The following is a 144,179-nucleotide window of genomic DNA, read 5'->3' as shown; positions in this document are numbered from 1 at the left end:
TTGGGAGTCTTCATGGTCTGCTGCAGATCCATCAGCCAGGCTATGGAACAGCAGTCTTTGCACTGAGCATGTGCCCAGGAGTTATTGTGGCCCTAAGATATCAGTATGGGCATGGGCAGTGCCGCTTTTCTTAGCACTAGGCACAAATAATCCCTGTAGGAGAGGCAGTGGGTCTCTGCCAGCCTGGGCATGCTACTCTTGGTGGTGCTATTGCAGCACTGCAGAGTCACAAGCTGGTTTTCCATATTTTTATTCCACTGTTTTCCTCTGAGGGTAGCTGGAAGGCCTTTGTAGTCAGCATGTCAAATTCTGGGGTGCTAAATACTGTGAAATTTTAAGGTATTAATTTGTTCTGCAGTTGTGTTTAAAAAGCAGTAGGTATCGTGTAGGTGACTGTTCTTGCTCAGATATGCAATGGGTATAATCTCTGCTCTGCAGAATCAGGACCTCAGTGTGAAATGAGCAGGACTAAGGCCTTTATTGATGTTCAGCTCTTTATTAAAAAGATCAGCTGGGCAGGGAGCCCAACACAGAGCTCGCCCCCGCTGTTGCAGCTTTCCCAGGTGGCCGAAAGGGAAGGAGGCGTGCAGAGTCTGTCACTGAAGTCCAGAACAACAGCTGTCCCCTCTCCCTCCCTTGTGGCAGCCTCCAAAAGTTAAATCTTTCCATCTCTGCTTCCCACAGCCTATTCTAATCTAGTCTTTTTGAGGTGATAGTGGCAGGCAAAAGACGATCAGGGGGATGTGTTTCCCTCTTCCTCAGCTAGGGCATTTGTCTAGCCCCCTCTACCATATTTAGTTCTTTATTTAGGTGTGTCTTTATCCCCTAAAAACATTCCCATGATCTCAAGGGTTTTTTTAAATTTGCATTTTAGTCCCAGAATGGCAGCATGGAGGGGGTGGGAGGCCGGTTATGTCCAGGTAGTTTAGAGAAAAACAACAGAGCAATTAGCTAATTAACATTTCAATATTGGTACTCAGCTAGAGTTAGTAGTTGTTTCAGTGTTGCCATGGGAACTAGGAAGACCCTGCCCGGGAGTATTAGGAACTTTGTTCATTACAAGTGGAACAAAAGTGAATCAAAGGCAAAGGCCCTCAGCCGGGGTAAGTTTTATATTCCTGAGTTCACATGATAGGTGTAAACCTGGCCAGGTGGAAGAGGCTTGGCAAAGATGCTGTGGACACAGAGGGAATCACACACTCCTGAGCGCACCCATCAGTTGTCTTAGTGTTCTCACACTGTAGGCAGAAATTTCTTACACACAGTTTCCTGTCTGCATCTGGATTAATCACAGGGTGGTTGGCTGAGCCCTCCTTTCATGGTCGGTGGCCTATATTGGCAATTTCCCTTTCTGACAGAAGGATATAAGGAAAAGGAAATAGAGGGTGAAAATGGGTCCTCATGAAAGTTGCTACCAGCATTTTGCAAGTAAGGAATATGGGATGCTTTGTATACTAAGGCAGGTTTCAGTGCTGTGTCTGAATTTGAATCCACACCACACCAATGTTTTGTTCTTCCAGATGGGCACAGCAAGGCATGACCAAGAGATGGCAATCAATGCGAAAAAAAGCCTGGCCAAAATCACTAACCCTCTAGAAAGACTTCGCCTGCAGTGTTTAGCAAGGGGATCTGCAGGCATCAAAGGACTTGGCAAGTGAGTATGCAAGATGTTAAACCCATTATTCAGCCTAATAGTTTTAGCTACAAGAGGCTCACACCCTAAACAGGGACCAAAACTTGAGTTTTCAAGTTTTCTTGAGTTTTCTCATTTCAATGCAAATGTCACAACCCACAGAGGGGCTCATGTGTTTTGGGACACAGGACTGACCTGATCACCTTTTGACAGATTGGATCCAGATAGTGATCAACTGGATCTTCATTTAAATTTGGAACTTCATCTAAATGTGCAACTTGCAGGGGGCAGAGGGCTATAATCAACAGGAGTACTATGGCAGCCTTTCCCTCATTTAATTTCAGATGTGTAATATTCATGCACCCTATCTAAACAAGTCATCTCTACTGCCAATAAATGTAGGGGGTTTGTTGGTTGGGGTTTTTTATATCTTTTTTTCCCCTCAGAATACAGAACAAGGAGGAAATGTTATCTCAGTAAGGTGACTCTCTACTCCAGTACTGTACTAAACCACTGCAGCATTCTCCATGTTTTCCTATGCATTTTCCTCAAATTTCATGTTTTCCACAGAGCATTTAGACTTATTGATGGTGACAATAACAGAACCCTTGATTTCAATGAGTTTCTGAAAGGACTACGTCATTATGCTGTGATGATCAATAAGGAAGAAGCACAGGATATTTTCCGTATATTTGATAAAGACGGCAGTGGAACAATTGATTTTGATGAATTTCTTACTACAGTGAGAGTAAGTCTGGGAATTTATGCTGTTACTGCATTAAATGGATTAAAATATAACAGAACAGAAAAGAACAAAGTAGAATAGAATATTTGCAAATAAATAGTTGTGATTTTTTTTCAATTAATTGTGGCCTTGATTTAGATACTGAAATTCCTGTGCTGCAGTCTGGGTACCTATGCGGTTCAGCCCATCAATCTCACTTCTTTGTTGGCCATTTTATGATACATCTCTTTATAACATGAACTTATTCAGGGGATACATTCTCCAATCCACCACAGTGATTGATTTTGTCTGAAGTATCTCTGCTCTGCTGAAGCCTAAACAATTAAGATAGAAAATACTAGTACTTCAGGTAATTAGTAATTTCTTGTTGGAAATATTTAAAATGGCCAGATCAGAAAAGTGTTCTAGGTAGTATTTCCTCTCTTATTGTCCATTTGCTATTGTATGGGTAGACACTGAATAGTCCTAATCATATTGCTACTTTGAGGATATACTGCGCTTTCTAGCTCCCGGACAGTGTAGACTATCACCAGTATAATGTCCCATCTACCTTGAAGGTTTTGCTGCCAGCAACAACAAGTACTTGAATTTGGAACTGGGCAAGTAGTTGGCAAAAATAAAATTATTCTGTTAATATTTCTTTACAGCCTCCCATGTCCACTGCAAGAAAAGAGATTGTCATGCAGACATTTCAGAAGTTAGACAAGACTGGAGATGGTGTCATAACAATTGAAGATTTACGCAGGATGTATAATGCAAAACATCATTCCAAGTACCTAAGTGGAGACTGGACAGAAGATCAAGTTTTTAGAGCCTTTCTGGATAGTTTTGATTCACCCTATGAAAAAGATGGGAAGGTAAGTGAAGCACCTGATTACAAGCCATGAAATCACTATCTGACTCAGAATTTGACTTAGGTTATTAAGTGAGGGAGTAATTGCAGTACCAAACATCCATTTGCATCACATTTATATGGAGATAAAGGTAGATGCATAGCCTGTGCATAGCACTCCTGATACAGCTAGCTTGCACATTCTGAGGCAAAGGGGCTCTGCAGGAGGTACAAGGGTAGTTGTGAGATTGCATTAAGGCTTGTAGCCTTAATAATTGAATTTCATAGATTACACTAAGTACATGTTCAGACTACCCCACAAAATTGCTGAATTTCATGATCCATATAAATTGGGGGATTTTTCACTTTTTAGGAGAATAAATACTAGGATCCAGTTCAAAAGCAGACTCCCTGCTTTGTCAAATATTTTACAGTTAGTTCTTCTCCAGTGTAATTACTGAGACACTTGACTTGCAAATCAGTCCATAATAGAGACAGATTTATCTACAGAGAGTTGGAGGGAGAATAGGGCTGGGGCTACTGGCATAAGCGTGTACCCTGAGGAGCCATGAGCTGGGACAGAGGTGGGAGCCCTTCCTCCACTCTGGCTCAACTCTCTGGCTCAGGTGCAAAACCTGTGGGCAAAACCTGTGGGCAAAACCACAAGTCCACCTTGTGATGGACTTCTTAAACTGCTCTTCAACCATCTCTGAGCCAAGCATGCTCTTTTTCCCCTTGTTACGTGTCTGCAAACTTCTTTGGTCTGAACTTACATCTGTTGACCAGCTCAGAACAATCTTGTATCTCCATGGTTCACTTGGTGCTATTCTCAATCTGAGCAGTTAATAATAACAAACTAGGCTCTAAGTTTTTTATCATTGTTTTGTGGAATGTCTTTAACACTTCCCACTCTCCAGGCTGCACCTGGGTTTTCAGGGCAGCATTGCACTGGTGACTCCTACCTGTCCAATGCTCCGTCTGAATCCTTCACTTGCTTTGTTTCCACCACTCAGGCTCTCTGTTGTAGAGAGATGATGGGTTTTATCTACTTTACAGGACCACAGAATTACAGAATGACTAGGTTGGAAGAGATCTTCAAGATCATCAAGTCCAACCCATGCCCTAAATACCTAACTAAACCATAGCACCAAGTGCCACATCCAGTCTTTTTTTGAACACATCCAGGGATGGTGACTCCACCACCTCCCCAGGCAGGCCATTCCAATATTTTATCACCCTTTCTGTGAAAAACTTCTTCCTAATATCCAACCTATATTTCCCCTGATGCAATATATGCTTTAGGCATGACTTTGCACTTAGTAGAGCTGAATTTCATACCTTCTGCTGCAGTGTCATCCTCAGAGATACCAGTTCAGAGCCAACTATCCCCTTCCACCTCCACAGCAGTGGTGATATCTAACAAATTTCAAGCAAAATGTTCCTGATTTTTGTGCTGAGGTCATACATGAATGAACACATTATATGAGTTCCCAAACTGATTCTTGATGAGTTCAGTGCCTGGTTACTCTGAGCATCTACCACTTGGTCAGCAATCCTTATGTTAGCTCACCTGATTGCTTTTTTTTCTGAGAACAGATTGTGGCTTTCCTGAATCAGAAAACACTAATGATACTGAATACCTAAAATGTTTTTAGCAGAAATGCCTCAAGGTTGAGCATTTGCTAGAAAGGCCCTCTTCACCGGGGTCTTCCTGGATGCCTCTGAAATAGGTAGTTTTAGTGAGGTTTGTAATCATCTTGTGATGGTAGGATAGACTGAAATGGTTCCTTCTCCCTATTGCCATGTTTTTCTAAGTTCTCAAACACACAATGCAATCAGAGCAGATATAATGGAATCACAGAATATGCTGAGTTAGAACAAACCCATCAGGATCATCAGGTCCAACTCCTGGTCCTGCACAGCACACCCAGAAATCACACCATAAGCCTGAGAGCATTGTTCAAACACTTATTGACCTCTGTCAGGCTGGTGCTGTGACCACTGCCCTGGAGATCCCATTCCAGTGCCCAACCACCCTCTGGGGAAGAACTTTTTTCTGATATCCAGTCTAAATCTCCCCTGACAGAACTTCAGGCCGTTCCCTCAGTTCCTGTCACTGTCACCACGGAGCAGAGGTCAGAGCCTGCACCTCTTCCCCTCATGAGGGAGTTGTAATTGCAGTGAGGTCTCCCCTCAGCCTCCTCCAGGTTGAATAGACCAAGACACAGAATCACAGAATCACACAGCTTCTCCTCTAGACCTTTCACCATCTTCCCAGCCCTCTCTTGGACACTCTAATAGCTAAATGTCTTTTTAATATTGTTTTGTATTTTTTCAAATTTTTCTTTGTTTATTTAAAAAATTACCTACACAGTTCAAGAGTTAAGGCATCACAAGAGACCTTCACAGTTTTTCTCTTGGTTAATTTGATTTTTTTTAATGGCCATTTTTGAACCTCAAAATACCCATGAAAGCTATTCAAAACTCTTAGGTATTTGAAAGAATATCTGCTTCATTAAGGGAGACTTGTTTATAGCAATGATTTTTTCTCTCTAGGGGGGGATATAAAGTTCCAAGTTGTCTCTGAATTGCATCAGAAATCTCACCCACTTTATTAATAATCATGGAAAGAACCAGTTTATAGCATCCCTGGAAAAAAGTATGTTAAAAACTTGTCTTCTTAGGCAGCAGTGATTTTAACTTCAGTTCCTGGTAAGGTTAGTTAAACTTCATGTTTCATCTCCATCCGAGTGTGGAGGACAAGAGCTCTTGTTTCTAGCAAAGTGAAATTCAGGAAATTATAAGTGTCTTAATTCCTTCTGTTGGATTCCTTTTTGTTAGCTACAGTATGAAATAGCATTTGTTCAGTTTCATTAAAGGTTCTTCTCAATGTGTGGTTTTGACTTACACCATTAAATAAAAGCAAAGGTTCATTTTCCTATTTTTAATTTCTCTGTCTCAGGTCACAACAGAAGAATTCATGAACTACTATGCCGGAGTCAGTGCTTCAATAGACACAGACATCTACTTTATCATCATGATGAAGAACGCTTGGAAACTCTAATCGTATAGTTAAAGAAGCAAGACTTTTCTTTCACCTTTTGTAGGTTCCTCTGGTTAAGTGTATGCACAACAACACCCTTCTATTCCATTACAACAGTTTCCAGTAACTGTGCCAATTACTTCCAATCTGTAGAATTAATTCCAAGATGCTTCAGTAGGCTCAGCCTCCAGGGATCAGAGCAGAGAGTAGATCTGGCATTTGGCACCCCCTTTGGCCACCCCATCTGTCCTTTTTCTCTTTCCATCCCTGGTATGTCTTTTCTTTTCTGAGATGAGCTGCTCTTTTCTTTTCTGACATCTGCAGTAGGTCGCTGTGGCTCCTGAATATCCCCATTGTAATGTTAGATACAGCTCTGTTTTGCAGAGGATGCAAGAGATGGAAACCAAAATATTCTGAAGTGTGGTGGTCTTGGACATGCTGTTATGGGCAGGCTATAAATGGAAGGAAGTCTGTCCCAAGAAAGTAATGTAGACCTATCACCTGTAGCACAGCAGCATCTCTTGGCTTTGTGGGTCTCACTAGTGTGACAGAACAACTGCTGATCTTGCTGCTGTGAACATGTGAGTTCCCAGTACCGGGAGGCTGGGGTGGCCATCAAAGATGGGGAGATGTGGATCAGGATAAATGCAAAATGCTTTTTAAAGCCCTGTTTTATTCCCTGGTTCACAACTAAACATACAGACAACTTTCCAGTGCATGCCATGTTTGAACCTTCTGTGCAGCTTCTTAGAGATTTCATTCCCCTCCTCCGGCTTTGATTCCTTTATTTCTGTACTGTGAGGTGATCTTACTTATATTTTTCTTCAAAGGGGATACATGAGTTACAGTACTTTTTTTCTCTCTGGAATGTTTGCTGGCCTAGTCAATGTTAACAGTGCATACCTACACCGAAAATTGTAAATACGTATTAATATTAATGTTAAATTAATAACTTGTAACATTCTTATCTTCTTGTCTTATATTTGTGATGTAGAATAAAAATGGGGAACCTACCTTTCTTGTCCCATCAATGAGGCTGTCTCAGTTCATCTTTTGTGCTTTCTCCATAGAGGCAGGGGGAAATGGTACACAAAGGAAATTGTAAAAAAAAAAAATTCCTGAAAAAACCTAGTGTGTGAGTGTGTGGTGTCTAATTTTTCCTGCTTTGATACCTTTTTTCTTTTTTCTTCTACTTTCTGCTCCTCTCTCATAATTTTGCTGCTCTCCCAGACTGAGAAGTTGCTGCTGTAGCAGAGAGTAAATGCATTGTGCATGGCAGCATTTGCTCCATTTCAGGCTGGCAGCCAGCTAAAAGCAGTACAGGGTTAAAAAACAACCTTGAACTTCAAAACAGCCTTTCTGATTAAGTCAAAGCTTTTAGCCTGGGCTGCTAACAGTTCAAATACTGAAGTCCTGAGTCCTTGCTGCACTGATCCTCTGCAAATCCTATATTTCTTTTGTCCAGCAATGATCTCAGTATGAGCAATAGCTGCTTGCAATTCCTTAGTGAAGGCTGTGCAAACTCTATAAGTTTCTTGACCAGTAAGAAAAAGTGCTGGAAACTTGTGTACTGGTTGACGCTGGAAACTGGTGGAGAAACTCTCTTTATGATTGCCAGCCGTGGTAAGAGGAGCCTTTACTTACTGCAATGCCACTGAAATGCCAATATATATGGAAAACAAACTTACTATCAAATAGGGGCTGCACGTGGTCTGGCAGCTTGAATAGAATCCATTCACTTCTCTTTTATTAATTGATTTCACAAAATGGTGTCATGCTATCTGTCTTCTCTTTAAAACAGAAAGAAAATAATATGGATGGTTTGTGGGAATCACAAAATGAAAGAAACATTTCCTTTTGGCTTGCTATCTCATGTCTTCACACCCTGCAGTGATGTGACAGGCTGATATTTGTTCAAGGGAAATAGCAGTTTTAATCTGAGTAACTGCAACCAGTTTGTCTTTGGTAATAATACCTTCCAATTTTATTTAATCCCAAACCAATATACATTTTTCAGAAGAGAGGATTGGTACTGAAAGCAACTGTACTTTTTTGGGAACCAGCGGAAGTTTTGTCACTGACTTCTGGGAGCCTTAGCTGAGCCTGTGGCAGCTGGGAAAAATCCTGTGCTTCAGGACAAGATTTCTACACTGAGCTGGACTAATGGTGTTTGTGTGGGGACTTGAAGGATGTGATCCAGGAAAGCTTAAATCCCCTCACCTTGGTGGTGTATCCCTGGTGCTTTCAGAACAGTTCTCAGCTCAGGTCTGCCTGCATATGGACCTCATTGCTCACTGGATATGTTTCTTGAGAACATGGGTCCCAGTGAAGTAATTTCAACATTTGTATAGAACTGTGTTTCCAAGGGCTGGTTTCAGGTGCTTTCGAAGTCAGGAGCAAAGTTTCTTTTCACTTCTGTGGGAACAGAGTTACTCTTGGAGCAGTCTGAATAACAACTGGTAACTTCAGAAAAGGTATAGTGCTTGCAGGGAAAAAAAAATCTGGTAACATAAAACCCATGATTTTTCACTAGTAATCAGACACTGTAGAACTCAAATTGGAATCTGTCCTGTATGAAATGTAGTTTGATTAAAAGGTGTGCCAATTAATGGAACAAACACAGGAATTAGCTGATAGATAGTAAAATCTCTACTGGGGAACATGCAGCCATAATGGCACACTGGACACACACCCACTGGACATTCAGAGGAAGCACTTTACAGGGATTAAAGGAAAGTTAAAGGGATTTGAACCGGACAAGAGAGATTTTCAAGACTAACACCAAGTACTCAGAGACTCCCTTCAGAACTTCCCTTTCCCTTTCTGTGATCTGGGAGACCCAAAAATGAAGCTGAAAGACCCCTACTCAGCTGCAGCTGCAGTGTGCTGGTTACAGACCCAGCAGATGCAGGAGGTAAGTGGTGATGCTGTCCTGCCAGCCTGTGGCTTCACAGCACACACAGCAGATTTTGTGAGATATACACAAAATGCACACCATTGTATCTGGTGCTAGCATCAAGATGGGAGATCTTGGTTGGTGCTTCATGTTCGAAGCACTATTTCTTCATTCTGATTGTGCAACAGTTGCTGAACAGGATGGCACAAACCACAGGAACATCTGAGTCTGCAGGGCAGGGGGGCAGTCCCAGAGGGGGAGTTTTTGCCTGCACCTTGACTTCCAGTCTGATGCCAGGCACAGTGTCTTGTAAGGAATAAGGTCTACCTTCCCCAACAACCTGAAGTTTGCTCCAAAAATGTTGGTAGAGCCCTGCAGGAAAGAGTGAAAAGGCTCCCTATAACTCTTCCAAACTCTGCCCCCACTTCTTGCTTCTGCATGAGCCATCAGAACACCTCGGTGACATCACCCCTCTACCCCAAAAGAGCACAAGGTATGGGGAAGAAGAGGCGTGGGACAGCCTTTTCTTCTGGTGTCTTCCTCTGGGAAAGGTGGCACTTCAGCTGCTTCCTTCACTACATTTCCATTCTGGCCTCCCTGTGGCTTCATGTTTCATTCTGGAAGAGGAAATTTTTGGCTTCATGTGATACAGAAATGTTTTTTGTTTTATACTGTCTCCTGCAGAACAAAATTCTAATTCAGGCACCTGAGTTTAATGTAAGCCTCACTCTCTGCTATATATTCTTGAAACTAGACCACAAGAGATTTTCAGTGATCTGATTCATTCTGCTGCTCTTCTGACAAAAAGCTGTCTTGGTAGAGGCAGAAGGCAGCAGCAGAAGTCTTGCAGATGAAATCACCTGCGGACATTGCTGTATAAAAGCCAACTTGCCTTTATGTAATTCCTTGCACACAGTGCTACCTCAAACCTCTGCAGCCGTGTGGGCAGAGCACCGCTTTGCCATCAGAGAGCTGTCACTGGCAGAAAGAGCAAGACCACTGAATTTGCTGATTTTTGTCTTGCAGCTCCTATCCTCCACACTGGGAGCAGCAGCAGCAGCAGCAGCACACTGAGGCTTCCCAGTAAAAGAGGTAATGCCTAGAGCAACCTGGCACTGCCAGTAGCTGCCTACTGTCTATTATCACTGTGATTATAGCTCACCCTGTTTCCTTTCTTTCCTCTTTCCTCTCTTGTAGGGGAAGCAGAAAACAGGATTCTCAGTAGCCTGTGCTTAACACCAAGTCCTCAGGTAACTAAAAGCTGCCTCTCTGTTTGCAGCAGCCCCCTGGCCATACTGGTGTGCCTCAGCAGAGTCTGAAACCCCCGTGGTTTCTAAGCGAGCTTGGTTTTGCCTCTAGCACCGCTTCCACGCTCATGCCGGGAGGTTTGCAGCCACCCCAGGTAGAGCAGCCCCACCTCCACAAAACCCGGACTTTGGCTTCCCTCCCAGCTCACAGCACTGCTGCTGATCCCAACAGGAGCTGCAGCTGGAGACGGGACAGGCTCCAGCCTTTGTTGAATATCTTGGAAAGAAAGGAAGCACAAGGTTTTGTGGAAGCTGAATCAAGTCTGGTTTTCTGTGGATTGTGGTAAAATGTGAGAAGTGTTTATTTTCCTGAGATAAATCTGTTCCTTTTTTCATTTAAAACATGGTATTTTTTCCAAAAGCTGCATTTCTGCTTTGTGTCTCATTTTTTCTGTTTTTGACATATCTTTGGGGCTTTTTATATTAATTCACTGATGGTCCTGATTTTGCACTAATCTAATTTTGCTGGGACATATAAGTTATGCCGTCAACATTTAACAGTAACTGGAAAAACTTTTTTTTTTTTTTTTTTTTTTTTTTTTTTTTTTTTTTTTTTTTTTTTCTGTGTAGGAGCTTGCTGCAGCAATACATGTCAAAATCAGACTTCCCTGGAAGATGCAGAAGAAGTTTTTGCAAAATATAGAGTCTGTTGAGCTGCAGAATATTGCCATCACCCTTGTAAACACTGTTTTTCTCATACTTAGGTTATAAAAGATAAATTTCTGAGTTACTGCTATGGAGTTAGTTCTGTGGACATTGATGCTTACTTCATTTTAAAGATGAAGAAATTCTGGAACATCTGTCTTTTGCTTTTATTTGCCCAAACTTCACAAATAAGTGAAATACTGCTTAGTTTGTTGTGGGCTTGATTTTTCCCCCAGGTCCCATCTGAGCACCGCTTTTTGGAGCACGATGTGCTGGCACCAGCAAGTGTCCAAGTGCTGGGCTCTGACACGTGGCTTCGCGTTTCAGCAGGTGGCGCTTAGAAGCCAAAGAAAAAACATCCTGACGGAAACCTGGAGCTGCCGCGTGTGCAATGGATGATACAGTCGGTATAATTTAGCAATTGCATTTTCTGGCATTATAAGTTGTTTTTTTGTGTGTCTGTACATTAGATTTGTTTTGCCGATGCTCTGTGACACACAGGAATGCTAATTTGCGTGGCTTCATGATCACAGTAATAAGGAGGTGTTTGACTCTACAATAATTCTTCACAAAGGTGGTAAGTCTTCTTTTTATATCACATTTTATCTGTTTTTAAATGATAGCTTCAGAAACCCCACAACCACAGAGATAACTAGCTTGATTTAAAAGTGTGTTGACTAAAATCCAACTGCTTCTCCCCCCAGCATGCAGCACTGCAGTATTGCTGTACAAATACGGGCCTTCAAATCAATAAACACTACTGCTAAGAAGCTGAGAAGGGGCTCTACTCCTGCCCTGCAGAAATACCCTGCCAGCATCACCACGTCCCTTGCTGCCTGAAGAAATGGTTTCACAGTCAGCTTCTGCCTGCCAAAAATTGCCGTGGACTCAGCCACATGTCCCTGCAGCAGTGCTTGTCAGGCAACCTTTTCAACATTTATTTCATAGCCCAGATTTCACTGCACATCACAGGCATTTAGCCATCCCTGCACCCTGGCAGAAGCAGTCCTCCTGCCTCCCCACATTTAGCTAACTGGTCATCTGCTGCCAGCATTTGTGTGTGTTTTTTCAGCCCATCTAATCAATGCGCGCAAGGGGGAGGAGATGTGGTAAACAAACTAATGCTTTAAGCCAGGGATGACTATTGCCTTGAGATGTAATTAGCATTTTTCAGCATCATTAGAATTAGACCATGACTCATTTTTATAACTGATAATAGTCTAAGTTTGTTTGTGTACAGCTAAGAGACATTTGCACAGTGCAGGAAAGAGTGCTCATAGTGCTAGGAGGTGTTTGCATGAACTGCACACCGACGAGGGGAGAAGCAAATATGGGAGGGTGTCTGTGTGGCACCACGACTGCAGGAGAGGGGCTGGAGCCCAGCGGGCACATAGCAGGCAGGAGCAGGCAGCTCCAGGCACTGTGTCATAAAGCAGCCACGGGGAAACCAGTGCCAGCAAGCTGGGTCTGGGTGTGCAGCTGAGTAAGAGCACTGGAGGCAGAAGGGGGAGAAGGAAAGTTGTGCTGAGCTAAAGGAAGTGCATGGAGTATGTGAAAGCTGAGCAAAACTCTTGTGTGATTACTGAGGCAAATGGGAATTTGTGGACAGCTCTGGAGAAATTGTCAGTAGAATAAGGAGACTACTTGACAGATTGTCCAGACATAGCCATGTCTCTGTCCTCATATATGGACTATATATAACTTGGCCAGAGACAGGAAATGCTTGTGATGTTTCTGGCTTTGGTGCATATTTGGCTTTATTTTTTTCTTTTTCCCATTACAAAGCTGAAAGTGGTTATATCTGCATACATCCAACAAACGTGTTACAGAACTACAGAATTACAAAATTGAAGGAAGCATAGCACATACTGCAGAAGATTTTCCTGATGTGCTTTTGCTTCTTCCTCTATCCCCTTTTTGTTTGTCACTTTGTCACTGGAAGAAGGTATCATTCTGGTTTAATCTGTCTGTATCTACAGTCACACCGTGCAAGTTCTCACAGTATAAGCATTATCAGCAGCTCTGTTTGAAAGGAAATGCAAGCACTATAAAACAAATGAATGCCCAGGGCTTTGGTCTTTTTCTTCTGCATCAATTAATGCTTCATTTGGTGGTAAACAGCAATAAAAACCATTCTGTAAAATGTCACTGGAATGCCTTGAGCCAAATCTGAGGCCTCTTTGCACACAGTAGCTGTTAATCTCTCCCCACTCGAAAGTTTCCCTTGTGCTGGGTGGAGGTGGAGGAGGTGGAATGCTGTCTTGGGAAGGCTGGTTTTGGCTTGATGTGGTCCAGAATTGCTGTTTGGTTTGTACTGCCTCCTACAGCATTAAATTCTAATTCAAGCAACTGAGTTTAATGCAAGCCTCACTCTCTGCCATATATTCTTGAAACAAGGCCACAAGAGATTTTCAGTGATTCGATTCATTCTGCTGATCTCCTGGCACAAAGACGTCTTGGCAGAGGCAGATGGCAGCAGCTGAGGTTTTGCAACATCTCCGTGACCATTACGAGTCAGAACAAATGAGCATCTCATCCTCTGAGGATAAGAGAGGACTCTTTTCACCCTTAGATTCTGGCAATGTGAATATAACTAGGTAAAAGAGAATTTCAAAGAGCTAGAGGACCTGATACTGCACAATGAGGTGAACCCCAAGTCCAGAGTGCAAGAAAGCAGCTTGGATGTCCCATGGCCACACTGCTTTGCTGTCATGCAACCATGTGGCTGTAGCAGCTTTATCTCCAAGTGTGTGCTCCAGAATGTGCAGCATCCAAGGAGGACAGTGAAGTGGCTCAGCCATAATGTTAAAAAAAACCCAAAAAACCAAAAAAAAAAAAAACAACAAAAAAGGTGATACTATAAAGAAAAAAGTCACAATTAAAAAAAAAAAAAAACCAAAAAACAAAAGAATACCAACAAACAAAAAACATCTCCTGGCAAACTATAGATATTTAAAAAAAACCAAATTACTTCTTGTGATCCCTGGCAAGGATCTACAACATTCCATCCATCTTCCTATGTCAGATGTTGCATGAGAACATTGCCTATCCAAATTCATAGTACCTGTGCGCAGTCACAGTCATTGGGGATAATGCTAGTAAACCAACATGGTCAGCCCAGTCTCTGGAATGGAAAGCACTTATGCTACACTAATAATTGCATAAGAGCTGCAGAAAAGGACAGCATCATGCAATTTACAGACCTCATTCAGCTTCTAGGAAGAGAAAGGACTTTGCTTCTCATAGCTGGTACATGAAATGTTGAAGACCTCAAAAGTATTAGCAGAAGTACCTGTGCATCCTGTAATTGCCTTAAGGGCAGATCTTTGCCAATAGCAAAAAGTAGTGGCATTCAGGGTTTGCTTTGTTTTAATTTGTGTCTCAAAAAAACCCCAACAAACTACCAAAAAAAAAAAAGCCAAACCAAAAACTAAATCCATCTCAGGAAACATTTCCCTCAGGTGGGTCCATGTAACATTTTTGCTGGGCACCCAGCTAACTCTCATTGTGGTGCTCAAGCTCCTGAATTGCAAGGCATCTAATACTTGATAGCAACTCTAATTTCCTGTCTTTCTGTCTTTTTTTCTGGTTTTTGGCTGACTCGGGGGAGTTAGTTTTGACCCACCAGTCTTTAGAAGAGATTGGGTTCTATTTAAAAGGAATTTATTGCCATATTTCTTGCTAAGGCATTAATAAGAGCTTAACTTTGTAACCAAGAGGGTAACAAAACAGTTCATTAATTTCTACAAGACATGCTGTGATCCTCAGCTGGGACTGCATTGTCACTGCTCTGGATTAATCAGATTTGAAGATCAGAAACAGGTTGAATTAAATTTAATTTCTCCTGCAGTGAAGGCTGCTAGCAGTATACTGAATGCTGAGATAGTCTACTTCTCACTGGAGTGTAGGAGAAACCCCTTCCCTGCAGGTACAGCATTGCACTGTGAGCAGAGTGCGTGAGGGAGGTGGGAACTCACAGGATACAGGAAAACAAAACCAGAAAGATTCAGTATCCTGTGTGTGTTAGAGAAAAAATTGCATGCTGTAACTCTTGTGAGATTTACTGAATTTTGTAGAAGCTGGACATTGTGACATAGGCTTCCTCATTGTTTGGTGATCTCATGTCACCGTTAGGCAGCATCTGGGAGCCGGTGTCGTCATTCAGGGGCTCTGGATGGCGCTGGCCCGAAGGACCCAGGGGACATGTGGAGGAAAGGTTGAAACCAGCGCTGTGCAGGGGCATCCTGTTGCCGTGGCAAACCTCATACGTGCTGGAGCTGCAGCTGCCCTCGGTGACTGCAAACTGGCTCGGGCCCAGGAGCCTGCACAGGGCTTCAGCTGGCCAGACTCCTTCGTAAGACATGGGCAGGTTTAGGTTGGTTTTTCCTGCCATCGCAGGGATCACCTTCACGTCTGATCCACTCCTGAATTTTTCTGGATGGCTTGTCTCTGAAGCAGTTGATGGCTGCAGAAAATTTTCCAGTTCAGCTTTTGCCCAAAGGCCATCCACTTTATGGATATGAACATAACCAAAACTCTCTGGGTTAAAGCTTATATCAAAATTCTGTGTGGCAAAGGGAACAGCACAGTTAGTCAACAATGGGTGGTAGCTTAAGATAAAAAATACTTTAATAATTTATTTTAGAAGGGTATTTATTATCTTTAACTCCAGATGTAACCCTGAGCAGGCTGAACAATAGGTTAGCACTGAATAAACTATCACATGGCTGAAAATCCCTTTCCCTATTAACTTCATTTATCCCGTGTACTCCTCTGGGCAGTACCCCTGGAGAGTGTTTTGTGTTCTATACAGTGTTTCAGAGACTTTTCTGAGACACACATTTATCGCCTGCCTGCCATTTCACAGGAAGGAGTGTGCCCACCCAGGTGGTTTCTTTCAGTTTTACCTTCCTAATTTAGCAGGAAGGGAAGCAAAAATTTGCCACGACTTCCGAAAAACGTTAGGAATCCCTGAACTGGGGAGCACAGGGGCTGGGGGAGCTGTGTTAGGCCTTCTATGAAATTAAGAACATGCTAATAATGTACCTGGAGTGAACAGCATTAGTGACTTACTTGTCCATCTGGCTTTTAACTGGCAAAGCAGTTCCTATGCTGCATGATGTATGAGCAATGCTGCTGGCCTTGTCAGGGTTCATGGACACCACCAGGGATGTTTGCAAAAGGTTCCCATCCAGCCCCATCATCACAGTTTTGTAGAATCAACAAAGCATCTTGGTTGGAAAGGAGCTGTAGAGTCCAACTTTGGCCAGAAGCAGGACTAGGCTATTCAGAGCCCTATCAAGCCAACTCCTAAACATATTACCTGAGGGGAACCTACCTTGTCTTTGGACAGGCTACACAGTGTTTAATTCTTTTCACAAGAAAGATTCTTTGCTTGTATCTGGAATAAGTTGGCCCTGAAGCAACATATGCTTGTTGCCTCTGTTACCAGAGGCATGTGTTTCCTGTCTCCACACAGCCCTGTGGTGAGAGCATCTTTCCCATCTCTCTACATATACCTGAGGTATTGAAAGGTTGTAAGTAGTATTCCCCACCCCAAGCTTCCTTTTCTTCTATAAATAAACTTAATTCCTTCAGCCTTTCTTCATACATCAACTTCCCAAGACCTCTGTAGTTACTGTGCACAAGTCAAACTTCTGGCACTAGGTCAGTTGTGTGTTATTTCCATACCCTTGGCTGACATCTGCATGAGCAAATGTGGGCTCTCTTCAGTGAAATGTAGAAGTAATTTCTACATGCAAATGCACATACTGTCTCTCATGACTGTTAGTTGTGTCCCCAAGAGTCTATAATCAGGTGGAAAGAACAGTGGAAGAACATACGTTTTTTGGCTTCTTGCATAGTTGCTCCAGCGTTTTTTTATGGTCAGGAAGGTTTGGCCATACAGCAGGCTTGATCCTGAAACAGCCACAGTAGACAAAAAGCAGCATAAGAGGGCTATGCTGAGGTATCAGAGGTTCATACTGCATCATTTGTACTAATTCTCACAAAGCCTTAGGGCTGGCTGGCATTATCCAGAATAAAGACAGAGAAGTCTCAGAATAAACCAGACAACAGAAGAGGAATTGTAAAGGTCACCAAAAAGTCATTGTTCTTTCGAGTGTACAAATTGTCACAGTTAAAACACTTCACTAAGTACTTGGAAATGCAGCAAATTATGCTGGCAAAGAGTTTGTTGCTTGTTTCCATCTAGCTGTGTGAACAGTGTTCTGTGTGGTGAAACTGTTTTCTCTAAGTGCAAGAAGATGCTGTGGTTAAAGTGGAAATTTGCTGATACTTGCTTCTGTATGTACAGTTAATTCAAAGAATGGCATATTGTCCCATTCCATGGCCAACAATTTGAGCTTCAGACATCTGTCCTGTAGCCTTGTTCCACAGGTTTCATTTTTACTGCCTTAATTAGCAAAGTTCTCGTGTTGTGCTGCTTGATACTGTCAGCTGTGATGCATCTAGAGAATGTTGTCCAACTGATATTCAGTCATTGCAGTATTATAATTATACATATATATGAATATATATTTAATTTCATTTATGTGTCTGTGTGGCTGTATATATGCACATGTATAAAAACCTCTTGTTTCTAAAATGGAAATATCTGGGATCAAAAAGTGTCACCTGTTTTTGCTGCAGTTTTATGTAAGCAAGACTTGTAGTGAAGTTAGATAACTGCAGGATCCCAGCAACAGTAAAATGAAAGAATGAGAAATCTCAAGCTACCTCTATACTTGTGAATAAAGTAGCACTAGGGCAGATAACTCCAGTGTCTTAAAATGTTTAATTATTAAAATTCCTTGTGGCCTGATATGGCTGAGGCCAACTAGCATTGGCCAGGTAATCCCCATGTGTTCCTCTGGAGTTAGCACAGCCCAAGTGTTGTCCCAAAAAGCAGCTTACACAGTTACCTCTCTTGAGGTGGGTGTCATGGACAGACTGCTCTGAATGTTGTTGAAGAGTCCTGGGCTTTCTGTCTTGCAAGGATTTCATCTTCTACAGATAAACTTGGATTTTATCCCTCCAGATTCTAGTTTCATAACATTATCTACATATCTGTTCATTTTCTTAAGCTTGTCAGCTCTAGTGAGCCATGTCATTAAAAACATATCTACAGTCATCCATCTCCTGCTGTGTAGCAGATGTATGAAAAAAACCCTGCTGCAGACCGAGGACTGCTTGGGCAATAGCCTTAGTCCCACTTCGGGCTGATCTCGCCTCATGGCTGTCTGGAAGAGGATTTGGCCAGGCTGGTGTCTGACACCATCTAGTCCCTGTTGCAGAGGGCTCTGCCCTGCTGCTTCTGAAAGCACTGCAGAGCAAACACCCCTCTGACTCATCCTGTGAAAGGGAAAGAGCTCATCACTCTGGCATGCTGTTTCCACACTTCTTAGGAGTTTTCTAAAACCCACAGGTTCCTGTCTTTTCTGGATTTTGCTTGAAGATTATGAGTCAAATTTGCCTCTAGTGGGACTCTGAGTCTGTAAGTATTTTGTGGTGACTTTGGCTTGCCAAAGGTCCCAGTGTTTTGAGCTCAGGACTGAAATCTGGTCCAAGTGGCAGGTCATCTTCTGGGCCACCAGACAGGGCCTGGTAACCCTGTCTCTGGTATTGCTCATTTCTACTCTTTGCTTGCCATCAGCTTGATACAGAGTTCCAGAGATGGAGAGAGAATAGTTCACAAGTAAACAGGGAAAGCAATAAAACTGTCAGAACAGGATTGGGTTCCAAAACCATTTCTGATACAAAGAGATTACCTGTTTTCCCAAAAAACTATGATCAGTGCAATCATAACAACGGACAGCATGAATCCCAGGATGGAGAATATAACCATGACCACACTGCTATCTGCAGGAAAACAAAGAACATCAGCCAATGCATGTAAATGTCTCACTGTTAAGCCACCATAACAGTGATGTCTTTTCAGATGATAAATTAGGGATTAACACCAAGCATTGCACTTTTCTGTCACTGGCCTGGGCTCATTTCTCCTGCCTCCGTGAAGGAGGTGAATGATTTGCTGCCAGAGCATTAGCACTTGGCTGAGCTTTGAGCTGGGTTCACAGACTGGATTAAAGCAGCTTGAAATGTGCTGTCACCTCCTGTGCATTGAAATCACTTCTAACACCTGCAATGATGAGGTGCTCTGGGGGACTGAAGGGACCCAAGGACCACAAAGATTATTCATGCTCAGTGATGAGATTTTATTCTGTGTTGCATTTGTGTTTCAAGTGTCATGTACACACTCAAGCCCAGGGTCCTAAAATGGGTCATGTTTCACTGCTCTTTGTGCCTTACCCAAAATGCCTGGTGCAAGCTCTTCCTTCCCCTGGCAAGCCAGCCAGCAGCAAGCACTGAGTCAGCCTTCATCTCCCTCAGCACCCACACCCTCATGCTCTCATGGCAGCACTTCCTCTGACCTTATTGCCCTTGAGTGAGATTTAAGTCTTCATGGAGAGCCAGCCCCAGACCAGAGCGATCCAGCTGCTCTGTGAGTCACCTCCTTGGAGTGCCTGTGTCTGTGAGGGCTGACCCTGCTGTGGTCGTGGGCTCTTCGCTCCCCTTTATCTCATTCCTGCTGCTGCTGAGGCTGGCCAGAGAGCCCAGACCCCCAGCTCTGCTTTCCTCCAGGAGGACCAAAGTGTTTTCAGCCCTTACAGCTTTCTGTGGAGTGCTGCTCTCTTGCTGTCCAGAAGCTCTTGGAAGTGCTCCATTCACTCCATATGCCCTTAAAATAATCTCCATTGGGCTGAGAACGTACTTTCACCTCATATGATGCTTCATTTTCAAGGTTTTTCCCCAGCAATTTTATCTGAAGGTATGGTGACTCTATTGTCTAAACACACACACACACAAAAATACAATTATTTTTCCAACAGACAGTGGAGGATTATCCTCGAGTTCAGCAAAATATGTGAGATCAGGTGCATCCCTGAAATACTGTGCTGTTTACTCCATCTGCCTAGCTAATACACAGGTGCTTATCAGGGCATCAGCCTAGTTAAACAGGAGCATAGTCCAGATAGCATTGAGAAGAGAGACAAATGCTGGGTAAAAGCTTTTTAGGAAAACAGCTGTGAGAATTAACTGTGCTTTGTGGCAGCTGACACTGCTGTAGGAAATATATGCTTCCATGAAAAAGCTCAGAGGAGAGATGGAGAAAAAATACATTTTTGCAGCATAAAAAGACAATGTCTGAGAGGGCAGTTACAGGAAGAAGCTGAAATCCTGCAGTGCAGCTGTGGTGTTCTCCATTTCAATGTATTTTGCTGCCTGAATCAATTTTCTTTTTCCCTTAAGTTCTTTGATGTTTGATCTTTATATATTTTCAAGCCTAATCAACAAGGAGGGAGATTTAATCTCTGAAACAGAAAGCAGTTAATAAGCAAGCTCTAAATTATGTCCAGGTGTTAGAAAAACAAAGTTCTTGTGGGTAGAATTGCCTTGTTAAAGTTTGGGTCTTGACATGCTTCGATGATGTGAGACCTGGGGGGAGGTTAACAAACCTTGGGAAAAAGGATGTAGTGATGGTAATGGACACAAAGAGTGCAGAATTTTTGGGCTGTAATAGGGGACATTTGGCAGAACTTCCAAGATAAGGAATAAACTAATAAAGACAACTCAGTGACTGTGCTGGATCAACTCTGAACTGTCTAGAAGGTAATTCTGGCAGGAGCAGATCATGACTGCTGACTCATGGCCCACCTGGACGAGAGCCATCAACTGAAGAGAAGACAAAGACTGAGTCTGCGGTCTAATTAGCTTGAGACATGAGAGAATCATTAACCAGTAGAAGATGGCACATGAATTACTAAGAGAACTATGTAACTTATGGCCAAGTAACATTAATTAGTTTTTTTGCTAAAATGTATAAATAGTAAAACATTTTGGTAGTTGGTGTGCTTGATTTGTGGAATACCACTGAGCACCCAGGCTTGTGCAACTGGAACAGTCAATGTCTCTCTTGTGTGTGATAACTGCCTTGTTGCACTCCAGGTAACAGATCTGATTTTGGTGGACAACACTGTGTTCCCTCTGTAAAACCCAGGTGCAGTCCATGCTTTCAAACATTGTGACTAGCTTTTGCATGGCTGCCGTGGTGACAAGGGACACAGAGATAGATCCCTGCAGCTGGGCAGCCCCAGACAGTTCACAGGCCCAGTTCACAGGCAGCTGCAGCCTCAGACAGCCCGAGGATGGGAGAGCTGCAGGGCTGCCTTGGAAGCCTGGGAAGATTCAATGGAAAAGGAGGTGTGAGGAAACTTGCAAAATAAGTAAAGAGGTCAGAAGTTTTACTGACTGATGAGCATAGAAAATAACAGCAAAACTACCACAGCAAGGAGCAAACTTAAAATGGTTCAACACATTATGTCTTCTAGTCCCACTCCAAAGCCCAAAGGAATGAAACGTCTTTTGACTGATGACATTTCCAAATGCCAAATATTGCACCTTTCCACATTTTCAGATGGAGATCTGCAGAAATGCAGATTTGATCATTTTTACATGGTACAGGTAATTTTGTTAATGTTTAATTTTGGAAATTAGTATAAGCACACCAATATATCACCACTTACCTTCCAAGCACCTTCTTTCTGCCGATAGGCTACTTGGTGCACTAATTTGTCCTTTAAGTATTTCTTCCTTGAGTGTGGTGTACAGTAACGAATAAGATATTCATTTGCCTCCCTTTCATATGTGATGTTTATATCGAATGGTACTTCAGGCTTAACTGCAAATGACAACAAACCACGAGCAGAATAATGTTACTGGAAAATAAACAGGGTTTGAAATGTAAAAAAAACATCCACTTCAGGTTACAGCCCTGCAGGGTGACTTATCTTGAGGAAGAGGTGTTCTGAGTTAGGCAATGCTCATGCTGACCCCCAGCTCATCCTGATTCAGAGAAGGGCTTGGTTTTGACCTGCTAGAGAAGTAGTCTGACCAGCAGGGGAGGTGCTTGTGAGGGATATGACATTTAGTCTTGAAAAGAAATTCCTGAGCATGCCCACCCCTGTGTCAGCTTGAAGGTCTGAAATTCAGTCCCTCTAGCCAGTGCTCGGAGATGGAGGCCCCCTGGCAAAACCCAGCTGGGAGGAGGCACTGGGGAACAAAGCTGTGCTCAGGTACCACTGTGGCTGTCTGTCAGGGCAGTGGGACAGAGAGAGCTACAAAGTCTGACAGTGTTAGATAGACCAGAGGAGGCTGTGGCTCCAGACCCTTGCTGTGAACCCAAATCTGACCTGGCCTGAAGGAGTCTGTGCCAAAGACCATCCATCCAAGTACATAAAGTCCGAAATGTGGCCCTCAGGGCTCTCTCTGAGCTGAGCCTGAGCTGGATGGGCTTGAGACCTGCAGGTACTTGTGGCTGTGGCACTGAGGCTTCCTGAATTCACCTTGTTAAGTACATCAGCTCTCACAGCAACACAGAGCCCACAACTCTCTCCTCTCAGGAAAACACATATAGCCATAAATTGTTCTCATTCCTTCTACAGCCCCCAGATACTTAGATCTTCCACAGCTTTTAGGGACTTCCAGAGATGGCCCAGGTTGCCCCATAAACTAAGAGGTAATGTAAGATTATTACAAAACTACTGGACTGTGGCAGAAATATTTCACAAAAGAGGGATGTTGCAGTGCCTACTGCCAAATGGAGACAAAGCAATGTGGCACCAGAGAAGAGCAGAGAAGAATCTGCCCTACACAGGCTTCTCTGCCTCCCTTGAATGACGCTGGTTACCAAGAACAGTAAATTCTGTGTGTCCCCTCCTCCCCTTGAGTTTCCTATTTCTTGGCTCAGGCAGGTCCCTGGCGTGTCTTAGTCTGTCCACACTTTCCAGTGCAGGATGAACCTTGTTCAGGCTACAGGATACGCCACCATGTGAAGTGACATCTTGCAACCTTGTGTTCCATGTGCTACTGGGCTCATGCTATCTATGTGATAGCCAGTCCCTAAACTGCATAATCCCTAGTCAGAAATGAACAAAATGTCCCTGCTTGGCAGTTCATCCACACTCAGGAACAGCTGCTTCAGCCATGGATGGGATTCAGCCTATGTCCAGGTCTGGGCAGTGTCACAATCAGCCTGAATTCAGTTATGCATTTTGAATGGAGGTTAATAATGTCTGGCTTTGAAGCAGGGAAAACACCACACTCTGATAACACCCCAATCCAGGCTACATGCCCTGCTAAGATTCTATTTTATGCCGCCTTTATGTCAGCCAGATTGACCCTTAGGTTTTGGCTGGGCTATTTTCTCCCCAGTAAGCCCTATAACTTTAAAAACGTCTGAAATGTTGTCTCACCAATGTAATTTACAACCAGACTCCTGCAGACCCTTCTCTTCGTCTCAGAGTACATGCAAATTTCTCTGTCTGAGAGTATATCAGTGAACTGTAAGAAGAATACATCTTCCTGTTTCTTCATGTCAGAGCAGGCGTAATTGTTGTCTTCCTTGGTACTGTTGGCCAAAGTGACACAATAATCATTTCTTCTCAGTGTTAACATGACTTAGCTACTTACGACAAGCGATGAATCCTACTTGCTCCTTTCACTTATCTCATTGAAGTGAGACTCCATATGAAATAAGAAATAATGCAATTCAAATAAGGAGTTTGAGAGATCAATAGTGTTTTTCCCTGTGGTCCTTGAGCACAATAGTAAAGTGATATGAATCACATTAAGCATCACGGATCTCTTGAGAAAAAAGTGCAATTATTTAATTGGAGGTGCATGTGTTAAAACATTTGCATCTTCAAAAATTATCTTACCACTTCTGTTTTTAAATATAGAGCAATGTGTTTTGATGCTCTCTGGAGATACAGAGAAATTTCTTATTGACTTAGGTAGTAGCAAGTAGAGGGTCAAGAGTCAGCCTGTCCTTGAAGGAATCACATGGTGGTTTTAGATTTTTTTTTCCATTTCTGTGGAAATTCTGTTTGAGAATTGCCATAAAACTTCAGCCGTAAGTCCCATGAAAATTGAAAAATTCCAATAAATGATGAGGAAAAAAAAAAGAAAATAATTATTGACCAGTATATAAAGATTTACAAAAAATATCCACTTATTTTTTTAGCTGCCACACAACTTTCAGTTTCAGGAAAAAGAGAAAATGGGAAAAACAGATCTGTATGCTCAAGAAATAAAATATGATCTTCAGCTTGGTGCAATAGTGAAAAAAAAGGGTGGAAAGAGTTTCAAGGCCTCAATAGGAAGTGGAGATGACTGATGTGTTTGATAACTGCTGGAGGTTTGTGTGCTTGTTCTAGTGTATTTCTTGTATGTCTCTGTGTGCAAAGACAATAGCTGAGTTTTTGTCTTAACCTAGATGAAGGCATTTTCTCGGATGTGAAAAATTAACTTTCTTCTAAAGAATTTTCTGTGGTAAGGATTTGTATCTTCAAAAACATTTTTTAAAATACCATTTAAATTAAAGTAAAAAACTCTCAGTTCATGCTGGGCTACATCCATATTACAGGCATTCCAGAACAACAGAGGCAAGATCAGAACTGTTGAAGACATTATAATCCCCTTTAGAGACCCCTCCAGCTCTTTCTCATTAGGGAGTTATGTTCTGCTTGAATAAACTCCTCTTCTTTGCTAAACACAGTACTCAAACATGGCAAAATAGGATTTTGTATAGCTTTGCTGCCCCTGTTTCCCTGCATGTTGTTAACCAAGGGACAGACTGACAGCGCTTACCACAGAGACAGGGTGTAGTTAGTGTTGTAAGGAGACAGCTCGGTGAAATTGCAGGTTAGGCTGCTAAAGGAGTCCTTGATTTCCAGCTGGCTGAAGCAATCAATGTCAAAATTGTCTGGTTCATCATCCCCAAGAGTCCCTAAGGAGGTATTCACAAGATGTTACTGAAGTAAACCTGTGAGTATATTTGATTTGTAGCTCCATTGTACAGTAGGTTGTTTCTTCATGTGGTTGCCTGAAAGAAAGAGGCTCAACCCACCTGTTTTGTAAGAAGCAGAGAAACCTTGTCCAAAACAAAGTTAAAAGCTGTTTGCACCTCTTAAGGTTGCTCTCCCTTCATGCCAGCCAAGTCCACCCACATGCAAGAATATTTTGGTGCCACAGAGGCAGCTAAGCCACATTTTGATTGTATTGGAAGGCTTTCTGAAATGTCACAAATTTGGGTTCAGGAGGGAAATCTTAGACTTTCTACCAGAATGCATGGCTTCCTGCAAATTTGCTTAAATGACTAATAACACAATCATGATTTGACTAAAAGCATAATTCTAAAATCCTACATTTGGCATATATGAGGCCAGTGATGCAAAAAATGACGCTTCTGAGAGAAGTCCTCTCTGGCTAGAAAATGCCAGTTTAGCCTCATTTCATAAAATCTCACCCACTATGGCCAAAGTGTTATTGTTATCACCCCTTGAATGGATCCTAGGGGCAGGAATGCCTCTGATTCTTTTCAGCAATGGTTAAGGGTAGCTGTCACAATACATAAACTTCTTTCCTGAGTCGAGGGATTATGCTTGATCCCCTGCTCTGTCCTCTGCTGCCCAAACAGGTCCTTGCCATGTGGGGCACCTGACACAGTGAGAAAAAGAATCACAGAATTGAAGAAACATTTGGGTTGGAAAGGATCTTAAAGATAATTTGGTTTCAGCCACCATGGGCAAGAATGACACCCACTGGATCAGTTTGCTCAGGGGCCCATCCAAACTAGCCTTGAACCCTTCCAGGGATGGAGCATCCACAACGTCTTGGGGCTGCATGTTCCAGAGCTTCACTGCCCTCTGTGTATAGAGTTTCTTTCTATCATCTAATCTAAATCTCTCTTCTGACAGTCTAAAACTGTTCCTCCTTGTCCTATTGCTATCTGCTGTGGGGTATCAGTGACTCAGACTCACAAACAGAGTGGGGAAATGCCTGCTGAAAAATTTCCAATGGAAAATACCTCCCAGAGAAAATGATGGCCAACTCTTGCATCTGCAGTCAGACTTTGAGTAAGAGAATTCTAGAAATGCAGAGAAACACACAAAAGCAGTGCAGGCAAAGGCTAGGAAGGGGACTGCTGCCACCAGTTCCTGGGATGGGATGGGTGCATCTGATGCTGCACTAATCCAGAACCTACAGGGAGATCTCTTGCCCATGAGCTAAAATTTAGTTGCCATTTGTCACCATGAGCAGCTGGTGCTAAGAAATTATTATTGGTCTTCTCAGCACAGCTCAGGGAGCCCAGATCTCCCTGAAGGACAGCAAACACAGTGTCCTCTACCGGTGTTGCTGCTTTGAGGGGAGAACCTGTGCAGCACCAAGACAGAGACAGAGACAGAAACACAGACACAGACACAGACACAGACACAGACACAGACACAGACACAGACACAGACACAAGCACAGAGAGATGCAGAAATACAGCTGCTGTATTTAACAATCACATTCAAGACAGAGACACAGAGATCAGCCCAACTCTGGAACAAGTTCTGCAGCAGTTTCACAGAGGTGAGAGTTTGTCCGGTGCAGCCCTGTGCCGTAAGGACAGACATGCTTGTGCAGGACTATGTGCCACATACAGTTGCATATTTGTGGGTAAAAGTGTGTATGAAAATATGTGTATTCAAAATCTGGGGGATACCAAGTAAACTGAAATGAATCTGTTTAAAATGGAAAACAATGCACCACATTTTATACAGATACATACACCCAAAGCTGACATGCACAGATATGTCATGTTCTAAGCATCTCTTAAGATTTTACTTGCAACTGCCAGGAGATTTGCTTTATACTCAAGGTAATATTAAAACTTAAAGGTTAGGATGACTAATCTCCCTTTCTATATGACTGCTTGGTCATCTCTGTATATGCAAACTATATACACCAGATTTTGCATCAACTCAAAAACCTAACAATCATCTTATTAATAAATGGCTTATCAAAAAAAAATCAACAATTCTGTACTGATTTGCTGAAAAGTTGTAGAAATTTAGATTAATTCACTATGAGTTTGGTTGCAAAATGAAGAGAAGAAAAGGTTTACTCTTGCAGTTCAATCAGGCATTCAAGGTTTAACCAACACGGTGAAGCTTTGGTGCGACACTGGAAGGAAAGCTGACTTTACCACTTAGACAGTGAACATTCACATTGTGATTATACGGTTCCTTATTAATGGAAATAACATAATAACCACAGAATATATGATAATTATACCTCAGGAATAGTGTTAAGTAAGCAACTTGAAATGCTATTTCTGCCATGGTTTTTCCATGGGCTGACTAATTTTTTTTTGTCTGACATAAATATGCACATAGTCTCAGCCTCACTTCTGCCCTAAACCTCAGAACCACCACGCACAAATGTGTTTGCTATGTGAATGGTTTTGGTGAGTCTGACATTACTCATACTGCTAAGGACTCTTCACTCAATTAAAAATTTACAAAACTGTTGTAATGTTTGCCTTGAAAAGTGCAGACCAGGCAGAGCCGTGAACCTGGCTCTGCTGAAATCAAGGCAAGGCTTGGGAAGGAGTGATTCTAAACTGGGATAAAAACTGCTCTCATAGCTACAGTCATGGCAGGTCCTTCACAGAAATGGTTCTCTCTTGGGTTTGGACAGCATTCAGCAGGATAGTCCAAACCACAGCAGGAATCTCAGGAGCCCTTAGGAAGTGAAGGGTGTTAGCAGAGGCTAAGGACATGCTTCAGCTTTATGCTCTAGAGCCGCCAGGACTGGCAGCAACGTGTGACACCAGGGACACAGCTAAGCACTGGCTGTCTGCATGGACAGAGCAATGTGACATCTCTAGCACTGATGTGATTCAGAACCTGTCTAGTCACAACAATTTAGATAGGTTGGACAAACCCTACAAGTAGTGGGTAGGAGGACCACTGAGGGTGCCCTGCCCGTGAGCCTCCCGTGCCACCTGCACCCTCCCTGCCTGCCCCTCCTTAGCTCTGCCTGTAATTCTCTGAGGCCTTTTGAGGATCTACACCTCTTCTTCCTGGCTGGAGGACAGCAGCTGGGAGGCAGCCTGAGGCTCAGAAGAGAGGAGGAGATGGAGGCAAGTGCTGCAATTAGCTCTTCCTTCCTCTGCCAGTTACAGTGCCCATAAGGGCAACTTCATGCCTGAGTTGGCTACTGGCACTTTGTAAGGAGGTAGGGCAAGTCAGAGAGGCAGAAGAGTCAAAGTCAAATATTTGTCATGAGTGACTTTACCCTGGATTACTTAGGTTGTTAGCCAAACACAGGAGATTAATAAAGAAGTCATAAAAGCTTCTAATTGCTCAGTGGGGATATTCTGAATCTGTCTTCAAGTATAAGGAAATAATGATTTACTCATGTCAGTGACAAAACGAGCAAAGGTCTGATCATATCTGATTTTGGGAAGCCCTGAAGATTTCAGTGAAACCAACAATAAATCACTAACATTGAACATTCATCACCACAGCTGTTTTCCAAAGCTGTCTCTAAACAGCTGCCAGTTATATGAATAAATGGCAAATAAAAACCCCAGGGTGGTTAGATGCAGTTCTGAGCCAGGCCCTGTTTTCTTTAAATGAAAAAACTTATCATGCATATCCTGTCCATGTACATATGTATGTATGTACAACTGTCTAGATACATTGTTAAAATACATAACACCCAGGGAAAAATGAGATTCTTTAACTGAGAGATAACATAAAAGCACAACCATTCTCCTCCTAAAACTGTCCCCAGACAACAGAGCTCTAACCTACCAATAGCTGAGTGACAGCCCATGTCCTTCAGGCATAGTGCACAAACTCTTGTCATTGCTGTTTGTTTAGTATCAGACAAATAAGAGTTTAGCAGATCAGGACTGGATCTCTAAATCAAATTTTTCATTTCCCTGATGAGAAAACAAATAGCGGTCTGAAGCAGTGGTTTTATTTCTGCTTATTTTGTTTTTATATTCTGCTTATTTATGTTTTTCATCTTCATACTGCTAAATAATTTTCACTTCCCTAAATGAGATCATAAAATCAACAATAAGGGTGAATTTAAAGTGTTGTTAATTTATAATTATTTGCTGAGTAGGGCATAAATGCTGTTGGTGATGTGCTGTGAGAACTCCCTGACTGAGTTGCTGCATCAGCTATGCTACAAGGGAGACTGGGAGTATATCCCAGATACAGCTGATGAAACTGCTCAAAGTAAATGTAAAAGTTTGGCTTTTGAAATTGAACACTTTGGGCCAAGTTTGAGTTGCATCAAAACATTTTATTTGGAGGAGACTGGTAAGAGCAAAAGAAGCCAGAACCTCACCCCTCCCTAACAGCAGCTCAGAGTGACCATGGGCTGCAGAGGGGTAAGGTTATCCCTGTTCCCAGGCATTAAGTCCCCACACGAGCACTAGCTACAACAAGGATTAACAGGTCTGGCACTGCATGCCCTGTGCATACAGTTATGGCCTCCTTTATTTCATGTGGATTTGAATGTTATAAGGACAGCAGATTTGATGATTAAATTAAATAGGTATACTCCAGCTCCCCTTCAGACACTGTCACTAAAGAGAGATTGGAAGTTAAAACATGAATGTATTTAATCACACAGTTGCATTCTCTTAACTGAGGTTTTTCAAGATCATACATGAGTGGAAAGATGAAGATGAAATGACTCACCATCACCGTCTGCTGAAGTGCAACCACTTTCCCCAAAAGTGGTGTGAAGGAACATGGCGAAAATGCTCAGCACAGTGGTGGGCTGTGTCATCCTGAGCACGCTGCATGTGTGCAGTGGGGTTGTGTGTGTGCGAGCCCCGCGCTGCTCCTTTATAGCCGCCCCCAGCGTCCCGCAGCCTGCCAGCGCACCTCGCCAGGGGAAATGTAAACATGCCTACGCACAGCCAGCCTGTTGGCAGCAGGCAGGAAGCCAAAGCAAAGATAACTGCTGAGCTTTTACTGTGAAACAGCTTCCCGCTTCTGGACTGAGCACTTTCTGGATCTGGCCCACCGACTCGTTTGGGCAAACCTGGTAAAGCCCAGTGGGAAAGGGAGCATGTTTCACTGGCAGTGCTCCTGACTCGGCTGGTGGGACTTGTGCTGCTGGTTTCCCTAAGAGCATGGTTTAAGTCCTGGCATCCACTTTGCTCCCAAGAGAGGTGCATAGGTCCAAGGCAGAAAAATCTTCCAGGTATGAAACATTAGGTGTGATTGCTTTTGTTTATTCTTTACTGCCGGGGCCAAAAGCAGCACTGTCAGCTGGTGATTCTTTATTCTTGTGAAACCCTATCTGGAACACTGCATTCAGCCCCAACATAAGAAGGACACAGTCATGTTGAATCAAGGCCAGGGGAAGACAGCAAGATGAGGAGAGGGCTGGAACATGCCTGCACAGACAGGCTGAAAGAGTTGGGGTTGTTCATCCCACAGAAGAGAAGGCTCCGGGAAGATTTTATCATGGCCTTTCAGTATGTAAAGGATGCTTATAAGAAAGATAGGGAGAAATTATTTACCAAGGCCTGTAGTGAGAGGACATGGGGCAATGTTTCTAAAATAAAAGAGGGCAGATTTAGATTGGGCATACAGAAGAAATTCTTCTCTGTGAAGGTGGTGAGGCTGTGGCACAGGTTGCCCAGAGAAGCTGTGTCTGCCCCATCACTGGAAGTGTTCAAGGCCAGCTTTGAGTAAGGTGGTCCAGTGGAAGGTGCCCCTGTACATGGCAGGGGAGTTGGAACAAAGGAATCTCAAAGGTCCCTTTCAATTACAAACCTCCTGTGATTCTATGAAGTCCTGAATAAGGCAATGCTGACCCAGAAAAACCTGTCCTTTAAAAGGCTAATTCTGCAAAACCTGGGTCCTGAGAGCAAAGTGGCACATCTCACATTTTTTCAGGCTTTGGACAAAGCAGTGGTGGAAAGCGAAAGATAAAGAGGTGTTAGATATTTCCTTTGCACCCTTTCTGTGGCTGAATACACCGACGCACACTGGAGTGTAAAGCAGGGCCGTGCACAGGTCTGACTGATGTGGCTAACTACAGGTGAGCTGAGGGCCTGAAACAGAAGAGCAAGCTCTGGCACAGCCCTGGCTGCACCAAAAAAAAGCTTCAGGTTGGAGGTGTAAAGGAAACTGAGGTCAAAGTTTGTAAAAATGCCCAAGCAAACAGAAAAATTAAGGAGGCTTAACATGGAAACGACATCAGCTTTTTTCTTTGCAAGGAAATAATTGAAAATGCTCAACAAAGTGAAGAAAGCTGAGGTCTTATAGCTAGAAAAGATTCCTTCTTTCCAGGACATCAAGGACTGTCCTGCAGTGTCTCTCGCTGCCCTAGGCAAGGGGCACTGGGTAGCCAAGGCACAGTTTCTGGACTCCCTTGCCCAGTTTTAAGAGGAAGAAATGTCTCCCTTTCCACAAGAGTTCAGTGAGGCTGACTGAAAGACCTCCAAAATCTGTATCCAGCGCTGCCTTATGGAACCTCCCTGGGGCTCCTCGCCAAAGCATTCCCTGCAGGTGCACTGAGCCTGGGTAGGTACAGAAGGGTGGATTGGGCTCCTTGGCCAGCATTTACCATTTACCATTTACCAGTGTTGCTGTATCAGGACTCTCCTTGCTTCACTTCTGTCTGGCCAGGGAAGAACATGATTCACTTCGTTCTAACACAGCCATTAAAAAGATGAAATCTAAACCCCTAAATGCATTTATTTCTCTCTACTGAATTAAGAGAGAGCCCAGGGTGAGGTAAGGTAGATATCTGGTAGGCAGACCTCTACAATACCTCCCACCCACCAGCAGGAGAGGGACCTACCTGGCCACCCACACAAGGCAGGAGCCGGACATGGTGCAGGGGCCACAGAGCCACTGCCATGACACCACCATGAGCTGACTCACCCTCACTCAAGAGCTTGACTTCTTTTTCAAAACTGTTTCTGTTACTGCTAAATTGGCACGGTGTCCCTTCAATCAATTCCCTCTCTCTGAGTCAGCTGTTGGGACTTCAGCAGCTCCTTGTGTTCATCTCTCGTGCTCAAGTTTTCTGTGCTCGACCGAAGTACATTGCAGCCAAACTTGAATTAGTGAGACTGAGTCCTGGTGATTTCTCGTACCTAAGGCCTAGCCCTTGCTGGCTTTGGAAAAGACTAGTTGAGAATTTCAACACTTTTCTTAATAATCTTCCTTATCATATTATTCTAAAACCCCTCAAGGTAATTTTTATCTCATTTTCTGCCAGAAATGTCATTAAAGAAAGGCTCTCCTGTGCAAATTGGTCACTAAGCAGAAATGACACCTTCTCACTTTAAATTTGTCTTGTTTATAATTGAGTGGGCTATCACTTTGATCTTTTTTTTTTCTTTTTTCCTGTTTCAGTTTGAGCAAACTAAAAGAAAAAGTCTTTTCAGACATAATATTTTTGTAGAACATGAATAATCTTACTATCAGAGCTGTGCTGCTCAGGGGATTTCCATGTTGTCATGGCTGCATTTTGTCTGAGTGGGGAAATGAGGGACCACAATAAAAAAAAAAAAAGAAAAAAAAAAGAAAAAAAGAAAAAAAAAAAACACCTAGTATTGAGAATACCCTGAAGCAAAAGTACATTTTGTTTTAATTCTGCACCTTTGCTTCAGAAGCTGTTTCATTTCTAGGAGATATTTGAGTCTTGTTGCTTTTCTCTAATGTCTGGGACATAGGAAATGAAATATGAGAGTCTAAATCTTAGGACAGCTGAAGGGTTAGTACCCAGAAGAGGCTAAAGGAAAGATGGATTACTTTTCACTTGCAATAAATTTACACTGCTTTTGCCTCCTCACTGAAGATTCCTCAAAAAAACCCCAAAAAACTACCACCAACAAAACCAACTCACAACAAAAAACCCCTCCAGTTTAAAAAGGTAACTTTTGAAGGTCCAGCAAAATTGTACCTGTGCTTCATCGGTATGCCAGCTCTCTTTGGGTCCCAACAGTCTGTTTTGGAGCTTCTGAGGCATTGTGTGCCCTCTTACATTTTTAGCCATTAATGAAGTCCAGGTTACAACTCTGTGACTATGAGAAGGAAGTTTTTCAGTGCCCTGTGGTGCATAAGTGTGGGCTGTCCCTACAGTGTATCAGCTCCTCAGCACTTTCTGCTGACCCCTCATATCCTCCAGTGCTTTCTTGGATTATCACTTTTGTTGCAGCTATTTACTAACCAGGCGAGTCATCCGCAAGTGAGCATCCATCTTTGCTTCTTAAACTGTTTGTTCACTCATGTTTGGTTTTTTGTCCTCAGGAGGCAAAAGTATTTTTTTATTCTGCTTTGGCTTCAGAAATTGCAGAAGGTTTCTGCATACATGCTAAATTTAAATCTACTATCATTATCTGTTTATAAAGATGAAGTGAATAAATCCCTTCCTTCTATCAGCAACACTTTCCAAAGGCTCCAGTTCAGGGAATTCTCAGAACCTCTTTGAGAGATGAGTAGACTGGATCCTCCAGACACATCCCAGCGTGCAGCATTGGAGACAGGACGTGTGTACACCTCTGGATGGAGGATACCAACAACCCTGTGTTTGAGGAGCTCAGTGGTGTGTCCTGGTTGGGTACCACGGGTACCCATGGTCCATCTTGGGACTGGGTGCAGGGGGAACTTTTCTCAAGCTGGTCATAGTTGGCAGGAGCTGTTGGGCTTCTTGGCCCTCTCTAAGGCAAGGGGCCTCCTCTGTTCCCTTGGCTGTTAATGAACTATCTCATTATATCACAGTCTCATTAGAACTTGTATTATGTAAATGCTCAAACAGACTTCATTCTTTGACTTTTATTTTTCTAACCAGATACGCCAGGAAGCAGAAATATTCCAGCCAGCTTCAGATGTAAAGAGGAGGACTTCTACATTAAAAAAAAGGAAAAGGAAAAGGAAAAGGAAAAGGAAAAGGAAAAGAAAAAGAAAAAGAAAAAGAAAAAGAAAAAGAAAAAGAAAAAGAAAAAGAAAAAGAAAAAGAAAAAGAAAAAGAAAAAGAAAAAGAAAAGAGAAAAAGAAAAGAAAAGAAAGAAAAGAAAAGAAAAGAAAAGAAAAGAAAAGAAAAGAGAAGAGAAGAGAAGAGAAGAGAAGAGAAGAGAAAAGAAAAGAAAAGAAAAGAAAAGAAAAGAAAAGAAAAGAAAAGAAAAGAAAAGAAAAGAAAAGAAAAGAAAAGAAAAGAAAAGAAAAGAAAAGAAAAGAAAAGAAAAGAAAAGAAAAGAAAAGAAGAAAAGGTCTAGAATCTTATTTTTTGTTGTTGTTACTTCCTGGCATTTCTTGCCCTTACCTGCTTCATAAACCTTGTTGCATGTATCTTCTCCCTGGCAGAGGTATCTCTCAGCAGTTCCTCAGCTTAAGGTCTGTGGGTTAGCCTCAGGCTGCTCTGAGAAATGTTCTGCTGGCCCAAGAGCAGGAGCATGTGGGAGCCAGTCTTGCTTAAGGCAGCATAGTAATGAGCATAACTGACGCCTTGGGTGAAGAACAAAACCCTGAGATTAAATGGATTTACTCTACAAGACGTGTTTCACTTATCACCAAAGTATTTTGGTCTGCAGAGTGTGAGCAATGCAGGGTGGAAGATACACAGTTTGTCACCATATGTTCCTGAAGAATGGATCCTTGTGTGACAAAGAGAAGAAAATTTTGAAAATTTTTCTGAACTGTCTTTGAGGTTTTGCCACTTACACTTGCTTTGAACTTCCTCAGGACTCATAAACTGGTACCATAATAGCAAGGAGAACTGTTATAATGAGGGAAAAATACAGATAAGCTGGAAAAACCACTGCTCATTAAAATGTAAAGAAGGAGGAATTGATGTGCACTTTAGTCAGGCAATTAAATCTTCTGAGATCAGACTAAAAAAAAACCAGAATAGGCTGAAAAAAGTCAACTTTTTTCTTCTCTACTTACGTAACAGATACAGCAACAGCAGAAACAAGAACAGTCATATTAATAGGTCTGTACTTCTTTTATTTTCTTGCTAGTTTCTAAGTGTCCAGAACTCTACAATAGCCAGAGTTAAACATAAAGACATGAAAGCTTAAATTGTTTACAGGTTATTTGTTTTAGGTCTAAAAGAACATCTACAAGATATATTATTACTCACTTTTGAGATCTGGTAGGAGAGCACCTGTACATGCTCATATACATTTTTCAGACACAATGTTGGGCCAAATCCCTGTCATTTTGGTGACAATGAGGCTTTTTTTTTAATGTATCTTAATTCTGCAAAATGCTTCATTCTGACCCCTGCAACTTTTAAAATTTTAGATTTTCATTCCTCTTAATTAATTTGGTTTTAGAATTGCCTCTAGTTTCAAAATGTGAATTACTAAAAACTGATTAGGTTTAATCTGAATACTTTCTTTAAGAATCTGTCCACACCAGCCGTGGCTGTTTTTGTATATTTAATATCTCACCATTGCCTTCCTGCACGCAAACTCCATTCCAGAAACAAAAGCCAAGAGAATGTAGGAGACACAAATCCAATATATGACTAGTACATGACTCAGAGCTGAAGTCTTTTGTAAGCTTCTGATGAAAAACAGGTGTAGACCTCAGAAAAGAGGAAAAAGGGAAGGAGCAAACAGAGGTGTGTCCCTGTAAAGCAGAACAGATGGACAGAAAAAATCTTGAGGAAGCTGAGGCAGTTGTCATGTGTGAAAGAGCCAGACAAACCTGAAATAGGGTTTGCAATATTTATGTTTATTGTGCTCTGGAGGTGCTGCCACTCTCACTGGTCGCCTTCCTCACCTGGGCAGGTGCAGGATCTGCCTGGCCTGGCCCAGAGCGTGGCTCCTGCAGTTATGGAGGTGAACAACGGCAGGAGCTGAAACTTCAGGGAAAACAGCTGGGGTTGAGTGCAGGTGTTGTGGCAAAGGCAGGATGCCTGTGGCCCCTGGGGAGCTGGGGGCAGGTGGGATAGGAAGGCCAATGGCTCTGAGCTGGGTGCCCTGATGAGAAGATGACCCTGCTGATGTTTGTTCCCTTGTACCATTTCCATGGATTTTGTGCTGCAGCCCTCAGGTGCCAACCCCAGCACATCCTGGTCCTCATCCCTGCTCCCAGAGAGCCCTCAGGGAGAGGCAAGTTCTCCAGGGATGGGCTGAGGAGGATGATGGGTTTCCAAACCAAGGTTTGTGCTGTTGAGGTGAATGTGGACTTGGTTAGCAACTTGTGTGGATGATGCTACCAAAGGGAACCTTGAATATCTGCATAGGTTCCCTTTGCTTCTCCTTGCCCATCTCAGAACATCCCAGTCTTCCAGTGGCTCAGCAAGCAGCACTGAAGAGGCAGCTACAGCCATGCTCACTGTTAGCCACAGGGATAACAGAATTTACAGGTTAAATACACCATGATTTAATGTAGCCTTATTGGTAAGGCTAGAGTCACTAAAATATTCTGAAGAATATTTTTTATAAAACATTTACCTTAAGCAAATGAGCACTAGATAAATATTAGATAACAAAAGGTCACAGGGGAGGGCAATAATTCAAATGCCTTTACATTTGAATATGTTTAAAAATCTCTTCCCTGGTATAAAACCAACTTAAAGTAGAGGAACTGAGAAAATCAGACAAGAAAATCAAATCACAACTGATTGTAAACAATTATCAAAGGTAATAAAAAGGTGTGTATTTAATGTGACTTGGTTTGGCCCAAATTTTATGCACTGAGATATTTAGATGTTCAAAATTAATTACATCTATGTTGTACCAATTATATAGAAGTAATGTTTGAGATAGCGTTAGATTGATGTCTGTAAACCATGGGAAAATATATGTGATCTGCCTGAAGGATTATCCTCCTTTTAAAACATGAATGTGGGGATAGGGAAATCTCCATAACAGGGAAATATAATTATACATTTTCTCCCCATTCACAATGCCAGATGAGTGAGGAGAAGAAGAAATATGCAGAAAAGGCATTGATTTCAGAGGGCTGTGACAGGACCCCCATCTGGCAGAGCTGGCATGAGGATCTGTTGTCCTCCTGTCATAACAGAGAGCATTCAAAAACCACACAGAGATGGTTTCACGTTTGGAAATGCTCAAACTCCATCAGATTTCAGTGCTGGCCAGGATGACACAGGAATCATTCTCCAGGCTGGCTCTCAGCCCAGGAACAGCCTCCACTCTTCCATCCCTGCCCTTTGGGAAGCCTCTTTCTCTTAGTCTCTGTTAAAGCCTCTCCTGGATGCTTTTGGCTGTCTACATTCCTGCTGCAAAATACCCATTTGCTGGCTCACTCCCACTCCTCCCATCCCTCCCTGCTCCTCATGCTCTACATTTCTCTTTGGTTAAGCTCAGGGACAGAACTGCTCTTTCCACATCCCCCAAGGCAGGGTGTCACAACCACCAACACAAGGCCAGCAGGCAATGCTTTTCCCGGCTTCTGCCAGGGCAGGGAACAAAGAAATTTATTCAAACACTGAAAAAAAAGTGATTAGACACAGGGGAAATGTAGACCTGCTGGATACCTCCCTAATCCCAAGGGACACATTCTTAATTGCTTCATATTTCTTGTTTCATTTTAAACTGTCTCCTCCCCCATGTGGATTGAAGCAGGCAAAACCCCCAAACCAAGGTTGATTAGTCTTTCTTTCTCTAGGGGATTAAATTGGCCTATGTTAATGATGTAAAAAAAAAGAAAAGTGACCTAGGACTGAAATCTAGAATATAGTGTCTGCTCAACAGAGATCTTCAGCTGTGGGGTCCATCAGGTCTACATAGCACAGCAGAACACTGACATGTTATTAATATTATTATTAATATAATCATCATCATAATTCTTAACATTATTATTATTATTTTCATCATTATCATTATCATTATCATTTACATGGCAATTCTTTATGAGTGATTGCTGTGACAGTGAGTCTCTACTGTGTAGTCATATGGGACTAACAAGCCTTTCCAGCTCCCCTTTGCTTCACACTAAAGTATATCAGAAAAATGTTGAAAGACAAACAAGGAATTTCACCACAGGAATGTAGAAAATGTAAGAAAGAATATAATCTGATTCAGTGAGAATTTAATATTATTTGGATGGGAGAGCTGAGTGAAAGGTAAAACCAAAAAATCCTGCTCCCAAATATGCTGAGCTTTCAATGCAATATGTAAACTGGCCCAGCAATATTCTTAGTCCAGGGAAGGTTGGTGGTACAGACACCACCTCAGGTTCTGTACACCTGTAGACATGAAAGCTGGTTGCTGGTGCATTATTAACACACAGCTCTGATGCCCCTAATTTATTGTGCTGAGAGGTGGGTTCAGAACACTGTGTCAGCACAGCTGCATCACCACTGCTGTTCATTCCTTGGATCCAGACAAGATGTGCTCCACTAGGTGCTGTGAATGTAACCTGAGGCTGTTTGAGGTAGAACAGACTGCCCTGATGTGGTCTGCCCTGCGGTACAATGTTGTCCAAAGAATATCACCCTCTCTTTATCAGTTCTAATTGTGATACCTGAGATATTACATTGCTTCTTCTCAAGATCTGAAGTGAAAGAGGAATTATTGCACACCTGTAAATTTGTCTAAACAACTTTCAGACAGCAGACCTTGCCTATTTTGGTTTATAAAAATAAATAGTCAGAAATCCCTACTCACACAGCTAATTGCAGTCAACAATCAAATTATCATTTTATCATGTTTTTGGACACGTAAACTAAACTGTAAGGCTTTAAACTTCTCGTTCAGTAAAGCAGGTCCTCCTGACACCAAATTTTCCTTCAGCTTTTTGCTGAAGTGCCCAGAGCCAGACACAATACTCTCAGAAAGAGTCTCACTAATCCTTGTGTGGAGGGATATTGTTGCCACTGCAGTTCTCCACATTCTAGTGCTTGTACACTCATTCTGCATTTACTGGTAACACCTGCTGAATTACATGTCCAAAGCCTTTCCTAACTTCATTTTGGAGCCCTAGCCCATGAACTCAGAGCTTTATCTAATAAAAGGGCTGAGAGAGTGCATACATTGATCATATGACCTACAAATCTGACTTCTGGGAATGTGAGGCTGCTGCTTAGCACATCTATTTTAGTCAGGTCCATTCAGGACACTAATTGCTTAATTTCATGGTGCTGTTATTGCGTTGCTCACATACCTTCCCTACAAGCTGCAGTCAACCTTCCAGCTGCTTGGTCTGCCTATCTGGGGTGTCCAGCGTGGGCTGAACAGACATGACCACAGTTAAAAATTGTGTAATTAGGGAACACATTACCCGGAGTGGTTCTGGGTAATGAGCAAAGAAAGGGTCATTATTCTTTATAATTCCAGCACTGTAGTTTAAGAGATATCTTGCCTATGTAGAGAGAGTAGAAGAACAAAATTGAAAGGAGAGTTAAAAATTGTAGTGTAAAACAGCTCTCAGTGCCTGCAGGGACAGCAAAAGCAGGAGATGTTGACCTGAAGTGGGATGTCCTACCCATCTTAAAACTTCTGAGTGACCATCATGATGCTTGTGGAGAGGTCTTTCAGGAGCTCTGCAGTATCAGCATCACAGGAATCAGAGCATGTGTCCCAGAGAGAAGGAAGACAAAAGGCCGTACCAGTTTTTGGGTCTCTGCACACAGGCATGGTGCAGAACATACCAGCCTTGAAGCTACGGCTCCTTGTAAATTAAGGGATGATCCTACCTGCAGCATTACAGGGCTCGTTCCTTGCTGTGGGTAGAGCGTAGGCCAAGAAGGAGCTTTTTGTTTGCTGTTTACCTTACTGATCAATATTCTAGAATCACAGAATCATTAAGGTTGAAAAAGACCTCCAAGATCACTGAGCCCAATCTTTGGCTGAACCACCCTCATGCCAATTAAACCACAGCACCAAGTACCAGGTCAATTTGTTTCTTGAACACCTCCAGTGATGTTGACTCCACCACTGCCCTGATCAGCCCATTCCAATGCTTAACCACCCTTTGCATGAAAAAAATCTTCCTGACAGACAGCCTGAGCCTCTCCCAGCACAGCTCGAGGCCATTTTCTCTAGTTGCCTGGGTTTGATCCCCAGCTGTCTACACCCTCCTTTCAGGGAGTTGTAGAGAGTGACAAGGTCTCCCTTGAGACTCCTTTTCTCCAGGATAAACATCCCCAGTTCCCTCAACTGCTCCTCACAGGACATGTACTCCAGACCTTTCCCCAGCACCTCAGTGTCTTCCTCGCTGTGAGGGGCTCAACTGGACACTGTGTTCAAGGTGTGGCCTCACCAGTACCCAGAACAGGGCACAGTCACTGCCCTGGTCCTGCTGGCCACACCACTGCTGATACATTCAGGATGTTCTTGGCCTTCTTGGCCACCTGGGCACACTCCAGCTCATGTCCAGCCACTGAAAACCAGCACCTCCAGGTCCTTTCCCATTCAGCAGCTCTCCAGCCGTGCTGTCCCAGCCTGGAGCTGCAGGGGGTTGCTGTGTCCCAAGGGCAGGACCCAGCACTTGGCCTGGTTGAACCTCACACAACTGGCCCTGGCCCGTGGATCCAGCCTGTGCAGATCCCTCTGCAGAGCCTCCCTGCCCTCCAGCAGATCAACACTCACATCCAGCTTGGAGCCATCTACATACTGGCTGAGAGTGCTCTTGATTCCCTCATCCAGATCTTTGATAAAGGTACTGAACAGGACTGGGCCCAGTACTGAGCCCTGGGAAGCCTCACTAGTGACTGCCTAGTAGCTGGATGCAAATATTAACTTTGCTGGCAAGATCTCTTTGCAGTCAGCAGAGGTGCATGTGCTGCAGAAGGAGCCAGCCACATGCAGAGGGGCCGGGCAGTTCCCCTTCCATCCTATCATGTACTCTCTCTTTCACAGTATTAGCCAGGACTTTCTACACTACACAAAGCTGATTTCTCTCCACTATAATGGAAAGAAAACAAAAATATATGCTGATTCTTACTGTCTACCATGGCACGAATTAAAATCAGATACTGCTGTCTGACTTGCAGGAAAGACACCGAGTTTTGTACGTGACAGTTTTTAACTTAGTTTTCATTCCACAGTGGTTTCAATGCCTTAAAAGTAAAGGAAAATGTTAAAACTAAGTCAAAAATTGATCACTCACATGAGCCTGTTCCCTCATGAAAAGGAAGCAATGTTGGTAAAAGCAATAAACATGGATTGCTTGCAGGTTATGCAGCCTGCCCAGCCTTTCCATGACCTTGGCCTGAGGTTTGTTTGTTTGAACATGGAAACACATCTACCTCCCCTGATTTCACTTTTGAAGGTGATCACAAGCCTAGCCCCAGAGCAGCTGAAGCATGACTGCCATGGGAGCCATGAGGTTAAGGTGTCTCTGTTCATGGCCAAAATGTTCTTCTGCTGAACTAAGCCTGTGACAAATCGGCTCACCTTGTAAAGGAAAAAAAAAAAAAGGGAAAAAATCGAGGGAGAGAAGTAAAATTTCTAATATTGAGGAGCCAAAGAGAAAAACCAAGCCACAACAGCCAGCAGCTACTGAAATGCACACTTGTTAGAACCCAAGATTCAAGTGATCAGTGAGGTACTAAGTGCAGGTACAGTAGGAAAGGCTGGCCCTGACCATTGACTTAGGGATGGGGCAGCATTACTGTTAATATCCTCTGTTTCTTCCTGTGATCAAGTAGAAAAGGATATGATGAAGTGTATACCTCTTTTCTCAAGGAGACAGTGATGAAAACTGTGGAAGGGTTGAGAAGTTGATGCTTTGGGGTCTCAGCTCTCCACTCTCCACAGCTCAGCTGGCTGGAGGAGCCAAGCCACCGCAGTGAAGGAAGCCATCTGCATCTGGGCATAGAAGAGAGAAGGTTCCTGCTCCTGTGAGGAGCAGGAAAAGCCAGGTGAGACACAGGGACACTGAGACAAAGGGCCCTTTCACCCAGCATTGCTACCTGCCCCAAGGCAAGCCAGAAGGCAGGGTGATAGAGTGCCTTATGGCTTGCAACCTGCTCCGGTAGCAATACACTAAACTCACTAATTAGAGTGCAGTACCAGTGTTCAAACATTTCCTCATGTCACAGAATCACAGAACCACAGAATTACAGAAAACTTAGGTTTGGAGAAGGCCTCTAAGATCGAGTGCAACCACTAGTGCAGCACTGCCAAGCCCACCACAAAACCATATTCCTATGAGCCACATCTACATCTCTTAAATACCTCCAGGCATACATCATGAAAAATGCCAACCCTCCATCCAAGAAACTGTGCAGGGTGACCAGACCTTCACTTGGGCAAACTGAGGTCAACTTCAGCATTTGCATTCCTTCCTTAAATGTTTCAGATCCAGTAAATTTTAATAAACTGTCCTCCATGGACTCCACCACACTTGGAGAAAAACCAGAAATTTTAACTGCTGGCTGCTCTAAGAATTGAGAATCAGGAGCGTATAGTGAGGTCCTCCACCACCACAGATACATAATTTGTTAATGTCTACAGGGTAATGTTGTAATTCTCTATAGAAACTCCATTTCACTTTCCAGTGGAAATTTTTAGTGCTTGCCACTTTTTCCCTGATTGGCTTCTCCTGTCAATACCCTTTTTTGCATGCTAAAACACTCATCATTTGTGAATGCTTATGTGAAGTGAAATTTGCAGGGAAAAGGAAGTTGCAAAGGGACTGGAATCACGCCTTTGCACTTTTTCAGCTTTTACATTTACATTTCCCAGCTTTCTGATTATTACAGGGGAAAAGTTCCAAGTGGTATTATCCAGTTTAACTCCTGCTCAAGTAAAATATTTTCAAAGTAATAAAAGAGAGGGGGAAAAAGAAATTTCAGTGGGATTTGTGCTTTCACTGGGATGCTTTCAAAATTCCCATTATAAACGTTTTGTTACCAAAAGTTTTATCTTGATTTTCACAGCTGATCAACACCTTAGATTTATCTGTTGCAAGTTAATAACTACCTCTAAGTAGTTGACTGTGTATTTGAGTAACTAGAAATGGATTTCTGTCCCTGAATTTTAGGAACTATTTTGAGAAGGACTGTTCATGGTTTCTTACACAGAATAAAGTTCTTTGTATTTCCCTGTTGCCGAACTGTGGGGCTACAGGGAGCAGTTTTATTGATTACTGTGGATTATCATTCAGCAGTTAAGGGAAAATGTATGTAAAATATTTTTGAGAAATGCCCAGAATTGTGAGTGATTTTATGTTGACTCAGTCATGGCTTAGACTATGCACAAGGAGTACTGATTTCTTTCTGCAGTCTGATGCAGTTACTTTCAGCCTCACAGCAAAGAGGATGTAGAGCACACATTTTAGAAACAGAGTGGAATCAAGCTACTTACAGCACAATGATTTGGACCTATTGATAACAAATCCCATAAAATCTTAGTTTTTAAGATAAGTAAACACAAATTTCATTTCACAGAGAGGAAACACACTCTGCAGTGTGGAGTGTGAATCCTGACAGCATCCTGATCCTGTAGCAACCTTTTTGGTCTACTTGTCCACCATGAAATTGAAGTACCTGAAAAGGATGAGAAACCTGAAAGAGTAATAGAGCATTGTTGGTTAGGCAAGCAGATTGGAAAGGGCACCAACATTTAAACAGAACCACATGATTTGGAATACTTTGTTCTCCTGTGCTATGGAGACTTAATGATGACAATCTTGTTAACAGTAATTAGGAGCCAGAGGCACTACATGAAAGAATATGCATTTCCAGTGAAGTCATGGTGGCTGTCAAACAGCATTTGGGAAAGTCTATTACTTAGGAAGTAATAACAATAAGAAATCCTTTTTTCTGCTCCTTTCTGAAACCACAAAAAGACCATACAAAAAAAAAAGTGCTTTCTTGATCATGAGAAGTTTTCATTTGCACTTTTATATCAGTTTCACTTTATTTTCTCTGAAATTGCTCTCGCAAGTAAAATAATGATGAGAACTCTAGATTTCACTCTCCAGCCAAGCCCAGCAACAGGTGATGCAGAGTGGAAAATGTACCTTGAATCAGAACAGCACATAGCCATAATCTTTCTCTGCCACAAATATGCAGCTTTGGTTCTATATAGGTGCACTCTATCTGCCCCAGGCACCTTTCCTATCTAACAGAGGTTTAAGCTGTCACAGAAGTGGTATTTTAAAAACAAATGCAGAATCTAGAAGTTTCCTGACAATTGACTCATATGCACATACAAACAAGAAAATGGTGTTCAGATAGGAAGTTATCAAAAACGATGCTTTCCTGTTTATGTAGTGGGGCCAATACTTAGAGCTTGAAAAGTTTATTATAGTCCTGAATACTATTATAATGTTCTTATTAATATAAAAATTACCAACCCTTCATGCGCACTGAATTTTTCTGTTCCAAGCTAAGACTAGGCAACTGATGAAACAGAGGGTTTGACATCAGCTTGAAACTGAAAACATACCAGCACTGAGGACTGTGGAGAGTGAAACAAATTTGTCTGGTTTGAATTCATTATTTAGTTGGGCTGAAAGTCTACATAACAGAGATTTTGGAAAGAGAACTGCACTTGATATCTGATTTGTTGTTGATCCAGGTCCATAAATGTTGCTTCCTGCGCTCAGAGGTAGTGGAATGCAGCAGCAAGGGGGTGACTTCCTGTGCAAGGGGTTTTATCATAGACACCAGTAAGGCAAAGATAGCTTCTAGCACCTAATCCATGGAGCTTTCTACCCGTCTTCATCTACTATTAACATATACTTTTAGGAGGAATATTATTTTTATATAACCACTTGAAAATTTATGTCTAATTTTGTTGCTACAAACAACTGCATTATCCATGCAAATAACTAAAAATATGTAGGACTGATACATACAAACTTAAAATTCATCTTTGAAAACCTAAATTAGGTTTATGAGTCATGAGTACGTTGCCACATCTCTGGATCAGTTTATGAATGCCTGGCAAAGATGAAAGGAGCTAAGTGTTGTTTTTTTTCCAAAAGATATTTAAAAATAAGAATTTCAATAACTACAAACAGTGATGAATTTGATAGCTCTGTTAGTGATGCTTGTCATGCAATTTACTCTGAAAGCCTTCCATCTACTGTAAAACCACAAAAATCTAGTGCCTTCAAATCTGCTGCAAGAATTTACTACATTTGAAAGGACAGTCTGTGACGCTGTTTTAGACAGTGAGCTCCAGATTGTTACACTAACTAAACTCAGATCTCTTACTAGGTTTCCCATCTTGAAAGAGATACAGAAACTTTTGTTAGCATGTTTTGTTCCATGTCTTTATTTAAACACTTTACCTAATAGACTGTTTTGTTGTGTAAAAAAAACCCAAAAGTATTTCTGAAAAGAAACTTTTACCTGGCTATATTTTTTATTTACCCTAAAGAAGCAGAAGTGGTTCGTATAGGTGTGGGTGCGACGTGACACTTTTGCCTGTGGTCTATGTGCTAGAACTGTTTTATCTAATGAACCACTAGCGTGCAAGCAACCTGCTGCTGGCTGTACATGTTGGGAATGAATGATTGTGGTCTGCATGTTTCTCATAGATCAGCACTCTGCAGTTACTTAATTGCATAAGAAAATCTCTGTCTTTTGAAGAAGTTTCACTTCTCACAGGTGATAATGGAAAAATCTAATGCTTGGCAAGAGGCACAGTCCTTCTCCCTTCCCCTTCCTTAACCTTTCCTTTCCCTTGCTTAACCTTTCTCTTCCTGTCCCTTTCTTAGACCTTCCCTTCCTTTCCTTAACCCTTCCCATTCCCTTCCTTAACCCTTCCCTTCCCTTCCTTAATTCTTCCTTGCCCTTCTCCAGAACCAAAGAGGAAAAAAAATCATAGCTTACCACTACAATGCCACCACCACTTTTAAAAAAACCTTTTTAACAGAAGAGGTTAACTGGACCAACTTCATGCCCTCTTTAATCCTTAACAGTCACAGACCCTCTGAAGAGGCAGAGAGATAATTGTCCTTTCTGACTACACAAAGACAAGAATCTATGTGAAAAAAAGAGGAAAGTTACTAATTAATGCTATTGATTCTGCAGTTAAAAAACCACACAAGACTTTGACAAGGAGGATGAAAAGATCCTCCAGTGCTGCACTGCTCTGACAATGTGTATCTTTGCCATCTATTCAGATAGGAGGAAGAAAACTGACCTGATATGGAGTTTCCTGATGATATTCACTGTTTCAATGTTTAAAACATGGGTTAAACTCATCACTCATATCTGAGTTGCTGCTGTTACCGCAATTAGTGAGACAGTAATTTCATTTGTTTTGTCTATCTGAAAAGTTTGCAAAGCCCTTCACTTTTAAATAATCATGACAATCAATTTAATGCAGGGACCTTTTAACCACAGTAACGCATGAGGACCTAAATTAGGTCAGCTTATGTTTGTGAGTTTGTTAGAAATGCAGCCTACTCCGTCAAATTAGGTCAGCTCACAGTGTCCTGCTTAGTGAAATGTGGGTCTAGAGCAGGAGATGCAAAACCTTTCAAAACAATAACTGAGAAAGCCAGAGCAACGTGGGAGTACATCATCTTCTCTTTCAGGTCAGCATATCACATTTGGCTCTTGTAAACAGAAGTGAGAAAACATACACCAAATGTCTTTCCTCAGAAATGTCATTATGTATCTCTTCCTCCAATACCATTTACCTGTTCATTTCAATTGTATGCCTGTCTGAATACAACTGCTTTATCAGACAGGTGAATATCATGTAGGAAATTCTACAATATATTCTATGCACAGAAAGAAACCCTAGCAATAAAAACTTTCATTTTCTTCTTAATTAATTCCACAAAAGTATTCCAGTCTTTCTAAGTGTGGTGTTATATTTTAGTTAAACGGTATACTCCGTCTCACCCCTGAAAAATGTAGTTTATTCCAAGCCTGTGATCCTCCCCTGCAGTATCCTGTGTCTGTAATCCCATTGCCCGATCTGTTCTGCACCCACTCTGAATCTCCCTGTTCAGTGTGCCGGGGGGACGGTTCTCTCTCTCTCTTTGCCGGCTCTCCTGGCTGTGCTCCCTCAGCCCCTCTCTCCCCCTCCCCTTTCCCCCCTCACTCCCCTTTCCCCTCTCCCTCAGAAACCATGCTGCCTCCCGGGGGTAGGATCCCCAATAACCCCTCATCTAATGAGCACCCTCAGAAGCCGTGTGGAGTCTCCTTGCCTGCCTGCTGCCACCAGCCAACTCGCAGCCTAGGGGGACCCCCCCGGGGACACCCCAGAGGGTCACCCCCACCCGAAACGCCCCGCTACATCTAAGAGTTATTTTTTTCATGTTCATGCATTCTTTGGCTAAGGAGAAGCAATAAGATAACATATATTGACATTTTCCTTTATACATATAGAAAATACAGATTCTTACCTCACTAAACCCTTAAACATGCTTTTGTTTCCTTAAATTATCTGTTTGCAATCTGTGCTTACTGGGTATTTACATTCCTTCACTGATTACTACCTCTTTAATGATACAATTATACTAGAATAAGAATGATTTATTATCTTACAGCTGCTGCTTAACAGTATTAATTCCCTATCAATAATGCTGACACATACAAGTCTTAAGCTTATAAACAGGGGAATGCACTTCACTACAGAAAATGTGGCACTCCTTACATGAAACTAAAGTATCTGGTGTGCAAAACCTTTTATGGCAATAGAAATTGACAAGACTTTTAGCCAGTCATCCCCAAAACCTGCCTGGCCTCTCTAATGTGTATGCTGCTCTCAGTTGTGCTTAATAGCCTTTTCAAGAGCAGTAGTTTAACCGACCCAGCTCCATTAAAACATCAATGAAAAAATGTTACCTTGAAAATCTCGGACAAAATATTCCTGAAATACTGTGCAGCTACTGCCAAAAAAAAAAAAAAATCTATCTCTACTTGATTTAATATATTGATTTGTTAATTTTTTTAATGAAAGTTGAGTTTGCAGTTCTAAATATAAAGCAAGTAACTGTTCAGAACTGGTATCAGCACTTACCTGTAGATTAAAAAGGACAAGTGAATTGATCTAAAAACCCAATTTACAATGCCTATCTCCGTTTAACCACTTAGGCTGTGCTCCCACTCTGACAGTGCTTAGACCACTTATAAACATACACAATCTAACCTAGATGTGAGCTTAGTGTTTCATAACTAAGCTTCCAAGAGCATTAATGCAATCAAGATCAGCTGTAAAACTCACCAGCAAAGAATTAAACATAAATAGTTTGCCTTCAAATGTTTTGTAGTGAAGTGCTAAGAATAATCATCTCAAAATACTTTCCTGTATTTATAAACTAGACTTGTGTGTGTCAGCATCCATAGTCTCCATTGGGAATTAGTGAAGTTAAGCTGCAGCTGCAAGATGCTTAATCAATCTTATTCTAGTTGTATTATTAGACAGGCATTAATCAATGAAGGAACATATGGTACAACATAAATACCCAAAATGGCACTTCCCCTGAATCCCCCTCAATCCAAGCAGAGGATAAGTGTTGCCAGTAGAGTATTTTAAAGCAAATTGTATCCATATTCTGCAGTTACTAATTTTCTAAGGGCATTTTTTAACCTTTGCAACATATTTACTTGAAATTTGCCTTTTTTACTTTAAAAACACATCAGAAATCTTTGTTAGCTACTTACTGGGGAGACACAATAAAAGATGGGAGAAGAATTGCTAATAGCTGATTTTTAGATGGGCTTAACAGAACTGAAACCACAAAGTCTGACTAGATACCTGGGATGCCTAATTCCAGAATGTGAACTCATTAATGCAGAGAAAAATCCATACAGACATATGAGGAATGGCATCAGAACTCTTTTTTATTTTCCTCTATAAAATAAAGGTTAAGAAAACACATGGTCATTTTATCTAGCTTCCAAAAGAAAGAAGGCTTTTCAGCTTAGAACAAAAAGCATAATAAAGTCACTGGGCCATGGAGTTAGAATTCAAGCTGAACAAGAGTGGAACATTTTCTAGTATTGGAGTGTGAAAATAAATCAGTGTCTGATGTTCTGTGTGCTCTTTCTCCTATTCTCTTGCAATTATAAATGGACACTTTACTAAAAACTGCCAAGAGTACACTTTTTGTTGAGAGTTTTGGGATGAAGTTTCTTGCAGTCAAAGGTGAATCTCCAGATGTAAACTTGGTTTAGTTTGAAATCAGAACAAAACTTCTGATTTCAGTCCACTGATTTCAGTTGAGAGAAAGATTCAGCTTATGAATATAAATACTCCAAAACAAACTCTTGATAGGAAACAGTCTTTGATTTTATCTGTGTACTAGCTCTTTTTTTTTTCTCTTTTTTGAGTTTGTCCTCATTTTGTTCCTTACCTTACCATTGTTTTTGTTGTTTGTGTGTTCAGATGTGGGTAGTGGTAGAGAAGAGGAAACCTATTTCTTACTTCTAATTCATCTGTTTCTGAGAAGCCACCCTAGGCCTTCCTTTGCTCAGTTTTGGATCTTTTATGGAGTCTTGCATTTTAAGCATTTGGGTTAAATTTTGTTGTACACAAGCCAGTAGTGCCCTGGCAGCCAGGAGGGCCAACCCTGTCCTGGGGGCATCAGGGATAGGATCAACAGCTGGGCAAGGGAAGGGATTGTCCTGCTCTGCTCTGCACTGGGGTGACCTCACCTCGAGTATAAAACTGTGGTGACCTAACCACAGTATAAAAAGGATATTAGGCCATTAGAGAGGTTCCAAATGACTGCCAGAAGGATGGTGAAGGGTCTGGAAGGGAAGCTGTGTGAGGAGCGGCTGAGACTGGCAGGACACCTCACTGCAGTTACAATTCCCTCATGAGGGAAAGAAGGGCAGGCACTGACCTCTGCTCTGTGGTGACAGTGATGAGAAACAAGAGAATGACCTGAAGTTGTGTAAGGGGAGATTTAGGCTGGATATCAGGAAAAAGTTCTTCACCCAGAGAATGGCTGGGCACTGGAACAGGCTCTCCAGGGCAGTGGTCACAGTGCTAACCTGACAGAGCTCAAGAAGCTCTGTCTCAGTGTTTTGAAAATGCTCTCAGGCATGTGGGGTGACTCTTGGGGTGTGCTGTGCAGGGCAAGGAGCTGGACTTTGATGATTCCTGTGGATCCCTTCCAATTCAGCTTATTCTACGAGTCTACGGTTCTGTTAGACATAACCTTACTGCAGAACTCTAACCACAAGATCTTCTTATCTTTTAGGCTTCCTCCCATAAACAATGTAAATGACATGTCCAGTTTAAAAACATTCTATTTTCATTGTGTCACTAGTAATCATTATCAGGTTAAAGAGGAAAACATGCTCTAAATCAATTGCAACATAAACAATCTGAGTGTCAGCTGTTATGGTATTATAAGGATTTTTTTATGTTTAATCGAGGCTTGAGTATATTGAACCTTGAGTTCCAAGATATTTCAGCACATGCAGTTTTTAAATACTAGAAATACTAACTTGATTTTTGTACATGCTGTTATTTCCATTAACAATTTAAAATGCCCAGTGAAAATCCTACAGTGACATAACTAAATATTATTTATCTAGTAGTAACTTTTCCACAGGATGAACTATGATTAAGACCTTCTAAACTTACTTTGTCAGAGTTACAGCATACGTGAAGTTCTACAGTGGATCAGATTTTGAGTTCAACAGTTATAACTTTGCACATTAAAAAATAATTTTTAAAACCATCTTGAGCACTGGATGTCATTTGCTGGAAAAACAGAAATTCATGGTTAACCAGGATGAAATTAAACTTCCTCACATGAAAATGTCAAACTGATGCCTTAAAAAGGCTGGCCTAGAACAGAGGCTAGACAGAGCTAAAGAATAAAGTAGGTATTTATTAAAAGGCCTCAATGGATATACCTTGGGCAGCACAAGAGCCCAGCCAGGGCTACACCCAAGATGAACCCAAAATGGTCACAAAATGCACAACCGGTCACAAGGTCTCTCTCTTTTATAAGTTTTGGTCCATTTTCATATTGGAGTTAATTATCTAGTTATAGCTTTAGGTTATGAAGTCCCATCCTTCTTGCTTTTCTCTCTTCAGTCCACAGTTGCTTATGCTCTTGGGCCTGAAACTTGGATCATTTGTCCTTGGTCCCCAGCTAGAGAAGGAATTGTTTTGTCTAGCTACTCTGTGAAGAGAGCTTACTAACACTTAATATGAAGCTCAGAAATACACACTAAAGCAGTACAGAATCTGAAAAATATTAAAGCTAAAACTTAAGGCATCAATCTTATCTCTAATTAAGGAAGAAAAGCTTTAGCTTTCTCTATGTATACATGTATGTATATATATGTGTACATACATATAGACATATGTATGTGTAGATGTGTGGAGATATGCATATATGAATATATATACATACACACATAGATAAATATATAGATATATACACACACATGTATTGGAAACAAAGAAAAGGTGAACCTCTGTCATGAGAAAAGTGAGGAAAAGTTAAGGTTTTGCCTAATTTAAACCATTAATCGTGCATGGGCACACTCCTGACAGGTACTGCTGCTACTTTTTAATTAACAGGTACAACATTCACAGCACAAAATAAGTACAAGTTTTTCAAGAGGTACAGACAACACATTAATGTAGCATGGTCATGAGCTAGGAGCTTTCAAGCCTTTATGGTACTAAGTCAACACTCTGCTATTATGAAGTGTAAGGATGTCCAAAGCATTGCCCCTGAGGCCAAGAATTTGAGAAGTCTTGATGTAAGTGAGAAGCATCCTAAATGTGAGTGTTGATGTCTTCCTGGTATCGGGAAGTCCAGAACTATAATCATCACTATAAACATGACGAGTGTTAATTGCTCGAGGGTAATGATTTTTCTCCATCAACTGCAAGCTGTGCTCCTGTTAACACATGCCAAGATTACTCTTGCTGCCAGGGCACGTGGCTGGCTCATGTTCAGCTTGCTGTCCACCAACATCCCCAGGATCTTTTCAGCACAGCTGCTCCTCAGCAATTATCATTATGAGAGGCTACACTTCCCAGAGGAGCAACTTTTGCACCTTAATTCTTGAATTTCCAGGGATCTTCTATGATGAGATGTTAAACTGCAGAATTTTCATGACACATATTTAAAATAAACTTTAAAGAAAATAGTTGGGGTTTTTCCCCCACTGCCAAGAATATTTTGTAAAACTGGGAGTTAAATTCAATTGCTTTTCTAGTTACAAATAAGCATATTTGTTATAGAATTTATTGAAGGCAATAATAGCAGTATCAACCCAGGTAATTTTTACTGATAAAGTGAACAATACTACAACTTCTGAAATTTTCTGATTGATGTTGCTTTAATTTCATAACTATAACATTGCAAAGAAGTTTGTGTAGTGTGCTTGCTTTTCAGATTTCATTTATCACTCTGTTCTTTCAATGGTTTGGAGAGCTTCTTAAGCTGTCTACGCACAAAAACCTCAGCAGAGCCGAGGCTTTTAACAAAAAAGCAGGCTTCACTTATGAATAATAAAAAAAAGAAAGCATATCTGAACCTCACACTCAGTGGAAATTTTGAGGTAAGGACCACAGAACAGATTGAGGATCTTTTCTTGCTATTATGGCAACGATGTGACATCACTCAACTATATTAAAGCAAAATAACAGAACAAAATATAACTGTCTTTTAAAAGTGTTCTGGTTATTTGCAAAATTTTGAATCTTCCTGTACCAGACTGCTTTCTGAAGAACAAATCTGAAGGTATTCTACTTATATAAAGGAATGGATCATAGCCCTGAAAAAGACTAATATGGAGCCCGAGTTCTGTACAGAATGAAATGTTGAGATTGATTTATGCTGGGAGATTTTATGCAAATTAATAAAAGTATAGAAAACATCTTAATTCAGCAGCGCCTTTTGGTTTGTAGCTTTTTTGAAAGAAGATTTTTGCAGGGATGGAATACAGGTAATTTTAATTATTATGAGAGTATTGATAGCTGTGTTGCATCTTTTCTAAAGCAAACCATCCAAGACATTTTCTATGCAGCATAGACAAGAATATCTAAGTGAAATTAAGGAGTAAATAAAACATTAAAAGACAGCACACTGTGAAAACAGGATTGAGCATGTTGCATACATTTAACTGAAAGCCAAACTAGTCTTTCCTAATCTTTCAGGTTGAGTTTTTGAACTCTGTAGGTTAATATCAAATGGACAGTTATTTCTTCTCTTAGTTCCTGTCACAAACTGTGTCTAAAAGAATTACCTATCTGGATTTTACAACTCTCTGATGAGGAAATTGGCTCATTTAGCTACTTGCTTCAACAGTTCATCTACTTCCCTTATCAAAATCTGCTTGTTATTTTGAAGCCAAGGGTTCCAGCAATTGAATCTACATGGTGTCTACCAGAATGAAAATATATTCTTGTAAAAATGTTATTTGAAACCCCATTACATTTTCCTTTGGTGAAGTAAAGAGGCCAAGTTCCTTGTACTTTCTTATACATCTAGCTACCATTCTTGACATTATTCTCTGAATACTTTCTAGTTTCAACTATACTGCTTGAAGTGTAACTATAAAAGCTGAACATGATATAACTGTAACTTTCCTGATACATCTGAATGTGAAAGTATTCAACATTCCCCCTTCATAAAAACAAGGACCTCTTTCATGTCTGGGTCACAGCTGAGCTGGGAACTCAAAGTCTCTTGAATAACTCTTGTGATAATCAGCTATACTACAGTAGTAACTGTTGAAAAAATACATTGCAATTTTCAGGCCATACATTCTTTGCTTTGTAAATTAAACCTTTGCTTTCCCATAGAGGAGTACGTACTCACTGCATGAAGCTTGACACTTCACCCAACCTACTTCACTTTTTACTATTTTACACTGCTCTGCAATCTGCACTTAATGTCAAACATTATCAGTAATGATTTTATGTTCCATTCTGGGTCACGGGTAAAATTTATAAACAGTGTATGAGAAAGGAGGAATACTTAAAGAATCTTACATAAATAGAAATTTATGATTTTCAGTAGCTGAAGCTTCTTCTTCCTTCACTCAGGTTTATGAATTATAGGGAAGACTTTTTGAAAGTAATACTTTTTTTTATTTTCTAATGGAGATATCCAGTGTGCAAACTCAGAATTAAACACTTAGTAATTAAAGCTGTTTTTTAATAAAAAACTAAATGTGGAACAAAAGAAACAATTTAAAGATTATGAAATATGCAAAAGGCAGAGAACTAAATTGCAATTATTTTCTACTCATGTAATAATTTAATATGGAGTAAAAAGCCAAATTCTTGTGTGAATATATGCACGTTAATATAGATGTTATGTTTAAAAAATATTGGGATAAAACTGAGCAAATTGTCTATGTTATGTGAAGAAATGATTCTCGTAAAAAGAATAATTTGTATGCATATCATGAAGTGTGTTGTCACATGTAAAATGAGGATGTTGAGGTTTTAGCATGGTTTGTGGGGGCACAACAAAGTTACATCTGTTTCTGTACTGGTGTGGTTAGCAGAAAATATGTACACTGAAGAGACATTAACATTTTTTGCCTGAAGTGATAAGCTGACTTGGTTCTATTCTGAGAGTCATATATCACATATAAATGCTTTGATCTGCTACCCCTAGACTTTCCTTCCAAAATATGACTGTCTTTAATCAAAGAAATAAACCTGCCATTATTGACATCAGGTTCTAAAACATGAAAAAGTATTTACTGCCAGACTTATTTATCTGGTCTCTTAGTTGTTGTCTAAGTGTTTCTCTTTTTTTACATGCTGCTGTTGCTTTTTTGATACAGAATTATTTATAACTCAGAAAGGCAATCTAGAAACCTCACAAGGAACATCATAATTTGTGGGTACTATACTATCTCATGCATACTTGGCTAAAAAGTAATAAAGATATATTAAAATGAAAAATTATTCTGTGCAGATAGCATTCTCGGCAAAGGGTAAAGGTTTGTGGTTCCCTATGGGTTATATGACTTCCATGAGATTATTTGTATTCTTAAAGAGCATCATATGTTCAAATACTTCGCTGAATCAAAACTGGGAAAAGACCATTTAAACATTTTGTGCAATTTTTATGAGAGTAATGATGAATACAGAAAAAATATACTCCAGAATGAAGGAGCAGTGTTCAGATACAAGCTACTAAGTCAGTGTAGAATGCCAAAGGTTTGCTAATATCTTGGGCAGCAGACAGACTAAAAATTAGACCATATACTGAGTTCAGATAATCACACTTACCAGTTTCCTATGTTTAGTCTTCAGAAAACTTGATACTGTAGATCAGATGAATACCAGAATACCACTGAAAACCAAGAATTTTTTATGCATCTCCATTTTCAAATTCAGGGGAATTATTTACAAAGAGTGTTCTGAAATGTATGTCACAAAGGCCCATGAAAAAATAGTTCCTATCAACTTATAGTCAGCCATCACTAGACACAAGAGAATGGAGAAATTGGATAAAACTGCATTTAAACACAAAGATCATATTATCCAGGAAAACCAGTAAGACTCAGACTTCATATAGAAAAAGAAACACCCACTTAAGCTGTAAGGAGAATGTTTGACTGAGACTCTACTTAATCTGCCAGAGAAGTCAACATTCTCTAGGTGTCATGGTGTGCCATAGATATTTTAGACAAGCACCTATCACATATGAAAATCTGGAGTATGTGGTGCCCTTGAATGCACTGTGTCAGGATAGCAGGCAGGTTTTTAGCAGGTGGTAGAATTGAGATGTACTGCAAGGTTAGAAATAGAAAGGTTCAATGGCAAAGATTCGTCATCTCCACTGTCAAAAACCACTCCATTTTCGTGAACATGATGTCCAGTTTATCTTGTTCTTGGAGAAAAGAGTTTTCATTAATTTTATTAACTAAATAAAAGATTAATTGATTACAGAATTTAATTCATTAAAATTAATTAATTAATAAACTGTACACATAACAAAAGCTGAATAGATATCTTAGTACATTTAGAAGAATTGGACATATTCTTTTCTTTAACCAATTCTTAATGACAACACTACCATCTCTATTTAAGTTCAGCAACTGGTTTAATTTTATTTAGAAATATCATCAGATTATTTAAGATGAGCAAACCATAACTTTCCCTTTTTGTGGTTTTGTTGTTTTGCTTATTTTAATTCTAAAGCAACAGAAAATGTGTAGTTGGAATGGGATTTTGCTCTTGCAATAATAAACAAAAAAACAGTTCTCATGGAAGAGAGGACTGGACCTGTAAGACACATGTCTTACAGACTTTGAGAAAAAAGATTTCTTAATGTTCATAAACAGTAATTTTTCATACATTTATGTCTTCACATGTGTTTTGCTCCCCATCTGTTGATTGTGCTTCTTCGGATCTTTGGAGAAAGACTTTTATATCCTATGAAAAGGAAAAAGGAAACATTAAAAGTAATTTCATGTTGCAGCCTGAAAACCATAGTAATCACTCCTCAAAACTTGCAGTAATAACACCTGTCTATCCACGGGGTGAGCTTTCCACTGACTAGATTATGGTGAAAAACTAAATTCAGTGGAGATAAATTACAGATTCCCCACATTACAGACAATGTCTTCCAGCAGGGCACTGGAACTCATTCAGCTGAGGTGCTGTAATATCACTGAGATGATGTTTTCATGTTATCCACAGGACTTAATTTCCTTTGGTGGTTTTACAAAACAACACTGTGTTTAAATGCAACTCTTAAACAGATATCTTAAACATCAGCTTAATATTATTGGTAAAGAGAGGTATCGAGACTGTTGTTTAAACCAGTAAATGTTATTTAGAACATAAAAAGACAAATTCTTCAATTAAGGGTTTTTTTTTTTAGTATGTCGTATTTCAGATGGAACTTTAACAAGTTTAACAGTTAATCCTTTAACAAATCCAGGGAATAGATATAAAAAAAATAAGTAACTAACACTTTGAATAATATATACCCTCAGTAGGTTAATTTTATGCTTAGTTCTTTATAACATACTGTCTGATTTGTTATAATTTTGTATTAGCAGAATCTTCTCCATTTCCCATTTCAGCAATACTATCCATTGGAGGATGTGTTAGTAGAATGAACAAGGAATTTCTGTTTTACATTAATAATATGCTGAGCATTCAATACAAAGATAAATATTTAACTTTCTAGCATCTTCTGATACTGTCAGAATACACATTTTTTCCTTTAGGAGAATAATTAACAGTCAGATTTTTTATTTATATGTAGTATTTTTATATACAAGTAGTGCAATATATATTTTGTGCATATTTTGAAGATATAACCTTTTTTCAAAAGCAGAAACTGCCTGTATGTAATGATGCCTCACAAACTTGCAAAATTCCATAAGCATGTCAGTGAATACAGAAATATGCTAAAAGAAAGTATTACCAGTCCTTGGTTTTAGAAGGTTGCACTAATATTTATCTTTGATTCTAGGAAACATTTCACAATAAGGAGGCATTTTTCACCAAATTGAGTCAGAAAAAGTAGTTTCAATCCTGGTTAGATAAAAATAAATGTAGTACTAAATTCTGTCAAAAAACTGGAGATAGAGTGCTCCAACAGTTGTATTATGTCCATCTTTAATGAGGGAAACTTTTTTTAAAGATTAACACATATTATTTATATTTCTTTATTATAAGAAACAATATATTTTATGTACATTAAATTTTCTAAGATTATTTAGGGATGGGATACATGATCAAAGAAGCATAACATAGGTATCTTTTTTCAATGAGGTACTTAAACACGGAGTTGGATTTTCCTTTTCTTGCACACTGGGACATTTAGAACACCACATGAAAAAAGGTTCTCAAGTTTCATAAGTATTACAGTTGCAGCTTATGACTAAAGAGTGATTCAGCAGTACTTTTTTTCTGTCAAAACGTTGATACATGATCCAGTTCATAAGTTGTATTTAATATACTGTGTATGAGCTCTCCCTATGACAAGAAGCTCTTCTACTTTGTGAAATGATACATGGAGTTCTGAATGTTTGTTGTGTAATATTAAATGGCTGCTGTGGGTATAAATAGGTTTTGTTCAACATACTAATAAACATTTTTTCAAATGAACTAATAACATTTCAACATACTAACAAACATTTTCAACAAACTAATAAACATTTTCAACATACTAATAAACATTTTTTCAAAAAGTCATGTTAACTATAGATTAATAGAAATCCCACTTCAGTGGAACTCCTATCTGAAAAAATATCTGGATTTCGTTACTGAAATGATTAACAGAATGAACAACATTAACAGCACTAACCATATGACAAATAATTTAGACTGAACAAGCATAATGCAAGGGCCTGTGCTAAATATATTCAAAACATAAGTACATAGAAATATGATGTGATATCCCTATCTTCAAAAACAGAACTTATTTTAAAGGGCTATGCAGGATTTGAAAGCAGAATAAGAAATACAATGCAATTTATCCAATGCACAATATTTTTGATATTAACAAATTGAATTGTAATTATGAAACTACCTTATCTTCAATAATTGTAAGAATGTAGTTTACTCAAAGTAACAAATACTGCATTAAGCATTAAGAATTATAGAAGTAGAATATATGCCACACTCTTTATTTAAATTTATCACAATCAAAATGCAGAATTACTAAAATATGTGGTTGTTTCTGTATTGCCATATCTGTGACAGTCCCAGAACAGATGGTAAAATTTGTAACAATAAATAATGAGGACTAAAGAAAACCCCTTAATTGACCAAATTGAATAGATTTACACATGCAATGGAAAAAGCAGATTGCTTGCTTCTCCCATCTGAATCAGATGCTCTAATAAAAATCTCTCATTTATTATTAAAGTTATTTAAAGAAAATTTAATTGAGCATGTAATAAAGTGCCCTCATAAACATACACACGTAAGTGTCATCACCTATTCTCAAGGAATACATTTTATCTGATAAGTAAAAAAAAAAGTGTTGATAATGGCAAACACTGGAAAGTTCTAGTTAGGACCACAAAACCTTGTAATCAGGTCAGAAGAGACAAGATGAAAAAAGTAATAGAATTTCTGGGTATATTAATTTGCAGACATTTGTACTAAGGCTGACAGAAAGGTCACCATCATGTAGGATGGTGCCAGCCCACTAGCAGAGAAAACAAAATCCCTGCAAAAGACAATATATCTCACATGGAAAAAAAAATTGAGACATGACAAATAATAATGGTTAAAATTGAACAGGTCATCAAGATCCAAAAGAATCCGGTATCCTAACTTAAATTTGAAAAATTGTATGCTAGATGTTCTCTTTATAGTTTTCAGCAAAACATTTTACTTTCTGCTGTTTATGACTGCATTAGTACAAACATTTTAACTTTTAGCAACCACACCCTGACTTGCTATATTTATCTTGTAAAAGATCTCAAAATAACAGCACTGTGGTTGACTTTCATTTTTATAGACATCTCTGAGGAGAATTTCTGCAAAAATAATTGATGCTAAAAATTTTGTCTCGGAAAGAAAAAAGTTCACCTGTTCCCCAAATAGGGAATTGACATAGGAAAAATCTTCCTGGAGTCTGTATCTAATAGACCAGATTTGCAACATACTTAAAACAATGGCCCCTGGGTCTCTATGCCTGTTTGTTGGTGAATATAAGACTTTTTTGGTAAACCTGAGTGTTGACTTCATGCATAAAACCAAAGTCTGTATTAAACAGTACAGTCAGGGAATGAAATAGTTTGGGTTTAAGTACAGAAACCATAGAGTACTATATCTGAGATAAAGTCAGTATAAGCCGTTTCAAGAGGAAATTTTAAGTATTACAAATAATAACTGAAGCTCTGCATCACCTAACTGTTGAGTCAGGAGATACAGGAATCAATGGAACCTGCCAAATAAGTGGAAAATGTCTAATTTAGGTGAAATGATACCAATATATAAACATGATGTGGGAGTTCCTCTGCACTAGAATATGTGCACTGAAACCTTCAGTTACTGCCAAGATTCACATACACTATCCTGCAGCTTTTCTCATAGACTGCCAATTTTTATACCTGAACTGCCCAGAATACATCCTAACAGCCAGAGATAACACAGGTAATTGATAGTAGCTAATACAATTTAAACATGCACTACAATCTACTCTTTAAGCTATGTTAACAAAGTACCCCCTAAAAATTGTAAAGGAAAATCAGAAATTTTAATAAAGAAAGGTATGATGTGTTTGATTTTCAGCTATTGGCCCATGTGAAAACATTTTAACAAAGTGCTTGCCTAGCATATAGATGTGGCTTTACTCAGTTTACACCCTAATTAAGTTTTACTTTACGTTTCATCACATTTGGTTTTCATTAAGTGGCTGCATTATATTAAATACTACAAAGTCAGTGAGCATTTGTGTAAACAATCATTCTTGAGGTGGAACACATCTAAAGAGCTAGTTCAAAAATGCTTTGGTCTACAAGAAATTAAGTGATATTGGAAAAAAAATCAAATTAGAAAATGCAGTATTCAATTAAATAAAAAGAGTCAGGAAGAAAGACTGGGGAAGGGAAGGGAGGAAGGACCTAACATTGCATGGCATCTGTCTTCCCATATTGGCTGAGACATCAACATAGGCAGGATAGACACACATGGATAGCTATAATCTTCAATTTTATTCTCTTGTCTTTGTCTTACATTTTCTATCACTTTCTACTGTAGCAAATGGATTTTTAACCCTCACACTTACTGAGTAAATATATTATTTTATTCTTGTATTCTTGTATTTTATCTTTTACTGACAACCATTATGAGTGATACAATAAATGCTGGGCAATTCACATCCTACAAGAAAGGAATATATATATATATAATTAAGAAATAGCGAGTTACTCCTAAGCTATCATGTATCTTATTCAGATTTACATTTTGTGGGACACTATGGGGGTGATAATCTAAAAGTTGTGAAAACTGTTTATTGTTTATTGACTGTTTGTTGTCCCTTTTGATGCAGGATATGCACATCCAGCATCCTCTCATCTTCTCATGCTGTTTTCTTACACCCTGTGTATCAAGTACTTTTTCCATAGTTTTATAGCTTAAATAGGGTGATTCTCTGGCCCAAACTTGCCTTTTGTGCAACTGTTTTAATGCAGGTTTAAACATAGGTTCAGGCAGCAGGGACGCTCTAGACTATGACAGAGAATAACACTTGGACCTGTACTGCCTCTGCATGTCCTTTTCTGCTGCCTGGTTGGCCTGGGGTGGAATGGGATCTGTAGGAACTGTAGGAACATGTATTCTACAATGTCCTGCAGTATGATCCTTTTGGGAGGATAATTCAACCAGATTCCTTTCTATGGATGGGGAGCAAAGCTTCATCAGACAAGGCTGTAGAAAATCTGTAGGCAGTTCCAGGCCAGCAAGACTTGCACAATAAACAGGTCCAAAAGCGGCCCCGTCTTTGATGGATGGAATTTTCACAGAAAACAAAAAACCTGATCTACGCTACAGCTGCTGGGCTGTATAGCTGATCTACATTGCAAATTGGCAGTATCTACATTCATTACATGTACATTTCTGGCACAATGCAAATTTAAGCATGTGTGCTTACAAAGTCTTTCGTCCCAGACAGGAATACTTACAGGAAGTTTGTATTTTTGGCATGTGTTAATCAAATCTTCCATGAAAGGATGCTTCAAAAGGAGTTCAACTGCAATGGGTGTCAGATCTTCAGGACCTAATTCTTGGTACATCTTGATGAAATACTTTAAGTAAAAATAATATGTGGTCAATTTATTTTTTAAAAAAAAGTGGAAAAGCAAAGATCACATTATATTTTTTTAACATATTATGCAAACTACAAAACCATCCTTGAATCGATCTACCTACTTTATCATAGCTGTCTGCCTTCTCCAGACAGCTAAATCTATGATAATCTTCATCTTTACTTCTTCCAGTATGAAACACTTTGAGTACAGATGCCACTGAAATAATTCCTTCACCTGTGTAATTCAAGAATTCTTTTTCATCCTCTTTTAAAGTCTCTGCATTTGACAATATGTTGAGGCTTGAAGAATCCTAAAAATTTAGGCACAGGTATCATACTTGGGGATAAACAGTCTGTCAGTAGATTATCTGTTTCAGTTAAACACCCATTAAGAACCAATGGACTATAATTCCAAATTTCAGTTCTTACAGAACAAAAGTCATCAACTCACATAAAATTATCTACTGCAGCATTGAAGGGAGGAATAAATCCTGACAGTCCAGAAATATACATAATGTTGGCATTACCAGAAATTTAATAGACCTCTTTTTCCAGGAATGTGGCCAACATTGCACAGAAAAACTAGTATTTCTCAGAGCAACAAAACATAAAAATATTTAATCGTTACAAACTACAACACCAAGAAATTTGTGTTTATTTAAGGAGTCAAATGCTGGATGTTCACAATTAAAAAAAAAAAAAAAAAACCAGTATGGATTTTCTAGTCCAAATCTAGTCACTGCAAGAACTCTATTTTGGCCAAGAGTTAACCAGCTTTCCACAGAAATAGATATTTTCTAGTTTATGCAGAAAAATTAAGTTTACTTTAAGCAAGAAATCAGGTAATTTTGAGGTGATGTTAGAGCTGTTCAAAGAGAAAAAAAAACCCTAAAACAAAAAAACCTACTGTAGAGATTTGTGAACACAAAGATGAGAAAGGCTCTCACATAGGTCAACAGTGCTTTGACTAGATTACGTCACAATGTAGACTAACCACTAGCAACAGGAAACTGATGTAATTGAACAAACCATTTCTTTCCTCATTAGGAGAGAAAGACTGCTGAGGATCAGTCACACTTGTGCTGTGTGCCTTGGGCCTTAATACATTTCATTTTGAGCACAGGAGGAGTAAAGTCATTTACAGTCTTTTTAACACACAGTAATCAAGATGACAGAAATATCAGCACTGAAGTTTATCCATCTATCATTGCATTGCTTACACTGAGCTGTGAGACCTACACAACTAATAGTAACATTATTTAGACTTCAAATGAAGTTAGTGAAAGAAGTCTCAAGAATATGTTAGTCTGAGCTTCTCTTAACAACATGAAGGCTTCCGATGTATTTCTGCAGGCAGATACCAATGAGAAGACATTACAATTACCAGCATAGAACAATAAAAAGAGAAGAGGTAAATTAGGTAAAGTTCTGTAAGTGCCTATATATGAGCCAACTACCTAAGGTGTAAAACTTGTTAGAGATGAGCTAGATAGCTCTTTATATTTCACTGATGAATATTCCACTGATAATATTCACTAAATTTCCAGTACCTGGAGTGAGAACTGGGATATTTAGATCACATGTAAACAGCCACAGGGAAATAAAGGTTTAGGTTCTTAATTTGATGCTGAAACAACTTTGGATGTCATCAGGACTCTGTGTACTTGATGGAGCTTGGCTCAAACCTGACACAATATCAATGCACCATTTCCTTTTTGCCCTCTTGTGTTTGTGGAATAACCTTCATGAAATTCTGGCTCAGAATTTACTTAAGTGATATGGGATTTCTTTTGTTTCCTTCTGTCCATATTCAACATTATCATTTAAGTGCACAGGCATGGAACACAAGGCATAAGAAAGACATATTTAAAAAATGAAAATATTTATAATAAAAAAGGAAATATTAAAATTATGTTTTCAAATCAGTCCAGTGTTTCTGTGCACCAGCCTAGACAACTATAAAGTCAGAGAGAATCCATTCAAGCAAGATTCATTTAACATCTAATTCTTGGATATTCTTAGGTTTCTGAGGGACTCTCCAAGGTGAATTAGGCACACAAACTCTCTGTTTAATACACTGTGGGACATACATCGGATGAGCACATATTCATAGAGCAAATGCCTTGAGTGAGAAAGCAGGAGTGGGGAAATGCTCAGGTTAGATGTGACATCTCTTTCTTCTCAGAGATCCAGTTAATTCTGGGCTGAAGGCAAATGCTCCCCTTCACTTGTGACTCACAGCCTTAAGAAGTTATTGACACATAGCTGATAATGCCAGTGTGCTTATTAATATACTACCAAACTTCCAACCAAACAGATGAAACCAAGCAGAAAATGGCAAAGAGGAGGTTGTGTAGCTTTATATCCAATGAGATGAAAGTTAGAACTTTTCACCAAAATATGGGAAATTAGTACCACAATACCTAATTGGGAGCATTCTGTGCTCTCCTTCCTCCTATGAAATGTGGAAAATCTTATTGTCTCATTCAGTCTCTTCAGTGTGCAGAAGCTCCGTTGTGCCAAACAAAACACAGGGAAGTATAGTAACTTCTGTCATTTGAAATTATCAAATGCTATTTTGCATATGTATATGATTACCCTGTGTAGTAAAATAATGCCTTTTCTATGCTGTTTCTAGAGATCTCAATTATACTTTCAGTTCTGGGCAAATGCTGGAGTCACTGTGGTTGTGACAGGGCAATGAATCATTTTATTATCTTGAGCAGCAACCTCTTTCCAAGGTGTGTACAGATAAATAATTTATGTCAAAATAAGTAAAAAAATTACTTCAATAAATATAAGTATTCACTAATAAGTAACTGATGTGTGCAGTGGACTAATTTGAGTTTTAAGACTTTAGTAATAAAAACATACTCCAGAAATACTAATAATGTTCAAATGATGAGTTTCATTTGATTTAACAATGCATTCATCACAGCTGAAAAAATAATTTAAATATTATTTTGTATGAAATGAATTATTATTATACTTTCTGGTTTACAGATAAACCTAAACACTTGGAAGTAACACAACAGAGATGTGTCTGAATACCCCAAAGAAATGTAGTGGAAAATAAAGTAAGACCAGCAATAATACCAGGACTTATATCTTGAGATAACATTACTGTAAGTCACACTGCAGTCTAATTTCAGAGGACTGTCAGCTGGTCAATTAAACAAAAGAATACTTCCATTCATATGCATAAGGAGTAAATATCTTAAACTTTCATGAATGGCAAGCAAATTTCCAGACTTTTGAAAGAATCCTTCTGAGTATTATTACCAATGCAATGTTCCCATGAATTCAGTGAGACTACTTGAGATTACTGGAGCTACCCAGGATAAGCAAATATAGAGAAATCTAGTTAATTTATAATTTGAAAGTACTGTAATAATTTGATATTGTATAATTTGAAAGTACTGCTACTATTCTCTAGTATTTTTCTGTAATGTTTTACCACACATGGAAGGGAAGCTTTCTTTTTTCTGAGAATATATGTTCCAGTAGCAATGCTAAGTGCTCTGTATACACCTTCAACTGGATCAGAGTGGGAGGCGAAATAAAGCAGCATCTCAATATAGTCCAGCAGAGCAGGGTCTTTTTTGGTATCCGCAAATAAACAGAAGAAAAACTATAAAAGGGCAAAAATAAGCAAATTAATTTCTATAAGTGGACTTAAATGAAATACAAATCAAGGACTGTAGAGAAAAGCATGAAATACAGTAATTACTGCTAATAAGAGCTACTATACTTAAGAACATTTTGAGGCTGTACAAATCAAGGCTGTGATAAATCATAAATGTGTACTAAGTAATTCAAGGAAATAGAAATGGAGTTTCGCAGAAAAGACAGAAATAAAACTTTGTATCATGACAAATATGTTCGAAGCATTTTTTGTATTCAGATTATTATTAGCCCTCTCTTTCATGGAAAATTCTATAAGCTCAGATGCAGTGGTCATTTGCCTCCCATTCTGTACAAAACTGGTTGCTGTGTAGCAAAATTAATGTCATTCAACCAAGAACAGGAATAATTAAGTCTTTCTGAGCAGACTATGATTTAGAATGCTCAAGGCTGACTCTTGGATTCCTCTCTACATTATTCTGAAGAACCACTTGACCTGAATAAAAGTAAAAAAAAAAAAAAAGCGGGACTTACTGAAAAAAAGAGACTTAAAAAACTCAGAAATGAGACCTATCACGTTTGAATTGTGATTTCTTCAAAATACCTATGTTTTCAGTTACCTTTATGAGGTGTGTTAGCCTTTCTAAAGACACAAGTTCTTCCCAATTTTCTGTTACGCTTAGATCTTCGTTTCCATTAAACCATAAACCAACCTGATTTAATAAATAAATAAATAAATAAATAACTTTGTTTATTTTCACATATTGAAATAAGGTGGTCTTTATACTCTAGCTTTTCAACACACAGGTTACTAAAAGCCTAATTTCTGGATTTAATCAAACTGAATTTTTATTAATATATAATGACGAGAATAATTAAGTAACTGCTTGTATGTTGTAACAGATACTTGAGAAATTACTGAAGATCAAATAGGATAGAAGTGAATGCATACTTTTGAAAAAAGTGAAAATTAACTATGTAGTTGTAAATCTATGCTGCTGAAGAAGCAGAATATGATATGCATATTCTACGCATGTTCTGGTTTCTTCCTTTTAGGATATCCTTTGCTAACCTCTACAGCTTTTGTCTAGACTGTACTTTTAGAAGAAACCGTCCATACAATTCATTATGATGAAAGATGGAGGCACGGCTCTCCCCATGCTTGCCTGCTCCCAGCAAGATGACCAAGAGTCCTACAAAGCCAGAGCTAAAACTGTGCCCAGAACCAATTCTGTAGTACTAGACACAGGAAGGATCAGCTAGGGTAGGCATGAACAAACTTCCTACAGAAAAATTCACTTGTGTGAATTACACCAGGCTGTACAAACAACATTACAGCAGGGACAACCCACCACCATTACCTGGAGATGGGCCCCAGCACTGTGTAGTTTACGAGTGTAGGTGCAGAGAGAGAGGAGAGGTGAAGCAGCTGAAATTCCCAGTGGAAGGTTATTCAAACAAGTTGTTTATTGCATATTTACTACCTTGTAATACTGAAGTGATTAAATTAATTGCTCAGTTAATATTATATTTGAAAAAGGATTCTGTGATAAAAATATACATTCTCGATCTGCATGTCTTCTAACTGCTAGCTTATTTGCTCTTCAGCAAAACTTACAACAATAGAAAAAATAAATGCACATAGACCTGCTTTTTTTGTGGGTTTTCTGGCTTTGCAGAGTTTGTTTCTTAGAAAGTCTGTGGTGGGCAGGGATTGGCCCCTTCCAGGTGCTCCTGAAGTTTTAAATTAATCAAAGAAGTTCTGAAAATTGCAGGCCTCTGGACTAACACAGCCTTTACTTACTCTTCTTTAAAAACCAGTGCTAGGTGAGTGGAAAACAAATTACAATACATTTTCTATGAAATTTATTCAAAATGGTTGGAAAATTATATTTAATATCACCAAACAAATACAGAAACTGGCAAGACTGGAGTATCTACAGACACCTATATGTGTATATATATGATACTTACAGTTAGTATAGCCCAAGAGAGTGAACCAGTAAGTATCATTCTAAGTATGATTAAAATGCAAAATAAAAGTAAGTGAAAATGAGCAGAATTTTGCTGAACGAACAAAAATGTACTCATAATACTCTTTCTGAAAAACCTTGCTGAACTATGTGACAATTCAAACAGAAGTTGTCTTCAGAAAAATGATCAAAGAATTTTATAATTTTCCATGTATTCAAGGCTTGAGGAATGATCCTGAGAAAATTAATTATTGGGAAAAAATCTAAAAACATTTAATTCAAATGCAGTGGAAGAGATGAAACTGAAATCCTTACTTCAAGTCATGTCAAGTCAAGTAAGTTAATAGTCATCAAAGTGCACACAGAATGGTTTCTTTAAAACAGAAAGGATTTTCTCTTGAGATTAATTTAAGGGAAAAGTAGGAAAATCAAGTTAAAAGTGTGTTTAATTAGCCTGATTTGTGGAAATATGGACAAGATACATATTAGGCCATCAATTTCCAGAAAACACTTATCACTACAAAGCTCCCTCAGACCTAAAGTATTTAAGATTCAGACTGAGTTTCTCAAGGTGAATAAAGCAAACAACATATCATTCAATTTAGGGAGTTTAACAAAATAAAATTTGATTGAAAAATTAAAAGGATTATAACCTGTAAATAGTGCTCCTGTGTAATGAAGCCTGATCCAGTGACATCAACAGATTTGAAGCCATGCAGTGTTTGGAGGAGTTGTGTCACAGATGGCACTGGCCAAGGCTGTGCTGCTGCCAGCAAGAATCTGCGCCAGTCAGTAAGTTCTGAGTTCACTGTAAATTCAGATGCCAGATTTCCTAACTACAAAACCAAAATATCAAATATTGTCAAATGTGTACATAAAAAGTCTTTCAGTATCCTAAGGTATTTTCCTGGACAGGATGAACAAGGTTCTGCAGTGAGGTTTTGCAAAACAAAATAGGCCACTGTGTGTCGACTGCCATGTGCAGTTGATACCACTCTAAATAAACACCCTGAGTGCACAAATAGGCATTTATATATACCTTAGCTTGAGAATTTCCTTTTGTAAGTAAGTTCTTGCTTCCATGATACATTTAAAAGTCTCTTTTAAAACTGGCTCTTTTAAGGGAAGAAAATTATATTATTAAAATAAAGATAGGATTTATAAGCACTAAAAGTTCTCAAAGAATACAGAATGTGGGATACATGCACATTGGTATATTAATAGACAATATTTGACTGATAGCTTTCCTTGGATAATTAATTTCCTGTGCTGAAATTAGGTTTTATGTAGTCAAGATGACAGATGTGACTAGTTTTTACTAAACTCACTGGAACTATATCACTTTAACATTAAAATGTGTTACTCACTCATGCACTTCATCTGTGTAAAGAATATATGAATAAAGTGATGAAATAATGTGAAATCCAATTAAAATCTTAATGTGAATCATGGTTTACTGTCAGAAATAGTTATTAAAACATGCTAACACAAGTAAATATTTTCATTCTGTAGGTTTGCCAGTAACATCTGATGTTTGAATTGGAAAGAGAAATTAATTCAGTATGGAGGATTTGAAAGTTTTCATGTTTCTAAATCTGAATACCTTGGATGGTGTCTTAAGAAATGATATAATTTGCAAATTGTAAATAAATAAAGTGCTGACAAAATGTTTGCCACAGTGACTTCCATGATCCTTCCCTAGTGAAACAAAATAATTTTAACGAAAAACTGATAATATCCTGTAATATTATAATCTTCATTTTATCATACTAAGGACAATGCTGCATCTTCTATAAAAACCAATATTCCAGTTGAACAGAATATAGGGGTTCACTTACATCTGCAAGTGTTACATTCTTCCATACATCAGGAAAGCAATTTATTCCAAGATTCAAATTAACCAAGCCACAAACAGTTTCAATAAATACTTTCTTTGGTATAAAACCTAATATAAAAATGAATATAGAAATATGTTTAGACTTTAAATAAACCTCTTCTTTAAAAAAATTATTTTTAAATTTTAATGGCCATATGAAAAAGTTATTTACTTTCCTATTATGCAGTATTGATAATTCTAATATTTTCCAAACCAAACATAAAATCTCCTTATTTAAATTAATCATATGTGACCTATCTAGTAGCAAAATTTCAAGTATTTCACTGCACTGCAATTATTTTGGTACTTGTCCTGATCTGCATTAAGATCACTAATCTATCCTCACATGCTCTGCACTGACAATTAATGAACATTCACAGACACCAATCTCTCAGAGTTCTGTGTATTGAATACCTAACAACATTTTCTTCCACTCTGCTCTATTTTAGTCAATCACAAATCCATCTTCACTCTTTAAAGCAAGCGTTAGCTAGAGAATAGGGTAGAAAACATGCACTGTTGTCTGTTGAATTATGAAACAAAATTCAACTGTTTGAAAAGCTTCTCAGGACTCATATGTGGGAGCTAGAAATAGCTCCATTAATTTTATTTTAAAAGAAATCCTAAGAAAAAAATCAGTTAAATGCAGCAAACCCTATTTTTTTAAAAGCAGGAATAGATTTCCTTATGAGCAAACAGAAACTTCAACCTTCATGTATGGCATCAAAGCACAAAATTTTGTATAAAAAAATTAAAGAACAGATATGAGTCTTTTCTTTCAGAAATGGACTTTGCTGGATCAGTGAGAGTTCACTGAAAAACCTCTGCAGTAACAACAAAAAATGTAAAAGAAGTTCAAGTTGTTTAAATTTTGAGAGATAAAGCTGATTTGGTCAGGTTGTGATCAATTCCATGGCATCAAAACAGGTGTTTTCAGATTACCTTTAAAAGCAAACACAATCAGTGAAATGCTGGGGAGACTTACTTATTTTTTTCCTTTTTCCAGCCAAACTTCTTGTTCATTGCAAACGGCATAGCTGTGTACATTCTATGGCTAAGACACTTTGTTTGAAGTGAAACAGGGAAGTGAAATTTAGGTTTATGAAAAAGATATGTGATAGGAATATAAAGAATGTGTTTGAGTATTAATTTCATTGTGTCATTGTTCAAAATCAAGTTGTCAATTTGAATGAATACTCTGCATTTCTGTAGACCTGTTTATCTCCAATCAGGAAAATCAGGATTAATGCACTCAGCACATCTTTATACAGCAGAGAAATCCTATACATATATAAACTTGGAGAGAAGAGGACAAAAATAGATTTGGGAAGGTCAGTCTGTTGGGATGGGAAGAAGGAAAGGAGAAACATCTGGACTTGAAGCCTTCATATCATCCCCCAAATTTCATCATGAAAGTAAAAGCTGGGGAAAAAATACTGTCAGACTCGTAACAGTGTTCTGATGTCTTGAAAGTTTTTGAGTTATCTGCACTGAGAAAGAACATCTTCTAAAAACTGTGATAAATCATGCACTGTTTCCTGAAGCACCTTGGATTGCTAATTTAATCATTTTAAGGTAAACTGAAATTTGGTTTTTTCATGAAAACTTCAAACCTCAAGAATCAGATTATTTCTATATAGCACAATGAAGTCGGCATCACAGGAGCATCATTACTGGGACAATTCATCTAAGATTCCATAAACCAGATAACATTTTAGTGATTCATGGCGAAAACAGGCTATTGCGCCTGAAGGAGCCAGTGAACACCACAAAACTACGGGGAAAATTTTTACATCTTATTTGAAGTATCAGATTTTCTAGTGCTTTATCATAAATAGCCCAGCTAATAATTTTTGTTTTTTGCTAAACATTTCCCTTTCCATTTGATTACTGGCAGTCTAACTAAGCTTTCTGTCACACCATCTTATGTTTTAAACTGTTCAACTTGCACTATGATCTCCCTACATGAAAATAAAATATGTAGTTCCTGTATTTCTTATGATTTTCTGACTTCCTGAAATGAAATTTAATTTTGATTTTCTTCACAGAATTCTAAAAGGATACTAATATCCTCATATCACTTTTTGTGAAGCTACATGACTTCAGAAACATACATTGAAAGTATCTGAGGGACATGGAATTTAAAGAGCTTTCATCAAAACTAATGTCTGAAATGGAATTAAAGAACTGCAATCTAAATCACAACTTACATAAACTATATAATTGTTTATATTAACTATAGAATTGCTAATGAGCTGTAGGGAAGTTTCTTTTATGGTACTACCTCCTTCTGAAACATCTGAGGGACAATTTCAAAGTAATAATAGTTCAAAGTCTTCAAATGGACCGCGACTTAATTCCTCTGACTGACATATGTAGGAGGAATGAGGCAGTCTCAGAGAAAGAGAGGAAATCCCTCATACACATATGTTCCTTACTGTGTTTTTAGGTACTTTGTCTAGACCTAGTGGATTTGGATATATATTACAGAGCACAGAACTGTTTTTTAGTATGTGATTATAATACAAAACAAGAGGTGACTCATCATTTCAGCTCAAGGGCTGTTAGTGCTTCATAATCACAGAGAAATGCTGAGAGTGGGCAGCTACACAGACAGTACCCAGAAAAGAATACTGGTGTCTGCAAATGGTACTCTGCAATCAGTGAAAGAAAATTATGTCCTCTAGGAAGGAAAAAGGAAGACAATTCCCAGAACTGGCTTTTTCCACTTAGAAAGACTCATTTCAAAAAAGGTATGCTCTTTACAAAATCTTGTTAAGTACAAAATAAAAGAAACCAAACCTAGTAAGTTTTAGTTGAATAATGTAGGAGACAGAATAGAAGATTAAACATTTTTAATTAGAAGGACCAACAGGCATCTTGTAAAAAGAATCAGTATTCACAAAGATTTTGAAAAACTGTAGAGATGGTCAGGGTCAGTAAGTAAGCTTCACTTAGTACTTTTTGGAAATGGACTACACAAATTGATGAATTTATTACACTGTAGATAAAACAATTCAGGAACAGACTTCTAGCACATTGGAGAACAGGATTAGAATTCAAAGTGAACTTGAAAAATTGGAGATAAAGTCTAGAAAAAAGGACACTATCCAATAAAGATAAATGTCAAGTGCTCCACTGGGCTGACATAATGAACAGAATAAATGTCCCAAAGGGAATCTTATTGCCAATGTAAAATTTCTATAGAAAAATCTCTAAGGATTATAACAGTTTACAATAATACAAGAAAGTATCGCCATGGGATATCACTGGAAATATTTTTTTTCCCCAGATGTTAAGGCTTCTGCTACAATACAACTTTGGAAATTCTAGATCGAGAAGGATGGATGCAAACTAAAGACTGCCCAAAAGAAAGCAGCAAGAATCATCACAGGTTTAGAATATATCTCCTGAGATGTGAGGCTGAAGGAATTCTGCTAGTTTCATGGATGAAGAGTATGAGAAAATATGCCCCCGCCCTGCATCATGGAGGTGACTTCAGTGTTACAGATACAGAATCACAATTTTTTTGTTTTTATTTCTTTTTTTGTTTTCACCTGTTGGACATCCTTGGGACACATTTTCAAACTTTTTCTAATCTCAGCAGAGTTAAAAATCTCCATTTGAAAACTTTGAGAGAAAAGAACCCTCTTGGTATTACGTGATTTAAAAGAAAACCCTTAAACTCACAATTCTAGTATATAAAAAGCCACATATCTAATAAGGTAATCCATGAAATATATATCCTGTTGCTTATTAGACAAAGTATATCTAAACATTTTTTTGGTCTGTGAAATCACAAGTTCAGATATTTTATACAATGCACAGTACTGATCTCTATTTCTGACACAGAATAACTCTACTGGAGCAGACCAATATGCTTTAATGAGGCATTCCTTCAAAATCTACTCATTTTCTGACACATTATATATACCCAGAAGAAGCACAAACATCTAAGCAATACACCAAAAAGAGACTGTATGTGTATATATATATGTGTTTATGTGGTATAGCATAGCACAGTACAGAGCAGAGCTGAGGAGTACAGTAGGATGTGGAGTATTGGGTATCTTTTGCTATTACTACATACATTTTATATTGAAAGTAGAGTTATCTTGATTTAGCAGATGATTGATTCAAAGGTGAATGACCTCATATTCATTTCTCCCAAATTACCTGTAATACATGTAATTTGCTGTTGGAGGAACCAAGAAGGGTCTTTAATGATTTCATTTTAACCATGTTTTGATATAAATAATTGCTATTTCCTTGATGGTAGAAATCTATTCTGCTGGTATGCTTTACCTTTTGAAATTATTAAGTAGAAAGGTGCATTTAGAATATAGAGAATTATGAAAATATATATTCTCTAAACCATACTCATTCTCAGCTCCTAGATTAAAAATTGAGATACAGTAATCTTATTGCAACCCTTACAAATATTCTTACAGGGAAATAAAAAGTAGTTCAAGCCACAAAGCATATTAATCACATTCTGTCTGTAAGAGTACTTGTTATGGGAAGACTAATTAATGCAATTAATAATCAGGAATGGGAAGATGGATCTGTTCTGCCTCTGTTGGGAAGTCTTCAGAAAGACATGCCTGAGAAAGGTCATATTACAGTTTATCTGGTTTGCACATTTTGTCAGAGTCTGTATAGGGAGAGCCAGATTTAGCAACAGCATGGTATCTTCTAAAAATATTTTCTACTCTACCCAATGTTATGGAGTTCATGCTCTTCAACATCTGCTCAGCAGAAGCTGTATCTGGTGAAGCAGAACTGGCAGCTTCCATGCAGGTAGCCCAAGCATGAGCTTCACTACTCTGGTGTGTGGTTATAAATTCAAGTTTGAAGTCATCAGTGCCAGAACAAAAATTATGAATATTTTCCCCCAAATCCACATTATGTTTACGACATGGTACACAAAACATTATTCCTCTTTCCTCATCATATTTTAACCAGGAGTATTTTGTTAGCCATATTTTTGGAAACTGGTGATTCCTCTTTGTTTTCTGATGTTCCAAATATTTCTTCTCTTTCCCTCTGTCACCAACTTCTGTGTTGCTAGAAGAATTAGTCTTGCTTTTAAATTGCTTCAGTGCTCTTATGGCTATAATTTAAAAAGAAACAACTAAGTATAAAATAATTTTTATTTGATAAAATATCAGTTGTATCTTTTCTTTCTTTGTCCATTTTTATCTTGTTAATTTGGGACTAGAGTATAACTTGAACAGCCATGAAAGAGAACAAGGAAAGCAAACCTACTCTTAAATCAATTGAAGGCTACCAAGGATTCTTGTAAGAAATGGTCAGTTTTGATTTTGACTATTAGAAGTTTGTCAAAGTATGCAAACCATGAAATGCAGCAGCATCAATGCTATTTTTGAAACAGGGAAGTTATAAAGTGGAATTCAGAATGGTCTTTTAGGCAAAAGGTCTCCAGAAAATAGTGCTGAAGTCACAAACTGATTACAATGTCCATCATACCTGGCATTAGGAGAAATGTTAGCTTGGAGCAAGTCTGTAAATACATAATCAATAACCTGACACAGAATGCCTAAGATGCTTACGTAGTAGATGACATGATCTTATAAAAATGTGTTAACCTGCAAATGACATTATTGCTGCTTTCAGAATTGTATATGCATTCTTAATGCACTGAGGTTGTTTTGAACTTTCCCCATATTGTTCTGAAGATGGTCACCCTTGTATTTTGTAGGAGCAAATCCCATAAGCTGACATTTAAAAAAGTTTATTTCTAGGCCCATTTACCACCTACATTTGGCCAGTAATTTAATGATGCTTTTAGTATACCATTGCCATAATTTTAGGACTTCAAAAAGAAAGCAATAAATAAGCAAGAGAAATTGCATGCAGAATGGAAGCAATCAAATGAGAAATCTATTTGTTCACTGGAAATAACAAAAGTAACACCCTGCAGATGACCTAAAATCTGACTCTCCCTCCTTATTGTGATGTGTACGTCAAGAAGCAAAATTAATGAGTACATTAAGCTAATCACAGAGAGAAATGCTATTTATAGTGCTTTAAAAGGTCTTGAGAAAAAGAGTTTTTGTATACCACTCTTTTCTACTTTGGAAGAAGGAGCAAATTTTTATATATATACACTATATAATTTGTGAGAACTAATTGTTCCTATTGTTGAAAAAAATGACAGTTTGTTCCATTCTATTCTAAGCATCCTGAAAAGCCATAATATTAATAAAAGAAGTTAGAAACATGCAGTTTAAATACATTTCCAGTATGAATGATTCTTGTAAAAGAACTTAAAATCTGAGGTAGCAGCTGTGGTCCACATGGACAGTAAAATTGGACTGTCTCACCTGTTTAGTGAGACAGGTGTGCCCAGGTACCATAAACAGAACTGAAAAGAGGAAGAGAAATATTCCTAACACACAGTAAAGATTTAAAAACTTCATTAGGAAGACACAAAGCCACAAGGTAAGGTGAAAAAGAGGCTGGAGAACTGGACCTGCAACTTGAGAAGTAAAAAGGGTATTAGGGACAAAAACATTTTAACATCTCTATAGTGCTTCCTTCTTCTTTAGGCATATGGAAACCTGTGGAAATGTGCTGGTGATAATGGAAATAGGGATCAGAGTAGACCTGTGACCCACTACCAGGGATAATATTCCCTGTAAGACTGGCCTTCAGTGTTTCCAACATTTTTTTCAACTGACAAGGAGAAACTGGGAATATAGGAAAAGATGAGATCTGTTGCAGTGATGCCATGGAAAGAATAGAGGATACAAAAGGAAGCCAACCTGTACTACATATGAAGCAACTTCTTTAGCAACTTCTTTACATTAAGTTCATTATCAAATCAAATAAAATCAAATCCAGAAGAAAACCAATGTAGGAAAAGCTACACTAGGTAGAATTGTTTTTCATTAAAATCTTCTTAAAAGGCAGTATCATTCCCTGATACACACAGTGACTGGCAAGCCTTTACTTGTTTCAACTCAGAAACTTTAAAAAAAAAAAAAAAATTTAGTGAAGATATTAAGATTACGACCACTACTGAAACTAAAAAAAAAAAAAAAAAATTTAAAAAGGAGCATTATGAATGACAGCAGCATAACTTTACACTACACCCTGTGAACCAGGACTGTGACATTTTAAATGGAACCTGTGACATTTAAAGAGCAATTACTATGAATCAGTTATTAAGGCAGATATAGAAAAGAGACTATTTCTTAATGATACACCAGTCAGTATTTTCCATAGGCACAGTATAAAAATATATCCATAAACTGATGAAGCAGTAAATCTCTATTAAACATTCAGATTATACATTTACACAGGCAACAAAATATTAAGAGATTGTAAACCTGTACTAGAGATGAGAATTATGTTACCATTTATTCCCTCATAATTAAATTTTACCATTTGAACAGATTAATATTCCCTTCTATTTTCACTGAGAAAAATGTTTCCATAGCAGTTCCTGACTAGAGCTTTGGATAATAATCCCTTGCAAATTGCATACCAGACTCTGCAGCAATTTTATAAGGATGAATGTGTGAAATAAACCGTGAGGGCTGAATTATATTCTTTTAACTTAAGGACTCTAAAAGGTAGTCATATAGGATACTTCTACCCTTAGATGAAAAAGATGGGAGTCTCAAAAACGTGATAATTTTCATCCAAGTTGTTGATAGACTCATCACTCCCTACAGTCAATTTCACTGTAAATATTTGCATAATTTATTCACTAATTATTACTGGTGCTGCTTTATGTCCAATCTTCATTAAATAGCAAGCATTGGGATTTTAAACTAAGAAGCAATGAGAATTAAGGTATTTTTGTTGCTGCACAGATGTAGTGAGGGATGAGGTCCTCTATCATGCTGTCTGAAATCTTAAAAATATATATCTATATATCTATATATACACATATATATATTCAAATACACAAAAACATATACAAACATGTTAAATTTGTTCCACAAATTTCTGAAATTAAATAACATACATTACTTTACTTACATCCATTATGTAAGAGACATAACAGGGGGTGTAAATTAAACTATTGGTAGAATTACTAAGTTTTCATCTAGAAAGAGATACTTCCTCTCTCCACAAACTTAAAACTTTCATATTTTCAAGTCTTAAAAAACCACATTGAACATAAATCAACTTTAAAAGATATAAATTAGAGATGATTAAACTATTCCTATGCTCTCATATGGATGTCAGTCTATATTTGCATCAAAGTCAGGCAATTACTATTCAATTGTTTCTACAACAGTGCTTGAGGAAAGAAAGGATAATCTGTAGACATTATCCAGGGCCTTCATATAATCCTGACTCAATAAAATAATTCATTGAAAAGGTAACATTTCAGCTGAACTACATGGACACTTTAATATAACTGTCTGCCCTGAATCTACCAATACAGTAAAATTCAATTCACAAGTTCACAATTTGAAAACAAACAGCAATGCAATATGGCCATTGGTTATTCCTTATATTTACATCTTAGCAGACTATTTGATAGTTTTATACAGAAGTATTTTAAACATTTTTGGTTATTTGATATAGAATTTTTTTACACCTGACTAGTGTCTATTCTAATTATAGAATAATTTCTGTAATTAAAGTGAAGGTTCATAAGGATCATGCCTGTGAAAAAGAAAAAAAAATCAAAATGCTCTTGTGTGATTCAGTCATAAGAGAACAAATCTGGGATAGAATCTACTTTGATCTTCTTGGTAATGCAAAACCACACCCAAACTGCATTCTCTGAAACAGCTTTAGAAGAAAATGGAGACATTCCATATGTGTGCTAATTGAAATGACAAGAGATGTGGTTAAAGAAGATCATAGTGCTCAAGGGGGACGAAATCTAATCGATATTTTAATTCTGTTGATGAGAAAAGCATGCATTCAAAAATACTGTAAGAGAGAAAATAAAAATGATGAATGTTATTAGCTCCATTTAAGACTCATCCCAGCTCTTCCTATGAAAAAGCACTCTGAAGGCAATATATTAGAGCACTGTTAAAAACTTGATCAAAGAGTTAATGAAATTAATTAGTGCAGACTCATGTTGACTTTGGGCAATAGCACTTGGGATAGTAATAAAACAAAAAATAAACTTCTTTCTCAAATGAAAAACTGTCAGTAGGTAGGAAGGTCCAGCACAGGCTGTTTTTTGTCCGTTGGTGCTTAGAATGGAGAATAATGTGCTTCCATGGAGAGCCAAGTGTGCAGGACAGCACAAAGTTGTCTGTGAAGAATCGGCAGTTCGTTAAAACTTTAGATTCCTAGGAAACACAAAACTGTTTCATAAGAATTCTTCCATAATTATCAAACATTTTTAAGTATACTGGCCCTCCCACTTTTAGATTTAATTCTTGCAATTTGTTAATATATTTTAAAAATACTTCTTTTTGACATTTACCAAATATCTTGTGACAAACCTGTTTACATGTTAATTTCTTCTAATATAATCACCCCTCCTTTGTTACTCTTTGTCTGCTTGTATTTCTAAGTAAAAATATGCTTCATGTAATCTCCATGTTGCTTTAGAAAAGCCTAATTTCTAATTTTGAGAACAAATTCAGGAAATTTATTATTCACTACCACTTCTATTCTAGTACAAGCAGATTGGTAGATTTATTCTATTTATACTTGCCCAACAGCCTATGCCCCATGTGCTTTTTTTATGTGTATTTTCACTGTGAATGCTGAGAGATACGCTGGGGTGGGTAAGAATAAGAAAAAAATAAGATGTTTGGCAGCAAATCTAGATCGGTTTGGAGGTTCTCCAAGACAGGGGCTTGTTTGTTACCTTTTGGTATCTCCTTCAGAGACGCTGTTTAACAATTTCACTCCCACTGTGCTGGGTGCTTTAGTGTTTTTCACCCTTTTGTTCAGTGAGAGACTAACTACTGGAATGTGTATTTTCTGTTGACCATTCAATTGAAAAAGAGGAGACAGAAGCCTACGAAAAATTTTCCTGATGTTTTAGGAAAGAAAAGAGTCTATAATGAAGTGGTTACCTTAGGAAACCTAGGATGTGATTTATGCTGTCTTAAAATGTATAAGAGACTGGAAGGAAGTATTTTAAAGATGACTTGCGCAGCTTGTGCTTTCCATCCTAACTCAGCTATCCAAAAAAGGTAATAGTCACCAAACAGAAGATAAATACATGGGGTATGAGACCTTATTTTAAGCAATAATTCTTTCCCATTGTCTCAGAGAACAAGCAACAGCATTCTTTTACAGTCTCATGACTGCTAAGGCAAATAATTCCATTTTTCAGATTGTCATGCAAGTCATGTTGGGTCATTTTAGTGAATATTACACTATCAAAAGGGAAATGTTGTAGAATGATAGAAACTTCAATTGTTTTCTTGCTAATTATTACAAATCTATGAAGAAAATGGTTGTTCTGTCCTACATATGACAAGAATATTAAAGTCTGTAATAGACAATTTCTTTTTGTTTTAAGTATCTTAATCATGAATGATCACAAACCAAAAAAAAACCTTCTAAGTGGAAGTACCAGTTAAAATGGTATCTGTGTTTCACTTCTATGGCAGTATAAATGATTACAAACACACAGATTTTTTCATTTAATGTGGCATTATATATGCATTACTATCTGCAGAATAGGTCTCTACAGAAGATTTTGAAATGCTTACAACACACATCTACATTCCCACACTAGAGGTAAGAGGATATGCATCTCTCTATGGGAAAACTGTAAATATCTTTCTCCCTAAAGTGGTTTTATATGCAAAAGGAAATTGGAATTGCTCTATAAATATACATGAAAAGAATTTCCCAATAAGGAATTAAACTCGACTTCATTGCACCTTTGTGGCCTTATTACACTGGAAGAGATAGATCTTGAATTGTAAGCACTTGTTTACACATTGTATTTCACAATCTTAGTGGCAATAATACTAACATTATAATTTTAATATGGAACACTGGTAATGAAACACTCTGCAAATACATGTGTAACTAATTTCCATCTCAGTTTAAAACTGCCTTACCTAAATTACTTTGTAATATTTATACAGTCCCAGGAACTATTGGAAGTCTTTTTAGGCATCCTAAGCCTAAAGTTCCCTTAATTAGGGGATAGACATACAATAAATGCATGTTTAAAGGTAAAAAAAAATACATGTCTGAGCTAATGCTTGCAAATCACACAAAACAACAGGCACACATTGACTTGAAGAATAGAACAGTTAATTTTTATAACAGACTCTATAAATTAGTTCCATGAAAATAATTATAGTTTTAAAAATGTGTTTTAAAATAATATAGCCTGAGTTCACTGAGCTCTCAATTATTAAACAATTTTAAAACTTGCATACTTAAGTAAAGCAAGCATGATACACACTGTACTGAAAACCTATTAGAGAGACACCTGTTAGAGGAATACTAAACATATGGTCTTGACAGTAAAAACCCCTACGAAAGCCATTAAAAGTTTTCAAGTGGTCTGTTATTTCACATTTTCAATATCCCCCACTATGACTTTGCTTTTTTATGTAGCAGGATCTTTAACTGCAGTACAATCTTTAACATTATAGGTAACTAATGTTTTCTTTAATAATACAGATAACTAAGCTCCCAATTACTTTAGATTTTAAGTAGATAACCAGCAGTTCTTTGGGAGTTAAAAGGTAAAAAATTCTTACCTTTAGGTGCCAGCTGTAGAAACTGCTTATGAAGTGTAGAAAGTTGTGAAATAGTTAGAGTACTGCTTCCAGAGATTTCTATGTGTTGAAATTCTGGTGGAGGAACAGGGTCAGGAACAGGGTCAGGAACCATTTTTACATCACTATTGATGAAGAAATCTGTTCCTTCTAAAGTCATTTCATATTGGATTTTGCTAGAACTCTCAATATGATGTCGTGCAACCTCTATCAGTTTTTCAACACTGAAACATAAATGCAGAAACTCATGAGTATAATACACAGTATTAACAACGTAGCTTTAAATTTAATTATTCTTATGCTTTTAAAGCTTTCATAAAGCAATAATTTCAAACCCTCTGTGTGAATTCTGTAACTACCAGAATAATTATGAAGTCTACTCTTCCTCTGGCTGCAAGAAGTCTTTTGACTATAATCAGAAATTTATATGAAGTCAGATCTAAGACACAGAAGAGACCTGCTGGAAAAATATGGAAGCACTTCCTAGGCTAGCATATTGGAGAGGCATATGATCTCCTCTTTCAAGTGCAATGAGTACAATTTATACAGGGAAAGACATCAGCTGTCTATAATGTTGAACACAGATTTGGCTTGGAGTATCAGGTCAAAGGATATGATATTCCTTAAATGCTGTGTCTTTGTTAGCATGTATAAGGAGAACAAATAAAACTGGCTGGAAGGAAGAGGCTTTGACTCTTTGAGCTATTGCCTGTAAGAGCCTTCACATTCTCAATCTATGCCTCTCTTCTTGGTCATGCCCTTACATTGATCAAGCAACACTGTCCCAGGTATGATTCAAAAGTTAGTATATGCCAGAAGTACTTTGCAAAGGGCAAAGTCACTCCTCTCGTTTAGAAAGGAAAAGGCCTTTAATGATACAGACATTGGTCATTCTATGCTAGATAATCTAATGTACTATAGTGATCCCAAGTACATTTATTTACTAGGACAGAAAAACTGTGAAGGAGAAACTTTTTTTTATGATCCTTGAAATAATTTTAGATGTAATATGTGGCGATAAGAACAACAAGTGAAATTTTTCAGTGTGTGTGAAAAACAGGAAAGAAAATAATCCCACACTTGAAAGTGACAGAAGCTGCTGAAATTATACAGAGCTTTCTACTATATGGAATAACTGATTGTCTGCTCAGTAATCTGCTAAATATGTAGTCAAGAAAAATAGCATAGCATGATAATTACCTTTACAAGCAGAACTATTAATCAACCAAGAACTGAGTTACTAGCATTCAGGTTTCTAAGATGAAATTATTTCTACATGAAATTATTATTTTCTACATTTTTTTCCAAATTACTTCTGTCTCCAGACACAATTACATTTACTACCTTAGTCTAGGTTATAAAAAAAAAATCTGCTTAAAATTGATACATGTTACCTTGATTTTTCCTCCAAGAAGGTGGATCCAAGCCACTTTTCCATATCTTTATAAGCCTCTTCTGCTTTAAATTTTAGATCCTCAAGAAATGCTAAAGCTTTTTCTTTTATAAGTTCTAGCCGAGATTCTGTGGCTGCCTCTGTTTAAATGGTAAAGTCATAATGAATAATATTTATAAAATGTGAGGAATGTTGTCAGTCTAAGCACCTAAAGTTCAGCAAATTTAACTGTTTTTAGCTAAAAGTACCTCAGACAATACTTGCTGCCTGGCTAGTCACTTTTCTGTAGTACAGTTAAGGCTGATGTAATTGTGGCTTCTGTGTATGTTCTTTGAGCAGCTGCTATCAGTATGATATAGAAGTAAGTGCATGACAATTTTTTTCTCCCTGTCTTTTCAGAGGTAGGTACTGCACAGACGACTGATAAAGCTGCTCTCTTAACACCAACAGAATAAAAGGCAAGGTACATTGATGCAACAGAGAAATTAAATATTAAATCAATGTTAAAAACTTATCAACTATACACAACTAGTGCCTTTTCTAGACTCTGTGTATCTGTATAAATGAAAACCACAAATTACTGAAAGGTAACTGGATAACAAAGCTGCACGGAAAACTACGATTCTCAAATACCAACTATATGCCTGTGCAAATAGGAAATACAGCTCAATGTGTTCAGCCTTCCTTAGGTTCTTGGGTTTTTTTTCTTAAATATAGGATGAAAATGAGGCAATGTCAAGAAAGAAATACATGTTAATGGATCACTAAAATTCATCTTCATGCAATTAGGATCTTCAAAGTTTTCTCATTACTCCAAGATCTCAGAATTTTTATTCTTGAGCAGCTTTTGTATTAAACCATATTCAAAGATGTAGGTGTACAAGCATTTGGCCTGACTGGATCTAAAGAAGCCTTATGAGTTTGTGGTTTGTACAATAACTGCTGTTTGCCCTCTATTTTTCATAAAAAAATACAATGCAATAGCTAGCCCACCAAAGAGGTACCATATGACGATGGGCTTGCCAACTGTTGCCAAAAAGAATCAGTAAAAGCTGGGTTATATCTTCCCTTTAATGATAAACAGTCTTTCTTCTAGTTTAAACCTACCTTAAAAAATTCTCAAACCATTTTCAATTTGGGACTTCCTTTCTTCAGACATGACCTTTTGGCTAAAATGAACCATTTTGTTTAAAATTATTGGGTAAGACAGAAAAAGAGACAGAATGGCTGAACAATATGTAGGTTTTGGAAGAGTCTGTCCATAAAGCAGTTTGGAAGAACAAACAAAATCTATGTCCTGCTACTTGAATCCCACATTGCTTGAAGAGGAGGGAATAGAGAAAAAAATCAATGAAATATGCAAATGACAAAAAATTCTTTCCCAGAACAAAACATCTCAAATACTGAATCCAATTCAATTGAATATTGAAGTGTGAGTAACAGCTTATGCAAAATCTTTTCTCCCAGGATGAATATTTGCTTAGTCGTGAAATTAAATTAGATTAAATGAAACAGAAGACAAAAGGAATGCAAATCATATTACTACCTTTAGTACATTTACCACAGAATTACTAATGATTACCACACTAAAAATATTTCCTGATTTCTCCAGACATGACTGACTCTCCTTTTTCTTTCTTATCCATCCATTTTTCCTGCTGTCTCTGGTTAGTATCGACTAGCATACTTGTCAAATTAGGAATAACAATCACCTACCAATATAAGTAACCAAGTAGTAACATACCCTCATGTTTCAAGGCACTGAAATATTCTTGCTTTATTTTAAGTGCCAGTTCTTCTTTCCTTAATTCTTCTGGGTCTATAGGAGCTGGATTGGCTTTTACTCCTGAATGAAAACAGACCTTTCAGTCTTTGAATTTGCTTGTAAATTTGTGTATCATGAAAAATTACAATTTCCACATTATTTGATGTGACCATTTATGAGAATGCAAAGGTGGGTACTCAGCTGCCAAATGTGATTTATATCTGCAAGTCATGCTAAAGTTAACACTGCATATAAATACCCCAGCATATATAACTGCACTAAAGTTGGTTAAATAACATCCTAAGATGTATTTCTGAATGGAAAATCATGACTGAATAAGTGTGCCTCTCATTTGATCCTAGATGGTCAGAATGTCCTGTTTGACCCTAGTATTCACCAATTTATCACAACGAGAACATTAATAAATGTCTTTTGAATAATACTTGTTTCTTCTGAAATAAATTAAAGTTTAACAAACTATAGTAAAAATGTTATGGTAGTAGTTACAATCAAAGCAGTGAGAAGAATTATGCTATTAAAAAAAAAACTGAAAAAAAAGGAGATCTGTTATTTCATGCCTCTTCAAACCTGCACTTCTACCTTGTTCTGACTTATCTATGAACAGATATTGTAAAGGTATTTTATCATGTTTTTAGAGATTTCATGGAATTCTGTAATGACTTACTATTACTCAACAATATTAAAATATTTGTAAATGCTTTATCTAGAAGAAGAGCAGATGGAGATGTTACAGAAAAAATATAATGCTATCTGCATGATACATAAGGTCAACACAAAACAAATGGTCAATTCTAGAAGTGAAAAAACTACATGTAGTAAGTTGTATCACTCTGTTACCAGCCCATAGCTCTGTCCTAGGGAGTTCTCATGTTACAGGAACACTACAGTAACACTATATTTGAAATGAAATCAAAGTCAATACTTTAGTTACAAATCCATCAGTTCATCTTCTACTAGGAAGAATGCATAGCTTCCTAGCTGCAGTTCTGGTTTTGTGATTTCAGATAATCTTGTACCAGGTCTGAACAAAAATTTGGTTCCAAGAAGCAATCCACAAACTTAAAACTAGCATGCAACAGCTGCTAAGTTTTATCACAAAGCTTTTCTAGAAGTCTGAAAATCTGCTGCTCTCTTGGCTAAATTGAGATGCTAAACTAAACCTAAGGCTCCCTGGGACTCACAATTGGCTACATATTTGCAAGGCTACGCTTCTGTTAACTCTGTATGGGCAGAAATAACTAGAGAGAGAGAGAACTGAGAACAGTACAAATGAAACTTTTGTCCAAGAAAAAAAGTCAACTGTGTTATGTACAGTAATTCTGCAATTACAGCTTTCTCATTTGGAGTACATGAATTTCAGGCTACCTTACACCCACAGGGCTTGAACCTCTCTCTTGATATGTAGAATGTCTTAACAAAAGGCTACAGGCCTCACTTCCTAATGAATTGATGACATATTGCAGACAAAAAGTGAAGATTACATAAACTACTATCTGAACAAGGAAATAATTGTGAGAAAATGTATAAACAGCCTTGTATGCCCCAATTTCTTCCAGAACATTGCCTGTTTTTCTCTCCTGGAAATAAATTTTCTGTTTTCAGCTTGTGGGATTGGTTCTTGCCAGGCCTCTGTTCAAGATCTATGTCAGTAGGAATCTGCTCTTTTTAGGCACAATTTAATAGAATTTTATTCATAAACTACCTTTAACTGTTCCACTCCGATACAGAACATGAAGAAAAAATAATATTTACTTCCCCTTTAGAATATTTATTTCTACATATAATGACTAAACATGTTTAAGTAAATGCAATTGCCATTTAAAAGTCTTTCCCCTCCTTTATCAATACCAGCTTTTTATACTGATGTCCCATTTTAAAAGAGAAATTAAATCCTAATTAAACGTCTTGGGTTATTAATTTCTGTATTATTCATATATTTACATTCAAGTTATTTCAAGCACTGCTAAAACAAAGGCTGCATTTTAAATACCTTTTTTTTTAGGAAGTGATTTGGAAGATCCCTTTTTGGCACCTTTGGTATCTTTCCCAGACGCTTTGCCTGGTTGTTTCTGTGCAGCTTTAGAAGGTTTCTGTTTTAGCTGACGTTCTTGTTCTTCCTCCATTTCTCTAAACTCTATTTCAGCTGTTACCTTGACACCACAGTCACACATAGTACAGTACATAGTATCAGCTCAGTGCAACTACTGTTTTAAATAGCCTATGCTTGCTGAAAGTACTTGATGAGAAGTAGACACATTAAGAAAAAACAAAGGCGGTATTTTAACTAATTGACTAAATTTTGATTATTTATCAAAAATAAAAGTCTGCAGCAAAAACACAAGACAGAGGCATACTGAATTTAATTCTTGCAGTCACTGCCTGTGCTTGAGGAAAATGTTAGAAAAGCAAGAATCAACAGTACACAAAGCAAGCCTAGAGCTACATCATAAGGGGGCAGAAATTAATTTATTTTAAATGATCAAAGAGAAAATAAAAACCTTACCTAGAAATCATCCATTTGAAAATCTTACCTAATTTACTTTAAGCTATATAGAAAAAAGAAGGCAACCATAGGGTCTGAACATGTGAAAGGTTTGAGCAAACACTGCATCACAGGATTAAACTTACCCATCTACTCACACTTCTACTGAGGGATAAGAGAAAAGTTTATCATGGTAGAAGATACATAGAGACAACATTTGAAATATTTCTCAGTATTGGAATGAAAGACTCATATAAATATGGAGGTGCTGAAAACACAGACACCAACATTTTCCTCATAGAACTACAAACATATTCAACGGAAATATCACTGGTGGAGCAAGACACATGAAACTGAGACAAACAGTGCAAAGATTATGTGTTAAGGCTGCCTGCTGAATGGGGGGGCACTGACTGTAAAATCCAGAAATCTTTAAGTAAATAAAACATTCCATACCATATCTGATACTGCTGTTACTGCTGTTTGCCATGTATCAATAATAAGATTTTTATCATTCCTGCAAGTGGTGACTCCACTTTCAGAACTCTTAGCCTTAAGACTGTTCTTCTGAGTTCCACTCTTTTCTGACTCAGTATCACATGGTGAAGTTGGTTTCCAAGAAACTAGAGGAATCCTCAAAAATAAAATATAAGGAATAATTTAAATACCGCTTTATAAAAAGTGTTAATATCTACATTGGAGAATACATTGAAAGAATGGAAATGGTATTTTCAAAATTTGCAATAGCAAAAAAAAGGGGGGAGGAACTTTCCTTATGACCAAGAGTGATGAAGTGTGTGTATGGCAAGAAAAATGTCCAGTTTAAGTGTAACAGCTAAAAAATAACAACAGATGGATAAAACTACATCAAATGACTGTGTGATCTGCTGATGAATTCCACATGGGTTAGACACAGTTTAATTACTCAGATAATTTCTAAATTCACTCTAATTAAGTTAAAAAATCAGGTGTTATTACTGGTGGCATTTTCTATATTGTGAAAGTATCAGGTAGTATTGCTCATCTTTTAGTATGGCATTCAGTTTGGTGCCTCTTTGTAGGCTGCTTTGTTTTACATCTGTTATTACATAACAATTATATTTACATTTACATAAATTTGTAACATTTAATTTTATTTATTGACATAAAATTTAAACCAACAAATCTTCCACAACAATACTTTTCTTTACGTATGTGAGAATTGTGCTGTAAACTATCAGCAACACAAAGGAAAGCAGGAAACATTATTTTAATAGTAGATTTCCTCCTGAGGCAGCTTTTGAAATGTTTTGCAATTCAGTGATGCATTGGTGAATATGATACAGGTAAATAAGTAAAAAATTAGGGATAAATATAACCTCTAAAATTATTTGAGATTCATCATTTGACTATAATCCCTGGTTAAAAATTTCTTATTTCTCTATCCTTTGAAATATACACACATATAATTCCATATACTCCAAAAACCTATCGGTGCATTCCATTTGTTCATTTTATGTGTTCTATTTGTTTAATTTTATGCTGTATTTCTACCTTCTTGATTTGTCTTGATCTTCCTTCTGCTCTCCATTAATAATATCTAACAATGGGATTCTAGTAAAATCTTGAGTGTCTTCTGTTGGGATTTTTCCTTCCATTGCCCTATAATAGTCATGAAGAAGTTGCTTTGTATCTTGGAAACGATCCAGTTCAATCTGAAGAGGAAAGGACAAAAAGATTGCAATTCAACATACCACAGAACTAATTTTTGTTATCACATGTTAGCAGAAGCAAAAGCAATTCTAAATCTTACTAGTTTGAGGGAGAGCAAGAAACACAGTCATATTTGTTTTAAAATTTATAGTATACTGAATGCATACTTCTACTTAAATCTATAATGTATTCATACTGTCATTTCTAGGTAGTAATAAGAATCTTAATTGTTAAAATAGGAAAAGGTATTTACAATAAATAATGTTTAATGCATTAAATTTAATTACAATATATTTTGATGAATATATATTTCCCAGTAGCAAGTACATTAGTGCTGACAAATTACATGTATCTTCTTGTTCAGAAGAAATAAAGTCATAAAAGCATAAAATAAAAAGGGTTATGTGATTGAGAAAATTATAAAAGTCATACAGTTTTTCTGGACCTAAGTAATCAATAGACTTTGAACACCTAAGTGTTGTGATCTTTTTGTGTGAATCATCTCACAAGAAATTAAGTAAGATTCAAGAAACATTTAACACCTGTCATGTTTTGATTTATTGATTCAATATGGTGTTAGTTTCTAACTGACAAAACAGCACTAAATATTCATGGGAAAATGCACAAAACCACATTCACAAAACAAAGGATAAAACCTTTGTGGTGTAAACCAGCACTTATCCATAAGTTAAGGAGGAAATATCTTCTAGTGTAACTGTGTACATAGAAAGGAATGAAATCTGATAAACGGCATCTATACAAATCTATGTTTACACAGTTACAGAGCCACCTGGGGAATATATGTAACCTCCAACAGAAAACCCCACAAATGGAGAACTCAATGACAAAGAAGCCTATTTTTGGCTGCTTCTAAAAAGAATAGTCATTACATAAAGTTATAGTTGTTATATTTTTAGTACTGTAGTTTTAGGATTAATACTTTGTTTATTTGGGGGAATATGTACTAAGTAAAGCAAGAAGTAGTGTTTTCTATTAAATTTTTCTTGATGAAAACAAAAGCTTGGTAATTTTAAACAGTTATTATGCATATCCACAAAAGACAGATCAAATTAGATTCAGAGTGAATGTCCTCTGAACTCCAACAAATATGCCCAAGAAATTATGTTAGAAGTAGGGTTGTAAACATATAACTGCATATAAAAGGAGAATAATAAAATATTTAAGTTGTGTCGTATAACTTTGTCTCCTTCATGTATATAGTTCAAGATGGATTTTTTTTAAATATTCAGGACTATAAATATCCTAGTTACAGGACCAATAAGGGTTTCAGAGAATCAGCAGTTATTAGATATTTTGACCTCTCTTTAGTCAATGGCCCAGAATCTTTATTTAGGGCATTATGTAGACTCTTTGAAAACAAAGTTAACAATTTCCTTACTATAGCACTGCCTATTTCACAAACTTTTCTTGAATTACCACAACACTCACATGAGATAAGAGAGCAGTTCCCCTTTTTATTAAACATATAAAAATAGCAGAGAGTATTAAAGGGCTGAAAGACCACCCTAAACTGCTTAGGCCTGGCTTTTTCAGCTAAATTAGCATCACAAGGCATGTGTTTAAAACACTGTTTTCATTGTCTTTAAATTTGCCAAAACTTTCACAGAATGGTCACTTCAGTTTGCACAAAAGCCTGTCTAGCCTAGTCTAGTCTAGAACACTCCAATCCAATTCTAAACTAAATTTATGCACCTAGAACAGCAGTAAACAGGGAAATTTTACTGCAGGACTGAATGGGCTCTTGAAAACTTTGAAGTTACATATCTGAAAGCTGGGTCATACTTGAACAACAGCAGCAAATTACATCTCAATCTCAAAACATAACTTGAATTTTGGGGTTTCTTTTTGTTGGTCAGCAGATAAAATTTCAAGCTACATCAGTGAAATGAAATTGAGATATAGGAAATACTATAACATCAAGCTGTGAATTATGTAACTCATAAATTAAAAGGCGATGTCAATATGATCACAGAAGGATAAAGAGCTGGAACATTTCTGTCACAAAACTCAAGATGATTCATTGGAGTTCAAAAAATGCAAAAAGTAGCAGTACATAGTAGAGATTGAAAGTTTTGGGGTTGAACAACAAGAATAGTATTTTTCTTGATCTTTCCTGTATTCCAAATGTATGGAATGTCATCTCTTTTTTGTCTCTTAACTTTGTCTATAAATTCAGAAACCACATGAACATTTGCTTAAGTAATTTTTAATCCTTCACATATTTGGAGCCAACCATATGAAATTTCTCTCAGATTTATTCTAGCAGTCCATACCTGCATAAGTGTAAAGAAATGGTTCATTGCAATCCCCCTACGATCTGATAACCACTCTTCATTCATGATACCAATACGTTCCAGCTCTGCTTCTTCCCTTCTGATGTCACAGATATCCCAGAGAAGATCTCTTAGGTCCTAAAACACAAAATCAAATATGGTAATTAATTATGAAAGAAAACTTAATTTTTTTTTCCTTTTTCTTTTTTGCCTGTGTATAGGGCAACTTTCTATCTGGGGCTTTTCCCGCATTGTTATAAATATTAACACCTGCTCAGGTCACATGCCTACAGAGGGCTGACAGAAAATTTCTTTACAAATTTCTTCACAGCACCATATGGAAGTATAACCTCCTCTTCACATAATTTGAACTGGATAATATCAAACAGGGATTTCTGTTATGAGCAAAAGGCCAAATACTTTAATTTTATCTTTCTAAAATATAGGGCAGAGTGATTCCAGACTTTTTATAATGCCATTCAGTAGAAATTAGGAATATGGATGATGATTTTTAAATCTTCTACTCCATTCTCTTGGAATATTTCTATGGAAAAGGAGGTCCAATGCTTTTTCCATCACAGATTAATTAATCCACTATTCCTCAAATGTTCCCTTCACCTAAAAGTGTTGTCAGTATCCCTTTTCTTATTTTTGGGGAGCATTTCTGATAGTACTCAACTAAAAATTATGTCTGTTTTGGAATGGAATCTGATTAATTCAATGATAGCTCTACTTTTGGCTTATACTTAATCTGGCTCTGAACTTGTTAGGACATTTCGTTATGGATTTTTGTGAAAAAGAACTCTCAGCACATGACGTAGAAAAGATCTACCTGAATCAAAACATCCCAAGAAACTCTATGTACTTTGTAAGAATCAGTTTTAGAAAGCATAGATTAACATATATAATTTACAAAAAAAAATAAAATACTGCCAAGATTTTTTAGATTGTGATAGAAATATTCAACTTGTGAAATCTCTTAAAACCACAAAATGTAAAAATAAAAGAGAGCAGAGAAATATTTATTTCACAGTGTACCACAATACCACAGCAAGATGTAAGAAAATTACGGGCAAACAACAGAGGAATAATTTTAAGGGACAGATTATGCACAAGAGGAAATGACATAGTTTAAGAAGAACTGTAAAGAGAAAGAAAGAAGCAAATAATATCATTTATGTTATATCATCCTTGTGTACAACAAAATAATAGTCTTGGGTATATTATAATTTCTGTCATTTACTTACAGTAACCCTTTGGTGTAGTTCAGCTTTTGTTTCCTCGTCATCTTGCAGCTCATCAGCAATTGAATTAAAATCTGTTTGCCACTGAGATACAAACTCCTGTTTAAGATGTGGACGTTTCAAATAATCTTGAAATTTTTTTCTGTAAATTGAGGTAAAAATAACTTGGGTTACAGAATGGCCCATGAAAAATACAAAATGCTAATATTTATGTAATAAGATATTATTCCTACTTACCTAATATCTGCTGTGTAATGGATTATAGTGTACTGTTCATCCCTTAGACATCTAAGTACAGTTTTGATCATATTCATATATGTATTTTCTACCATTTCCCAGTAAGGTACTAAAAAATCAATTATCTCCTGTAAATTTTTTAAAAACATCAAAATTAATTGATTTATTTATTGGTAATTAATTTATCTGTAGCATTAGCAAATACACAAAAATATTATTTCATGAAATCATATTATTGATTTTTTTTTCACTATGTATTTCTTTTGGTTTACAACTGATTACAGACACTGCACCAACATATACTTTTATTCTGTGAATTTCTATGGGAAAAAGTGGCAGGTCTCTAAAGGAATGGGAAATTCCAGCAGAATATTGCAGTATTGGTTGTTTTGGATGTGCTTATAAAATAAGTGATGATACTGAATGATCACTGAAGTAAGAAAATTTGGTCATTCTTAACTGTTTGAGGTCAAAAATCTAAGCTGACTGCTTAGTGTGGCAAAAGTGATGTTTGACTGACTGACTGTTATGAAAAGTAAATAAAGGCCATGGCCAGAGGAAACCCAGCATATGTGAGCTGACTGCAGTCAACAGGAAAACTCGTAAACATTAGGAAAACAATTACAGAACAAATTTCAAATCATCATTGTCCACCCTTGAAAAATCTGCATCTCAAAAACTGCATGCAGTCCCAGCTTCACCTCTCAAAAATTTACAGAAGAACTAGAACAGATTATAACTGGATTGGAGAAAAGCAACATTCAGCAAAATGAACATTTAAGAGACGCTTGTCATGTCCTAAATGCCCTCAGAGGTTTATTATAGAATTATTTTTCATTGTATCTCTCAATATGCGAATTAGTGTCACCGTGAATTAGGGTCACCAAATGATCCAAGCAAAGATCACGGTTTAAAGTGAAGAAACAGAAATATTTTTTTCAGAATTAACATAATTATACAAGCTATACAGAGAAGAAAAAGTAAATGGCTTCAAAAAAGCTACTAAACCAACCAAAAACATAATCATGGAAGAAAAGTCCATTGAGAGCTACTAAGCACAAGATGCAGATATACAGCCATTTCAGAAAACCCCTAAATTTCAGATCACTAGAATCTGAGTAGATATCCTTGGGGGAAAAATATTAGGAAAAAAATATACTAGGAGAAAGATTAGTACACACTCTCCTCATTCTTACTCTTTGTATAAGACCCAAAACTCACCCTTCTCAGAGAAAGAAAAGTGATCTAATAAGTTTGTATTAGTATTTCATAATAGTAAAAAGCATTTCTATTTTGGCAGCTGTGTTCTTCGTGATAATTGCATAGAATTAAAAACCAAAATTAAATTTGAAAGTATGATTCCTTTTTTTATGTATTTTAGCAGCAACTGTTCTTTGTATATCTATCACAAAGTAATAGCATACCTTTTATTGAAAAGTATTGGAAAAAAAAGGATATTCAATGATGCAAAAGGTTTAGGTAGGACATACATAAAACACAAAGAAAAATATATACTGTGATATTTAAGATTTTCAGTCGGGAATTAATGTACCTGGGGAAGTGGTTCATCTACATAAATCCATTCATCTGATCCTGGTTCAATCGTTGATGGTGCTTCAGGAAAGGGAGAAGGCTGATCTGTAACTGGTAAAACCTCTTCTTCTTCATCTATGACTGGTAAAACCTCTTCTTCATTTGTAACTGGTAAAACCTTTTCTTCTTCTGGTGCTATTTCTTCAGCAGACCCTTGATACAAATGTGCAATTAGTACTTCCAAATGTATTTTAAGTATCAATAAACAGAATTAGACATCTCTGCTACTCTCACAAGTTCAAAATAATGGAACAGATTCACTGTTTCTTTACTCAGGTGTTGTTCATCAAAAATATATTCATGAAATCAGCAATTCTCAAGGAAGATTGTATCAGTTAACACCTAAACAAACTTGACATCCATAAATCCAATGGCCCTGATAGGATGCATCCCCAAGTGCTGAGGGAGCTGGCAGACATAATAGCTAGCTGACAGACATGAGCTCCCAGCTCATGATCATGTCTGAAAGGCCATGGAGAAAAGGAGAGGTGCCTGAGGACTGGAAGAAAGCAAATGTCAACCTGGTCTTCACATCAGACAAGAAGCAGGACACAGGGAACTACCAGTCAGTCAGCTTCACTTCAATCCATGGAAAGGTGATGAAGCCCATCATTCTGGGGACCATCTCTATCCACATGGAAGACAAGAAGCTGATCAGGAGTAGTCAGCATGGATTCACTAAAGGGAAAACATATTTGACTAACCTGATACTCTATTCTGCTTATATAAGCCTAATAGTGAAGGATCACTTGGAAGCTATGAACATAGATATGAAATTAAACTTTATTAATTGACCCAGGTATTATTTTTCCTTAGGGATTAAATAGCCCTTAAATACTTCTACATTACAGCTGGAGTCCAACTAGAAAATCTTCACTCCATTTACAACAGGAATTTTGCTGTTGAATCTAGCAAGGCCATTAAGTATATAACCAGCACATAAAAGAAACCTATGAACTAGAAACTTTGCACAGGAGTAGTGGGATAAACTTTTACTGTCACAAGTGCTTTTCAAGTTTGCTTTTTTCTTCTTTTGGTGATAGAAGACATGAAGATCTTGTCATATTAGTTATGAAAAAAACTCGTTATTTAGAGGTCACTATTGCAGGTTTACATGATGCATTTGTCCCCCTGGATGTTTCATCTGTTTTTTTTTTGTTTTTTTTTTTAAATTATTTTAAATTATTCCTTTTTTCTAGGTAGAATGAAGAAAAATGAAACAAAGATGTACCAAAATTAATTGTCAAAACCACTTCTACTTATCCATATTTTTATGCTGCTACTGATATATGATACATGATACTGACTATATGTTCATAATAGCAAATTATACTTTCTTATACAATTATGCTATCCCATAGATGAAGATGCTGGCTGTAATTTTTAAACCAGGAAGAAAGAACTGAATTTAATGCCTTCATTTTTATGTGAAATTGGTCCATATACTCTGAAAAGGTGAAAGCACAACAGAAAAGTTCAGGGTTCTGATGCAGTTATCACTAACTGGCAAATCCTCAGCAGCAAAAATGTAGGTTGACATATAATTTTATACAGTAATTATTAGTGTTAATTATAAAAAAAGCGTCTTTTGTTACTGAATTCTATAAAAGAAGACTATGATAACTTACTTCTATTCTGATTTTTCACAATTTCTTCTATTATAATTTCCTTCACTGTTTCACACACAAGACTTTCTTCTGTCTCTGCATTTACTTTCACTAGATTGATTTGATGGACTGAAAACCATTTCTCTAATTTTGGCCATGTCTTTAGGAAACCTGAAATTCTACAAAAATCGTATCAAGGTATGAAATTAAAACCTAACTAATGGAAAAAAAAACATTTTCTAAAATTGATAAAGAAAAAGCAGGTCATCTAATTTAACACTAAAACAACTCCACCTACATCAACACTATCATTTTAAATATAAGAAAGTTTTCAAAATTCTATTGATAACTAAAAATGTATTTCTTACTCTTTCATGTCACACACTACATTTACTTCCTAATATCACAATTAAACCAATAGTAATACGTAATATAATAGTCTGAAACAGTTACAAGTATCAAATGTTCAGAAGAAAGATTTGTTCTTTATTTTCTTCTTTGTGTAAAGTTAAACATCTAGTAATTCAACTTAAATTAGAAAACTAAGTTGCTTTTGTAAATGTAGAAGTGGAAAATAACATTTTACAAAATCTCTAACTCAAATTAAGTGTATTTCACTTAACAGCAGTCACATGTGTGACAGACCTCAGATATAAGTGCACACATATATATACAGAATGTATACACATAGTTCATGCAATATATAGCTGAAAACTAAATTCTCCTTGGAACAATACCCTGGAAAATCAGAACACAAGAATTCTTATTTTCCAGGATAATTTATATTGTGCAGAAAATGAAAATATCCTTTAGGCTCCACATTATAGAAAGATCTAAGTAAATTCTTAACATTAAGCATGTAAGTGTTGTCCTGGATCACATATGAGATTCAGATCAGTTATATGCCTGTATCTGGCTGAAGTGTTATTTTTGTACTTCATATAACTTACCTATGTAGCACCTGCTCCCTGGCCAAGTCAATCTTCTCTTCTAGGATTTCAGCATATGATTTTTGATTGCTGCTCTGTTCAGCCTGAGATGCTGATCTTTTATCTACTGTGTGGAAAACCAATATATAAGCATATATTGAAAAAGGCAATTATTCAGACAGTTATTTACCCAAACTAAGATAATCATTATACGAACAAATTCAGTGTTTCTTGATCTTACACTTTGTAACTTAAAAGTTGGGTACCAGCCAACACCAACAGGATGTCCTGCCTTTTCCTCTGTTTAAGTGCACAGCCAATTATAGCACTAACATTTCCTAATGAATTCATTTCAGCCATAAAAATCTCCACTTGAAGAGATGGAGCTCTCCTGTGGGCAACTGTTTCAGGTTTATCTATTCTACCAATTAGAAGGTGTTTTCCCAATTTCATCCAAAGTACCTACTTTTCACAATGAACAGACATTCCAAATCATGAAAAGACAAGGTATTCTCTCTGAGTCTTCTTTAAATTTTAAAAAAGCCTTTAATTCATTAGAAATATACCATTTTAAAAGAATTCTGATTTTTAATTGTTCTGTTGACCCTCTCTATCATCACATTTACATCATATGAAATAAATTCTATTTGTATTTCTGAGATTATATTAAATACAACCATATGTTACAAGTGTTTTGGCAGCACAAGGTCTTAAAATTAGCAATTTTCAAATGTCTGTACATTTATCCTCACCAGATTTTTAGCAAAAGCTTCAAAATTTTGTCCCATCCTCACTCCTACCCATACATAAAAGCTAAATGAAAATGGTGCTTTAACTCAAGCTATTTGCCATCTGCAAAGAAAACAACAAAGAAGAATCTCCTCATAATTTGGATAATACATTACATACTAATTAAAAAAAATTCTGTTTCACCAAGCCCTTAAATGTGTGGTCTGGAAGTGAAACAGCTCTCAAAAAGTCTTTGATACCTTTGCTCGGTTGGCCAGAATTGACTTTGATTTCAGATCATTCACTGACTAACTGAAGACAAGGCAAAGGCAGTAATCAATAGGGAATTTATTCTGGCACTCTCAGGGAATGAATATTGGCACATCCCTCTGTTTATAATTTCCTTTTTCCCTTTCTAGGTGTGTCTCCTGAAGAAAAACACTATTTACAGAAACTCATTTGTAATGCAGTATATTCTGCATCTGTTAGAACTTGTAGTTTTTTCCAGCTGCTGTTTTATGTGATATCTAACACTGCCCACTGTGCTATCTCAGCTGCAGTGAGAGTTCAAATACAGAAGAGAGTACAAATACAAAAGAACATATACACATGCACTTGCACACTTCTGATCTGCCTTTGACTGAAGCAAACAGAAGTATCTGAAATAACCTGGAAGTATTCAAGGCACAATTAACAAAAGTGATACTGTGAGACATACATAAATTGTCCAGTAATACTATTTTGCATTAATAACTACAACTTACATATATCTGCTTGTCATTTTATTTGTTAATAGGAGTTGGAAACTTACACTTCATGTTAGCTGCACGTTTCAGTACCAGACTGTCTGAAATATCCAATAATATAGAAATATCAAATGCAGGTGAGGTAGGAGGAGGCTCGTTAGGGGCTCTGGGATCTATAGCAAGGGACAGCTTTTCAGAAATTGGATCTTTTGCTTCTACATCAATCCCTGTATAGGATTTTTCAAATAGCTTTGCCTGATTAATTGTCATTGGAAACCCCTCCACAATCCACCCCTTCTCTGGTGGTATTTGGCTAAAAGGAAATGAAGAACCAGAATTACTCAGTGAAATGATAGCTTAATAATAAAACTGGAAGAACAGCTTGCTCTAGCCACCATCCATTCTTAATTCAGTACATTAAATTTCCTTATGCATACAGAATATGACAGATATTATTAGACTGAAAAGTAATGGATTTTAAATCAGAAGAAAATAACATCAAGTCTAATTAAAATGAAACAAATCAGAAACAAAACAATTTTTGCTGTCTTGGTAAATAAAGATTTCAAAACCACTCAACAGAGACAGTTCAGAGGTATAATTTTCCCAAATAACTTTTTTTCTGAAGTAATAAATAGGAAAATCTATTTTATGACTTACAGTATACTAATGGGAGTAATACAACTAAAATGATATTCCTGTAGGAACTTAAGTGCTAACTGCACTGCAGGGTAGCTTGAGACAATTTACTGTCAAACAAGAGTAGATAAAACCAAGTATCTATACAATTTCATACGCAATGGCTTCCAAAAGGATGTCTATTAGTAATTCATCAGGAACACTTTTTCCGTTCTTCAGCCATTTCTGTGATGCAGCACCGAGTTGGGCACGTACAGATAGCTGTGGAAGAGTGCAACGTATGCTCAGAATGTCCGTAAAAGTCATTGAAAAGAGTAGTTGAAAAGTGTATGACTCCACATTTTCTATCACATACTATTTATTTATTCATATTGGGGTGGTGGCTGTTATTTATCAATGTTCAATAGTTGAGGGGGGTCTATTAAGGAGAATAGTTTTAATTGTAAAAAATGGCTAGTTTAATTGAAATCTCCAGCTGATTTCCATGATTACACTCCAAAAAAATGCAGAAAAAAACAAGATAGAGAAACCAAGGCTATGAACACCAAGAAATTAAAATTAAGTGTTCTGATTCTCAGCTTATTCTGATTTCCACTACCACTGTTTATTTCATACATCAGCACATATATTCATTAGTTTTACAGGGATTCTTTTATATCTTAACTTTGGAAGTAATTTTGAATGAGCAGTGGGCCAAAGAAATCACTGTAGAATTAAGCATTTTTAACGTAAAGAAAAGAAACCTTGTCATGGGATGAATGATCTGCTTGGCAGCAGCAAGCAGAAATACATTTTTGCAACTCAGAAATGTCATAGAAAATACCACATCTTACATAAAAGTGAGATTTCACAAGAAAATATAGAATTTTAACAAGATGTACAACTCTAAACAACATACGGAGGAACAGATTTTCACAATAAGCCCTTGTCATATTTCAGAAAATACAGAAAATACTTGAACTGATTTCAGTAATTCAGAATGATGAAATGGTGTCACCATTTAATTCACTTTACCATTTTAACTAATGTGTTTTTATAAAGTAGAAACTAAAATTGGACTACTAACCTTGGATAGGCCATCCTGACTGTTATTCAATTCAAATTCTTCCTGGGATGGATCCTTTTCAACAGGACAATTGTCTAAAATAGGCTCTAAAATAAAGTTTGATGATGCTAATACTATCAAATTCATTATTACAGATAAAGAATAAAAGTACATGGCTTGTTATCATTCTTTGAACAAATCAATACAGAAGGTACATAAAGTTGTTAGAATCATAGGAGCATTGAGAAATTCAGGTTGGAAGCAACTTCTCAATGTCACCTAGTTCAAATAGAACCTTCAGCTCAAGTGGCATCAGTTATAAGGTCAGACCATGACTCTCAGTTGTTTACCCCATGTGATCTGGAAAACCTACAAAGATGGAGACTACAATGCCTCTCCAGGAAATTTGTTTCAGTTTTTTGCTGTCCTCATGGGGAAAAGGCCTTGTCTTATGTCTAGGCAGAGGAGCAACAAAAAGGGCTTTTGCAGATCTTTCCACAAAAGGAGGGCTGGGGAAAATGTCTACTGGGACATGAAAAAAACTGAGGTGTCCCAAGGCCCTGAGACCTTGGCCCAAGGCCCTGAGGCACCTTGGGACCCGGGAAAATCTGTGCAGCAAGAAATACTTACCTGTGGTGGGCTCTGTTTGGAGCTCCTCTAGATTTGGTGGTGAATTCAGTAAGTTCTCCTGGGCCTTGTATCAAATATGACAGGAAATGGATTAGAATGAAAATTGCATTTTACAGAAAAAAAAAACAAACTGTAAATTCAAGCTGATTCTTCCAGTCTCACCTGTCAAAACTTAGAATTAAGTTTGAAATTGAGTAAAAAAATTCAATCATGTTTTTTTTCCTTACAAATTTCATTCTACCTGTTAGAGCGAAGACAAAAACTGGGGAATATACTTACTTCATTTTGTTTTACAGAATTCTCTGCTTCCTGTGAAATTATGCTGGGCTCACTTTCCATTTCATTATTAAGAAAAGCTTCAATGGCCTCCTGAACCAGAGTACCAACAGATAGTACCTGAATATTGCAAACTAATACACAAAAATATTAGATAACTACAATATGAGTTGAGTATACATACAGAGAAATTATTACAAGCAGTTAAATTAATTATTTAATTTGGGCTTCTAATGTAAGTTGTTTTCATCTGAGGTTCAAGAATTATTAATGCAAGGATTTGCCCAACCAATTTTAAGAGTGGGATTTTAACACAAACATTTTAAAGAATTTTAGGCAAACAAACAAACAACCTCTACCTTTTTCAATAAACTTTGCACACGTAGTTTTTCCACTGAACATTTTTCCCAAAACACATCCCTTGATGGGAAATGAAGGAAATTCACGTGAAGATTTGGGTTTTGGAGGATAGAACATCTCCATCAGTCTACGAAGCACATGACCCAATATGTTATTATTAAGAGGAGGTTTGTTTTCACTGTTCTCTTCAGTTGGTCTCCATTCTCCTGTCATACTCTGTATAAATGACAAAGTAGCAAATCTCAATATTGCTATAATCTTGCCTTCCATCTTTCTAAATATATGTACTTATTCACATAAAAAATACACAAATTAATGAAATTCGAATAGTACTCAATAATAACATAGTTTTTAGAACAGAACCTCATTAAAACCTATAATAATGTCATAATCATTAAATATTTATTGATATTTGCTAATAACTAGAGAGACAAGTACTTATATAAACAATTTCACAGATTTTATGATTCTGCCTCTGGATGGATGCCATAGAGAAAATACAACAAAAGGTTCATGAGTTATGGATACTAAGAGATCACTCACCAGTCACCATTATGGGCAAAATAGACTCGACCTGGGGAAACTGGTTGAATTTATTATGAATCAAAATCAGAGCACAATAGTGAGCACTAAAACAAATCCTACAAACACCACCCCCTAGCCCTTCCTCCTTCCCAGGCTAAAGTTTATTCCAAATTTTGTAGCTCCTCCTGCCCAGCAGAACAAGAGAACAGGGAATGGAGGTTATATTCAATTCATCATGTTGGTTCTGCTGCTGCTTTCTCCTCAGAGAGGAACCTTCATCTGCTCCAGCATGCGGTCCTTCCCACAGGAGGCAGTCCTCCACCAATATATTCAGCCTGAGTCCTTCTCATAGGCTATAGTTCACAAACAGCTCCAGCTTGGTCCCTTCCATGGGGTACAGCCTTCCAGGAACAGGCTGGGTCCCCCACGGGGTCGTAAGTCCTGCCAGCAAACTTGTTCCAGCATGGACTCCTTTCTCTATGGGCCACAGGTCCTGCCACGAGCCTGCTCCGGCACAGGCTTCCTGTGGAGTCACAGCCTCCTTCAGGCACATCCACCTGCTCCAGTGTGGGGTCCTCCGGGGTTGCAGATGGATCTCTGCATCACCATGCACTTCCATGCATTGCAGTAGAATCTCAACAACTGGACATGGAGCACTTCCTCCCCATCATTCACCACTGACCTCAGTGTCTGCAGAGTTGTTCCTCTCACACCTTCTCACTCTTCTCTGACATCTGCACAAAACCTTTATTTTCTTCTTAAATATTTTATCACAGAGGTGTCACTGCTATCCCTGGTTGGCTCAGGCTGGGCCAGTGATGGGCCCATCCATTGACTCAGTCGGACATGGGGGAAGCTTCCAGCAGATTCTTAGAGAAGCCACCCCTGCAGCCCCCCACTACCAGAACTTTGCTGTGCAAATTTAATACAGATTCTTGTATCACTCTTTTAATTCCATAAACATGAAAAATTATTTCACCAATACAATAGAATTAATTAGTAGCAGATTTTTGTATTAGAAATCCACTATTCTCATATTCTGCATTCTAAAATTGGGCAACATTATTGCCCAGTATCACTTTTAAATATCTGAAAAATTCATGAATAAAGATTTCAAATATATGTGTTTGCCTAACACATATTCAATAGAGAGAAAAAAATCAAACCAAAGCCAACAACTCAAACAAATTCAAACATCTTTAAGGGAAGGAAATACCAAGTAGAAACTTCCAGTTCATCTACCCTGAGATAAATATAAATTTAGCAGTTGTATGATTTACTAAGTTTTACTAGTAAACATCATTTTACTGACAATCATACTGGAAGAATGAAAGAATGTAGTCCAAGGAATGGAACACAGAATCGTACTTTTATCTATCAGTTTCATATCTCATAGCACTAGGAAAGTCCTGCTGTCCTGGAGTTTATGCTGTGAGACGCTAAAAGATATTTTAGTATGCAGAATAATACTACTCCTGTATTAATATTCATTTGGTTGGAGGATATTTAACAGCTGTTTAGAAATGTGTAGACTAATAATATTTCCAATTAGATTCTAGTTTGTCGCTTCATTTTGGGTGTAAAACAAAGCTTTGAAGGCAAAGTCAGAGGTTTCAGCCAGAAACATTCCAAGCAGGAAAAAAGGAAGAAAAAACTGGTTCACAATGAGACTAGTAAAGCATGGGAAAAGATTGCATGGAGAGTCTGTGAAATCTCTGCCCTTGGAATAATTGAAAGTTGACCAAACAATGCTAAGCAACCTTACCAGATTCAGAAGTTGGCCCTACTTTAAGCAAATGACCGTCACAAACCTTTAATCCAAACAATTGTATCATTCTATAAATGACACAAATTTCATCCCCATCAACAGAAGTGAACAATGCTAAAGTTCTACTCAAAGATAAGGTTTTGAACTCATGTTCTGGGTAGAATATGCAACATTTTCCTGAATTTACTATCTGAACCACTTATTGCCATAGCATACATTCTACTAGTAGAACGTGACCAATGCTGACTTTGAACACGTCTGCTAGGCAGAAAAAAACAATTTACTTATCAGTCTAAAATAAATTTAAATTAAAATTAGAAGTCACTTATTTTTAATCAGTAAAAACAAATAAAGTAAATATTTTTGAGTTGCACCATATCCCCTCTCCATCATCTCTCAGAAAACACACTTCTTCATGTGTAATTGAAAAGACATCCTTAAAAAACCCAAATACTTGCACTATCTGAATAATTTTTCTTTAAACCTATAGGTAGAGATGGATCAGTTGCTTTAAATTCTATTAGACCTCTAGAAAAAAATAATTCTAAGTAGAATGGGTTCCCCCACTTTTCAGTTATCTTGCCCTTTTTACCAGAAAATTTCCAGACTGTACATGTCAAGAGGTAAAATACTTTACCAGTCAGAAACGCGTTTTCAGGCATCCAGGTGCGACTTATGTAACTCTTGGTCAATACTTTTGAATGAAACCAGAAATTATTTGAGCAGTACATAATGCCATGCTTGGTTTTTGGTTATTGTACTAATTTATTAAGTGATTAGCCACAATTTATAACATGGTATTTTCAAAAAATATTCTCACAATAAAAGGTAATATGTAATGTGCAATGTAGGCAAAGTATTCTTGAGAGATGCCAAACTGCCTGTCCTGGCAGGACAAACATTTCATTTCACAAACGTTATGAAAATCTGCAAAAACATTGTGAGAATTACCTGCCAACAAATTTTTATCTAGAAGCAAGACTTAGAAAGAATTAGCTTTTCACTTAGGTTTTTAGAAGACATAAGTATGAACTGGTGCCAACAATTTCACATGTCATATGAAGCCAGTTTTTGAATAATGATTCAATAATAATTTGAACAATGATTCAGAAAGGCATAAGACTAATAATATCTGGGAATAAATTATTTATCAAATAATTTGAAATAGCCTGGCAGGAAAAAAGAGGCTTTAAATGTGTCAATAAATGTTTGTGATGTTACACATCACAAAGTTGTGATGTTCAGTGATGTTACACTTAGAGAATATTACTGAGATTTCATAATGTAAGCAAAAATATGACTGAAAAAAATATTTTTTCATTAGTACTCTCTGTTTCCTGCCTTTTATGTCCTCCTTGATGACTTTGTGTATAGCTCTTTTTTCACCTAAGAAAATAATCACAAAATTCATACATGAGTTGGCATGCTCTGAATAAGGACTCCATAAAGAGATAGATCAGAAAAGCATATGTTAAAAATTAAGTAAATTGAGCTTTCAGGCATTCATCACAGATACTCATAATGAACATTTATACTCACTGCAAAACAAAAATGTACCAAGTGGCTCAGGATGTGGATAAAAATCAAACATATATTGTAGTTATAAATCCCCAACAGGAAAAAGACTGGATATTTGCCATGATTTTGTCACATTCTACTCACCAGTCTATTTGAAAAGCCTAAATATGTAGTGGGATTTATTGAATATAATAATTAATATAATTTTGAAACTGTACAATACATTTTAACAAGGAACTATCAACCCTTAATCTTTCAATTTAAAATAACATTGACATATTGAAAAGTTGATGAAGTTAATATATCCTGAAAAATATTTACTTGTATTCTACCAGAAGATTAAGAAAAAGTCAGCCATTTTTAATAATTTCCAAAAAAGGTTACTGTATTATAACAAATAGTTCACTCAAACCAATAAATCTTGTTAGAGAGCTTTCACTCAAAATTGCTGAAATTAAGATTTCAGGTTTTGCCACACGTCTAGTATTTCATTTTACTGCTTTTTCTGGTTACACTCTGTTGCATTTTCCAATCTGGTAATATTAATTATACCTTTAAATTCCAATTAGCTGAAAATTCTCTGCATTGCAATTAACATGCTGGTCCTACAACTCAAGAAATATAACCAAGGTTATATATAAGAATAGAATTATAACTGCTACTAACATCAAATACAGTTTTCATATAAAAACATCAGGGAATGAAAAGAAAATGCTTGTCTAAATTTGACAATAGAAACCAGTAATAGAACAAAATGCAAGATCACAACATGAAGTTTATGATTATGACAAAGCAAGGTGTATTATCTTCCATTATGCCGTATGAGTTGGGTGTACCTTGTATTCACCATAATCTTTTTCATCTAACAGACTCATTTTATTCAGCTCTACAAGTTGTTCGGGGCTAGGTTCATCTGGCAAAGGTTGAATTGAGGCTTGTTCATATAATGATTTTCCATTTAAAAAAAGTTCCTTCCAATCCATCATCAGTTTTAGTGGAACACGGCTGCATAAAAATGAAAAAAAGGAAAAAGAAAAAAAAAAGTTTTAAACCAAAAATTAGAGGGTTGGATATTTCACAATAGTGTATCCAAATTTACAAGAATTCCAATCATGAAACAAGCATATGCTAAACTAGTTATATTTTATAATGCGTCCTGTAATTATTACAGCTTCTTGTGTTTGTTTGCTTTTATGGCAGCTGTAGGCACTTGTAGACTTCAGTGTTTTCACAAATGTGTCATCACGCAATATTTGGCTAGCAGAGCTGTGTTGTAACAATTTTGCTATCGCTACTTTTCCCTGCCCCAAAATATTCTTTCCTTTTGTGGTGTAAAGTCTCCTCTTGCCAAAAAAATCTAGAGAATATTTTTTTCTCAAAGTCAAAATTAATTCAGAATTATATTATTTAAACTTTTTCTTTTGTTAGTAATTTCACTAAACTGTGTGCCTAGGCTGATTATTGTACCATATACTAAATAAGCCTAAATTTATGTAATTTCCATGAAATATAATCATGTGTATTTCATATGGTTACACTTTTATTATTTTAACATACAATTACAATAAAAAAACAATAAGATTTTGGCATAATTTCTAATACTGTAAGTCTAAGCCCACAATCAAATCACTGAATATTAAAGAAAGAACCACAGCAATAACACCCCACTCCATGATACTTGAAACATTTTTACAGCACAGGCACTTGGAGATTACTGCCTTTGTAGGACCTTCTCAGAAACCCTGTGCAATTAGGGCATATAAGAAGAGGGAATCACAGCTTGGAGGACTCAGAAGTATCTGGGCTCAGTTGATGTGCTTTGGAGACTCCAGGCAGTTAATAGACCTTGGGAAATTCATCCTGTTTGTATTATTCTGAGGAAGTGTTCACCTAGTGAAGCAAACTAGGATGACATGAGCACCATTCAGTTTTAACTTTTAACTAAGGAATTTGTTAATAAGAAAGGAAATCAGCAGTTCCACAAACTATGGCACTAGTGGATTTTGGTCTCCTAAGAATTCAAGTTAGTTGAGTTTTCAAGAAATTATGCTAAAGCTGTAGCATTAGTTCACTCTGTATTAGACACCAGAGAATTCTCACATGAAAATAATGTCACCATTCTCACATATAAACTAATTGCAGCTGCCATGTAAAATATCTGAGAAAGTACATAACTTCCTATAATACTTAAACCAGTCTGATTAATGCAGCCGAACAGCTACCTAACAGCTGTTATTTTTGCCTAGCTGCTACATACTCACTTGTTCGTCAGTTGACGATATTCTCCTATTTTTGTCGACACATCAATGATTTGGCCTATCATTTCCCAACATATAGAATAATGCCTTTTATAGCGTGCCTGAGCTCTTTCGGCAGCAATTTTATCATGGTATTCTCTTTCTCTGGTTATTTGTTCTTCATTATCAATAGTTTCTTGTTTTGCAAGAGCCTAGAATTGTTTTTAAGGAAAAAATTTGAGACTGCAATGAAAATGAAAGTGCAGAGGTACACAGTTCTGAAAATGAAAATTAACTTAAGAAATAAAACCAGCTCAATTCTCACCAGAGTTGCATAGCCAGCAGTCAGACTAACACATAAACAAATCTAAACATTTTTATTCACTTTATAAATTCCCATTTGTCTGCTTTCTAAAATATAATAAAATAAAGAAGAAATCCATTACTTCTTTTATGACAAACAGATTAAGACATATTCAGTCCCTGAGGGCAGTGAAATTGCAGCTTTCAGTGTAACAACCTGTTTAGAATATGTAATTTATCTTAGTAGATTCTGATCTTCAGATAATTTCATATTATTGATGTTGTTCAATCTTTGAAAGATTTCTGGTCATGGTAGAAAATTATCAGTAGTTCCTATAGTGGTGTGCTCCATCACCACCTCCTGTGGTGGTGGCTGAAAGCATACTTAAAGAGGTGAAGTAATCAATAGATATAGCTGCTGATTACAGAGGATTCCAGCTGTGTTAGAAGATTTGGAGTTGATGATCATTTTTGACAGGAGAAAAAAAAAATCTAATATTACATTATAACCTACTACGAGCATAGCACTTGGCAATTTTCCACAGAATTTTAAGTCCTTTTAATCAACTTAAAGTTTCAAAGAAAAATTAGCACTCATGAGTGAAACTACTCCAGCATTTTTCGAAAACAGACTTTAATAAATCATATCTAAATGAAATTAAGAACATGATTCCTGAAACAGGACCTTAGGTTATTGTCCTCTTGCCTCTGTGAGACTGTGCCTTTTAAAACTCAGCACACAGAGATGTCTTCCTACAAAGTTAAAATCAAGAAGAAAAATCAGACTTTCAGCTACTCAGCTTTATCCCTTATTACAGGATCATGGAATAATATAATGGTTTGGGTTGGAAGGGACGTTTAGAGGCCACCTAGTTCAAACATGCTGCCGTGGGCAGGGCCCCCTTTCACTGGATCAGGTAGATTAGCTGTTCTTTCTCCACAAAAATTCCCCCAAACTTTTAACACAGTACAAAATGTACTCAGTCCTACAGCTACAGTTACATCCTTATTGCTTATAGCTGTGACTTTGAACAAAGAGAAAAGAATATATTTATCACTAAATCATCATGTCCCTAGAAAAGTCCTGAAGTCTAACAGTTGACAACACAAATTTTGCAACAGGAAGGTATTCTAGCACTCCTGCAGCAATTCAGAAATCAATCTTTTACCGCTTCTCTGTCAAGAGCTTCCTGTAACTCCTTCTGTCGTCTTTCTTCATACTGCTTTTCCCTGAAAATTCTGTTTTGCCTTAGCACCTCTTTTTCATGCCGAACATGCATGAGTTGAGCAGCAATCCTTCGCTCATGCTGAGATTGTTTCATTAGTCTGTAAATGAGCTGCTCCTCCCGGTAAGCCTTCTAAAAGATAAAAATATAATAGTACTAAGCACAATTGATAAACTATTTCCTAGAAACTCATCAGTGACTAATATGAGAAATAGGAAGGTCATCATATGACGGAATTCACCTATTTATATGGGACATCAATTCAGAACAACATTCATATCTATTTATTAGTACAATTTGCACAAACTATGTAAGAATTCAAAATATGTCTTAAGTGAGATACCCAGTAAAAATACACCTGGTCAGACTAACTCCATTTTAATGTTGTTATTTCCCATGTGCAAAGAAACTGCAGCATATTTCAAATAGCAGCTTCTTATCTGAACATATACTCTTTCCTCAATCATTAATTTAACCCTGTTATTCACCAGTCCCCATTCTCAACCATAATCTTCAGCATCCTTGAGCAATCTATTTTCTACATATTTGAAATTCTTCCCTATACAGCAGATTGGGACTATGAGGAAGAATTCAAAACCGAGCAAAATACAAGACTTCTGGGTAATAGTTCCAATGTCCTTACTGGGACATGAATATAATGTACTATGCAGTACTAAAGGAAAATCATTCTGAACCATTACTTGAGACATGGTCTGTATGCACAGACACTTTGAAGGCTGTGCGTTGTTATTTTTCAAAGTATTCTTGAAACATAATAGTGTCTTCTCACTGCTACACTTCTCCAGACTTTTCTTGGTACCTAAACTAATGCTTAATCAAACATCAAGTTTTGCCTTTCTATCACAGTCCAAAACTCCTTTTGAGTTCTGAACAAAAACATCAGCTTGCCTTATAAGCATCATTGCCAAATACCAGTGCTACAGCAGAATTCTAGGGAAAATTTCTGATTTGCTGAATATTTGCTTCTGATGTATCAAAACTGCTATGAAATGTATTCAAATTTAAGGACTTAAGTTGGGATCTGATTTGAACATCTCAAATTCATTCTCCTAAAAACAGAGGCACAAGTAAAGTCAATTAGTAGTAATTAAAAAAATCCCAAAAAACAAAAAAACAAAACACACAAAATAAAGTATCACTTCTATTATCTTTCAATCTGGTTTATTTTTTCATCAGCTGTCTGTGACAGAGAAGGCAAACCACCTTATGTAACTTCACCAATAAATTAAAAATCCAACTTGATTGCATATGACATTATTTATGAAAAAGTTCTATGAAGAGGTCTAGATCTGTCCTACACAATGGAGCTGGGATACCTGTAATAGAGTTCTAATGCAAAGCATGACTGTTGCAGTTGCAATAAGAGAAGAACTTTCTAAAAAATTTAGATATTTAATGTTGATGCTGGGGAGATATCAAAGAAACAAACAAGCAAATATCTCTTTCCATATTTTTTAAGTTCCTTTCCCTTCACAATTACTGGGAATAAAGTACCTTCCAATTAAATTCTGGTGACTTGAAAATATTAAGCTAATATAAAATATCTTAACATTTTCCTTATTTTAGCCAAAATGTGAGCTTTGCCCTCTGCTTTCCTAGTACTGAGTCTCAAGACAGTCCCCATGACAAATGTGCTATCATCTCAGGCCTTAATCTTAGAGTCCTTCACCTGGATGGTATATTATCTCTCTACAAAGCTTTTCACTAAATCAAGATCTAATTTCAAATGTGTCTTGTTTTGTTCTTTATCTTTAGTATAATATTTGTAAATTGTTTGTCTATGGAGGGAATTATCATCATATATCCAACTGAAATGGAAAACAATGCAGTCATAACAACTCAGTTCTCTGAGTCATTTAATACTGCTCAGGTGAAAAAATTTTCCAAAAGTGCTGCCTACTGAAGAGTTAATCTGCCCATTTTCTCTTACTTTCATGAGCTCAAGGCAATAACAGGAGGTGCACTGCCCTTTTCTGCCTCCACTGTTTCATGGTACTTAGTATTTCAATTGAGATTTCAAAGAAGAGTGGAGATTACAGAATTTACTTCCTATTGCAAGTAAATATCCTTAATTTTTTTCATTAGTTGCTGCTTACCCTTAACCACAAATTATTACAGCAGTAATAAACCTTCACCAGTGGAAAATTGATGTTAAAATCCTTATTCGCAGTGAATTGAAGGAGCCACCCTAACAGAGTGGTCATTCGTCATACGCAAACCATCAATTGAATGGAGCAAACAGTTGGTCCAGTGAGAAAATAAAACACCTCCTGTAGGTGATTCCTCTTCATAAAGTAAATTGGAAGATGCTCATTTAGAACACTTCACAGGAGCCAAAACAGATCTTCTCTTTTTAAAAGGGTAGAGAACTTCAATATTTTAAGTGATGAAATACTTTGGCATGCTCACTAGGCCTAAAGAGAGCCAGTAGGAAATTCTTGAGGCATAAGAAAAACAGAAAAGGCAATTCACTCAAAACTACACAACAGATAAATAAGGATTCCAAACACCAAACTCCAAACTCATAGTTTCAAAAAGGATCCTCATTGGATGGAGGAGTGCAACATCAGTAGCTATCTTTCTCACAAAAAGGAATACAGAATGTACTCAAGCCTGGCAAGTACCCAAAGGCTGGCAAGTTTTGAAACTTCTGAACATACAAGGACACAAAATAAAAATTGTAGAAAAAGTTTTTAACCTAACATTTTGTATCAACATCTTCACAGAGAACTGTGAAGTGCTTGAAGAAATCATAAATATCACAAATGGGACAACTTAGTAATACTTTGAAAAATTAATATTAAGAAAGCATAATAGACTCTTTTGTCAGTTTACCTACTTAAGACAACAGTGGCATCCAGTGGCCAAACATTAATGTGTTTACATTTCGTGTGGCTCATACATAGTCACTATATCGTATTCTTCTATTTTTCTATTTCCTTGTTTGATTTACATACAAGTGATACATTTCTGTGCTGTTTTTCAGTCATAAATTACCATTTTATGATCAAAACTTGGAGCTTAGCACACACAAATCTATTTGATTGACAAGTAATAAGCTAGTAACAATTTGTTTCGCCTCCCATTTTCACATTCTCAATTTACTGCTGGTAGGAAATTATGTCTGATAACTTCTTACATCAGAGATACAAAATCTGAAAAGAGCATTAAAAATAACAAGTACAAATCACCAACAATTTGTTGAAATGGTGGAGATAAAGGTTCAGTTGAGATGAAACCATACAACTGTCAAATACGTTCAACACCTGCCTATGAAAATCTGACTGGCATCATGCTGTGCTCCACTTAGAGTACTGTCATGTAATTGTAAAATATTTTCTCTCTGAGGTTCCACCTTGCAGTGTACCAAAAGAAAAAAAATTGAACAAGTTTATTTTAATAAACATTAATAAATATGGATATGAAACACATTACAGCAGTCTGGATTAAATTCCTTCCATTCTAAATGATCCCATGCCAGGTTCAAGATTTATACAGTGGAGGTAAAACTCAGACCTCAACGTATATAAACAGCTGCAATTTCAGTCAACAAACACCTTCTGGTTCAATATTTAATAGATGGAAAAAGAAATCTTGAACTATTTTCTCTTTTCATTCATTTTTTAAAGAAAATACCTCAGTTTGCTTCCCACTTCTCTTAAGTCAAGTAGCACCTAATTCTGAAATCTCATGAATTTCCAACAAAACAGTTTTTCCTCTGTTAATTTAGAACCAAATTATCACTAAATATATGCTCTGATATGGTCAGATTACTGTTTCAGTCAAATGCTAATTTGTCTTTCCTTCTCATCCCTGCAGTATGTGATTTCAATTGTTTGTATAGCAAAGCTGATTTTTCTTCCTGGGAAGCTAGGAACACTACTGCTATTTTTCACTTGATTTGGAGCCTCTCTGGAGCCAGTCTGAGCTGCTGCATCCACCAAGTGCTCTGGTAGCCATAGCTTTTAGAATCAGTGGTCCACACTGCTGGGGCTGCAAGAGCTGAGAGCGCTTAAAGAACAAGTTTTTGGGACTGCAGTGATTTCAGGCAAGTGGGTTGCAAAACTCTCATCAAGGCCTACATGTATCAACAAGAACATGATGTAAATCTCTTTGAATAAGAACTCAGAGACAGGATATATCTAGAGATGGACTTTTCTAAGTCACTACAGGTATTTTTCAAGAATATAGGTCTGAGACATTGAGCAGCATCTAACTTCTAGATGTTTACCCCAAAAAACTTTTTCTTAACATTTCCAAAAAATCTCCAGATATTAGGTGTCAAGGCTTAAATATATATATACGTGCAATAGCTCATATTTTCAGAGATACTACACATCTGAAATGCTACTATTATGAGATATTATTACTAATATTATTAGTATTAGCAGTAGAGATAGGCTCAGCTATATATGTTCAACACATATGATCTAAACTAAAGACTCACAGGGAAATACTAAAATAAAAAGTAACCAGAAATAAAAAAAACACAGTAAGTTACAAGGCTGTGTTTTGATACAATCATTATAAAAGAGACAGTCTGTGAAATTAGTAATCTAAAAGCTGCTTTTTAAAGGAGCATGAAGAAGAATCTTCTGCTTTTTAACGTATGAAGAAAAATCTTAAAAGCCTTGTTCTTTATGGGACAGGATTCAAATGTAATAATCTGCAACATTCATTTTTAGACAGAACACAGACATTCTCCAGAGACATAATCTTGTATTTCGTAACACATCAAACACCAAATCTCTGAACTGCAAATAAAAATTTGATTCTCAGCACAACCATTTCAGAATTCATCAGTCCAGATGAAAACCTTCATATGAAAGATTTGTAACTACAGGTTTTCAAACAAGGAATGCCATGTTTTGTTGTTCTTAAATAATAATCTTCTTTAGAACCAGTATACATTTCGATACCACAGGATGTTCAAATTTTGGGGGAGGGAAACAGGGAATAGAAGGCAGGTCATCAGTGAGTTTTTAATAATCTTTGTTCTGCTGCCTTAATTTTATCCTTTTAAGTTTATAAGTATGGTGTATGACATAAGGGTGGTGACAAAGAACAGCCAACCTTCTGTATTTTTAAAGGGTTAACATAAAAGAGATATTCAGACATAAGTGTGTATAAGTCCCTTTATCCCCTTCAAATTTTATTCAGCCTTCTAGAAGTACTCGTTTCATATTTGTAAGCACATTTTAGATTACTAATTAAATGCACATGGACTATGTACTTCAGCATACAATTTCCCACCTCTTGAGCCTCGTGTGCTGCTAACTGATCCACTAGCATTTTTTGTCGTCTCTTTGCTCGTTGCTCTCTAGCGAATGTATCTTCCTGTACACGTTTTTGAATATTCCTTATATAGTCATCATCTGAATAAATATTTAAAAGCTCAGTTCTCATCTCTGGTATAGTTTCTAGACTTGTTGCTTGAAACTTCTGTGTTTGCAATAATTCTTGAATATCACTGATTGAAAAAAAGAAAGATTGGAATTACCATTCTTAAGGGTCTTTTCACACAGATGTCTGTATAGTTATGTGCAAGTACAACACATGTAGAGCATCACTCTGTGGGCTCTGCAGCTACTTCTTGACAATGTCCAGCACTGACTTGGGCCAAATAATCATTAGTTTCTTTGTCAATACAAAGCCAAATTCCACAGAAGTAGGAAATTAGGACGGGTCACAGAATGCCAAAGAAAATTGGGTTACTCCTCAATATAGCCCTACACTGAGTAGTTTTGCAGCTATTAATCACAGGTTTACACACAGAAATATCCACAGCAGTATAAAACAGTGTCACATCTTCTGAGCAGGGCATGCATATCACCAAGGGAGACAGAATGAAAATTACTTTCAATTATTCACAAATAAATCAACATACAGATAAGTTTCAGGATAAAAGTTACTTCTTTTCCCTTTGAAATGTGTTACTATGTATGCACATTCACAACCATTCCTATCTTGCTGCAAGGGTAACTGACCTTACAGACCCAATGACTAAAATCTACAGAGAAAATACGCATTTTGAGCCTTTCCTTGTTGCACATATGGCAAAAAGTAGTGAAGAAAGCTTGAGCTGTCCCTACTACAACTAAAGGTAATTTAAAGACACTGCAATTGTGTTGGACCTGAAATCAGTGCTAGTTTGGCATTCGTTGAAAGGATAATCACAGTTTAAACTAAATGAAACATTATTCTTTCTTCAAGTAGCTGTCTACATAGCAGACACCTGCGGTAGGATCCAGCCTATACTTAACAATTTAACATCCAAATGTTACCTGTCAGTCACATGGCCGTGTACTGCAGAGACATTTCCTGTCATAGACTTCTCAAACTTTTCTATCTCCTTGTATACGTTCTGAAGAAGTAACACAGAATTTTATGTTTCCTTTCTCTTCACAAAGCAACATAAAGAAGATTCAATAGAGCATGGACTAGGGAATTACTTTTATGTCATGTTAGTACAAGAGAAATGCTTACACTGAAAATATTTCAAGCATCAGCTACACCAAGAGTAAAGGCAAGATGATTTCCTTCTTTCACCTTTACCTTCCTTCCCCTCTTCCCCTTTTCTAACTACAAGTACTTCCGACTGCCAGAAAATCCTAGAATTTTGCAGCTGTTCTTTCTACAGGATAATTCTGATTTTGCACAGGGCTCTAGCAGAGCATGTGATTCTTACTACATGGGGATTTGAAACAAGATACTCTGGACTATGATCTGCTTTTGATTTAGTAGCTTGAAAGTATCCCTAATAGTTATTCAAGTAACTGTCTTACTATAGGTTACTAAACTCTAGATTTAAAGACTCCTGTTACTGTTGCCCAGTTGTAAAAAGCAGTAATAGTTGCACCCCTAATGAAAACACAATCCATGAACTTGAATTACAATCCATGAATTTTCTGGTACAAGATAATACAGATTTTTTTTTAATTGCTGTATCTCTCTTTGATTTAAGGTTATTGTCAATTTCAGCTGTTACTAGCATTTATTAAGCAGACAGTTTCATATTGTGTTATAAAACAGTTCAAACATTATGGTGCAAAATGTTAAAATGCACAAATCAAAATGGAATATAAATGTTTTTATTTAATGTATTCTTTCTAGTAGACTCATAGATACTCTCAACAATCAAATTACTACCTATCTATGGTATTTATTCAATATGAAATTTCTCTTACCTCAAAACAATTCTTATTTAAAAAAAACTGCAAAATCATAATTGTGTAAATATTCAGCCAAATTTTCACTGGTTGAATTGACATCATTTTGACAGTCAGCAGCTTTTGGACGGTGCAAGTACAGTATTGGTAACCATAAATGTTCCCAGAAACTGTGAGGTTTGAGTTAATGTAATTTGCATTAAAACAACATAGACAATAATTACCTCTGCTTCCCTTTTCTTCTTTAAGAATCTTTCAGCTTCAAACGATTTTATGGTAGGTTTTGATGGTTGTTTTTGACTCTGTATAACAGCTGTTTGAGTCCTGGCCATTATTTCATTTTGTCTCCTTCCTATGTAATGCTGATATGAACCAAACAGAATTAAGCAAAAAGTTATCTTCCAGGAAGAAACTAGAAGAGATTATCAGGCTCCAGATTTGAGCAGATGAGCAGTGCTTTATAGACTTTTAAGGGCGTTTATTGAATTCTGGTTCTAGTAAGGTACCTGTTTCAGGTCTGAATAAAGCACAGAAAATGAGAATACCAGTTTCCTGGTACAGAAACTGAGAATACCATTAGGTAACACATTAGGTAACACTAGCACAGACGATCAAGAAGTAACAAACATATAAATTACACTCATTTGTAGTGCACCAGACATGAAGGCAGGTAAATGTGGAAAAAAGAAAAAATAGTTTTTATGCAAAGAAGTCAAAGATAGTTAGAAATATATAATACATCAAAAGAGATACTCCAAAATTTTCTTTTATAATGTTATTTTGAATATTTTGTTTATTGCTTGCATTTTCCTGTCTAGATACATGAAGGGGCCTTTTTTCCTTCTTGCACATGTAGTAGCAATAGAACAGCTAAAGAACCACAGCAAGACTCTCTCCCTTCATTAGCCACATAAAATATATATCAAATTAGTCAATGACTGTCAGTGTGGTTCAATACTCTGATGCTTGGCCATTTCCTCTATATAAACTATAAAGTCTGCTTTGGGTAAGTGTCCCTATGTCAAAAGTATTGTCTTCTTCCTTTTTTTCTTCACCAGAACAGCTACACAGAAGTACAAGATGTTCTGAGGCCATACCTACTATAGATGCCCTTCTCCTGCCATTTTCCTGCTTTTGTACAATGCTTCATCTTTTCTTCACAAAAGAAGAATCACACAAAACTCTTTTACAAGGACATCTCAAATGCATACAAGTTGTGATATGTACACTTTGTCTTCAAATCTATAAATATTTTCCATGCTTGACAATATGCAAACACTCTCAACTTAAGATGAAGGAATTTTTAAATAGGAACATTTTTAAGGTCTCGTAAGAGTACATTGGCTTTATTTCCACGCACACCTCTTTTCTTTGTTCTTCTATAAACAAGAGCATGTAGTACAGAATCAGGAAGCCTTCACACTGGTTTTAATTAATTCATTAAGAACATAACCTTCAGAAAATACTTCTTCAGAAGTCTACAAAAGTAAGTAGTCACTTTTTCAGTGTCTTGGGCTCTTTGCTCTTCTTGGAGGTTCTGAGCTCTTGGCTGGTCTGCAATATGTACACGAGCTCTCCTATCTGTTAGCATCTTAGATTTCGTTTCGTTCTGATGTGACACTACAGTTTTCAAATGTTAACCATCCAACAGAGAAGAGTCAGAAACAGCAATAAACATTAAAATATTATAATTTTGAGACCATTACTTCAAGCTGTGTTTTTCTGTGTTAATGTACACAGAAAAACACACAAACATGTTCAAACTGAAAATCAGGACCAGCTCCATCGAAAAGAACATAGAGATTTGAACTTGAATGATGCCAAACTTTTAGTTGACAGAAAAGGATACCTTATTGCTCTTTACAGCTTCCTCGGGAAGCACAGAGGGACACTCTGATATCCAGTGAGAGGACATGTGGAATAGAATCATAGAATAGTTTGGGTTGGCAGGGACTTTTAAGATCACCTAGTTTTAAACCTCCTGCTCTGGGCAGGGACAGCTTCAACTAGACAAGGTTATTTAAAGTCCCATCCAACCTGGCATTTAACACTTCCAGGGATGAGTATTCCACAACTTTTATGGGCAACCTGTGCCAGTGCCTCACCACCCTCACAGTAAAGATTTTTTTCTTAATATCTAGTCTACTAGATACTACTACCACAACTACTACTACAACTACTACTACAACTACTACTACTACCATTACTACTACTACTACTACTACTACTACCACCACCACCACCATCTACTTTCTTCTAGTATGAAGGCAGTCCCCCATTTCCTGTTGCTCCATGCCCTCATGAAAAGTCTTACTGTGTCTTTCTTGAAGGCTCCCTTCAGTTATGTCAGGTATTGGAAGGCTGCAATTAGGTCGCTCCAGACCCTTCTTTTTTCCAGGCTGAACAATCCCAATTGTCTCAGCATTTCCTCATAGCAGAGGTGCTCTATCACTCTGATAATCTTGGTGGCCTCCTCTGGACTCATTACAACTGCTTCATGTCCCTCCTGTGCTGGGTGCCAAGGCTGGATGCAGTGCTCCAGGTGGGTCTCAGCAGAGCAGAGCAGAGGGGCAGTATCCCCTTCCTCCCCTGCTGCCCATGGGGCTCTGGATGCAGCCCAGGACACATTTGGCTCTCTGGGCTGTGAGTGCCATGGCCGGGCCATGTGCAGCCTCTCACCCACAGCACCCCCAAGCCCTTCTGGGCAGGGCTGCTCTGGGTCTGGTCATGCCCAGCCTGTGCTGGTACCAGGGGTTGTCCCAGCCCAGGTGCAGCACCAGCAGTTGATCTTTCTAAATCTCATCATGTTTCCATGGGCCCACTTCATGAGCCTGTCCCCCAGTTCCCATCCTGCTGTCCTACCACTCAAGAGGCTGTGGACTGAGAAGTGAAGAATGAGGCAAAAAAAAGTTGAGTATCTCTGCTCAGAGATACTCTGTTGTTATCAGTTTTCCAGCACTGCTTATTTACCTTCTTTTTCTGCTGAAAATACCTGTTGAAGCTCTTCCTGTTATTTTTTGTGTCCCTTCCTAAGTTCAGTTCCAGCTTTGCCTTGGCCTTCATCACTCCATTCCTAGAATGATACTTCATCTCTATACTCTTACCAGCTCACTGCCCCAGCTTCAGCTTCCTGTGTGTTTGCTTTCCCAGCAGCTCCCTAATTCAGCCATGCCAGTCTCTGTTCTTATTTGCCCGATTTCTTGCTCCGGGGGATTGCTAGCTCTTGCTCACTATGGAAGAATTCCTTAAAGATCTGCCACTTCTCCTCCCTTGTCCCTGAGGGCAGCCTCTCAGGTGATCTATCTCCCTAAAGAGTTAGAAGACTGCTTTCCTGAAGGGAAAAGGGATCTACCTTCACTCCTTATCTGACACCTCAGGACTAAAACACCATCAAACCATGCACCAACACTGTCACTGCAGCCCAGGCTGCCTCCAGTCTTGATGTCCCCAGTTATCTTGTTTGTACTGGTGACCATCAGATCCAATATCACATCCCCTTTGGTAGGGCTGTCTATTACCTGGCTCCATTATCCTCCATTCCAAGAGTTTCGTGGATTGCCTACAGCTCCCTGTGCTACTTTCCCAGCAGATGCTGGGGAGGTTGAAGACCCCCAGTAGGACAAGAGCCTGCGAGCACTATGCCTCCTGTAGCTGGAGCAAGACTTGGTCAAATAGGCTTGCCTTAGTCAGGAAGACTGTAGTAAACACCAGACACAGGGTTCCATTTTTTGCTTTGGTCTCTGATTCTTATCCACAGGCTTTCAGCCTGCTCATGTCTATCCCTCAGAGACAACTCTTCACATCCAATCCACCTCTTGATATAGAGGGCAAACCCTCAGCCTCTTGTTCCCCTCCTGTCCTTTCTGAGCAGCCCATAGCCATCCATAGTCGCACTTCAGTCACGGGATTTGTCCCATGCTGCACCAGGGGAGGAAAGGAAGCATTTCTTTACTGAAGGTCTCCAGCTTTGTAGATATTCAAAACCACACTGAACAAGGTCCTGAGGAACCTGCTATAGCTGGCTTTGTTTGGAGCAGGGGGGATAAACTGAGTTCCAGAGTCTCTTTCCAACCTCTATTCCTCTCTCTATTTCTCAGCCTTCCTATTACATGATTCAAATGCCATTCTGAACTTGTCTTGAACAGAACCTACTCTCAGTTGCTCAATTCCTTTAAGCTATCCTTCTACAGGTGAAGTGATATGTTGATTTTTTGGTACTATCTTAGCACTTGTTGGTAAACTTCTGCTTGAAGGCTACTTTCAGAAATAGTGCCAGAAAAAAAAATTCTCCCAGCTGAATTTAATTCATGATATATACCTTCTTAAAAGTTCCTCATCCTGATAACAAATAATGGTCTGGATATACTGAATATTACTACTGAAAACAAGAAAGAAGTCTTTAACAGAACCTACCACATCAACACTGACTTCCTCTTAGATGTTCTCTTTTATTTTTCTCTCTTTGTATTTCTCAGCATATGGTTGTAGCAGAATGGAGTGCAGTATAAATATGTGGAGAGATATGCAAAAGAATGAATCAAACCACTATGGCACAGAGCTGAACATAGTTATAAATAGGTTTCCTGGAGGGGAAATTAGTCTGAGTTGATGTGGTGTTATATTTTAGTTAAATGGTACGCTCTGTCTCACCCCTCTAAAATGTACAGTTTATTCCAAGCCTGTGATCCTCCCCTGCAGTATCCTGTGTCTGTAATCCCATTGGCCCAATCTGTTCCGCACCCACTTTGAATCTCCCTGTTCAGTGTGCCGGGGGGACGGTTCTCTCTCTCTCTTCCCCAGCTCTCCTGGCTGTGCTCCCTCAGCCCCTCTCTCCCCCTCCCCTTTCCCCCTCACTCCCCTTTCCCCTCTCCCTCAGAAACCATGCTGCCTCCCGGGGGTAGGACCCCCAATAAACCCTCATCTAATGAGCACCCTCAGAAGCCGTGTGGAGTCTCCTTGCCTGCCTGCTGCCACCAGCCAACTCGCAGCCTAGGGGGGACCCCCCTGGGGACACCCCCGGGGGCTCCCCCCCCCCGGCCCGAAAGGCGCTGCTACAAGTTGATACCTAGACCACAATGCAGTCTGCAATCTGTACTCATCAAATGAGTAAAAACGCAGCTGCTGAACAACTACTGGCTTTTGTTGTTATAGTATTTTAAGTCTGGAGAAAGCTTGAAAACAGAGCAGGTAACACAGAATGAACCAAAATAAAGTAACACAGAACACAGAAGATCAATATCCTATTGAGTTCCTGTAAGCGGTGCAAACCCACTGTACAAGACATAGCAAAGAACTGCTTCTTTTGCTTGCAAGTATTGGGCTTTGAATAGAAGATTAACAAAGTAAAGAGGGAATGCACATAACATGTTTGAAAGGTATGTGTAAATATGCTACCTTTTTTGTACTTATACAAAACAGACATAGTTACCTCTTGATTTCCACTTTCAGTAGAAGTAAATTTTGCAGTTGCTGCAGGTCTCATTGCTCTCACAGCTACTTCAGTGAGCTTTGCTTTCCTCTTTTTTTCTAAAATAATATACAATTCATATAAAAGCTTTGTTGCAGCCCCATGCTGTCTTGTCATGATGTCTTGGGCCATGTTTTCATTAAACTGCACACCAAGGAGGTGAAGTGTGGGTTCCAGGCGAGAAAAATTGTTAATTTTTGCATCTGCACCTCTGTATGATTAAAAACAACAACAAAAAAAAACAGAACTTAAACTTATTTTCAATTCCAACTTGCTGCACTAAGGATGGTCATGACACTTATCTCATACCAAGACAGGAGTAGAAAACAAACAACCCATAGAGGATTTTCTTAAATAATGTGGTACACTCTTTGGCTTAAGTTTTATACTGCTGTACAGGTAACTGCATTGCGAAGATAGTGGCTTGCGGGCTAATATTTCTTTTGATATGTAGGTTCTCATGAAAAAGCACTCAAGATCCACATATATACAGAGCAAAATCAAGTAACAATAAATTGTCAGTTTACAACAATTAGCACATCAAATTTCATCAGACATATCCGTAACTTCAGTATGAGTCGGAAGATCATACTTTCTATACTGCTCTATTGCTTGAGTTCACAATAGTTCCTTCGTATGGAGCAACCAGCTTTTGAGGTCAGCAAAGATCCAGTATAATTCTACAGAAATGCCTAATTCTAACGGAAGACCTTATGGTTACACAGTATTCATCTTATTTGTAGATTAAACTCTCCAGGAACTCATTATTCTCACTGTAACAATCCAAGCCTTATTTCTTACACACTGACACTGAACTGAAGCTTACAAGTATTGAGCATTTTTCTGCCATTGATTCAAGGTTAAGATGAGCCCTCTTGCCAGAAATCATCTGATATGCACTGAGAAGCTCTTAACGTTTTATTCTGGGAGGCTGACTTGATTGTACATCTCCACTTCTCCCTCCTTGCACTCCTTGAAGAGAAGAGCAGCAGTTGCAGTCTCCTGGTCCTGAGGACTCCCCCCATCACCACAAACTTTCAAACATTATTGAGTGTGGCCCAGCAAGGACATTGGCCAGGTCACACAGCCTGAGTAAGTATGTGCCATTAGGTCCCATGGACTTACACATTTCCAATTTACTTAAATTTTCCTTAAACTGTTCCTTCTCCATGGTTAAATCCTCCTTCCTACAGACTTTCCTGTATGTCTCAGGGCCTTGGGATACCTTAGTCTTTTGCATGTCCCAGCAGCCCGACATTTTCCCCAGCCTTCCTTTTGCTGTGGACATACCTTTAAAAGCCCTTCTCGTTGCCCTTCTGCCTAGACATATGACAAGACCTTTTTTCCATGAGGGCAATCATGTACAAAATACATACAAATTTCATATTGAAATAAATTGCCTGGAGAGGTAGTGTAGTCTTCATCTTTGGAAGTCTTCCAGATCACACAGGGTAAGCAGCTGGTGCAGACCTTCCTGTTAGTTTCAAGGATTTGGGGTTTATGAGCGTAAGTCTTATTTAGCAGACTAAGATAGAGAAGGCATTAAGCATCTCAGCCTCAGCATGGCAGATATTCATCTGAGAATCTGAGAGGGAGGCTGATGAATGGAGTCATACTCTGCCATCTTTTTGATGCAGGAAGACAACTAAGAATGGCCACTACAGAGGGATGTCCTGGATCTTCCTGCTCTCTCACATAGAGGGCCACTCCTCTTCGTCCCCACCTTCCCAGCCTGTCCATCCTCAAGCGCCTGTATCAAGCCATGGCAGCACACTAGTCCTGAGAGCTATCCCACCGGCCCACTGCAATTGCAATGATTACCCAGCAACTGCTCACGGGCCTCTAATTTCTTCTGTTTGATCCCCATGCTGCATGCATTACTATACAGGCACTTTATAGTTGTGTGATTTTAAAAAAATATTAGAGTAATTTAGAAAAGGTGTGAATGCTTCTCCCATAATCCTGTCCTCTCAGCACGTCCTTAACTGCATGCATACATTAGGGTGAGCAGCCTTCTGCACTGTTTTACTGCTCTTATTCACGTCACCTTCCTCGTGCTTGCCAGTCTAGGCCATCACTTCCTCTCTTGTTGGAAATTAAACCTCTCCACCAATACTCATTCCTGGTTTAGATCTATCCTCACAGGTTTGCCAGGCTGCTGACAATGATTTCCTTGTCCAACTTGGTCAGGTGGATCCCATCTCTTCCTAGCAGTCTTCCCTCTCGAAAGAGGATCCTATGACTAGGAAAAGCAAATCCCTGTGGTGGACAGCAGCTGCACAACCACTTGTTGACCTGTAGAACCTATTCATTCTTCATCAAGCCCATCCACCAGCAGAAGTGAGGAAAGTAAATACTTGGGCCCTCATGCTTTTGCCTCCAGGTCTCTGGCAGTATCCTTGGTGTCCACAGAGAAGAACAGCAAGGATATTAGTGCAGGGCTGGACAAGTCTCTGCAGCTCTGGACTGAACTTCCAGCATGAGGCAAACCTCCCTGGCTAGCATGTGACATCAGCCGACGGCACTTCCATCTATCTCCTACAGGAGAAAGTCTCCCACTGCTATCCCCACCTGTTCCTCCCTGTGCTCTGGGATGGTTTACACTTCACCTGCTCAAATGTTTTGTAACACAGTGTCACCAGCACTCATCTGCTACCACTGCAATGAACCTGTTCACAGCTGTAGTTCAGCAGGAGGAGGAGACACCTTCCTTTTCCTCACAGAAGTCACCAGCTGCCAGTCAGCCCCTTTTCCTAACACAACAATTCTGTCTGTCTCTCTCTCAGCACAGCTGCAGGTCCAGGCTCCTGTACCTGCAGTGTCTCAGAGAACACAGTGTACAGATCTCATTCTGCAGCAGCTTTAGTTGATAACACAGCCCCTCCATGAGCACACACCTCTGCAGGCAAAGCCACCACCTCCCCCTGATGAAGGCACTTCCACTAGTCTGAGACAGGGAGAATTGACTCCTTTCATTGGAGAGAAATTCACGTTGAGGCCTCTGACACTCGAGTAGCTGTTCCAGTGGGTACTGAGTATTATGCCCTGTCATGCACCCCCATCTTTGCTGAACACACATAAACTGTCTCAGCACAGCTTCCAATCACTTCTTGCACCTACTGAAGTGTATCTTCACTAAATGCACCTCTCTAATCACCTGGGGACAAGAGCTCAGAGCACCCTTTTACTGGGAAGAACTGAGAAAACTTGTGAGAAGATGCTAGAGCTCGCTAGAAGAAATAAAAGCCTCATGAAGCTATTTTTCCCAGCAACAGCAGGCACTCTAAGAATTACCTGTGATTTTCTAATGATCCCAGAAATTCCTAAGAGATCTAGAAGTCCTAGAAACAGAGTTCAAGAACTGCTGTGTGAAACTGCTTTTTGTTGGCTGCCTTTATTAGCTGTGCTCAACCTGCTCTCCTACAATTGGGTCGGTCTTAGGAAAGGGTGGGAATACACCAGAAATTCAAAGAACATAAAAGCAGAAGTTCAGAAGAAACAGGAGGATTTTGTACAGCCTGGAACTCTTGATGTGCACCGTAGTCTGACAAAACACAGCATAAGCCAACTTCATGAATTGCACCATCAATCTAAAAAAAAAAAAAAGCTCACAGATCTGCACAAGATTTTTCAACTTCCCATTTTACAGTTCTTCCTGATTATAGATATTACAGCAGATAGGTATTACAGCAGATTACTTGTAAACTTGTAAATTCTTCTATGATCTTCTGCCAGAACTCCACTCAAAGCCTCATAATGTTTCTCCAACATTTTCATTTTAGTGAAGATGTTATGGTCACCACCACAACACAACACAATATTCCTTATTCTACACAGATCATGGGCAGAGTTCCACTATTCCTAATCATAGAGATTTCCTTGAAAGGCTTTCTGAACCTCTGGTCTAACCTGGTTACTGGATATTGTAGTTACAATTAAAATGCATAATTTTCTTGAAGAAGTATGATAAATCTCTCTGGAAATATGAAATCAATTCATATTTAGCCTCAAACATATTTAATTTTTTAAAAAATATTTTAAAAAATATTTTAAATCTCAATAAATTCTACAGTGCATTAGCAAATCCCACCTGAGGAAATACATATTTTGTCTGCTTTATGTAAAAGACTTGTCACTTTATACAGGAGACCAAATGTTATCCATATGTACTAACCTGTTCTGTGAAAATTGTTTAAAGTCATCCTGAAGACCATATTTGTGTAGAAGTTCTCCTAGGAGGTAGCCAGTAGAAAATTCTTCTGGAAATGATCCTGGAACTAAGTTTGGGGGTTTTGTCATTGTTTGGAGTCTTTTAGATAAAATAATTAAAAGAATCCAAATGTTAATTTTAATAAAACTTGTTATTATGTTTATAACAAAACTAAATGCAATGTTTAGTAAATAATTCAAGGAAATTTTAGGAGATTGACCTAACAGTAATAGTTTTCAAATCACAAATAAATATACTTTCTGTGTAGTCATTTTGCAACAACAGCTTTATGTAGTAATTTCTAATTTTCAGTGTTAAAATGCAACCATCATCATAATGGCCACTGAGATTGTGAAAATATCTATAAACTATAATTACTAGATTTTCCATACAAAATGCAGATGAAAAAAAAGCTAGCTCTAAAATGCTACTCTTCATAAAACCACAGAATCACAGAATACGTTGAGTTGGAAGGGACCCACCAGAATTGAGTCTAACTCTTGGCCCTTCACAGCAAACCCCAAGAGTCAAACACCACGTGCCTGAGAGCATTTTCCAAACACTTCTTGACCTCTGTCAGGCTGGTGCTGTGACCACTTCTCTGGGGAGCCTGTTCCAGCACCCAACCACCCTCTGGGGAAGAACCCTTTTCCTAATATTCAACTGAAACCTCTCCTGACAGAACTTCAGGCCGTTCCCTCAGTTCCTGTCACTGTCACCACAGAGCAGGGATCAGTGCCTGCCCCTCCTCTTCCCCTCACGAAGGAGTTGTAATTGCAGTGAGGTCTCTCCTCAGCCTTCTCCAGGCAAAACAGCCCAAGTGACCTCAGCCACTCCTCACACAACTTCCCCTCCAGAGCCTTCACCATCCTCATTGCCCTCCTTTGGACACTCTAATACTTCAATGTCTTTCTTACACTGTGGCACCCAAAACTGGCCCCAGCACTTGAGGTGAGGTTGCCCCAGTGCAGAGCAGAGCAGGACAATCCCCTCCCTTGCCCAGCTGTTGATGCTGTCCCTGATGCCCCCAGGACAGGGTTGGCCCTCCTGGCTGCCAGGGCACTGCTGACTCGTGTTCAACTCGCCATTGACCAGGAGACCCAGGGCCCTTTCCATGGCACCGCTTTCCCAGCATCGCAATTCCCAGTCTATACACACAACAAGGGTTGCCTCATCCCTGATGCAGAATTTGGCACCTTATTAAACTTCATACACTTGGTGATTGTCCATCTCTCTAATTTTCCTGAAGGTTTTGTTTCTTCCATGCAGAATGCAGCACAACAGCTGCCACTGAAAACAAAGCTCTACTTTCCAAACATATCAAGCTGGGTTTTATTCTTTAGTCCTTATTAGCACTTGAAGTTTGAGCACTTTCCATCTCTTGAGAACACCTGCCCCTTGAGGAGAATTAACTTCAGCTTGAAAATTTTCAGGCATAAGAATATATTGTCCAGGAAGGTGAAGGAGTCACCATCCGTGGAGGTGCTCAAGAGGTGTCTGGATCTGGCGCTGGGTGATGTGGTTTTGTGGTTCAGGGGTTACAGGGGCACTGCTGGTTGCGTGGTTGGACTGGGTGGTCCTGAAGGTCTTTTCCAACTCTCAGGGATCTACGATTCTGTAGTTCCTGCCTTTCACAAGGAGGCTCAAAATGTTCATGCGGAGGCACGCGGTGCCGGGAGGGGGCGGGCCTCCCAGGGGGGAGGCCGCGGGGGAACCCCTGGCACGACGGCCCGACCCTGACCCCGCTGACCTCACTGCCCCCGCGGCCAGGCCCTGCTCGTCCCCGCGCAGCGGGGCCCCACTCACCGATGCGCCGGGAGAGCTTCACGTCCCGGTTGAGCCACTCGCACAGGATCTGGGACATGGCGTGAGGCGCCCGCGGCCGCCGCCGCCGCCGCCGCCCGGCTCCGCGTCCCGTTGCCGCGGCGACCGCGGGCGGCGCCTGCGCGGCGAAGGCGGGGCGCGCGGCGAAGGCGGGGCGCGCAGGCGCGGCGGGCGGGCGGGCGCGCGGGTGTCCCCGGGCGCGGAGCAAGGTGAGCGCGCGGCGGGGCGGGGCGGGGCGGGGCGGGGCGGGGCGGGGCGGCCCCGGGGGAGGCGCTGGGCGGGCGGGGGCTGAGGCGGGGTCGGCGCCGCGGGGCCGCGCCCGGCCGAGCCCGGCGCAGCGGGGGACGCGGCGGCGTGCTGACGGTACGGGCGCGCTCTTCTTCTTGTCTCGGAGTCCTGTGGGGCTGCCGGCGCGGAGCTGCGGCCCCGGGAGCGCCGCCTGCCCCGGCTGCGCGGTGCACGTGTGTTTGTTTAAACAGCCACTTCCCCGTTCCGCCCCGAGCCCGGCGCCCTCCGTGTTTGCTCGTGAGCTGGTGGGGGTGGTGCAGGGCAGAGATCGAAAAGCTGGGAATCAGGAGTGATTTCTTCGCAGAAGGGATGATTAGGCACTGGAATGGGCTGCCCAGGGAGGTGGTGGAGTCATCGGCCCTGGAGGTGTTCAGGGAAAGGCTGGATGTGGCATTCAGTGCCGTGGTCTGCTTGACCGTGGTGGTGCTGGCTCGCAGGTTGGACGACATCAGCCTCAAGAGATCTTTTTCAACCTGATTGATTCTTGTGACTCTGCAAAGCGCAGCATGTCGGGAGAAAGGGAATTAACCCAGGGTGATTTTTTTTCCAAATCCGTTCTCATAAGAGCACACGCTATCGCTGTGCTGGCGCCGTGTGGAAAGGGCGAGGGTGAGCGAAGGAGCGGCGAGAACGCGCGCTGCTGCACATGCCGGGCGGTGAGCTCCAGCCGGCGTGAGGCTCGGCAGCGTGCCTGTGCCAGACAGCTGCTCGGGCGGGAGCCCGGCCCGCTGCGGGGCGAGCCCCGCCGAGACTGCCTTTGCGCAGCTCTTGTTTGCGTTAAGTCATCTTTGTTTTAGAATCACACCGAAACAGCCATGCACTGGTTCCAGTGCTCCTATTTGAAGCGTGTGTAATAAAACGCCAGAGCCACAAGGAAGAGAGCTACATCGGGAAAATGCACTGCGGCACAGTGGGTATTTAAATTGGCCATATTTTTTTTTCTTGGAAAAGTTATTTTAATTACTCAAGTTTTCAAGTACCTTTCAGCACAATACGGAATTGTGAAGGATTATTTTTGCTACAAAGGGCAGGAACAAAATGATCTAGTGGCTAATGAAAAGACAACAAGCTATTGATAATTTTCAAAAGTGACAGTTGACTTGGGATGTTACAGGTTCTGTTCCTTGAGAACAAACAGAATTCCTCAGATTAAATCTGTGTGCTTTGACAGGGGGTGTGTTTTAATTCAAATTAAATCCTTGAGAATAAGAATATAAATGTATAACTGAGCAGGTATTTATAAATATTGAAAAGGTCAATGTAAAGTCAGTGGCATATGGATGAGTGAAGTAACAGAAAACTTCAAGAGGGAGGAAGTACTTTTAGGACAGATGTTTAAATTAATTTTTATATTCTTTTAAGGATTCAAAGTTTTGCATATATCTGAACTTAGGAAAATTCACACACTTTAGGGGAAGAAAAAGTTCAAATGTTTAATATTTTTATGATTGTATTTGTAGTAATCTATCATCAGAGTGTTTTTCTGGTGTTTCAGGGAGGAAAGAACAAACATTTTAGCTCCATCATGGAATTTTTTCCATGGTTCCAGAAATCAATGTATATGTATTTATGTTGATATACAGTTAGCTGTTGCTGCAAGTAGTCATTATCAGTAGCTTATGTTAATTTAAAACATGCAAACTATAATTGATTTTTATTAAGTATAGAACTTCTTTCCGTGTCCCCTCTGACTTTGAAAGGCTGGTACTTCCTGTGTCTTCAGATTTTTTTTTTTTTTTGTGGAATGTATTCCTTCAAGTTCACTATCATATTCAGTGCATTTCTAAACACCTGATTTTGTTTAAAATTAACATGAGCTTTTCTGTCTGTTGAGATGATATAATAAAATCTTACTCAGGTAAGTTAAAACTATGAGAAAGATGTGGAATTTCATGTTTAAATTCAGTAGTGACTTGCTGTTTCATCTATATCTGTTTTAACAAATTAATGTAGCTTGCTTTATTCTGAGAAGTGATGGGATAATGTATTAACAAAATTTTACTTCATTCTTTCCCATGGAAAGATGTCTGTGTTCTGCGCTGTGAAAGCTGAGCCCAAAGACCATGTAAAGGAAAATAACTGCAGAAAACAGATAAAGTAAGTGTTTCCCTCATTCTACCTTTGCTGAAAACTCCAGTGTTTTAAAATAATAACATTGTATACCTCCTGTGCTCTCAGTTTTTTACATTTCTGCTAGGAATGCCACTGGGCATTCCAAACTGGTTTTTCACAGGACTCTGTACTTTGAATGATGTAGAATTTAGTCAGTAATACAGGGTTGTGGAATGCATATGAATCATTCACCTAAGGCTCTGACTTTATTTTAAACTTCATGCATCTTATTGTGGACTTGCTTTGAAACAGGAGAGGATTGTTTACAGGCTGAATTTATAATAGCTGTAGGAATAGAACACACCAGGCACAACCTGTTGAGCAGAAATTGAAGTGTCAAGGATCATCTGTTCCATTTCATTCCTTTTGCCCATCTGAAAGAAACTGCAGACATGAAGAACAAAAAATTATGTGACCAAGCCTATAGCTTTTCTTGGACATTAATTTTGAATAACATGGACATAATAGTGTTACGCATAAAGAATAAAATGGTGAAATCCAGTTTTAAAGGTGAATATCAATAAACTTTATCACAAAAGGACAACTAAAATACTTCTGATTCGTCAAGATAATAAACTGATGGGGGAATTAAGTCTGCAATTTAATACAACTAAGATTAAGAAAAGTAAAATAAAGCAGTACCTGAATTCTCAAATTAAATTGCATGTAGAGTGAAGCTGTGCCAACAGTAATAGCAGTAAACTAAAAGAGAGTAATTAAAGAGTGTCTGTGTTAAGGAGCTTCCTTTTGTGCACCAAAATTTGTTTTTGCTTGTATCAACAAAATTGTTTATAAACATACTTTTAATTTTTTTAATGTATAGATATATATATTTTTTTTACTTGTAGTGTTATGGTTTATATTATTTGCTTGTTTCTTCTGTTTCCTGGGAAGTTACAAAGAGGCTAAATAGCCTCTCTTAGGGCTTCTTTTTACTCTTCCCTCCCAGTTTATTATTCATTTTACCTTATGTTATTTGAATCACAGAATTACAGAATAGTCTGTGTTGGAAGTTGGATCCACAAGGATCATCAAGTCCAACTTTTAAGCAAATAGGCCGTACTGGGTTTGAATCTGCAACCTTGGCATTATTAGCACTATGCTCTAACCACCTGAGCTAATCTCAGGGTATTTATCCCCTCTGACATTGACTGAATGACCATATCCACTCTAAAACTTAGTTTTGAATTTATTTGTCCTTCACATATACTCTCTTCTGGGCCCTCATGTCTGTACTGCGGACAGAAAAGGATTAAGCTCTAAACAAAAAACTCATGATCTTGGGGTTTGTGCTTACCACACGTTTCCACAGGTGGTTGCTCAGTGCGTTTCTCCGCTCCATGACCGCTACTGGCTCTTAGAACAGCACTATGGAAGCTTTTCCCGACTTCTAACTTGGTTTTCTTGGTTGCCACAAGACAACAGTTATATTGAGTCACAACCCATGTAGGCCTAGTCTGGTCTCCTGTCTCTAACAATGATGAATAAAAGATTATGGGGAAGAAATGGGGAGAAATCATATACTAAGATCTCTTAGCATATACTCCACTGCCATACTCCTTTGCCACCATTCTCCCTGCCACCATTGAATGTGGTGAAGGACTTTATGCATCGACATAAGCTAATACAATTAGCCTTTCCTTCCATGAACACATGCAGACAATCCTGAGTATTTGTAAATGTTTAATATTGACAGTGGTTTGTGGTAAGGAATTCCATAACTTAACCTGGCTTTGTGTGAAAAAAATTAGATTACCCTTCATTATGCAAATAATTGCATTATTTTGTGTATTTTGAGTTTGCATCCTCTGGCCTCTTTATTCTTTTTCCAGCTCTTTAGCTGTTCTGTTATTTTTAAACAAGAACATTAGGCATCTGACTTTCAGGTTGAACTGATGCTTTAATATTCTAATCTTTTTTATTATCTGCACAAAGAGCACTAGGGTGCGAGTCTCCTGTATCAGTCCTGCAAAACAAAGTCCTTCACTTCAAGTAGTTGCAGAACTAACACTTAGCAATTCTAATGGGTCTGCATACAATACATATACATATACAAGATCTGCATTCACTGGTTAAATAGTCTCTTTATATTTAAAAAGTGTGTTCAATACTGATAATATATAATGAGGCTGGGAAAGTTACAGATGTGCTGTGTGCAGGAAAATATTGTGACTGGATGCATTGTTTTCTGTACTGCAAAATGGATTATTAGCTCACCTTGAGTAAGTCACTGGGCAAGATTAAGGCAAGAGAAGTGCAGAGAAGTTCTGATGCTTTTAAGAGACAGGGCAAAGTGCTTCCAGTGTAAGGAACAAATGGAGTTTTGAGACTGACTGTTGTGTTTCTTTTTTGTACTGATAACTAAGTAAGGAAGAAGATAATTTAATCTCCGTAAGCAAAATCTTTCTGGCTGTATCTGAGACAATATGGTTCCATTTAGTTCAGTTATAGCAATTGCATGTTTAAATCAAGGACTGAAGGATTTTTCAGCTTAAAGTGACAATTTGTTATCTCCACTGTGACGTCCTTGGCAGGAATTACAATCCACTATGGAGGAGAGAGGAATATGAGTGGAATAGCATTTTAAATATTAATGTCATTTGGCTTAATTTGTGATACTACTCAGAGACTTACTAAAGCAGATGGGGGTTTGGTTTGTTTTTTGTTAGTTAGTTTGGTTGTTTTTTTAAAAAGCCACTAATGACTGAAAGTTTTTGGAGAGATTTTGCAGCTTTGAGGCAGACAATGCTTCTTAACCATTTCAAGCATCAAAAGAGTAAAATAAAGCATCAGAACAGCAAAAGCTGAGTGTAAGTGATGGAAAGAAAGAAGGAACCAAGCTGCCTGACAGATTAAAATTCACATAAGCAAAATGAAAGGAAGTAGTAAGCTCATTAGAGCCTCTGAACAAGTTCATACATATCTTAAGGACACAGTAAATTACAGGAGAAGTAGAGACTGGCATGTTGATACAGCTTTAAACAAGTATGTGAAACAAAGAAATGAGGAATTAAGGACATTTTTATTTTGGAGACGTTGCTGTGGTTTCACTGAATTTCATTACCCATTTCTAAGCATCTCCTTCTTCTTAATAGTTTATTTTGGGGTTTATTACCACTTTCTTTCCTTTATGGTTATTATTCTCTATCAGAAAGTTGGGCATTTTGTGTTGAGGATTCTGTGCTTCCCTAGTAGGATAATAGGAGTAGTAGTAGGGGAAAGCAGTGGGCAAGGGATAAAAAAACTTGATTATTAGAGACTGGAATTGAATAAAGATTTACTCAAGAATGTGACTGGTAAACGTAGCTAGCCAAGAGGGCTCCATTAGGGATGGAACAAAGAGGATAAAGGCAATACAAATTGCCTTAGTTCTATGGCTTAAGCAGAGCCTTGAAATTCTGAGTCACTATTTCTCTGCCTTAGGAAATTGTATGTAAAACATACTGTCAGAAGATGGTTTTAGTCAACCCCGGTAATTATACATATCCACTCACATCTGTGTCACAATACAGTCAGAACTAAAATTATGTGAATATTTTTCTTGTAGTCATTCTTTTATGTATAGAATAGTTGTGTGCTTGGTGTAGATGAATGAAAGCTCTCTCCAGCTGGCTTTTTTTAGAAAAAAGAAGGCAGTAAAGTAGTAAGTAAAGTTCAGATGGTTCATTTCTGTCATGCCCAGTTTAATTCACTTTCTGGCATAGTGTTTCTCCAAGATAAAAATCCAGTTAATAAATCAGATTTTTCTAGGTGGCTAAATTGTAAGTATATAATTTTATGGATGGATTGCTTTATAAACAACGGTCTGAAACATTTTGAGTAGTACTTAAAATACTCTCAAGGCCTCATCAGCTAGTATTTTATCCTTGTTATTTAATAAATGCTCATTAACTGTGCACATTTGTCCTACATTCTTTTACTTTGGTTTTTGTCTAGCATTATTAAAGAGTGTGTGTAATGTCACTAGAATGCTCTTGGAGGTTACTGAAATGCAACTATTTTTTTTTCTTTCAGAAACAGTATGGCTATTGTGTACTAACAATTTTGTTCAGTTATCTTTTTAGAGTATAAAAATAAGAATAGTGTGTCTGTTTTTGAAGTAGAGAAGGAATTCAAGTAAGCATAATGTAACCAAATGATCTGGAATTTGGCTAGAATCCTGGAAACAAATGCCAGCAGTTAAAACCCTTGGATAGCTCTTTCTGGTTATGTTGAAAGGGAATATTGGTCAAGCATGCTCTACATTGGAAGTATTCCTGGTAAAATATCAGGTTTTCAACATTGTTCTTTAATCAACAGTACGTAGCTAATTAGTGTAGAACTGATGATGCAAATAGTTAAAATCAAAGTGATTTTGATCTAGTTAGACAAATGAGAGACTATTGGCTAATATGCCCAGTTACTTCTTTAATAAAAAATTAATGGTACATCATGGCATGGTAATGCTAGTACACAGAATATAACTTCTTTTCTGCAATAATGTTTTACCTTTCAAGTTGCTCATTTCTCTCCTTGTATGCCAGTATTAATTTTGCTCTCACGCTGATTCCAATAGATGTTTTCTTTTCTTCTTCATCCAGTAGATGTTTTTTTCTTGAGTGTAGGAGTTGCTGGTACTGACAGGGATAGTATTCTGCCTCTGCTTAATGGCTGTGGAAATGCAATTTTAAAAATCTTTGAGTTATTCATAAGCAGTTTCTTATTTGATTACATGTGCTCTGACTAGAAGATTTAAACAGCAATATAAACAGTCTGCCTTAAAATAAGTAAAATTCTGTTTAAAAGTTTGATTTAATATAGAATGATTGAACACAGGCTCTAGTGAAAGATGAAAAAAAAAGCCATCCAATTGTTCATGTTTTGAATTGTGGCAAAAATAAGCATTTTAAACAAATTACAGAAGTTTAGCAACTTATGTGGTGAAGCATTGACTGCCTTACTGTTACTGATGGATCATTTCAAATTGTGAAACGGTGTAGAAAATTTTGTTTAAACCAGTAGTAAGCCTCCAAAACAGTGTGCTATTCTGCCTCTGATTTTCTCCAGCTGTCTCACTTATTCCCATTTCCAGTTCTTTTTGCTCTGTTGATTCTTATCCTCTCCTGCAAACAAAATTATTACTTATATATTTCTTTATTTCCTACTTCATATTCCTCAGGTCTTTACATCTGATGATGTGTCTTTCTTCTCCTTTTCATCTACTGCCCGAACACTTCTGTCCTACCTAGGCTTATACATGCATTTTGTTTTGAAAGTAATTTACACACTTTCTGAATTATGTATTATGTCAGATTTCTAAAGTAGCGACACTAACCATTTTCTTTTCATTCTCCAGAGTGATGATAGAAACTGTTAGAATTGTTCTTTAGGTTCAATGGCAAAAATTTATCCCTTTTGTCCATTTGAGTCATGTGGAGAGTGGTAGGCACAAAACCCCTTCAGTACCTTTCCTGCAGGTATTTTTGTAAGCTCATTGGAATATGGATGTTTGGCACCTGCTATCTGGACAGATCAGTGTCTTTGCAGATTACAGATTTGAAATTCTATCCCCTATGGGATGATAGATGTCCTGCTTCATCCCGGAGAAATGTTGTTTGAATGAATTTTGAAATTAAAACTGAAGAAAATCATGGTTGGACTATCAAGCATACACAAAAGCAGTTGGTGAATACACCAGCTTTAAAAACCTTATGACTGGAAAGAGTATCTGTTTGCTAAATACCTTGGAAAACCATTGATCATGTACCTTAAAATTTGCATAATTATGCCCATGTTCATATGTAGGTTGTTCTTTATTCCAAACATATGCTGTAAGTTCTGACTCATTTTACACAGTTTATGTTCGAAGTCTAGCACATCTTGTTTTGCCCTTGGGTTTCAGAAGCTGTTTTTTCACATTAGGATCAACTAGTTGTCGGTGTGTTTATCCTTTCATGCAGAATGAGTGCTCCCAAAGAAATTATATCAATTACAAGTTCTTTTTTAGCAGCAGAGGAGCAGCATTTGTCAGAATGAATCATTAACAATAGTCAGAATGCACTCTTTTCTTCCTGCCTCTTCTGGAAACCTTACTGAATTTGAAGTATCCTTAATCTGGGCATATACTTGGGTAGATCTGTCTTCATTGTCAGTAAAGAGATGACTCTTTGTTCTTTTCAGTGGTAGTTACTGACATCAAAGCTCATTCTGCCCGTTGTAGTTTTATAACTCTCACCATACTGTTGCTTCTCTTTGGCAATAACAGATACAGATGCTCAGGCTGCATTACTCAAAGCAGCTTTTTCAGCTGCAGTTACAATAGTGGGTACCTACTGGTATTAGATATTTTCTTATACAAACACTAACAAGTTGTTAGTAGAATTTCTTGTTTCTTTGTAATTCTGTTCAGTAGAGGATTTGAAAGTATACTATAGTCTTGAGTAGAATTCTTGCTGTTCATAAGAATTTAATAAATTCTTCTTTCTTTTGCATTTAAAAAAAAATCTCACATTTTCTGTGCAAGAATTCGCTTGCATGGTAATTAATAAGATATGTATGTGAAGTCAATTTGATCTGTCTTTTGGTCAGTTTACCATTGGATAGCAGCATAAATTTCTTTCAGTAAAGCTGATACCTGCTGCAGATACATGATCAATATATGCTGCACAAATCAGAAGAATCTTACTAGAACAGAATAGCCCTCGTCCTCCACTTCGAGAAAGGTGTCTTTCCAAGATTTAGGTGTACATTTTTGTTTCCTATGAGTATATAATTTTTATCATTGCATTTGGAATAAGAAAATGTGCAAAGCTATAAAAGGCAAGCACAACTAAATTTATTTTAAATAAATTAAATTCTGTGCTTTGGTTTGAGTTTTTTTTTAAGGATTAATGCCTGATATTTATTAAATTGGCCAGGTAAAGCATAAAAAATCGCTTCTAATTTTGAAACAAGAACTAAGTGTATCTGACAGATTTTACAACTGATACAGCATCAAATTAATCCCATATTTGTATATAGGTTATGTAAAAGAAATTTAATAGTATACTGCATATTATGAGACATGGAACCTAAGATGCACATAATTCTGTTTGTGGAGTTACACAGCCCCTGCTTGTAATTTGCTGCCTAAGGAGCCTCTGTTCAATAATCCTTTTTAATTAGTGTTTTTAACAATTTGATTCCATGGTAAGAGAAGAACTAGATATAGAGTGTCAAACATAACTAAAATACAAATAAATGAACATTTGTAACAAAAATTAGGTATAGATTGTGTATAGGTGTGCAAGCACATGTGTATATGTGTATATGTTTTAAAATGTTTTTTGAAAGCTCTTTTGCAAACACAATGATCAGTGTTTCAAATTATAAATAAACAAAAAAATAGTGATGGCTTTCTTACTGCTGCAGTGTAGTTTCTTTCCCATAAAGTTACTTATTAAAATAGAAAAGAAAAAAAATACTTTTTTCCCCTGAATTTCAAATGTGGCTCACAGTTTTAATGATGTTTTTCTTTTAATGATGTTTTCATGACATTGTTGAAATTTAAGTAATTACAGAAATACAACTTCTTTAAACATTTTCTGAGTCACTTCTAACTGAAATACTCTATTATCTTTTTTCTGTTGTCCAATGCTATGTATTATTTGGATTTGTTTGTGCAATAGGAAGAAAATGACTATAGCATTTTTATTAAATATCTCTAGCTTACTTCTCCTGAAATAGAGGAAGTAATGTTGCTTTCCTCATGAGTTTTTCTGACACTTAGATAATTTGTTTCTGTTGTCCCCTTGACTTCCGTTTTTGTGAGCTACTGCTTCCAGCCTTTTTGTAAGATTAAAGTAGGTACTTCCATCCTGTGTATAACATGTCAGCATGTAGAACAGAATCTCCTAGGAGTATAGTTTTTCAGTAATTGTAACTTCTTGTTTTGTTGAACCTTGTAATTATACTCTGTCTGAATTACTCAACAGAAACTTTTAAAAATGCTTAGTTTTTTCCATTCATTTTTATAGCATTTGTTTCCTCTACGATGAACATATCGCCATCAGTGAAGAAGACTTTCTTGTTGATAATTTGTTTTCATGTAGGATCACTTAGACTGTTCAAAGTATGCAGGTGTGGTTCAGCCATGGCTTATGATGCCATAAATTGTAATGTGGAATTTAACAAGCAGAAAAAAACATGTTTTGCACGATGATGAACGACAGGAAATTCAGGACAAATAATGGAAGAATAAATTATGTAAATAATGGAGGTGTCAAATCTGTATAAGTAGTTAGTAAATTGTAATTACAGTTTGGTCCAGAAAGAGATATTTGGAGACATTTATGTTACTTAAAGGAGAAAACAGTTTGGAGTTGACAGACATTTTGGTTTTAATCCAAATCCAGTCATAATCAGTAAAATACATATGATAGAGACATAAAATGAATGATAATGCTTAGGTAAAATTCTTACAGGATTCTGTTAATCTGTTGAGAGTTCACTTGTCCACTTACCTTTTAACAGTCTGAGCTAAGGTGTAGTGGCCATAACCTTTAAGCATGCCATTTAGAAATTTATGCTAACTTGTAATAGTCATCCATATTTTACTTTTTCAAAAGTTAATCCTGTCATAAGACACTGCTTCCCAGTTACCTTGATGAGAAGGTTACAGTTGTTCTCTTTATCCTCAATGTGATACTGACCCTGTCTGGCTGGTGCCTTGTCACCATTTGGACTCTGGACTGTTTCCATGTAGTTGAAAGACTTGTCTCAGTTTCTAAGCTTGTTTTCAGAGTTGAAGCATAAAGCATTAAAAGGGAAAAATGGAGAGAGAGCAAAAATGTAAATTATTAAATTCTTTATTTTGCATGCATTGTCCTTGTACGGGTCAAGAAGTTCTTAAGACAGCTGTAGATACTATGACATATTATTCCTTTTGCAAGCCTTATTTATCCTTTTATTTTAGATAATCAGGTGTAGTGTGTATTCCATATATAGTCTGTTTACATTTTTAATGCTGTAATTGTAGTTCTCTGGAGTAGTGTTTCAGAAATAAATGGAGTATTAATTCAAACCCTGTGGTGTGAAAGAGCAAAACTACTAAATACAAAAAATAGTAGAAGACCCACTGTCTTCTTCCAGAAGTTCCATTTCAGACCGTAGCTGAATCTTACTAATATTTCTCCAGCTTGCTTTCTGTTATGATACTGTCTTCCTCCTCCTTACTCAGTTGATGCTACTATAATTTTTCATGACCACTGTTCCTGTGAGCTTGTAAGTACTCAGAAAGCATACTAGCTTAATTTCTGCCAGTTTTTGTTTTCTGTTATGCAAGACCTGCTTATTGTCCTTCACATTTCTTTGTGCTATCTCTCCTCTAAGTTGTCTATTTTTTCACTGAGGAGAGGACTTTTTTTCTGCTTTACTCAGGTGAGATTCCATTTCTTTTCATGTGTATTTCATATGTCAGAAATACTAGAAGACCAAATACTCTTAAATATGTTAATCAGTCTGTAAAACTAGCTCGTTTTCCACAAGGGTTTTGTATTACAGGTGCCTGGATATGGCACTTGGGGTGATAATGGTTCTGCTCTGTTGACAATTGGACTGGATGATCTTGAAGGTCTCTTCCAACCCTAATGATTCTGTGATGTATGAATTTTACATCAGATCTTGGCAATGTAAGTAGAAGTCCTAATCTAAATATATAGGATACCTCCACAAAAGAAAGATAATGTGTGAGTTTAGGAGAAATAATTCTGCCCTATGATTATAGAGTCTAGCAAAACCTATCACCAGCTCTTTAACAATCTGCTGATCTACAGCAGCCAGAAAAAAAAAATATTTACAATGAGAAGATTATATGTAATGTTTAACTTGGTGATCAAGAAGTTAAGCCTAAGGTCCTAAAATGCCATGCTTATGATTTTGTGAAGTATTGTCATTACTGACAGCTTAAAAATGAAGGTATATCACCGTTACAATTTTTTTAAGATAAGCAGAAATCTGCTAGCAAACTGCTTAGTGGACCTGGATTTATCACAGTGTTCACAAAAACTGCCAAGGTATGATAAGCACTAAGTACTTTCATTATGTAATATGAATGCATGAAGCACATGCATTGAAATATTGGAAACATTTCACCACCTTCAAGCCAGCAAGTATGTAAAGCAGTAAGATAAAAATCATTAATAATCAAGTTCAGGATAGAGATTACACAACCGTAAGTGAAGTAATTCTCATTAAAGCAGTTTTTCTGTTTAGGACGTGCCTCACAGAATAGGAATGCCACTTTTCCAGAGCATGTCAGCAATGAGTAGTAACACTGAACGTGAGCAAATTGGATCAAGAGGTTCAGATTAATTTCTTTGGGGGGAAAAAAAAAGTCACCACTTTTTCTAGAATCTTAGGTGTGAAGCAGTGTAGAAAAAAAATCAGTAAAATAATAAAATAGATGAAGCACAGGCCTTTTAATTCAGACTCTATTCATAAGCAATAAAAAAGAAGGGGTTTTGAGAGAGAAAAAAGAATTAAAGGAAGTGCATTCTATTTGTTTAGCTGGAGAACATTGATATATTTCCTTACTCAGTCCTTAAAATGTCAGTAACCTATAAATCTAAGACATTTTTTAATGGTGAATTATTTTAATGGGAAAATGACCACATTTGCCATATCCATATCCCAGTCACACAGACTTAGACTTAAAGTGACCTTGTTTTTCATACTCCAGTAATATACCTTTTTATACTGTTACGGCTCCTGAGCAGAACAGGTAGGTAGTAGTTGATTGTTGAGAAACAGTGTAATCTGCTTAAAAGCATTTATATTGTCTTCTAATATTTTGGCTACAGTACTGTAACACTGAGTGTGAAGACTTCCTTTCAGTCAAGTTGTAAACTTGGGAATTTTTTTTCATATATGTGAACAGTTTTATTTCAGTTCTTATGCAACTTAGTATTTTTTTATTTACAATTTTAAATTTGGTATAATACGAAATTCTGTCTTTTTGGATTGTGGGCTTTCCCCCCCCCCTCTAATTTAGGATCTTGTTCATTATTCAATCAATTCCTACTCTTTTTTTAAAGAAAATAAAATCAAATGCTGTGACACAAAACAGTAGTCCTTGCAACAAAATGACAGCAGCAAAATCACTAGGAACCAGTTTGACTTGACATTATGATCAATATGCTGGGTCTCATTTGTGACAGGTGTCGTCTTTTTGTTGCTTATATAGGCAGATTATGTGTTTAAATGAAGTAGAAAATTATATGCTGTAATTTATAGTTATTGCTAGTAATTACTGTTTATTCTATTGCCATGACTCAAAAATCCATTTATTATAGGAGTTAAAGTAAGAAGATGCTGATGCCTGAGAACATGTGTGAGATGAAGGTAAAACCATATTTTCTAATTTTTTTATTTTTTTTTTTTAGTTTAGCATTTGACTTTTAGCATGTGTTATTTGGTAGAAGCTCATTAGTTGATGTAACTTGGGACTAACTCTCAGTGTGCTATGTACAGCTGGATGCTGAGCTATCCATTTCTTTTATTGTCCCTACAAAAATAGGGTGTAACCTATTTTTTAACTGAGGGACAATCTCTGAAATCACATCTTAAACTAGCAGTTGTAGCAGACAGAGGCCATATATTTGTTGTTGCCTTAACTGTGCTGCTTTGGTGATCTGGCCCTGCAGCCTTATCATTGGTCTTAAGTTTAATAAGTTTGTTACAATTTCATAGCACCATAGAATGGTTTAGGGTGGAAGGGACCTAAAACACCATCTAGTTCCAACCCCCTGCAACTGAATTGTTTTACATTGTTGGAAGTGGATATGGTGTTACGATATTATTCTTTAATTTTAAGTTAGACTGTAAGATGTTTTCATAAAAGAATTTAAACTATAAAAGACTCATCAATCTAATGCTCTCCTGTCACTTTTTGCGTATTTTCTGTTTCTCACTTTGATCCCATTTTGGTCATTCTGAAAGAGTATTTTTACCTTATAGAGTCTTTAAAATTTTACCTATGCTTTTGCTGTTAAGTTACTTTTTGTATATACCTTAACTTCTTGATTTCCTTTGAATGTTTTAATATGAAATGCTAAATGAAATATTATTATGAGTAGACATGGTTTTGCATATTTTTGGTATGCTTTTTCTTGGTTGCTTTTTGTTTACTTTTCTCTAATGGAAAGTTCATTAAATTCCTGGTTATTTTCAAGAATATGGGATTTTTTGCACACATGCCAATAAATTTTGGAAGCAGATTATGTGATTATAAAGGCAGATGCATATTTGCATTATGGTGGAATTTTTTCTTAACATTGATAGATCATATGTGTAAATGTTTTCATTATTTCAGAATAAATTTTAGTGAATATATCTATTTTTATGTGTATATATATCTCTGTCTATGTAAACATATGTAACTCATATATATACACACATAGTGTTATAGCTTTTGTGTTAAGCTGTCTCGTTATAAATCTGTAGGTTAGAGTTGAGAGAAAATACTCACCATTACCTGTTTACTGTTACAGATGATTATTTTAGGTCTCTCAAAGAATTACCAGCAAAGGTGGTGGCCAAGGCAGTTTTAATATTTAAGTGACGGTGCAACAAAGTTCATCAGCAAAATTCATTCTACTTACTCAATGGTTTAAGCATACACAGGAAAAAAATGGATGAGAACCTAAAATCAATCTACCTAAAACTAAAACCAACTGAAAATTATCTGTTCTGAGAAGAAATTCCTTCTGAAAGACAGGTCTGCTTGGGACCACTGTTTTTAGTCATAAGAGAATTTACTTAAGTCATAATAATCTTCAGTCTTGGCCACAATTCAGGTAACAACTTCAGTTACAAAAATGTTGTTCCACTCAAGTTGTTATTCAGACAAGAAAAGTAAGTTTCCAAAGTGGTTTGTGTTACACAGCACAAGTTCTTGGGAGCAGACAGTATTTCTAATGAGCTCAAAAGAGCTTAGCCCAGGTACTGTTTGTCAAGGCTGAGGCCTCATGAGCATTTCTGAGCTCACAACGCAGTCAGGAGGAATGCACCACCACACTTACTCAATGTTTTTTGCTTACTGCATAAGATATATTTAAAAATATACATTTTAAAAAATGAAAATGGGAATGACACGCAACTTGCAATTACTTTTCTTGGCCCTGAGAGAAGATCTTTATCTTCACTTTAACAGTGGTCACTGTCAAAAAATGAAAGAATAATAATATTGGAAAGGGAAAATTCATTTTGAACTGGCATAAGAATCTGCTTATTTTCAAACTTATTGAGGGTGTCTTTTTAATAATACTATATTGATGTTGGGAAAGAAATAATATCTTCCACTGTCTTTTAAATATTTTAAGTTATTATGTTGGTACAAGAATGACTTGGTACTGTGTAATTTAACTGTGTATGAGGAGAATAACCATAACCTGCTCTAAGAGATGATGGACTGTCTGTTAGTTGCTTCTTCCTGAAGTGACGTACGTGATTTTTAAATCAAGGGAAAACTTGATGCAGGCACAGCCATAAAAAGTGATTTTCTAAATTAATAACAGCATACCTGTAAGACTACTAAGTTAGCCTCTGAGGAACATGAAAAGAAGAAGTATGTGTTAAACCCTAAGCAAAATGTATTTCCTGCTCTCAATGCACAATTGATTCTCCCCCAATCACTGGAATTAATATTCCTATCAGGCAAACACAGCCATGCAGTCCCAAAATGATTAGATAAATAATTGGATACAGAAATAGAAGTCAATACAAATGAATTTCCATTGACTTCCTTTACTCTTTATTTGTGTGAAAAAAGTAGATGGTGATTTTATATTCTAATGGTCAAGTCTAAATGGCTTTGGGTAATGTTTTATTTATAGAGCACTTGGTTGCCCATAAGGTGAGTTAAAGTGCAAATTGTGGTCAGAATTTTTCCTAGCTGGTAAAAGAGCATCAGTCTGGGTGAGTGAATAAAGTGTACACTGGTAGGAGGAGTTTTGCTGCTGTACCTCAGACTGTCCCCCATATGTGATGAGTCAGAATTTGTTCTTGGAATCTGAAGAAATGTTTGCAGTTCTGGAGTCAAAACCAAATTGGATAGCACAATGATAACAAATCTCAATCCATGAAGTATTGGGTCTTGATTTTGAAGAGATGTATCAATGTATGAGTGGGCTATGTCCTAGGCAGCTTCCTCTTAATACTGAGGAGCATTTTTGGAGTATGATTGATATGATGAAATGGATCTTCTCAGGAAGAGTTATTTTTTCAACATTGAAAGCTGAGAAGGTGTTTGTGAAATCAACAGTGATTTTGATATATATGATGCACTTTTTATATTACATAAGAGGTTTACTTTCTATAACCGTAGCTTTTTTCCTAAATTCATCTTTTTCTTTTCACTCTATATAAGTCTACCTGGAGTAACAAGAGAACCAAAATAGGAACATGAAATAACTGTATCATTTAACTAATCCTCTCTAGCAATATTAGAACTAGTTATTGATATGTTAATCACATCAATCGTGATCTGTAGATAATGCCAGTTGCTCTTCAGACATCAAGTGGGCTAAGGCTTTGTGGCATGTTAGTTTAAATCCTCAATTTCATTTGATTATAGATTTATTTGTGAAAAAAACAGCTGCACCTTTTTTTCATCTCTGTTAGTCTGCTATTTGAAATAAGCAGCAGAAGTTTTCTGCACTGGGCAGCGTTATCAAAAGTTTTGTACATGTAATCATACAGTCTTTCATTATTTGTAGGCCATTGAGTGATCTTCTCCAATCTTTGAGACAGCAGTGAGAAAAACTATGCATCTCTGTCCTTGCAGATATTATTTGCATTCATAATTATCACAATAGATAAATAATTTGTGGGTGAATTATGCAGCAGATCCATCATCATTACACTTCCAAGTGTAATGGGACAGAAATTTGGCTCTTAGCCATCATAATGACATGGCTTAACTAATGTGATCAGTCTTAAAGCAAATTGAATCAAAATTTTCTTTCCCCAGGGAATAGAAGTCCCAAGGTATGTTCTAGGCAGTTGATATGGTAAATTATTAAATACTTTTTTG

The 144,179-nt window shown here is 37.7% G+C and overlaps 4 protein-coding genes across 9 annotated transcripts in view; 1 reads left to right on the top strand and 3 right to left on the bottom strand.

The window, feature by feature from the left end:
• Positions 1–6,346, top strand: part of CAPSL (calcyphosine like) — a 23,632-nt gene extending 17,286 nt beyond the window's left edge. The window contains exons 3-6 of the mRNA XM_068175645.1: positions 1,521–1,654; positions 2,204–2,381; positions 3,026–3,235; positions 6,173–6,346. Coding sequence (XP_068031746.1) covers positions 1,521–1,654; positions 2,204–2,381; positions 3,026–3,235; positions 6,173–6,274 — 624 coding nt within the window. The 3' untranslated portion in view covers positions 6,275–6,346. The remainder of the gene's footprint in view (positions 1–1,520; positions 1,655–2,203; positions 2,382–3,025; positions 3,236–6,172) is intronic.
• A 6,478-nt stretch (positions 6,347–12,824) lies between these two features.
• Positions 12,825–29,839, bottom strand: IL7R (interleukin 7 receptor). Of its 2 annotated transcripts, none has more exons than XM_068177411.1 (8): positions 29,713–29,839; positions 24,812–24,950; positions 23,416–23,570; positions 21,688–21,842; positions 19,772–19,949; positions 18,871–18,961; positions 16,945–17,020; positions 12,825–15,665 (listed from the first exon to the last, which is right to left on the bottom strand). In XM_068177411.1, the coding sequence occupies exons 1-8, from the start codon at positions 29,801–29,803 to the stop codon at positions 15,162–15,164; spliced, it is 1,389 nt and encodes a 462-aa protein (XP_068033512.1). In that variant the 5' UTR covers positions 29,804–29,839; the 3' UTR covers positions 12,825–15,161. The 2 variants fall into 2 exon arrangements, with proteins under 2 accessions (XP_068033512.1, XP_068033513.1); XM_068177412.1 differs by having other exon boundaries at positions 12,825–15,566.
• Positions 29,840–55,907: 26,068 nt separating this feature from the next.
• Positions 55,908–99,536, bottom strand: LOC137465147 (sperm flagellar protein 2-like). 5 transcript variants are annotated; one of them, XM_068176937.1, is made up of 22 exons: positions 99,218–99,528; positions 98,309–98,412; positions 97,578–97,825; positions 96,059–96,161; positions 95,130–95,287; positions 93,461–93,654; positions 91,909–92,036; positions 91,675–91,813; positions 90,428–90,565; positions 87,975–88,135; positions 86,898–87,075; positions 85,950–86,109; positions 83,918–84,019; positions 82,175–82,313; positions 80,763–81,004; positions 69,038–69,144; positions 67,853–68,035; positions 65,847–65,939; positions 65,060–65,233; positions 61,725–61,913; positions 61,478–61,600; positions 55,908–56,258 (listed from the first exon to the last, which is right to left on the bottom strand). In XM_068176937.1, exons 1-22 carry the CDS (start codon positions 99,368–99,370, stop codon positions 56,175–56,177), a joined length of 3,300 nt encoding a protein of 1,099 aa, XP_068033038.1. In that variant the 5' UTR covers positions 99,371–99,528; the 3' UTR covers positions 55,908–56,174. The 5 variants fall into 5 exon arrangements, with proteins under 5 accessions (XP_068033038.1, XP_068033037.1, XP_068033039.1 ...); XM_068176936.1 differs by having other exon boundaries at positions 96,059–96,164; positions 99,218–99,526; XM_068176938.1 differs by lacking the exons at positions 55,908–56,258; positions 61,478–61,600 and having other exon boundaries at positions 61,731–61,913; positions 65,134–65,233; positions 96,059–96,164; positions 99,218–99,532.
• Positions 99,537–105,028: 5,492 nt separating this feature from the next.
• On the bottom strand, positions 105,029–126,866 carry SPEF2 (sperm flagellar 2). Its single transcript, XM_068176942.1, has 9 exons — positions 126,713–126,866; positions 124,871–124,973; positions 120,658–120,907; positions 115,454–115,591; positions 114,368–114,424; positions 113,314–113,502; positions 107,983–108,171; positions 106,535–106,722; positions 105,029–105,278 (listed from the first exon to the last, which is right to left on the bottom strand). Exons 1-9 carry the CDS (start codon positions 126,768–126,770, stop codon positions 105,086–105,088), a joined length of 1,365 nt encoding a protein of 454 aa, XP_068033043.1. The 5' UTR covers positions 126,771–126,866; the 3' UTR covers positions 105,029–105,085.
• Positions 126,867–144,179: the final 17,313 nt, after the last annotated feature.

Source organism: Anomalospiza imberbis, chromosome Z (assembly GCF_031753505.1).
Source record: "Anomalospiza imberbis isolate Cuckoo-Finch-1a 21T00152 chromosome Z, ASM3175350v1, whole genome shotgun sequence".
NCBI lineage: Eukaryota > Metazoa > Chordata > Aves > Passeriformes > Viduidae > Anomalospiza > Anomalospiza imberbis.
The sequence above is the reverse complement of the archived record's forward strand: the minus strand, read 5'-3'. Positions and strand labels throughout refer to the sequence as shown.

What these genes read in the sequence shown, in the direction of transcription:
- SPEF2 (XM_068176942.1), bottom strand. Translation starts at nt 126,770, where the DNA reads ATGTCCCAGATCCTGTGCGAGTGGCTCAACCGGGACGTGAAGCTCTCC. An exon ending in AAACAATTTTCACAGAACAG is followed by an intron (nt 120,908 to 124,870) that starts GTTAGTACATAT and finishes TTAATCATACAG; the next exon opens with AGGTGCAGATGCAAAAATTA. An exon ending in TGACAGGAAATGTCTCTGCA is followed by an intron (nt 113,503 to 114,367) that starts GTACACGGCCAT and finishes TTGCAAACACAG; the next exon opens with AAGTTTCAAGCAACAAGTCT.
- LOC137465147 (XM_068176936.1), bottom strand. Translation starts at nt 99,370, where the DNA reads ATGTACTTTTATTCTTTATCTGTAATAATGAATTTGATAGTATTAGCA. An exon ending in AACTACACCAAAGGGTTACT is followed by an intron (nt 90,566 to 91,674) that starts GTAAGTAAATGA and finishes TTTGTGTTTTAG; the next exon opens with GACCTAAGAGATCTTCTCTG. An exon ending in TCTACAGCTGGCACCTAAAG is followed by an intron (nt 69,145 to 80,762) that starts GTAAGAATTTTT and finishes TTTTTATATTAG; the next exon opens with GTTTTATACCAAAGAAAGTA.
- IL7R (XM_068177411.1), bottom strand. Translation starts at nt 29,803, where the DNA reads ATGACACAGCCCACCACTGTGCTGAGCATTTTCGCCATGTTCCTTCAC. An exon ending in CACTTCAGCAGACGGTGATG is followed by an intron (nt 24,951 to 29,712) that starts GTGAGTCATTTC and finishes ATACCTCCTTAG; the next exon opens with GGACTCTTGGGGATGATGAA. An exon ending in GCAGCACTCCACAGAAAGCT is followed by an intron (nt 18,962 to 19,771) that starts GTAAGGGCTGAA and finishes GTTTTCCTGCAG; the next exon opens with ATAGCAGTGTGGTCATGGTT.